General features: G+C 47.3%; 4 protein-coding genes and 1 long non-coding RNA gene across 11 annotated transcripts; 2 read left to right on the forward strand and 3 right to left on the reverse strand.

Annotated features, from left to right (window-relative positions):
• Window positions 1-2,695: 2,695 nt before the first annotated feature.
• Window positions 2,696-26,928, reverse strand: TPPP (tubulin polymerization promoting protein). The gene is made up of 4 exons (XM_084783056.1): window positions 26,772-26,928; window positions 17,684-18,002; window positions 7,859-8,012; window positions 2,696-7,536 (listed from the first exon to the last, which is right to left on the reverse strand). Exons 2-4 carry the CDS (start codon window positions 17,995-17,997, stop codon window positions 7,342-7,344), a joined length of 663 nt encoding a protein of 220 aa, XP_084639182.1. The 5' UTR covers window positions 17,998-18,002; window positions 26,772-26,928; the 3' UTR covers window positions 2,696-7,341.
• Window positions 26,929-26,964: 36 nt separating this feature from the next.
• On the forward strand, window positions 26,965-42,826 carry LOC311598148. 2 transcript variants are annotated; one of them, XR_014779492.1, is made up of 3 exons: window positions 26,965-27,331; window positions 30,642-30,756; window positions 36,131-42,826. It is a non-coding gene; the product is annotated as an uncharacterized lncRNA (long non-coding RNA). The 2 variants fall into 2 exon arrangements; XR_014779493.1 differs by lacking the exon at window positions 26,965-27,331 and adding an exon at window positions 27,671-28,801.
• Window positions 42,827-48,859: 6,033 nt separating this feature from the next.
• Window positions 48,860-76,804, reverse strand: LOC311598140 (palmitoyltransferase ZDHHC11-like). Of its 4 annotated transcripts, none has more exons than XM_084783052.1 (10): window positions 75,464-76,804; window positions 72,194-72,412; window positions 67,473-67,651; window positions 66,699-66,800; window positions 64,898-65,022; window positions 62,687-62,842; window positions 59,095-59,207; window positions 55,349-55,386; window positions 49,655-49,747; window positions 48,860-49,194 (listed from the first exon to the last, which is right to left on the reverse strand). In XM_084783052.1, exons 2-9 carry the CDS (start codon window positions 72,410-72,412, stop codon window positions 49,657-49,659), a joined length of 1,023 nt encoding a protein of 340 aa, XP_084639178.1. In that variant the 5' UTR covers window positions 75,464-76,804; the 3' UTR covers window positions 48,860-49,194; window positions 49,655-49,656. The 4 variants fall into 4 exon arrangements, with proteins under 4 accessions (XP_084639178.1, XP_084639177.1, XP_084639175.1 ...); XM_084783051.1 differs by lacking the exon at window positions 75,464-76,804 and adding an exon at window positions 73,791-73,822; XM_084783049.1 differs by lacking the exon at window positions 75,464-76,804 and adding an exon at window positions 73,374-73,784.
• Window positions 76,805-76,941: 137 nt separating this feature from the next.
• Window positions 76,942-103,986, reverse strand: BRD9 (bromodomain containing 9). Of its 3 annotated transcripts, none has more exons than XM_084783032.1 (16): window positions 103,866-103,986; window positions 103,051-103,265; window positions 102,710-102,842; window positions 100,812-100,872; window positions 100,140-100,284; window positions 98,166-98,276; window positions 97,452-97,564; window positions 95,322-95,454; window positions 92,893-92,968; window positions 91,099-91,194; window positions 90,066-90,198; window positions 88,257-88,368; window positions 85,091-85,129; window positions 84,178-84,280; window positions 81,120-81,287; window positions 76,942-77,608 (listed from the first exon to the last, which is right to left on the reverse strand). In XM_084783032.1, exons 1-16 carry the CDS (start codon window positions 103,915-103,917, stop codon window positions 77,508-77,510), a joined length of 1,791 nt encoding a protein of 596 aa, XP_084639158.1. In that variant the 5' UTR covers window positions 103,918-103,986; the 3' UTR covers window positions 76,942-77,507. The 3 variants fall into 3 exon arrangements, with proteins under 3 accessions (XP_084639158.1, XP_084639157.1, XP_084639156.1); XM_084783031.1 differs by having other exon boundaries at window positions 97,452-97,567; XM_084783030.1 differs by having other exon boundaries at window positions 97,452-97,627.
• Window positions 103,987-104,195: 209 nt separating this feature from the next.
• TRIP13 (thyroid hormone receptor interactor 13) lies at window positions 104,196-120,924 on the forward strand. The gene is made up of 14 exons (XM_084783048.1): window positions 104,196-104,328; window positions 105,159-105,324; window positions 105,604-105,733; window positions 106,706-106,761; window positions 107,384-107,474; window positions 109,094-109,166; window positions 112,678-112,741; window positions 113,415-113,501; window positions 113,698-113,804; window positions 114,734-114,887; window positions 117,110-117,222; window positions 118,006-118,075; window positions 119,180-119,314; window positions 120,268-120,924. Exons 1-13 carry the CDS (start codon window positions 104,237-104,239, stop codon window positions 119,273-119,275), a joined length of 1,299 nt encoding a protein of 432 aa, XP_084639174.1. The 5' UTR covers window positions 104,196-104,236; the 3' UTR covers window positions 119,276-119,314; window positions 120,268-120,924.
• Window positions 120,925-142,168: the final 21,244 nt, after the last annotated feature.

Raw genomic sequence — 142,168 nt, forward strand, 5'->3', positions numbered from 1 at the left:
AGTGAGACCCAGAGAGGGAGTTCCACGCCTGTCCACACCTCACCCCATGCCTCTTCCATCTACGGCCGTTGTAGGGACTTTGTAATAAATTACTAATGTGATTTCTAACTTCTGAAAGCTGTTTAAGCAAGTTGATACTAACGAGGGAGTTAAAGAGACCACAGTCAGAAACTGGACAAAATGTGGACTTATTATATTCTTTTATGTTATGTTTTGAAGTTGGGGGCAGTCTTGACCCTCAGCCTGGGAGATCTGATGTTCTTCCGGGCAGATTGTGTCAGAATGGATTTGAATAGAGGATGCTAGCTAATGTCTGCTTCAGAGTTGTTTGCTTATAAAGGGCAGGTACCCAATGTGTTTCCCGGTCACAAAAGTCTTCTGAGTTGGCTGCTGTGTGGGATATGTGAGTAATAAGGTGTGTTCTTTATCTTTTGAGTCATGAAGCTACTCTGCTTATTGCAGAAGACTTGGTAGTTTTATCTATTTGGGATTTAGCTATGTATCTAGAATAGATTTTTGGGCCTGTTGTGAAGGTTAAGGGTCTAATGCCATTATTCTCCAGGGGTATGTACAGTTGTCCTAGCCCCAGGATTCCCTGCGGACACCTGCATTTCCATGCTCAGCCTTTCCCGAAATGGTTCTTTCTTTAGGACACGCCCTTCCATCCTATGTCCTTTGCATGAGTACTGACTTCCTGAACGAGTAGCTCTGACACTTGGTCAGCACTAACTACCCTGTTCTTTGCTGCAGTGCAGTGGCAGGTGACAGTGGCGTGCAGTCCCTTTGTCCTTGCATCTGCAGCACTGCACTGTCACTCACTCTCATTTAAGTTAATTTATAACCTCTTCATTCCTGGCATTTGGAAGAACTTGCTGCCGAAGTCACTTGTGCCTGGAACTTCATTTTGGGTACAATTTTTATACCAGTTCAGTGTGATTGCTTTAAGACACGGCAGAGCCTGTTCTCACCATAACCCAGCATCTCCTGAAGTGATTTGGGGCCATGTTGCCAATAATTAGAGGTGACAATGTGTGAGAAACTGAGGCATGGCCTGGCAGGACCAGGCAGGAAGAGCCAGCAGCCAACAACTGAGCCACTTCAAGAGCTGCCCTAGAGGACCTTGGTCTCTGCCGCACAAGGTCAGAAAGATTCTCTGGTGGATTTTGTGTTCAAGGCAGTGAGTTTCTAGACTCTGAAGAGGCTTTGAAGCTTTGGGGGCTTTTCAGCTGTGTCCTGCAGCTCCTTAACCCAAGTCAGGAGAAGTACAGCTGTCCGTTTCTGTTTGAATTTTTGTATGTCTTGTATGTCTATGAATTAATTTATACACTGCCTTAACTTTCAGGTAACTTTTGGCATTGATAATCTTTTATTAATGTTTTCATGGCTCCAGTAATTGAAGTCGTGCCCTGTGTAGACATGTTGTGACACTTGGGCTTTTAGGTTAGGCCTCACTCTCTACTTCAGCTTCCACACTGCAGATGCACTCATCACGCCTGTGAGCAGGCAGGCCTGCCTTCCCATCAGCAGCAAGGCCCGGCTGGATCCTGTTGGCCGTCCTGGACCTTTTCAGCTGTGCTTCTGGGGAACCAGCTTTCTGTCTCCTCTTCCTCTTGGTGTCCCTCATGGCATATACATTTTCCAAAATGGCTGATGTACCTGGGCTTACTGTTTCGCCAGTTTTCCCGTTTTGTGTTTCTCTTTGTCCTGTCTGCCATCTCATTTTGTATATTTGTTCTAGTCTGGTTTTTGGTTGTTTTGTTTTGTTTTTCTGGCTCCAATATTGTCATTTGTTTTTGTTTGTTTAATTGGTGGTTGGTTTTTCTTGGGGTTGTTTAAAGAACTCAAGATAAAGTTAAACAAGATAAGGTCCTTACTATGTAGGTTTGGCTGGCCTGGAGTTCACCATGTAGATCAGGCTGGCCTCAAGCTCAAAGAGATCCTCTTGCCTCTGCCTTCTGCGTGCTGGGATTTAAAGGTGCCCCCACTCCTGGCCAGTTTTAGATTTTATCTTTTCAGGATCTCTTCCCCCGTGAACTGATCAGCACCCTAAGGACCTCCAAAGTCCATGGAGCCTGTGAGTAAGCACTAGCCTCCACATTCCCTTTGGGTTTGTGACTGTTCCCATGTATCTTAATGAAATATTTTTAGTTTCATGAAATATTTGCATAACTGGTATTAATCTGAAGGTACCTGCCTGCTTATTCGCTTCGTTTTACTTTTTGTCAAAAGACATTTCGCTTGCAACCACTTTCTGCACTTAGAATCTTTTGATGTCTACTAGTAGCAAATTATTAAAAAACAAAACAGAAACCTTTTTCCTCCTCTTGAGCAGCAAACTTATTGGGCTAGTATTTGAAGTTGACCTTAATTTTAATCAGCCTGTGCCTTTGAGTGCTGGTGATCTGTGATACAGTTTATGAGTAATTACCTGTAGTCTAGACCTCACCCAAGGGCTGCTCCCAAGCCAGGCCTGGCCTTGGATCTGACAGATGGCTGGTGTAATGTCACTGCAGTATTGCCTAAGCTGGGAAGCGGAAAGTCCCTGAGTGAAAGTAACATGAAGCTCTGCTGGTGAGCTCCGATGCAAGGAAGAGTCTAGGCACCTCTGTGTTAGTACCCAGGTATCAAAGCCCCACTGGCCAGAAGATGTGACACCTAATGTAGACGGCGTAATGCTTTGAGGAAAATTGAAATCCACATTTTAACACCTTTATTCATCACTTTACCAACTTGACACACAATGTTAATAACAGCAAACACAATGAAAGAAATGTTGATAGACACAAACTGCTTCACTACAGCAATATGCGCCAGGCCTTGATGACATGTGTCCCAGGCCATGATGACATGTGCCCCAGGCCATGATGACATGTGCCCCAGGCCATGATGACATGTGTCCCAGGCCATGATGACATGTGTCCCAGGCCATGACGACAAGTGTCCTAGGCCATGATGACATATCCAGCAGGTGACTAGATGCCTTGTACTCTATAGGAGGGAAAGAGGGGCCATCCTGACCTGACATTCTGAGTAAGTGTGGTTTAGATGTCAGCATAAGTGCCTTTCTGAGTCAGAACACCCATGACATCAACATTACCCAACACACTTGATAAAGTGATAAACTCCATATTCCCTAACATTAATAAAATAGTGTAAAAATATATATCACATATATATAAACTTAACTCCCTTTCTTGAAAAAAAAAACTTAGTACAGACTAGTAGTAGTAGCATATTATTCCTTTCAAGTTTAAGTTGTACAGGCTTCTTTTGTTGTTTGGCTTGGTTTAGTTTAAGAGGTTTAAAAGAAGAGATAATTTAAGTGTCCCAAGATGGCCACACCCCTGAACCGTAAAGTTCAGAACGGTTAGTGGTATGTTGGTGAAGAGGAGCAGTTTGGCTCAGTGTTGGAAGGATGTTCTGTCTGCTGATGTCTTCACAGCACAGCTAAATTGTCACCCTTGCCATGTTTTATTGGCAGGGCTTCCCTCATGTGTCCACACTGTAGCCAGGTAGTTCACAAGTCGAGGGGGGGGGAGGGGGAAGAATAGGAGAGGGGAGGGGAGGGGAGAAGAGGGGAGGGGAGGGGAGGAGAGGCAGACAGGCAGTTTTCCCTGAAAAAGGACAAGTGGCAAATACCATAGGTATCTGCCATGGCATTTGTCTCAGTCCTCCCAGCCAGTTCTAATGCCAAAGCAGCGACAGGACAGTATGTAAACACATGAGTACAGCTGTGTGCCAGTGAAACTATTCATTAAAACAGGCAGCTGAAGCAACCCAGGGCCTCTGGGAGTGGGAAGGTTGAGTCTAGTCCCAGGGCAGGCACCTGTCATCTCCCTGGGACAGACTGCAGGGAAGTGGCAGAAGCTATTGTGTGGCCCATTTCAAAACTAACTCCACCTGTCACAATGTCCCTATGCCCCAGTGTAAGATAGGATATTGAAAGGTGTAAAAATACTCCAGTATAAATATAGATCTTTCAACACTATTTAAACATGTCGTTTGAACTTTGATTTTCATAAAGCACTCCCACTAACTAGTTTACTTATCGCATAGCATTAAATAGAAATAAATAAATAAGTATGCTATTAGAGTCAGTGTTCTCAAATACCCGCCAGCCTACCTACCTTCCTTCCCTGACACTTAAGGCACCATCTGCGTTGTTCTTCTCGCAACCTGACCCTTTCTCATGAATGCCACCTCCAACAGAACGTGTCCCTGTATATGACCCCCCCTTTCAGAGCATATCCCTGAGTGTCACCCCCAAAAGAACATGTCCACGTATCACCCTGACAGAACATAACCTTGGGTGTTACCCACAACAGAACCTGACTCTGTCACTCCAGTCCATGTCCCTGAGGGTGACCCCTGACAGAACCTGTCCTTATTTCCTGTCTCAGTCTCCTGAGTGTCCCCCTAATAGAATGTATCTTGTCTCCTGGGTGTCAGCTCACAAGAGCATATGTCTGTCTCCTGGGTGTCCCCTCTAGAAAAAAAAATGTCATCTCCCAAATGTCATCCCCTGAGAGAACCTGTCCTTGTTTCTTGTGTGTCTGTCACCATGGCCCTGGGTCTCAGTTTGCATGCTTTGCGTGTTTATTATTATTATTACTATTATTATTATTATTCACAGATGGACACTGAATTCTATTTATCCATGATTAGTAAAAAGCTAATTGGCATCGCATAAAACATGCAACAGAGACAAACACTCTAACTGTGGGTTCAAATCAGAAACTGAGGAAAATGCACATATTTTGTGCGGCAGAGTTGGAGTCCAGTCAGTGTCTGTGTTGGGAGGGTACACAGACACCACACAAAGTCCATAGACACTTTAAACTGACAGTGTGGAGACACTAAGTGTTGGTGATCTAATCGCTACTACCCTTCCCTTGCTAGCTGACATCTATCATCTAGAGGGAGGGTGTATTTTCAAAGTTAAACTTAACACTGACTAAAGAAAGGTGCTGTGTGAGGAAACTGGGGTTAAGAGGGAACACAATGAAGAGCACTCGTCTGACATAGTTCTGGGTGCTGCTGAGGGACTGCAGAGGGGCCTAGAACTGTCCCTCAGGAAGGACAGTGAGGACCAGAAAGGCAGAGTAACCCAATTTTCATTTACAAAGCCCAAGTTGTGTTAGAGCAATTAAAGAAAATGCTTTCTGAAGTTTTTATCCTCTCCTGCTGAGGATCGCACATGTGGGGGCTGAGATGGCAGTTCTGGTCCTCCGCTGCCCAGGATCTATCTGAGCTTGCCACTCTGAGCACGTGAGCGAGGTGGCTAGTTTAAATGAAGCTTCCTCATGAGGCTGGGTGGTCCCGTGAAAGCCGGACACCTGCATTGTTTCCTGCGGGCTCCTAGGCAGCACTGTTTTCTAGATGTTCTTAGGCAACTAACTGTGGGCTTGGCCTGGATCCTCATCTGGACATCATCCTGGCAACATGGCCCTTTGAACAGGAGACTGTGTCTAGGGTTCTCAGACTACCATAGGGTCAGGGGGACATCTGACCCACTGCAGGGTGGGGGCCCTCTGACACCATGCTAGCCTGTCCCTGATGCAATTGCCTCCTGATGGATTTGTGTGTGTTCCATTTCACTCAACTATGATGGGAGCAAGTGGACTGATCATAGGCAGTGGAAAACAGCATCCCCAAGAGACTGCCACGTGGGGACAGACTAAGGATTCTGGGAAAGAATTTGAGAATGCCAGGGTCCTTTTGTTTCCCCAGACCAATGGGGTAAGATTTCAGAAAAGAGGCTCCACTGCTTGGTTTTTAATAGCAGGTTCTCAGAACTCCCAGAACCTTGGGAGGAAGCCAACTACAGGACCATCCCCAGCCTCCAGTGGTGACCATGTTGAGGGGCTTGATAACCTTGGACCTTCTGAGGGCCTACTTGTCTGGGAAGTATTGAGGCCCCTGGCTTTTCTCTCTTAGGCTAGTAGGCAGTTTTCTCTGGTGCTGCAGTGAAGGCATGCTCTCTGAGCCCCCAGACAGGTGGATAATGTGACGACATGCCATGGCAGTGAGGAAGGCAGCCAAGCCACAGAAGACAGTCCACCCTTAACAGCCAGCTGCCCTGGGAGGGAGGCATATAGTGAGCCACTGTCTGTTCTTCCTAGGAACAAGCCACACAGTCCTTGTGTGCAAATGCACGCAAGGCCAGGGTTGTAGTAATTAAAAGGAACAATTGCTTGGGGCCCCTATGGGGATGGCACGTGCCTTGGGTCTGCCTGAGTGGTACCCTCACACATGTATGAGCCGCATTCTGTGTTCTCTCTTGTGGCAGAAAAAGAAACCCTGGCAGATGCTGCAAGTTTTTCTTGGGCCCGGTTCTGGTGCCCTGCACTTGCACTCAAGAGGGAAGTCAGGAAACTGAACCCAGGGGAGGCTCCACAAAGCTGACGACACATTATTTTGGGCAAAGCACAACATATCTTGCTCCGGTCAAAGCTCCCATCTTACACCGGTGGAACAACTGCCCAGGCCTGGGTTGGACCAGTGTCTCAGCATCATGTGTGTCCACACCCAGTGATGATGGGACAGGGCAAAGAGAAGTTCATGGCAGCTTGATGTTCTGGATGTCCCTGGACCACTCTTGAGACCAATCACCGTCTTGTCATTTCTTAGAAAAACACTGAAAAAAATAACTTCCAGCTTCATGTTCCAAGTCAGTCCCCTGGTCACCAGGGGACACCCACTGGTGGTCTTGGCCACTCTCAGCACAGACTTGTTTGATGAACATGTGTGTGTGCATGCGTGTGCCCATGTGCACATACAGACACATGTGTGCGGACGTGGCCTATTCCCACACACACACACACACACACTGACAAAACCACCAGATAGCCTCAGTCATGTCCTCTGGTCAGGAAGGATGAAGGGGCCTATTTAGGATTACTCTGTGCAGTCAGTTAGTTCCTTGGCTCCTACTGCCCAAGAAGTGTCCAGGTAAGGTCAGTGTGCGTTCTGATGTCCACGCTGCTCATCCTCCTTTCTACCAAGCCCCCCCCCCAGATGCCCCCTTTTTACCTGCAGATCAAGTGGCCAGTGTGGTATGATCCTGGGAGACAGTTCAGAAAAAGCAGGTCCACTTCCCAGCTGTGGACAGGGCAGTTATGTAAGGAAAGGAGAGTGAATCGTGGCCCAAACCTGGGGTCTGAGAGAGAAGCATCAAAGCACCCAGCAGGGGGAGGCCTGGGCATCGCCCCCACCTGTTGCCTAGTGGAGGTGCATTTTTTTTTTTGAGTCCTGCCCAGTTGAACATAGGAATGTAATGAAGTGCAATGGGTGGGGTCCAGCGCCTGGCACCAGCCATGTCCAGGGCTTCAGCCTGAAAGGCTACTTGCCCCCCTGCACCTTCTGGTCATAGGTGCCGGCATGCTTGTAGCCAGGCACGTAGCCTGACTCGTCCACCAGGTCCACGCGCCCAGCTTTGCCTTTGCCCTTCCCCGACTGGTCAAAGCGCTCTTTGTGGGAGCCTGTGAACTTGGTTGTGTCTGTGAGCCGTGACACCGTAGGAGAGGACACAGCTTTCTGAAAGAAAACAGAAGAGGGTGATACACACGCTAAATGAGGGCGCTGGATAAGGACTGCCACCATCTATGGCAGCATTTCAGTGGAAGGCGGCAGGGGCTGTGGGGCGGGGCAGGAGGGGGGGGGTAGTTGTCAAGGAGTGTGAGTCTGCTGGGCCACACGTCCAAACAAGGGGTTACCTTCCTTGGCCCCAGGATAGACCCAGACTTACAGGGCTAACAAGCCTACACATTTTCTAAATACCCAGTTGTGGCCTTCAGATACGGCTGGTCCATGGTCTCCCCTAAGGGCACTAAGTCCCACCCATGCCGCACCCCCTCACCGTGACACCGGAGATGACTGGTGCCCGGCCCTCGATGAGCCGGTGCACCTCACGCACAGCCTCCTCACTGCTCTTATCCTTGAACCGCTTCTTGGCCAGCTCCTCCAGCGCCTCCTGGAACTGCTCAAAGGTGATGGTCCTGCACGACTTCCCTCTGTGGGTGACAGACAAGTCCTCAGGTCAAGGTCCTCTGGGACCAACCCCACATGTGTACCATCCCTTCTTGCGTTCTACAGTGACCCCTACTGGTCACAGCCAGAAGTCATCAGCAACTGCTAATGGCCCGGAAAGACTGAAGGTAGCCTATCCTTTAAGAGTGTCAGGCATTTCTGTCTGCTCCACAGTGTGGTCTCTCTCTCCTGTGTGGGAGGGCAGAGGGAAAACCAGGAAAAGAGATCCCCTCATCTCTTCCAGGGACACGCTAGCCAGTCAAAGAGCAGGAGGGAGGCCAGGCCTAAGTCAGGGTCAGAGTGGCTCAGGAAGGGCCTAAGGCCATGGTTATCGATGTAGACAAGATTAGGAGGAGCCACATCACCTGTCTGATTCAGAATCATAAATTGTGAGCAGACGGCTTGAGGCTGGAGCTCTCACTTACCATGTGCACCTGGCCACCAGTGAGCATCCCAGGTACCCTGCCATTTCACAAAACCCTCCTTCCAAAGGCAGTTCAGGCAGTGTAAAAAAAAAATTTATGACGTTATTTATTTGTTGTAACTTTACTTTTAAAATTTTTCAACTTGGTATTCACCCCCAGCTAATCCAAATTAGTGAAGTTTTCAATGTTTTGCCAATACTGTAGATGGGACACAAGTCTGCAAGTTCTGCATATTGCTGGGGCATGGGGAGTGTTTAGTGAAATGGCCTGAGACAGGCTGCCTCTTATGGCCTGGCATGCCACCGACCCCAGCTGCAGAGTGCTAAGAGTTCGGGCTTTAAAACAGCTGACTGACAAAATCCCAGTGGGGCTTTTATGGCTGTCCATTAGCATAGGCTCCAGAGCAGCCAATATGACTTTAAGAAAACCAAACCAAACAAACAAAAAACAAGGAGGTGGTGGAGCACGCACTTTGGGAGCCAGAGGCAGGTGGATCTCCGTGTTCAAGGCCAGCCTGGTCTACAGAGTAAGTCCCTTAATAGCCAGGGCTACAAAACCCTGTCTCAAAAACAAAACAACAACAAAGAAAAAACACAACGTTGGAGGCCCGAGGCTATACTATTCCAAGACACCTTGCAAAGAGACACACAGCTCAGTGGATCTGCGGTCCAGAGATACCGACACAGGTGCCTAACTTGAGCAAGGTCAAGAGAAAGAACTATTTCAAAGTAAACCCACTAGGACCCATGGCTCACAGAACATATATAGAGTTTACTCAGAGAATGACCCCAGCAACAACTTTCTCAAGTCTACCTGAGAGACAGATAATCTGGTGGCCTTAGGGTGGGCAGGGCTTTCTTAGAAATGATGCCAAACCATCAGGTTCAGTAATAGAAAAGTGGGCAGGCTGGACTACAGAATACTAAAAGCAATGTCCTTTCAAACAACATTGAAGACAAATACCACAGAGTTGCAGAAAATACATGGAACACGCAAACTTGAAAGGGGGCCTGTATCTAAAACAGGCAAAGAACTTAATAGTAAGAAAAGAAATGTTCAAATGGGCAAGTATCCAGACCAGACACCTCACCGAAGAAAACTGATTGATTGGCGGGGGCGTGGTCAACACACACAGGACGTCCCCCCATGGGAAAGCAGAAGTAATGAGGGAAACTGCTGCATGCTGAGGAGGATGGACCATGAGCCAATCTTCCGGGGAAGCAGGCTGCTTCAAGAGAAACGAGCTCATGTTAAACCCATTTATGAAGATTGTGCAGATTTTATTCAGCCATTCAGACTTGAAAACCCACTCAAATGCTCTTTAGCCGTGGCCAAGTAAGCATCCCATGGACAATAGTGTGAGAACACACCATTAACAACACAATAACAAAGTGGACCCCTCGTAGCTGGGCTAAGGAACCAGACATGAAATTACTACGGTTCCCACATGCCCTGAATTTTCTTTCACTGGTACCTGGAGGGGGTCTCACGATTTACACGCGTCCTGGATATATAATGCATCCTAACCAAACAGCCAGGAGAGCCGAGCCAAGCATCCTTTAAAAAAATGCAGGGGGCCCCATGCTGGAGAGGGGGGCCACCCACTGAGAACTCACTGAGGCATTACACTCAGACCACGGACACAACATAGGAGCTAGAGCCCCACGCGTGTAATCCTAGAACCATGGAGAACTGCCCGGGATGTAGGTGATGGAGCCTCACGGGTGCCTTGTGTCTTAGAGGGTGGCTTCCCGACCTTCAGTGTTCTCAGCCCCAGCACTCACTAGCTGCTTCTGAGACTCTGGGTTATCCAGGGCACTGGAGCAGCTTGGCTTCACAGTGCAGTGGTGCCTGGAGCTGACAGCTTTTCCCTCTCTCCTAGGACCTTGGGGGGCGTGTTGATCCGAGCCCCCCCCCACCCCCCGCAGGGCTGCTCTGTTTTGCCGTGAGAAGTCAAAGGCGCTCTTGTCTCTTACTCCCAACCCTTCCTGGGCTGACATGAGGATGCCAGGCCTAATGGCCAGCCTGGCAACCTGCTGCTGGGGCACACGGCCCTTTCTGGGCCGCCTCAGCACCAGGCACTACCAGCATGAGTCATTGGGGGATGGGGTAACTGGAGGGATTCTCCCATCACAGGCCACATTCAGCTAGAGCTGGATGCCTGCTCCTCTGGTACCAAGAATCCCTTTCTGGCCTGTGTCCCTACAAGTCTAACTGTGTTGTTGGGAAGAAGGAGCCCAGTCTTGGTGCCTCAGTTCACAGGGAACTCTTCCCCCTAGGAGACCCAGGCACTTCTTGAAGCAGAGTCCCCTAACTAGCTCTGAGAAGACAACGCCCATGTCTACCTCAGAGATGGAAAGACATCTGCAGGGCTCTCCTGCACAGTGAGCCTGGCTCTCCTGCGCAGTGAGCCTTATCTAGACCTCTTAACACTAAGGGCTCTTCCAAGGCCTTGCCCTTCCCTACCTTTGGCTCCAAGCTGTCCAAAGCTGACCTACAAGTGATTGTCTGCTCACATATACTCCAGGAGCTTGGGGTTGCTTCCCAGGCCCTGTCCCCATGTGGGCAGGATACTTTGTCAGTCTCTCGGGAACACTGGGACCTGGCTGTGGGGGAGGAGGGAGATGATGACCCAGCCATAGACAGCAGAGCTCTCTGAGGAAGTCCTACTCCTCTATGGCCAGTACTGAAAATATTAGCACTCCCACCTTAGCTCTGGGCTTTCACAGAGCCCCTAATCCAGCCTAGTCAGCACCTCTGTGAAGGGATCCCTGTCAAGGGTTTTTTGTTTTTTGGTTTTTTTTTTGGTTTTTTGGTTTTTTTGTTTAGATTTATTTATTATGTATACAACGTTCTGCCTGCGTGTATACCTAAATACCAAAAGAGGACACCAGATCTCATTATAGATGGTTATGAGATCCCATTATAGATGGTTGTGAGCCACCATGTGATTGCTGGGACCTTTGAAAGAACAGCCAGTGCTCTTAACCTCTGAGCCATCTCTCCAGACCCCCTACCCCATCTTATTACATTTGTGTAATAAGAAAACTCTCACGTGGTGAAGGAGTGGGGCACACAGGACAAGACAAGGCTGCCTGTGTGCTTCTCAGTCCCTAGGACTTATAGAAGCTGTTGCTTCTGAAGTAACCACCAGAGAGCATCTTTACCACCCAAACACCATGTAGGCAGAGAAGGCGCTTCTGAGGGGTGGAGAGCTATACCCTCCCTATACATGGTGATCAGAGAGCAGCTGGAGGGACTGGAAAGGATTTCTGGGCAGTGAGGACAATGCCTCATAGGCTGCCACAGAGCAGCCTCAGCTGCTGTGGGCCTCAAGTTGCCTGTTGCCACTAGTGACTCCTTAGATGTGTTCAAGCTAGGTGCAGAAGTCTGGTCAGTCTCTAGTTCCTTCCTCGGGACTCTTCCACTCCCACTGACTACCCAACTACCTCAGGACCCAGCCTGGGCTCTGTGCCAAAGATGGTGCTGATGCTGCTGAAAATGTAGGCCTGTCAGTTCTGTGTCTACAGCAGGCCACCTGACTCAAGAAATTTCTTGGGAGCAGGCAATGTGCTCTTTGCCTAGAGGGGCCTGGCTGCCACTTAGCCATAAGGACTCTGCCTGTCTCAGGAAATCAGAGGCTAAGCAGTAACACTGCTGTGGCCCTGCTCTGGGCACAGTTCAGATGTCTATTTACAGGCAGTCACCAGTTTGTCTAGAGAAAGCATCTGTGGCCTACAGCATTGATACTTCTCTCTATTGGGAACAAATCATCCTTAAAGCCCCTTTTCACTTGTCATTTGCATTTTTCCAAGGGACCTGAGGTTGTGGGATAAGCATTCTCCAGGTGACCCCAAACAGGCATGACATCTGCCTAGTCCCACCTCCTTAAGGCTGGCCTGGATTAAGTAGGAGTAAACCATGCGAATAGATACATGTCCTTCAGGCACTGGCCAGCCAGCTTCCCAAGGCAAGATGGAGGAGCTGAAAAGCAGCTTATCATCACAACCGCCTGATCCTGGTCACTGTGGACTCACCAGAGCAGATGAAGTCCTAATCACAAAGTTATGGGGGGGGTGTCACTAACTCAATAACTATCAGGCAAAAAACAAAACAAAACAAAAAACAAAACCACTCCAGATCTCCTGTCTATCCCCCAGCAGAGGTCTGAGGGGTTACTCTGAACTGCACTGCCACACGTAGCCACTAGAGGGCCATGCAGAAATAAGAATAGCAACAAGGCTTCTGACACTGGGACCTGAAGAGTCAGCTGCATGCGTGCTGGATCTTGCTCCATTCAAGGCCTGCAGGGTCAGGCCACTCTCCCCCTGGAACATGTGACTGCTAGCCTTACTCAAGACCCAGGAAGCAGAGCCCGAAGGAGGAGCTCCAGGAACATGTGTGCCATAGGTGAGTGGAACCGGGTAGGCTGACAGCGAAGAACAAAGGCTGCCTCCAAGGGCCCTCACATGTCCAGCGTCCTTGACATATGGATCCTCTGGAATGTTTAGATGGCCAGCGCACACACAAACCTGTCCTTCCCATGGGTTACCAACGCTCTGGACAAGACTCTTTCCAGACCTGAGGCCTGTTCCTAGGAGTCATCAGCTGTATTATTAGCCCAGGTGGCTGCTATGCTGAGCCTCCTCAGCAGTACACAGACATCAGAAGAATCCCATCAGGCCTTGCTGATTAGCAGCTCACACACTAAGCAGTGGCTGACAAACCCTCAGTCTAGACAAATCTAGACCCCACTTTCTACATGTAGGGACTGGCCTTGCTTCCCTCTGACCCATATCCAGACATAATGGCCACTGGGTCCTGACACCTGAGCCAAGTTACTTCCTGGCTCTGCACAGCGTTGGCAGGAATGTGCATTTACTTTGGAGGGTACCAAGCACCCGATCCAGGCCCAGGGAAGCCAAAGATCTCTGGGCCTCCTCCCCTGGCAGTATGGTGGTCAAAGTAAGGAGGCCATAGGTTAGCCCAACCCAGCCCTGAGGCCCCTATAGCTCTTCCTCCACTGGCATATGCAGGTCCATATACACAGGCACATAGACCCATTGCAGACAGTCACACACAGATACAGTGCCCAGGTCCCCCAGGTGTTTATGAAGCTACAGCACACTGGCCTTGCTTCAGTGTCCAACCTCCACTCACTGTGTGGAGACTGGCTGTGCTGAGCCTTTTGCAGGATGTAGAGTCTAGGTTAACAGTAGTCTACTATAAAACTTGGTATAGAGCTTCAAGAAATTTGTTTAAAATTTAACACATAGTAACATCAAAACAAACAAGCACTGCCATGGTGACAAGGACCTAAACAAAGGCCGCAGATACCCCAGCTGGCGCCACGCCTGCAGAGCCATGGCAACCTGCCCCAAAACAGAAATAGTTGAACTTTTTTTCTCTCTCTCTCTCTCTCTCTCTCTCTCTCAAGTCCTGTCAGAGTCAGCAACTTCCTGGAGGTACCTAAGCAATTTCCTCCCAATCCCCAAACTCCCATAGGAGGCAAAAGCCTCTGCAGTTGCCATTGCTGCCTCTCAAGGGACCACGAACACCCAGCCCTCATAATATAAACAGTGCCACTGCAGCCACAGGTTTCCTGGAAGTCTCAATCCCAGAGGTCCCTGGCTCTTCTTGCCGATCCCCCTCAGCATTCCCCTTATAATCAGGATACCGTCCCCCTACCCTGGAGGACAACATGACTCTTGAATTCTTCTGTTCACACATGCCTCTGAAGTGAGGATCTTCCTCCAGAACAGAGGTGTTCCAAGTGAGACATAGGTCACAAGGAAACTCAACGGAGTCCAGGCTCTGAGAGGGAACTCGAATTCAGAGGTGGTAAAAAAAAAAAAAATGAGGGGATGGCAACCTCTGGGGGTGGGCGGGTCTCAAGAGTCCAGGTGTGGAAGCAAAAGGAACATCAAAGTTTCCGGGCCTCTACTTAGTGCAGGAGCCTCTCCGCAGAGCTGGCAATGGCATACAGCACTGATAGCCTGTCTGCCTAGACGCCTTGAGCCTTCTCTGAGCTTGGGCTGCATGCACTTGCTCTCCAGGACCTTGGCTTGCAAGGCAGGAATGCTGGGAGGTTCTCAGGCAGCCCAGAGTGTACAGCGAGGAATGGCCCATGTCCTGGAGTCAGGGATGAAGTGTCTACATGCCTGCAGTTCTATGTTCTGGGAACAGGTATCCAGTCACAGGGCTCACTAATAGGGGTCTGGAGTTCTCGGTCCACTGTGGCCCTCAGCATCCAAAAAAGACCCATGACCATATAGGACCATCCCCTGGGAGGCTGTAAAAACACACGCCCTACATGGGAGGATGGAGTGCACATATCCAGGCACACAAGAGCTGGAAGGTAGCTCCCTGCAGGAGAAACTGAGGAGTGGACTGACCTCTGGGACGCCCACTTCTTCCTACCTTCCCATCATCCCTCCTAGAAGCTCTCTCATAGACACAAGTCTCTGGGTCTCCTTATTCTCGGCTTAGCTCTTGGTTGTCTTGAACACTGGGTTTACTGAGGGCACAGTGTCATGAGCTCACTGGCCTTACTGAAAAGACATCCTGTATGTTCCCAGTGTGGGAACAGCTACCAGGGTTGGGTCTGAAAGGGACACGAGCAGAGATAAGGTGAGGATCTGTCTGACTTCATTTGCCAGTTTAGACACTGGCAGTGAGCTCCACGGAACTATCAGCTTTAACAGTATGCACATGGCAGACAGAGCTAACCTAGTTTTCCTAGGTCTCAGTGTTTCAGGTCATGTGCACTGGTCCTAACAGGAGCTCTTGGCACCAGGATGAGAGCAGTGGCTCTATCAGAGCCTCCACCATTGGTCATTTTGCAGCCTGGGTCACTGCCCCTCACTCATGGCTAGCCAACCTACCAAAGCAGATTTGTTTACCAGGACCTGACTGTCTGTCCCTGCCCAGAACTGTCCAATGGGGGCTCATGTGAGATTCTGTGAGGTGAAAGGACACCAGCAGGTGTCCCTTACAGACCCAATCCTGAGTTTACCAGCAACCCTGGAAGCCGTTCCTACCCTGGGAGCATGCAGGATGTCTTTTAAGCAAGGCCAGTGATTTGTCCCTCAAGACAAGTTTCTGTGAGGAGGTTGCACATTTCCCAGCAAGTGACAGGCCAGGCCATGTGACCATCATAGTAAGCTCCACCAAGCCTGGTAAAGCCACACACACACACAAAGCCCATGGTGGTGTCAGTACTCAAACTCAGGGGCAATCACTTTGGTGAAATTTAGAGAGTCTTGGGGACTGTAAGCATCAATTTCCAAGTCATCTATGAAGGGGCAGCAGCAGTACAGAGGCCCTGCAGCCTAATAGACATCTTGCTGCATTGATATGCCTGGGTCCTTATGACCTGTTCTGTACTTTGTAGACTCTTCACTGGTCCCTATCTCCAATGACTATGCTGTCCTATTTAGGGACTCATGGGAGAGAACCATCTCCTGACCTTTTGTCTTGGGGTCCTTTCTATAAAAGTAGTAGAATGAATACATATTGTTCAGTAGACCCTCCCCTGTGGGGGTTACATAGGGGTCACTGCCACCCAACAGCATGGCACACAGATGAAGCCGTGGAGTGTTAAGAAGCCCAAGGACCTCAGTCTAGAAGTACATAGGATCCCTGGCCAAGGGCCTTGCAAGTAGGCTAGGGAGGAACTAGTGCCGGTACTATCACAATGGGACCTGGCCAGAGTAGAGGCGATGGCCTTCACAGTGGGCATCAGGGTAAAGTGACCACACACATCTGAGCCACTGGCCACAACCTCCTCTCACATCCACATCCTGACCCAATTCCAGTTATTGTGGAATAATTGAACTTCAGGCCAAGGTGGGTCTGAGACGGCATAGGAATAGGGTCTGAGAGGGGAGGGAGAAGGGGGGAATAGAACTTACTATGTACACACATCCGCTTCCAGAGCTTGAGGCTACATGGAGAGTCCCTTCTCCAGCTTCCCAATAGGGTTGGAAGCCACGAGGAGAAAGAGCAAGCAGGATGGACCAGCTCAGACTCCACTTTGGAGTGCTCTGGGGTCAGCAGAGCCTAGAGAGGGTCAGGATGCAGGGCCCCTTGGGACACATTTCTCAGCCTTCACAGTACAACCATTCACTCCCAAGATGCTCCAGACACAGTCTCATGTACCATGTACAACAGGGGCCTGGGGGTTGAGATTTTCTTGCTCTGCAGAGGCCTCAAACTCCCAGGACACAGCGAGGTTGATGTCAGCATTGAGATGCATAGGGACAGCTAGGCTCTGGCTCAGCAATCTCCACAGAGCCTCTTCCTGGGGGCCAGGACCTTGAAAATTATGACTCAGCCTTCTTTCACCTCCCAAACCAGGTTCTAGAGGAAGTTACATCTGGATTCAGCTGGAACAGAAAGATGCCAATATCCTAAGTCCCCTAGTCATGGTGCCCTGTAACCGGTAATCTGGCATATGCCACCTCTTCCCATTGGGACACATGTGAAGTCTCTCCACCTTCCTAGGAACCTCTAAATTCCTGTTGGCGCTCGCAGGAGCCATATGCCAGGCCACCTCTACCTTTCTGCCCGTTGCTCAAAGACTCCTCCAGGCACCAGTGCACAAACAAAGTAGTGATTAGCAACCACATCACCCACCCAAAGCCAGAGAAGGAAGTGGTGCTCAGCCAGTATCACCCACAGAGATCAACCATGGGACCTGACAGCACACAGATGTCTGGCAACACAGTGGATGGATGGCCATTCTCTGATCTGTATCCATTTGACTGCATGTGTGAGCATTTCTCAAGCGCAGAGTTAACAGAGGTTGGCAAAGGACTGGAAGAGGGTGTCACGAGCCACTTGCCATATCCTGGAAACAAAACAATGGAGGCCTGCACACCACACCAACCTCACAGACTCAGCCCACAGTAGATGGGTCTCTGTTGACCCAAGCAGATCCTGATCATGTCTAGCAATGGCTCAATAACCTGGGTATTGATTAGAATTAACTAAGCTTTCTCAAGGCCAGAAACCCCCAACCTGGCCACATCCAGGGCCAAATGGATTGAGACAAGGACCACAGCTCAGGACTTGGCGAGGGGAGTCCAATGGACTTGAGACCAATGTGCTCCCCAGACTGTCCCAGACCCTACAGGTTCTGTGCCCTTCAGAATCTGCAAGCAAAATACCTCACAGACTCTCATAGTAACTGATATGAGTTGTGCTACCTAAGTCTGCACTGTACTTACTTGATCTTGCTGAAGACGATGTCCACGTCAGTGACGGTCACATTCTTCCCATCAATCACGTGGCAGTCCTTGCACAGTTTGGACCAGTTCTTGCCATGCATCTCCTTCCCTGTTGCCCTGGTGTCCCCATGTACTGCAAACCGCCGGAAGGCCTCCTCCAGGGCACTGAGCTCAGGGGCTGCAGCTGCCCCCTCATTGGCACCCTCTGACTCCAGTGACATCCTCTTAGCAGCTCTGTCCCTGGCTGGGTCTCCTGGGGACTTGGGTGGTGTCTTGTTGGCAGCTTTGGCAGGCTTAGCCTTGCTGTCGGCCATGTTTGCTAGGGAAGAGAGAGAAGAAAGGGGTCATTCTGCTTCTCACAGCCCATCTGTGTGCCCGGTTCTAGCTGCAGTACGTGGTACCAGGCAACATGATAAGGCAAGAGCTGAAGAAGGGCATGATTTCTGGAGCTGGGACCCCCTCGGAACTGAGTGCCCATCAGGACAATGCTGGTCCAGCTGCTGGACCTGGCACTGACCCCGCCGGTCTGACACCTGCAGAGGGCAAAGGTCTGACCCCACCAGGCATTTCCATGGCCTCCTCCCCGGGCCTCCTCAGCTGTGGGTGAATGCCTGGAGGGATGCTTAGGGTCTATAAAATGATGCCATCTTTCGGATTCATGCTTACTGGCCCTAAGAGATGAGGCTGAGCCATGCCCAGGAGTGGTGAATGGCCCTGGTGACACAATAAGGACCTACCCTGGAATCCTAGAACATTTGGTTAGCCCCTGAAGTATAGATATACTCTCTAGGTTTTGTGGGCTGTTAATTTCCAAGACAGGCAGAGATCTCCCTGAGGGCTAAGAAGACTGGGGAGATGCTGCTACTCCCAGCAAGACCCGGGAACACAAAGATCCACAAATGATCCTACTATGGCCACTGTTGTTCCAGCAAGGGCAGGTACAGCCCGCAGGAAGCAGGGATGATGAGCTCTCTCAGCATCTCTCTGGGAACTGAAGAGTGCTTAACAGCTTAATGTAAGGAAAGGAACTCCTGGTATGGGCACACACCAATGACCTTCTGTGAAGCATCAGTGACAACGTTGAAATGTGCAGGCCCTGTCCAGACTGGAGATCTTACTGCCAGTGTGGCCGAGGCATGCCATCATCACTAAGAGATGTGAAGTATGGCCCCTGCCAAACTCACAATGGTATGAGTTGCATAAACAGCCGGAATAACACAAACGACAAGGGCCGGGTCTCCTTCTTGCCTGTTCCCTTTGAAAATTATAATAGAAGCATAGCAGAAAAATCCAGTCTCCTTGATTAGAGGCTCTTCTTCTTCTTCTTCTTCTTCTTCTTCTTCTTCTTCTTCTTCTTCTTCTTCTTCTTCTTCTTCTTCGTTTTTGTTTTTCAAGACTGGGTCTCTCTGTATTAGCCTTGGCTGTCCTGGACTCCCTGTAGGCCAGGCTGGCCTTGAACTCACGATCCACCTGCCTCTACCTCCCGAGTGCTGGGATTAAAGAAAGGCATGTGGCACCACATGCACCTAGAGGCTCTTCTTAAGGCACTCTAATTCACCCCAAAATGGAGCTTCTTGTGGGGGTCACCACAGGGCAAGCCGAGGACAGCAGTGTTAAATGGGGTGCTCTCGCCGCTGCCTGTGAAGCCCAGGAGTTCCTACATCTCCACAGGCTCAGACGCGTTGTGAATCAGCTCCATGCACCTGACGGGTTATCTGAGCTTCTGCCCTGGGCCCTCGCAGGACAATGAAACATGAGAGGGGCTCTGCCCTTCTGAGGACTACAGGACACTAAGGACACTAAGGCAGCTCAGAGCCTGGCAAGCAGCAAATCCAAGCCAAGTGAAAGAATTGTGAGCAAACCAGCAGCAGGGGAATGGCATTTCAGGACAGTGAGGGCATGTCTCACAACGATGAGGCCACTCCTCATCAGACAGATGCCAACCGTGTTCTGTCATCCAGCTTCCTACAGCACACTGGTACCACAAGATAGTGAACAGGTCCGGGGGATGGGGTGGATGGGCCAATGCTCACTTCCAGCTCACCACTGTTCATCTGCTGTAGGAGAAGGGCCTCTGGGCAGGACTCCTATAGACATTCAGGGGATCAGGGATTGGAGCTTACTAGTGGCTGTGAGTGGTCATCACTCAGGGGTCAAGGCTGCAGTGCAGGGTGAAGGGTTATCTGCACACAGGAATCAATAGGAGGCTGAAGTAACAGCCGAGTCGCTGCTAGTCTGGAAAGCAGAACTGTCTAAACTCAAGCCTGGAATAAGTCAACCTGGAACTTTTTTTTTTTTTGGATTCTGTGGCAGAGCAGCTGACATCTGTGGCTTCAGTGAGTAGCTGACAGCATGGCCACGCTGTTTAAAAGGCCCAGTGCCAAGGTTTTTCAACAGGATCGGCCCAGTATGGGGCCTCTGTAGCAACCACGGCCGGGTACCAGCAACACACTTGCTCAGACGATAGGATAGGAGGGTTGAGACACTCTTCTCTCAGGATGCACCTTGGGGCTGCAGTCAGGCCTCAGACTCTACTTTGTTTTCCCCTGAACATGTATTACCTTCATAGCATATCATAAAAGGTTTTTTAAAGTAAAAGCAATGGTGAGTTAGGTCCTAACTCAGGCTGTACACAAGATCACTAGGCAATCACTTATCCTGTGGCTAGCAGAGGTCGCCCCGGAGTAGGCTCTGAGGACACGGGGCTCTTATCCTGTGTTCTTTTTTCTAGTGTGAACTGCCCTTAGCTCACAGCAGCAGCAGTGAGAACAAATTGAATCTAACGAGAATTGAGTCTGCACCCAAGGTACCCTGGAATATGGAAGTACCCTCAGGCCTCAATCTCTCTCTCCCTCACTCCTCCAGTGTTGTGGGATGGCTAGCTGTAGCCTTTTCCCACCCTCATTCAAAGGCCCTGGCCTCCTGTTCTCCTGCCCTACAGCAGCTGAGGCAAACCTAATGTTTAAAGAGACCTCGGTGTGTCCCACCATGCCACTACAATTTCCATCAGGGGAGTTAGGCCATTTAGAAGAGGTTCCAGGAAGTCACGTGGTCCACCGGGTGTGTTAATAAAGGGACAGCCTCTCAGGTGTACTCTGCACTTCCAAGGTGTGAGTCCTACACCTCAAGTTATACATCCTAGATACGTCTTGTGTGCCTTATCCTCCTTTCTGATAGCCTGTAATTCTCTTGTCTCTCAGATGTACCCCCGACTTCATCCTATGGACTCTGCCTATCAGCAGGTGCCCCTTCCTGAGCCAGCCTCCATCAGCAGTGATTGCCCTGGGAGCAAAGAGAGCAGGTGTGGTGGAGGAGGGGCGTGGCGCCAGCTGGTGACCCAGCAATGGCTGCTTATGTTCCCTGAGGGGTCAGGAGGACAGGAGATGGTAACTTATCCACAACAGCACTGAGTGTAAGGGCAGACTATGTTACCAGATTTGCATCTTCAGACCAGGCCTGAGGAGGGCAGGGGAGGCCAGCTAGAGGTAGAATTACAGATCTTGCAGCGGGAAGGGACATAGGCAAATGCCAGAGACATAGCTTTTTGAAAACCCTGAGGACCCCTTTACCTCAGGCAGGATTTCTTGCATCCCATGGACCCCTAGTTTTCCTTGTCAACTCCAAAGAATTGGCTTTCTCTCAACAAAGCCTATAGGAAATCAACTGGGCCCCGTTCTTTCAGAATGAAAAATACTGAAGCAAATTCAAAAAAGAAATATTAAAGAAAAATCTAACAATAGGTTGCAACAATGACTCAGTTGGTTCTGAGGAGATGAATTTGATTCCTAGAATCCATGTTTTAAAACAAACAATAAATAAACAAACAAACAAAACCCAGGCATGGTGGTGTGTGCTTATAATCCTGTACATCAGAGAGATGGAGATGTGACAATAGCTGGCCAGCCCAACCTAACTAGTGAGTTCTGAGAAATGACAGTAAAGTTGGTTTCTGCCCTCCACATGTACACACACACACACACACACACACACACACACACACACACACACACGAGAGAGAGAGAGAGAGAGAGACAGACAGACAGACAGACAGACAGACAGACAGACAGAGACAGACAGAGACAGACAGAGACAGACAGAGACAGAGAGAGCACCTGAACACATACTAACATGCACACATGTACCAAGAAAAAAGAAGGGGAAAAATCTAGACGTGACAAAGGAGAGATTTGTACAACCCAAGGATCAACTGCTACACACCTCAGGGCACAGCCCCATTACAGGAGGACTGGAAATGAGGGGATCAGTGGATGCAGGGCAAGGAGTCTATTACTACAACCAGGACAAGGTGTCCATGGGCAGAGAAGGCATCTGTGAATGTGATGGGTGTCCTTGAATAAAGTAGGCATTACGACTGTGTCAGGTGCCCATGAGTGAGTGAGACAGATTCTGGGTGTGGGGCAAGTGTCTGTGAACAGGGAAAAAAATATGGGAAGGAAGGAGAAAGCACTTCTGCCTCTGAGGGGAATCTCCGCAGGAGCACACAAGCCAGGGATGGCTTTCTCTAGAATGACAGAGCACGAAAGAAACAACCTCAGGATAAATCCAGGGAGGTAGGACTCTTATCCACTTGCTAGACACCTACCACTGAACCCCTAACCACCAGGCAGGCTGCTCTCAGTTCCACAGGCCTCAGGTGGGCCTGTGGGTGAGGTCAGTGACAGCCAATTAGAAAGACTGACCTGGAGTTCAAGAGAGAGAAGTCATTTAAGATAGGAAGAAGAAGGAATGGACAGAAGAAAGCCATCTGGTGCTTGCATCATCCTCACTACAGCCCTCCAAGGCTTGAGTCCTATGGGGCCCCATGTAAGACCAAGGTGAGTCTGACCGTGTAGATCTGGCACATGCAGCTGGCCCCAGAGAGAGCCCATCTGAGGGTGGGACAAAGGCAGCCTGCCCAATACAAGCTCTGTACTTCAGAGTGTACTTATACACAACACACCCTTGGATAAATGTTTGCTCATTAGTAACACGGCCACACACCCTACTCCTCATCAGGGTACTCCATGTGAGTGGCCTCTTATCTCAATGGGGACTGCATCCCAGGCAAGGGGAACTCCCACACATGGGCATCTTCTGAATGTGTATCCCGCAGGCACCCAGAGGCAGTACCAGAAGCCCAAATCTACCAGGATGGAACACAGCCCCAGTCACTGATCCAGAACAGTCACTAGGATTGGAGTCCCAGGGCCAGGATGCTGCCCACAGACTGGCCTGTGAACCAGTGCATCTCACTGTTTCTAGGTTAAACATGACACACACACACACACACAAAAATAAATATATATATAAATAAATAATTTTTTTAAGTGACACAATTCTCCTGGGTGTTGCAGAGGAAAGGCAGCCCAGTGCCCATATCCACTCATTTCCTATACCCTAGGCCTGGCCTGGCCTGTAGGCAGAGCAGGGCTACCTTCTCCAAAAAGGATCATACTTAACTGAGGAGAAAGGAAGACTGGGTTAGGTTTAGGGTTCTGTCCACCTAGGTCCTTTTTTGTATCCAACATCTAGGGCAACAGAAATGGGCTTCTAAACTCTGACCAGAAGACGAAGCAGGGCTCTTGAGGCACAGTGACCTAAGCAGAGGCCCCATGGGGGCAAAACCATGGGAGGGGGCCAGAGGATCAGATGAGGCTGAGTTTTGCATTGAACCACATACAGCACTATCTTCTGTGAAACCCATCTCACCTTCAATTGTCATGTGCTAGGACAGAAAAGGGGAGACACGGTGAGCAAAGATACAACTTAAGCACATGACACACCTACAGGGAACTGAGGAGATTACACTCCTAAGTGTTTTGGGGCCCAGCTACCACTGCCCAGAGTCAAATACTCTCGCTGCGGGACACTCTCCCAAAAGGACTTCAGCTTATCAAAAGGTAGTAAGAGACCAAAATGGCCAGGCTCAGACAAGGAAAGATTCTTATATACAACAAACACTAGCTTGTCCAATATATATAAAAAGCCTCTATAGTCAATAAGGAAAGAAAAAAAAAAGAAAGAAAGAGATTGCTCAACAGAACAGAAGACTCAGTCCAGGCAGGGAAAGCCAGAGAACACAAGAAATGCCAAGCTTCCCCAGTATAATCAGGAAAGTGCAGACACAACCCCAAACCAGATAACCGGACACACCTTGCAAGGTGGGGACATTTAATACTGCCCTGGGCAGTTGTTGGTGGAATGTGGAGAACAGAGCACTTATGTGGGGAACTCTGAAAAGCAGCACCCCTGTCTCACTAAATCTGAAGGTGCACATAGTCTGAGGCACAGCAATTACTGTTATTCAAGAGCTTTTTAGTTTGCAGGAGAGTTCAATGAAGCTGAGGGCAGGGGGGAGGTTTGTTTGGTTAGTTTTTTGTTTGCTTGTTTGTTTTGTTTTTTAGTTTTTTTGAGACAGGGTTTCTCTGTGTGTATCCGTGGCTGTCCTGGAATCACTCTGTAGACCAGGCTAGCCTTGAACTCACAGCGATCCGCCTGCCTCTGCCTCCCAAGTGCTGGGATTAAAGGCGTGCGCCACCACGGCCCAGCAGCAGCTGTATTCTTGATCCTCCAACTGAGAAGCAACCAAAGATAGTTGACAACAGAACAACAACAACAACAAAACCTTGAAAACTAGAGTCATAATCGAGTCTGCTTAAACTAGGACTGATCAAAAGAAGATAGTCCAATAGAATAGTAGCTACATGATTTCACATGTGTAAAGGTCAAAAACTACCGGCAAGGGCTGAGTCAGCGTTCAGGGATCTATGCTCATGAGGTGACGCTATCAAGACCCTTCCACTCCCACACTCCTCTCCACGCAGGACAAAGGGCAATGGGAATGGTTGCCAGGAGGAAACTGAAATTACAGTTACTGAAGCAGGGTCCCCGTGGGAGGGAGCTTCAGGGACCAGCCACCTGGCAGGGCTCACTAAGCCTGGCAGGTGGGGGAGGAGCCTGAGGTACGATTTATGAACCACCCTCTTCACACTTGCCTGGAAGACCAAAGAAAGCCTCATATTTGAGTATTCAGACACCACACCCCAGCTTACAGCTGTGTTACCTCACTGGTTTAAGGGAGACCATGGACCCCAAGAGGTCTCGTTCTTCATCAGGAAGTGCCATCTGTCCGTGAATTTTCCCCTGATAACAGGAAGCCATTTGTGGGACACACAAGGACAGGCTTCGGGTCACCAGAAACCATACATACCCACTGGGACTCCAACAGGGCTGCTGAAAGCCATCTCTGGGACTGGCACAGGACACCAGGGGGAGGCTTTCCAAGTGCTGCAGAGGTAGGTTGGGATTCTTCAGGAGGATGCTGTGGTCCTCAATGGGGCTACCCTAAGTAAGTGATGTCACTGGTGAAGGATGCCATAAGGAGACTCCTGTGGGTCATGGATGGGGCTGCCATGGGGGAGGTTGCTCTGATTGGGAGGTGTTGTAGCAGGAGGGATGCTGTGGACCAGGGAAGCCTGGCCATAACTAGAGGATGCTATGCTTGGAACGCTGTGACCCTTCCCTGTGAGGAAGCTGGTCTTTCCAGGTTGAATCAGCCCAGCCCTGGGAGACCCCCCATGAGGGTGTTAGGGGCTGGCAGCCATGTCTGAGCCCAGGCTGTGGCCAAGCAGCTCCAATCCTTCCTTTCAGTAGGAAGTTCATTCTCCTGGATGAGGTCTCTGAGCACAGCCTTGCTGGGCGAGGGAAAAGGGCTGGACCAGACCGCAAGGTCCTCTTCCCTGGTAAAACTGAAATCACACCTCCTACTGGCTCCTCCTTCAGTTGTGTGCTATAAATAGGCCAGCAGGCTCAGCTGAGGAAGCTAGTTCTTATCCTCTGTGGAACCCAGCAGAGCTGTCTTCAGCCCCCTGCCGCCGCCGCCGCCCCCCCCCCCCCCCCCCCGCTGCAGACTTCTCCCAAACCTCCACCCTTCATGGATGCTTTCCATTTTCTTAGATGAAATTTTCTAATGCTTAGAAAGATTTCCGAAACCTTAGTTGATAGTCAAAATACACCAGAGCCTCAAAGAAGGTGGGTCCAAAGAGCACTAGGAGGAAAACGTGCCTGCGCATGACGTCTTCTCCTTATCATTGATAAAGACAGCGATTCTCAATATGCCATTTGAATCAGGGCATCTTTTCTAATGGTGGGTTCCTGTGGCAATCACGAGCTTTTCTGAATAGAAGAGTCCTTTGGAAACGCTGAGCTCAGATAGTGCCCCTCCCCCTCGCCAGTCCTCCAGGGTCACGTGGTGGGAGAGGGGCTGGCACGCGAGCAGAAACAGTAGACCTCCGCCAGAGAACCCAGCTGAAGGCTAAGCAAGCAGGGTTTCGCCCCTCTACACCTTCCCCCGCCCATTGGTCCAGTCCTGGGGAGTGTACACTGCCTGTGCAGGCCACCTAAGCGGCCAAGAGAGGCCAGATACACAAGTGGGCGCTGGGCCAAACGCCATCACCCGCCCCAGGACACGCACAGGACCGATCACCAGGACAGCAGAGTCTGTCCAATGCCGCGCCACAAAGGGCCCTACTCGTCTTCCTCACCTCGTTCAAGGCCTCCTTTACATAACCGAAACCGCCAAGTAAGGGTCGGATCCTCCCTCTCCCGTGCGCAAACATGGGCGTTCAAAATGCGACCCTGACAGAACCCTCACCATCTCGACTGAGAGATACAGGCTCTAAAGGAGAGTGGCTGAGCGAACCGGCACTGTCACCTGCAGGACGCGCTCAGTATTCGGGACCTGGGGACGTCCGGGCAGCTCCTGCTCCCGTATGCGCGACTCCGGGCGGTGGCTACTCCCTACGCCGTTTCCCACCAGGTTCCACGGCAGCAAGGCCTAGCACCTGGGTCTGGTGGGTAGCCGTAGGGTGCTTTCTGTCCACCATATTAAGGGGCAACGCAATCCGCCTGGCTCAGTGTACACGCATACCCATTCTTGGCACCACTGCCTGGAGGTCTTTGAGGAACCGCTGCAGATCGAGCCTCTGCAGAGAACGGCAGGTGGCTAGCCTCACAGACTGGAGGCGTCCCGAGCCTCTGGCCCACGAGCCGCGCCTCCGACCACGGACAGCGCCCGGTGCTAGCTTACCTCCAAGAAGCGTCCACTGGTGCGCCTCCGCGACTAGACGCGCGCCCGGGGGCGCTGAGCTCTCGGAGCCGCCTGCCCAGGCCCCGCCCTTCAGCCCCGCCTACATGCCCTTCCTCCTCCCGCCCCGCCTAGGCGCGCACTAAGGCCCCTCCCAGCCCGAGTGCGGTGCACAGAGACCCGAGGCAGCCACTACCTTACATGGCTGCCACAGGCACCGCCGGCCTGTGGACGCAGCTCGACCCAGGGTGCGGTCGTCTGTGGAACTGTAAAGCGTGGGAACCGGGCGGAGGTTGGGGCAGAACGAGTGGGGCACACCTGGCCCTGGGGCCTCGGGCGTGCGGCCAGTCTCAAGTCGGGAAGCTGAGGTTGGTGGCGCAGTCACTGCCTACACTGTGCACAGCCCATTGCTGATCCTAGGTGCTTCCTGCGCGTGGTGAGATGCTGCTGGCCACTCCGGTTACCTGCGTGAGAAGAATCCTAAGAGTCTCCGCTAATTTGCCTTCCTTCTAGGGACACGGGATCTCTGTGGTGAGGTCAGAGCCTCACTGCCACAGCAGAAGGTAGTAAGGAAGCGCGCAGGGCTCAGCGCCTAACTTCCGCTCAGACTCTAGCTAAGTCAGCCTCAAAGCATGTGGTGGTGGGGGGCGGGGGGCGGCGGGGCGTGTTGTATGCTGAGTGTCTGACAAGCTAACTCATATTGAGGGAACCTTGTTTTAAAACTTCAGAAACCAGGCCCACCTGGGCATTAGAGCAGCTTACCCTTCCTCCACAGTTGTCTCCGACCCTCATCCCTCAGACTCCCTGCTTCCCTCAGCTAATCAAAATTAACTATAAAGTCACATCTAATTCTTGCTCTCCTGGGAAATCCCACTTTGGGAGCCATGCGAGTACAGTACTGTGGACGTATGAGGAATGGAGAACCAGAAGCAGGCCCTCTTCTGGTACTCAGCTCTTTTTTTTTTTTTTTTTTTTTTTTAATGGGATCCTGGCTTGGCCACTTGCCTCATGTTCCCACAAAGCTCCAAGCCCTGCCATGTCCTGGAAATTAACAATGTAAGCCAAGTCCTGAAAATTGACATTCATGATTATGCTCCTATTAGCATAGTTTCAAAAGGTGACCCAATTTTTAATTTTATTTTTATTGTGTTGTGTATGCTTGTCAGTATGTGTGCCACATGCGTGCAAGTCGCACTCAGAGGCCAGAACTGGAGTTACAGCTAGTTGTGGGATGCCCAGTGTGGGTGCTGGGAACCAAACCCGGTTCCTCTGCAGACTTATAGCAATATTATAAAGTTCTGAACCCTTCCCCCATCTCCCCCCCCCAAAAAAAACTCACCCCCACTAACAACAAAATTAAGAGCAGTATTGCTACACATCTTTAATCCCAGCACTTGAGAAGCAGAGGCAGGTGGATCTCTATAAATTCGAGGCAAGCCTGGTATAAGGAGTGATTTCCAGGACAGCCAAACAAACAAACAAAACCAGGAAAAAAAAAAAAAAGCAAAGTTCTGGAAGCCCTGCTGTTAACAAGCATGGTCCAGGATGTCAGCTTGATGGATTTGGATAGCGTCTTCTGACCTGACCCCCCTACAGCAGGACAGCTGCTGAGGCTTCCAGGCTCTCACCTGCAGACACCTGTACAGGGAACCTGCTCCCAGTCTGAACGGAAGTGCCTCTGTGAGCATCCCTCATAGTGATCCAGCAAAACACTTCTGCTGGGTTGATGGTGGCCACCCCCAAATTCACTACATTTGGAACCTCAAAATATGACCTTATGTGCAAACAGAGCCTTGATCTGGGGATGTAGTTCTGTGGAGAAGGTTCTTTCCTACCTGGATCCCCAGGACCACAAACAGTACATGAGGGGTGTCTGCATAGGAAATTGTCAGTATCTTTAGATGAGGCTTTGTCTTAGAGGATCCTAAGTGCAGTGACAAGTGTGTCCACGTGACCCCTGCACTATCAGAGCACCCAGGCAGACCACTATGTGCGGCTTCAGGCTCCTGCAGATTCAGATGCTGCAGACCAAAGTAAGGCCCAGCTATCTTCTCTGTGACCCAGGCTTAGGGGAGATAGAGCAGTATCCAGGCCAAGAACAGCATGGAGTTCAGGAAGGGGATAAATGATCATTGGCAACCTTCAATGTCTGAGGACAATGGCTGGGGGAAGGGGAACTATGCTGAGTTTCAGATAAGAACTGGATATGGCAGAGGAGCCTGGGACACTGGCAGGTTGTGTTCCTGTCTCCGCCAGGGAGGGCCTCGGCAGCCCATGGCCTAGGAACCTACTACAAGAGACTCCAGCACAAAGACCACGAGGTGCAGCCTATCTCTCTGAAGCCCCGAGGCAGGCACATAGCAAGGCACATCTGCAGCTGCTGGATGGCCTAGCCTGGACCTAGCCTGAATTCCAGGGTGCCGTCTGGTTGATTCTGCAGGATATATGTCTTTGGCGCCAAATCGCATCTCTTTGTAGGTGTGAACAGGCAGGTGAGGTCTGCTAGGCCCTGAATATGTAGCTCCCTTGTCTTTTCCACTCTTATGGGGACTAGGCAGTCTGCTGACATTGGCGGAAGGGGGCCCAGGGCCAGCAACAAAAGAACAGGACTGCTAAGGGCAAAGATTGACTCCGGGCGGGTTAGAGCCTTGCTGGTCATAGAATTGGGTCCTCCTTTGCAAATGCACAACAGGCTTCAAAATAAGACAGTTCCAGGAAAGCGCTAAGGATGGCCAGGCTGTGGGGTAGGTGGACTATTCTGAGAATGAGGGGTTGTGAGAATGCTTACTGTTAGGGGAAGCTTGGCCCATTTCAAACCATCATGGACAGATAGGGCCAGTTTCTTTTCAAACCACCACTGAAGAAACCAGGGAGGCCCCTGCCCATGGCCCTCACTGAAAATGGGCCATGAGCACATTTTAGCTCCTCTGTGGCTATCAAATGTGAATGTCATCTAGACTGAGAGACAAGGGGCCTCATAGGCCTGGGGCCTGGGTCTGAGGTTAAAGTCCAAAAGAAAAGAAGAGTTGCCCAGGCTTGGGGCCTTGCTAACCCTCTGCTCACTATGACCCTGGTAGTGTTCTCAGAACCAGACAGGGCTAGACATTGCCAGAGCTCGCATGCCTTGTGACCAAGCAGGCCTGAAAATGGCAAAGCATCCTATCTGCATATCACTCTGCATCTTTCTACCCGTACAGAGCCAAATTCAGAACCATCCCCCCCCCCTCCCGAGCAAAGATCTGCTTTGGACCTCAGCTTAATTTCTTTCCAGCATGGGATGACTCCTAGAGTCACAGGGAGGGCAGGTTGTCACTGAGTTACAGTGTAACCCAGTCAATGATTCACAGAAACTTCTATTAATAGGTGACCTTCTTTAGGCCTGGGGGTCTGCTCACTGCCTCCCTTACTTTGGGTTGACTCTGACCCCTCCCCAGAAAGGACCCCCCATCTGAGAATGAGGAGTAACATATTGGAGGTAGCTTGGCCCATAGCGAGCATAGAGATGGACAAGTGGCCCCTTTGCCCTGGGAGGCATCTGAGCCAGCCCAACAAGTCCTTATCACCAGGCCATGGTTCTCATTGAACTTCTCCAAGACAAGGCTGTGTTAGGTTTCTGTGTTTATCACATAAAAAATAATGTATGCATTCTATTAATTAAAGTATCACATTTTATTGTCAGCTATAACTACAAATTTAGTATTAAAATGCTTCAAGTTTTAAGAGCCAAAAGTTTTGCTTCTTTTCGCTAAAAATATTCTCGACCATACAGCAAGCCTCAAAGGCTGAGCACAGTGTCCCCCTCCACAAGAGATAACTCAGCTTGTGTGGATTGCTTTTGCAGCCCACGGAGCCAAAAAATCCATCTTCCTACAGGAGAACGTTTCCAGGAGCCGCCTTCGCAGGGGCACACACTGAAACTTGCCTATGCAGCCGTGTCCTGGAGTTCTAGTCACACTGGTCAACAGTGGGAGCTCAGAACTAAGGGAAGGTGAGGTCCAAATGGAGGTACAGTAACTGCTTGTGGCCAGGAAGTCTCCATCCCTGTAGAAGGAGGGGCGCTGGCGGCCAATCCATGGTGGCGATGCAGAGTATGACATCTACGTATTCTACTCCGTGTGGTATCATCTGCTATATCCTGACAAAAGATCACCCACCTTCCTGTGTACAGAGGTGGGGTGCAGGTCTGGAGGGCCCTAATATTATATGATGCATGTGGTTCACAGCCCAGTTAATAACAGGAGGAGCCTGAGTATGTCTAAGCAGTGCAATATTTATTATAAAGACACGTAGTGGTACCTAGCATGTGAATAACTGTCACAAAGAGCCTCCCAACAAGATGGAGTCCTCTCTCCCTGTGAAGTAACACAAAACAGGTGGGATGTCTGAAAGCAAGACAGCGAAGGACCGTGGTCTCTCAAAGATGAACACCCAGCTCTATTAGCTTCCCAACTGCAGAGGAGCAGGAAGAACCACGCAGTGGTTTCCACGTTGGGAAAGCCATGAGACCTGGGAGAGGGAATCATACGGTCCTTTAAGTGTTCCGCTGAGCACAGTTCACCCAGAAAAAGAAGAAGCCATCTCATCCTAGAAGAGAAGGTGAGAGAAGGTCAGAGCGAGCAGGGCTGGGACGCCCTTCCCTGACAAGTCCAGGAGGCTCAAAATCCACCGTCACTGACTAAAACTGAACTCCAAAAGTGTGTGGCTTCATGGAGGGCATAGTCACCCTTGAGTGAGCTCTACTCTGGTCTTATTTATAACCACAAGCCACAAAAGGTCAAACTGTTTATAAACAATTATACCACAGAATAATAATACAGAATATAGAAATAGTCAACTCACATTTTCTGGAATCTAACCAGAAATATTAGGCAAAGCTGCAAGAAAATTTGACCTATAATTAAGAAACAAACCAATTTACTGACCCAAGACCAGCAGAAGGGCATTTAAAAAGTCTAACTGTTTGGAAACTACAACAATCCAACCAAATTTCTAGAGGTGAAACTGTGTACATGGGATGAACACACTGAGTGTGACAAGTAATAAAGGAGATGTTCAAGAAGGGAAGACCATGCATGTGAGGCCAGAGTTCTACTAGCTTTTCACAGGAAAGGATCGGGGTGATCAGTGACGTGTCATTAAAATGTTTAGAGCTGGGGTTCCAGAAAAACAGAAAGGTGGACAGATCTGAACTTGTCCTCTGGCCTACACATGCACATATGCACGAGCGCACACACACACACACACACACACACACACACACACACACACACACACACCACGAGAGAGAGACAGACACACACACAGAATGTGAAAAGGAATGGATATAAATGTATCATGGTACACTGTTAAGTGGAAATCTTAAGAGGGACCATAGGAAGGAAGTAAAGATCTGAACTTGACCTGAACACCAGGTCTGTACACCAGGTAGAAAACAGCCCCGATTAACAGACTTGAAATTCTGCACATATCTTGATCTTTTCACATGTATTTTAGTTGATCTTAAAATTCTAGGAAGCCGACTTAGGTCATGAGTTCAGTTTATGTCTCTGTTAGACTGAGATCACACTGGCTCTTCCTGCTTAGAGTTCTGTCCCTAACTTCCAGCTCTCAGCTAAGAAGCCATCAGGCTGACCCTACTTCCCTAAGCTCTCTCTTCTCCAACCTGTGGAATGTCTCTTTATTTTCTGTAGACACAAGCTGCAAATAAAAGTATGTTTTTATGCACGAGCTAGCAGTTTTATAGCACAGGTTTTACTATATAGCCTGGACCCTCCCTTTTACAATCTTAATTCTTAAACCTTGTCTGTGTTCCAGACTCAGGTGCCCTGTCCTGGCACAGCACTACACAGCACATCTGTCACTCTTTCTGACACTTCTCTTTACCCATGCGGCCCTGGAGCTCATCTCTTTCTGGAGAACTTTGTGTTTGTAAGTTCTGGAAGCCAGAGGTTGGGTTGGTAGTGAGCCATCCTTCGGTCCCAGGGATTCTGTGTGCTCTGAGGGTCACTTGACATGAGTCAGGGCAGCAGCTGGGGCTACAGGCCATGGGCACATGTTCATCTCTCTATTACCTGCTCTCATCTCTCCACCTCTCTTCTTCTTCTCCTCCTTCTTTCTCCTTCTCCTTCTCCTTCTCCTCCTCCTCCTCCTCCTCCTCCTCCTCCTCCTCCTCCTCCTTCTTCTTCTTCTTCTTCTCCCAGCTCTCTGGAAGCAGGAGGATCTCTGTGAGACCTGGCTCCCTTTACCAACTTTTTTCTTCTCTCTCCCTCCTTTCAGAACACATTTGTATTGATGCTCTTTAAAATGCACCTTAAGCCTGTGGTCATATAGAAACTATATGCCTCTGCCTGGAGCTTCTTTTCTAGAGTTACAGAGCACCGAGGACATACTGAAAGGCGGAGAGCTCACTCAACTGCCCCAGAGATTAAGAGGCAACAACATAGCATCAGTCACGTAAAAACTGAGTGGCAGCTGTTGAAGAGACATTAACTTCATCAGGCTGATGAGGTGGCCAGGCTTTCTTAGGTATTGCACACGGGGGTTACAACCTGTGCCCTAGTCAAGTCTAGCCACCAGTCCCTCATAAAACCAATAAAAAGCCAAATTAAAAGTGGAAAGCAGAAAAAGACTTATTCAATGTGGCCACATTGGCTAGAGGGACAAAAAGACCCAGCAACCTGAGGTGAGATCAAAGTGCAAACAGAGAACTATTTGAAGTGAAATCTCTTTCTAGAATGCAAGTGCTCTCTCTGGCTGGCACCCTTTCTTTTTAGAATAAGATTCCTGGGGAAATTTCCCACTTAGGGAGGGTCTGATGTTTAATAGTCTGATAGTCAGACCAAGAAAGGCAAATGTTTCTTCAGAGTATCTGCATTTCTGCCAGGCTGGTTATGGCTTTAGCATGGCAAATCATATGCACATACACGTGTGCATGTGCACACACACACACACACACACACACACACACACACACACACACGTGCGCGCGCGCATGCACAGAGAGGCAGAGACATTGAGACAGAGATGGAGAGAGAGATCATGTTTCTTTGCTGGTCACACAAGAGGATGGCAAGTGTGTCCTGGCTTCTGTGGTAGCAAGCCAATGGATGTTGTAAAGAAGGGTCTGGCCCTCTCAGCCCACAGTGCTCAGCCACCTCACAGAATTACAGAGTCAGCAGTGCAGAGAGGCTGCAGCGACTCATGGCTATTTCGTAGACCTTCCACGTGAGTTCAGGCTATTGCTTCCCAAGCTCCTCTGCCGTGCTGGGACACTTTTTTCAGTGTCATTTCTATCCTCTGAAGGCACCAGTTTTGCCACTATGAGTTCAGTGTCTTCCAATTGTTTCACACTTCGTCATCTTCCCCTTTGGTTTCTGCTTAATAGCGTCTCAGCTTGTCCCCTCTGAACATGTTCATTTCCGCCTGCTGGAGGCATGCTGCGTATCGCACAGACTGCTCAAAGGTCTGAGGAGGGATGGTTACAGGCCTGTTTTTTCTCTAGGCTTGGATGATAAATCGATCATCCCAATTCTTAGAATTTTCTCAGAGCACATGCAAAACCCAACACTGTAGTCTCCAGAATATGGGTCAGGTTTGTGCACACGTTCAGGCTACGTATCTGGGAAGATGTTGATTTGCCAGAGGAGTCTATAGCACCCAAAGCCTAGGCGAGAAGGTTTGTGATATCTTTTCTGCCTGCCTAATTAATATAGCTTGTTTCGGAATGGTTGTTAAGAGGGTTCTAACCGAGCTGTGTTAGGAACTACTAGCTCTGCCTTGGAAAGCCACAGTAACGGAAGAAGAGGGGGCTGAAATCTCACTTTCTGGTCCAATCACACCTCATAGTTATCATCTGGAAACAGGTGGGAAGGAGATGTGGCCAGATTGTGCTGGCTAGTTTTATGTCAACAGGACACAAACTAGAGTCACTGGAGAGGAGGGAGCCTCAATTAAGAAATTAAGATCAACTGTGTAGGCAAGCCTGTAGGGCATTTTCTTTATTAGTGGTAGATGAGGGAAGAACCGGCCCATCCCTGAGCTGGTAGCCTGGGTTCTATAAGAAAGCAGGCAGAGCAAGTCATTAGGAGCAAGCCAGTAAACAGCATCCCTCCATGGCCTCTCTATTAGCTCCTGCCCTGATTTTTAAGTTCCTGTCCTGACTTCCTTCATTGATGAACAATGATGTGGAAGTGTAAACCCAATAAACCCTTTCCTCCCCAAGTTGCTTTGGTCATGGTGTTTCATCACAGCAGTAGTAGCTCTAACTAGGCCAGCCTTCCAGTAAGGGCACTTCCTACTTTGTTCTGATAGAATTGGTTCTTCTTCTTCTAATGAATTTTCAATGCACTCTGTGGCTCTTCCTAAGTGTGTAAGCAAGCACGTAGAGCAGGTCAGGTCAAAGCCATTTAATAAGAAACCACCATAGAATTTCAGGTGTTTGTCACTTGTAAGAGTTTTCATATTAGTGTAATTGAGGGAAAATAGCTTTAGCTAACTTCAAGCATTAAAAACAAACCATCTAGAAATAATAAAATAAACATTTTTGTAGCTCAGCAGCAGCATGCTTCTGCAGATGAAAACAATGTTTGCATTGTGGACAGTAACTACCTGAATGGGAAGGCTGGATGATTACAAGGACCTTTCACTGTCCATTGGTGACTTGTTTTTTTATTCTTAAAATATTGTTATTTCAGGGCTGGAGAGATGATTCAGTGATTAAGAGCACTGGTTGCTTTTCCAAAAGTCCTGAGTTTAATTCCCAACAACCACATAGTGGCTCACAACCATCTACAACATAATTTTATGCTCTCTTCCGGTATGTAGGTGTACATGCAGATAGAGCACTCATACACATAAATAAATAAATAATTTTAGGTTTTTCGAGACAGGGTTTTGTTTGTGTAGCCTTGGCTGTCCTGGAGTCACTTTGTAGACCAGGCTGGCCTTGAACTCACAGCGATCCACCTGCCTCTGCCTCTGCCTCCCGAGTGCTGGGATTAAAGGCATGTGCCACTACGCCCAGCTACGAATAAATAAATCTTTAAACATATTTTACTATATTTATTTATTTATGGGCACCATGTCATGCATATGGAAGTCAGAGAACAACTTGTAGGAGTTGGTTCTCTCACCATATGGATCCTGGGGTCAAACTCAGGTCATCTGGCTTAGCAGTAAGCACCCTATATTCAGTAAAACCTGCTGAGCCATCTTACTGATGACTTAAAAAAAACTTTAACACTATTGAGCCAAATTTGGGTAGATCCCTATATGACCCTAACTGAAGACTGTATACCTGAACTACGTGTTTGCTTTCATCATTGTCTTTGTTAAAGAGCTGTTTTACTCCTTTGTCCACTTAGCACAATCAGAAGAAGAGGAGGAGGAAAAGGAGGAGGAAGAAGAGAAAGAAGAAGAAGAAGAAGAAGAAGAAGAAGAAGAAGAAGAAGAAGAAGAAGAAGAAGAAGAAATAGACACCATTAGTATGGTCTGTTATTCTGCATAATTGGGCAAAGTGAATCAGAGAGACCATACTTAGAGGCCAGGAGGCCAGCAGGCACTTTCCTCCTCTCAGTCTTAGGACTCAGATAATCATTGTGTGGGAACAACAGTATAGCTGCATCAGGATGGACATTGGGTTTCTTTCCTCCATGCACAACAAGAAAAAGACGAGTTGTGCAGAGACTGACAAGTGAAAAGGTCTGTGATAGGCAAAGCTCTCAGCATGAAAACGAGGACACGTGGTCTGCACCAGGGCCATTACAGGCCCAGTGATTACTGTAGTGAGTTCCATGTCAGTTGTCTTTAGACCTACATGCTAAACAGAAGCATTTTGTTCCTGGTTCTGGTGCTTCTGTATCATCAGCTGTTGAGTCTGTGCCCCACGTATACTGAAGAGAAGATGGATGGGTAACTGCTGTGCAAAACTTTTCTCTGTAAATTCTGACTTAAAAACAAGAAGTCATTATAAGACATGTCTAAGCCAAAAGAGCAGATTTTCACTTGCCTCAATTATAGTCTTCTTCAATGATCTAATTCTAAAAAAATAATAGAATGCCAATGAGTTCGTAAATGAGCACATTATATGAAGAAGAAATCACATAGGGAAACACAGGTGGGCCAGAACGAGAGAAGGCAAAGGCCCCAGTGTGCAGAAACCTGGTCGGAGGAGTGTGCGGCAGAAGGTACAATATCCTGTGCTGTGGCAGGGGATGCTGAGGCAGGGGCAGGTCAGAGAACCACAGCTGTGCCGCCCCTACACCGAACCTTAACAAAAAACTTACTGAATCTCTAGGCAGCAATGTGATGCCCACCTCAGGTGAAAACAGAACCAGAAAGATGCTGACAGGGCAATGCAAGAAAAAACTGAAGAAAAGGAAAGGACCTGAGGAGCAAAGATGAAACAGCGTATTACCGTATCGTATAAAGACAATTTAAAAATCAGAATAAAAAGAAAATGCACTAATAATTTGAAAGGAAGACAGAGTAGGTAAGATGTTGGAAGCCTGGGGTGGGGATTTATGAAAAAGCCTATGGATGGTTCTACTAGGAGTGTACATTTGAGTGCATGAATCTAATGCCGAAGGCATGTGTCCAAGGGTAGCATTGTAATTCCTAAAGCTCTAGAAAGAGGCTATTGCTGGGCAGCTGTTTCCTTTGAATTGAAACATGTCCTCCAAGAAGGAAGTTCCTAAAACTCAGGGAGCTAACTGAAATGAGAAAGTTTAGGGAGCTCATGAAATTCACGAAACTTTGGAAACAGAAACTCAGAACGTCATAAGATTCACAAGGCCCCAGAATGGTTATAAAAGCAGTGAACAACTGGAGGAGATTCTCCAGACAGCTGAACTGCCTGCAGGCCCTGCAGAAAATTCTAAGGATACAGCTTTTGTGAGTCATCACCCATGCTGGGGGCTGGGGATGAGCTTTATAGCTTTGCCCCTCTAAGCACCCTCTCATGTTTTTTGTAAAGTAACTCCAGTAAGGCGTAAGTAAGGCAGGCTTGAGTGGAGTTTTTTTGCTCTTTCGTAGTAACCTGTCTGGGAAGAATAGATGCTTGTTTGTATCTCCCCAGGAAAAATTTCACCACAGAAGCCCTGGCGCTGTGGGCAGCAGGTGGACCAACAGTTTGGATCCTGGAATGGACTGTGTACTTGAAACAATGTGTAAACATGTGCAGGAGAACGAGGCCACTGCTTTTCCTGAATGAATAGTGAACACGAGCAGCCAGTGCCTCCCCATCCCTTGTCTGTAGCTATGCAGTACACCTCCATCCATGAGGTACTGGGCTGATACCAGGAAGGTACTGTTCTCCTAAAGTTTACATGACGTGTTTTAGTGTGTTAAGCGGTGGGTACCCTGAAGGGCCAGCACAGGTGCCTGCCTTCTCTTGTTGCTCTTGACAGAACAGGCTTCCCTAGCAGTGTCTATGAGAAGATTTGAAATGACTCTAAGATTTAAAGTGGCCTGTTACTTTACATTTTGGTAGGACCTTTAAGGACATCTTTGTCCCTGGCTGATAATGACAGAAGAGCTTCAATATTGGTAATATACATTTTCAAATTGTATCAGGAAAAGTCACAAAGCGGTGGTTTTAGCTGCCAACAAATGAAAATTCACCATCCCTCTTCTGAAATTCTCTACTTAGTTTTGAGACTTACCACATTTTAATGCTCAATGTTCTCCACTTCTCAATATAACCTTACAAAGCACACAAAGAAACAAAACACAGTCCATTCCTAGGAGATAAACAGAAGCCATCTCTGGGGAAGCTTACACATTTTAATTAATAGGCAAAACCCATTAAACAGCTGTCTTAAATGTGCTGAGTGAGCTAAAGGAAATAACGGCAAAGAGCTAAAGGAAACTAGGAAAGCAAGGCAGACAGATGAGAATACCAACACAGAGGGAAATACAAAAAAGGAAACAAACAAATAAATAAAACTAGGAAAGCAAGGCAGACAGATGAGAATACCATCACAGAGAGGAATTACAAAAAGGAAACAAATAAAACTCATCACCTAAAAAATACAGCTACTGAAACTAAGAGTTCCCTCAAGAAGTTCAACAGACTTGAGCAGAAAGAAGAAATAAGAGAGCCTCAAGACAACTGGAATTATACAATCTGAAGAACTCAAATAAATAAAAATGAAAAATACAAACAGAGCAGAATCCCAGGAGCCAACAAGATAGCAAGAATATCAATGCATACATCCCGCTGGGGTCTTAGGAGTAAAACAGTGAGGGAAACACACAGGAAGAAATAAATGGTGGGTGAAAGAGAACTTTCCAAATCTGATCACAGGTTTGATAAAATTTCACATCTAAAAAATATTAGCAAATTCTAAATAAAATACACTCCCAAGGCTCACACCAAGACACACTGCATTCAGATTATCAAGGCCTAGACAATAAATTTAGAAAAAAGCAAGAGAAAAGTGACCAATCACAAAAAAGGAACCTTGGTGATATTAATAACTAATTTTATGTCAGACACTACTATCATTGCTGAAGGCAGGGAGCTAAGGTATTCAAAGCTGTGAAACAAAAACCAAGGACAGCAACAGCCTGTCAGATAGAAATTCTACATTGACCAAAAATGTAAAAATGCTCAAAGTAAGAAAAATGAGGCCGAAGGTTTACAAAGATACCCTTGCATTTGTTTTGTGTTGGCCACCGACTCCTGTGCATGGGATCTGCCCTACATGTGGTTGATATGACCAGTGAGATACCACTGGAGATAACGTAGGTCTGTTTGTTTAAAAAACAGAGCAAAGAAGTGGAACTGATCAGGTGCTGGGAAGATGGGAGGGATCTAGAAAGAGTTGGGGGAAGGGAAAACTTGATCAGAGTATGTTGCATGAACATTTTTCCAATTAAAAATTTTAAAAGGCAAAATTTTTTTCTACATCTCGCAAATATATTCTTCAAAAATGAAGGAGAAACTAATACAAAACAAAAACTGAAAGAGTTTGTCACCAGTAAACTTAGCCTAAGAAAACTGCTAAGGGAGTTCTTCAGGCCAAAGAAATGCTATACAAAGCTGTAAGAAATAAAGAAAACAGATTACATACAAGGGCAACAATAGTCCAGGTATTATACTTACATCTTAAGCCCTCTGTTTTCTATATAGTTTAAAAGATAAATCATAAAACAATAAATGTTATTGGGTCCATATGAATAAATATAATCCATAACAATCACAAAATAGTAAAAACCATGAAGTCTTTTCTTAACAGTAATTATGTCGGATGCTATAACACCCTAATTGGTCATCTGTTGAATTCTATTCCCTTTGTCTATGTTTAAACAAACAAAACAAAAAACTGCTCAAAAAAGTACATTACATATCATTATTGGTAAAAGGCTCAATTTACACACCTAAAGACATTGTCCTAAAATATATGGAGCAAAAATGGACAGAATTGAAGGAAAAATAGACAATACTGCAATAATTATGGAAAACTTCAAAATACCATTTTCATTAATCAACAGAGCAATCAGACACACATCAAAATGAAAAAAGAACTTAAACAGCACCATTATTAAATAATTAAAAACTAATTATACCCAATAGGAATGTACCAAACAGTGGCACATAGAACATTCTCTAGGACAGACCACAAAAATACCTCAGTACATTTAAAACTATTTATATTCATTAACTATACTTCTTAATTATAGTGGGATGAAACTAGAAATCATGAAAAAAAAAACGCATAATGCACACAAAGCATCCTGAAGGCCAGAGGCAATGGATGCCCTGGAGTAGGGTTATAGTACTTGTGAGCCTCTTGACATGGGTACTGGGAACTGGGTCCTCTGCAAGAGCAGTATATGCTCTTAACCACTGAACCATCTATCCAGACCCCAAGGAGTAACCTTTAAATAAAGAGGCGATACAAGTTCAAGTTGAACGTGCATTTGGGATAGACTTGTTCACAGTCCTTGCAGAAATCTCCAGACACAGCAGCGAACACTATGTCATACTGATGATACAGGGTCAGCGAGGCAACGAGAACAGATGAACGCGTCAGTCACATTTTTTGAAGAACACAACACAACAGAGCACAGCAGAAGCAGCTGAAGGACAGAGAGGAGGACCCTGGTACAGGACTACAGGTAGGTGGGTCCTTAGCCGAAGATGGTCATCTTTGCCACAGAAAGCAAGAGACATGCTCCAGACCTAGGGGTAGAGTGACAGCAGGGGCAGGGGTGAAGGATGAGGGACAGCAGGGGCAGGGGTGAAGGATGAGGGATGGGGTGAGATGTGCGGTTGAGCTCAGGAGCGGGAGCCCCTTGGCTCCATGCAGAACAGTCAGCAGGCTCTGCACAGCTAACAGCCAGCCGCTTGCATCACACGGAGAACAAGGAGACTCTGCAACTGTTAGGACACAAAGCAAAGGGAGCCACCACAGAGAAAAGAGACCAGGAACAGCAATACTGGAGACTAGGGGCCTTCCTGGAAGAAATTCTTGCTGACCAGAGTTTAGGTGGCTTGGAATATAGGAGGACTAGAACAGGGAGAGACAGGCAGAGAAGCAGAATTGATTTAAAAAAAAAAAACAGAACTGCACATGCGCATGTGTGTCGCTTTGCTAAAACTGAAGTGGCGAGGACTGCCCACTGAAAGGAACAGGACAAAATGAAAATCTGGTCCAGAGGGAGTCAGACCCCCCCACTTCACAGCCTGTACTCAAATGGACCATAGGAAAAGGGCTTATACCACAGTAAGAACATTGCTAAGTATTAGCTTAAAAGATAATTGCTGTTGATCTTTCAGGTATCTCAATAGAAAGACATATTAATCAAGACCAAAATAGTGTTATTTATAAGGTAAGTTAAAGTGTCGCTATGTTGGCACTTGTGGCTCTGATTCATTGGATGATGTTAAGTGAAAAACCAGTCAAGTTCCACACCTGAAAACTCTACCTGTAGTTTACCCATCTGACAAAGAGTTGGCTCGAGTTCTCCAGAATTGTTAAAGAAAGCCAGGTGTGGTGGTGTACTCCCATAGCCTCAGCATTTGGGGAGTTTGAGGATGGCCTGGGCAACATAAAGAAATCGTCAAAAAATGAAATAAAATAAAATAAAATGAGAGAGGGGAAGAGACGAGGAGAGAAGGGGGAAAACAGCACCAAGAACCCACGGAAACGTGGGCTCGAGTCAGAAGCCAATTGCTCCACAGAAGAGAAAACTCAGCTCACAAATGTGTCCAGCCTCATGAACGATGAAGGGAAAGCTGGGAGGAGCCCCAGTGGTTACCTGTCCACAACACTGGCAGACTGGGGCACTCAAAATCGTCAGGGCTTTCCTTCCGCACATTGCCATCGACTGTGAACTGTAGGACCACCTTTGAAAGTAGTTTGGCCTCGCTTGCTGAGCTGAACACGCAGAATCCGAGCAGTGTGACTGCCGAGAACAGAGCGGGAGGAGGAGCCTCCACACGTCTAGCTCGGCAGCATGTTTTGATAGCAACAATACGGAGGCCATACCAGTAAACATCAAGAGAAGGGGTCATAGAACGGCAAGTATAGTAAGGTCTGGCAATTTTGTATTAAGTAAAAAGTACAATTGTCCAAAGACTCATAACATTATATGACAACAAATTACAGGCATGTCCTTTTTGAAGGCCTAAGAAATGAGAGAAGGAGAAAGAAGCGCAAGAGAAAAAGTGGACCGCTCTCAGAAGGCAGGCCATAGAAGCTGACGCCACACTGGATCCAGCTCCAGCTCTAGGCGGTGAGCAGTACATCTGCCATTATTAGAAATAATTACTGTGGGGCTGGAGAGATGGCTCAGAGGTTAAGAGCACCGGCTGCTCTTCCAGAGGTCCTGAGTTCGATTCCCAGTAACCACATGGTGGCTCACAGCCGTCTATAATGTGATATGATGCCCTCTTCTGGCCTGCAGGTGTACATGCAGGCAGAGTGCTGTATACATAATATAAATAAATAAATCTTAAAAAAAAAAAAAAGAAATAATTACCGTTAGGGTTCTCTAAGGGAACCGAATCTATAGGATGAGTATGTGTATTCATTAACAAATACCAATTAATAAAGCTAAAAATCCGGTAGATTTTTTTGCTTTTTTTTTTTTTTTTTTTTTTTTGTCCATGAGGCTTGATGTCTCTGCTGGTCCTCAGTATAAGCCTCCTTCCTAAAGAAGGCGCCTCTAACGCCAGTGAATGAATGGGCTTGCCAGTGAGAGCAAGAGCAAGCAGGTTGAAAACAACAAGCTTTCCTCTTCTTCCATGTCCTTATCTAGGCTGCCAGGAGAAGGTGTGACTCAGATTAGACGTACATCTTCTCATCTCAAAAGATCCGCATTAAAGTGGACCTTCACACTTTGAATGATTTAGTAAGGAAAAAAAAATCCTTGATAGGTGTACCCAGCCACTTGGGGTTTACTCAATTCCGGATGTAGTTAAGTTGACAGGCAAGAATAGCCATCACAAGTAGCTAAAACACAGAGGCTATTTAAAAGCAGGTTGTGCACAGAGTCTGTCTCTAACCAGGAACTGCAATGCCTATTCAGTGGGCCCAACGCCTAACACCAGAGCGGAGCTGTAGCTGTGTTTCCTGGTCCCTTTTGGTCCTCACACACAACCTATTTCTCAAGTTGACTGTAACACCCCTTAATACCCAACGAGGAAAGAGGAGCCAAGAGAACTTTCAGACCATTAGGGTTGTGGGCAGTCAACTTCCCCAGACATCCTTGGAGCGAGGTCTTTGTGGCACCCAAATCCACAAGTGTCTCCCGTGCTCACCGGCCTCCAGAACTGGCTCATCTGAAGAGGTGAACAGAGGCAGCTTCAGCAACTGGATTAGATACAAACCGAGCCTGGGGACCTGACCAACTTCTATTTTCACTCTCAGTGACTGTGGCCTCCAGGTTCAGGGGCCACAGCTAGACTTGCCGGTGCCATGAAGGGTTTAAATAGCTAGATGCTTCTGAAAATCTGCCCTGTAGTCTCCCCAGAGGAAGCATCCCTGCTCTCATTACTCCTGTTCTTTCTTCATCGTATGGGCCCTGCCCCCCTCACCTGTGCTTGGATGCCCAGACTTGCCTGCACACGCTGTTTTACCAGCCTCTTACGTGACATCCACAAATGCCTCCATCTCCCTTCCCAGTCAGTACAGGAGTCTTAACAGCTGAGGGTGGGTACAATCCACGACAGTTTCCTCTGTCCATTCCCACAAGTATAAACTGAATACTCACAGATTAAAAAGTAAAATTACCCTCTACCCCAGTCAACATGTATAAAAGTGTTAACAATAATAATAATAAAGCACCGGGTGGTTGGTTGTGAACACCTCTAATCCCAGCACTAAGGAGGCAGAGGCAAGTGGATCTCTGAATTCGAGGTCACCCTGGTCCACAGAGTGAATTCCAGGGCAGCCAAGGCTACAAAGAGAAATCCCTCATCTCAAAAAACATCAAATACTAATAATAATAATACTAATAACATCAACAATAGTGTAAGGCTACAGATGAATTAGTATGCAAAACTATATTTGCAGATATTAAGTCAAAAACCTGAAAATATTACAAAAATTATTCAACTAATAATAACCTTGAAAACAACGAATTTAACAAAACTGGCACAAAATCCATATAGAATCTTAAAATCATTGCGAAGAACACAAAATATTGTTAAAATGGTGAACCTCCCACAACCCTTATTGAATTTTCTTTAGGCTTCTGAGAGGTAAAACTTAGAGGTTGATCTTATAGTAGCCAAAATGATTCTGAGTGCAAGTGAAAGGCACAAGAATCCCAGTTTTCCTACATTGCCACAAATAGTTGATACTTTTCTGGGCTTTATTAATTTTTAACATGTAACCATCCTAATAGGTGTGAGGTGGTATCGCATTATAGTTTTTACATAACTGTTATTGAGTTTGTCCTTTAGCAGTGTCCTACGCTCCCATTGTTGTAACCCCTCCCACTCTAATCTCCCTTCTCTCGAGATAGGAGCCCGGCTGACCTGGAAATCAATAACCTCCATTCCTCATAATTTTTTTTTAGTATCTTAAGACACTTCCACACTTCTGGAATAAATTTTAATCAGTTCAGCCTCAATATACTCCTATTTTGTTCATTTTTTTTTAACCAGTGTTGACATTTCTATCCATGTAAAGCACAAACAAGTTAGAGGTGGAAATAGTACCAACACTTCCATTTACAGAAAACACAAGTGGATTAAAGATGAAACATTCCTTCTGTCCTTAGTCACAGTGACCTTTCGCTACTAATGACTCCTGGGCCATCCTGAGACACCTGCACTTCGGTCTCACTGGATATGAAAAGCCAGGGTGGACTGAAGTGAGGAGCGTTTGTGGGGGATGACCTGGAAATGATGCTGTTACTCTGTCTACATCAGTCTGCAAAGCTCAGGTATGTGTGATATTGACCACAATACCGGAAGGCTGAAGAGTGCAGTATAAAATGTCTAACCCTCCCACTCGTGACCCCCTCCTAATGTTCACTCCGTTGAGAGTCGCAATGCTCACCACACGTGCACTGGTTCTCCCCTGTGTAAATTCGGTGACACCTGCTGAGGTGTGACTTTTGGAGAGAGTTTTCCCACATTTACCACATTCTCAGGAATTTGTCTTTGTAGCATTCACTGAAGACAGCTTTTCATTGGTATTTTCATTAAAAATATCGACTTTAAGGGACTTTTAATGACCACATTACCGAGTCTTTGTGTCAGTTGGAAACAGAATGAGTCAGAGTATTTTTCTTTCTTCCTCATTTCCTGAAATTGTTTTGTGTGTAATTCTCAAATCAAGTCATTAAGCCAGAACTATCATTGGGTGAAAAATTAAAATCAGCAGTTGGGTTTCCTACTATAGACAACAAGATTTTCTGGGTTTTACTGAACCTGCAATAATAGTGGTTTGTTTGTTTGTTTGTTGCCTAGAAAAGCAACTTGTGTCAGTTAAAAAGCATATGTTAATTTGGAAAGATTTAGAACTAGATAGAGATTTATGAGGCTGGGTCCATTAGCATCACTGCATCTACCTTAGCATAATCCTGTCTGTATCTGGCACTCACGGTCTTCTTCTTTATTTATTGTACTTTATTCAGATTACATCCTGATGGTTATCCCATTCCCACCCTCCCTCCCTCTCCTATGCCCCTCCCCTAGACCTGTGACAGAAGGGGACCTCTTCCCCCCACCATACCATATGACTACAGCCTATCAGGTCTCATTCGGATAGCCTGCTTCCCCTTCTGTGTCTGTCGGGCCTCCCCACCAAGGGGGAGTGATCAAATTGGGGGCACCAGAGTTCATGTCAGAGACAGTCCCTCCTCCCGCCGCAGCCAGGGAGAATGTGCTGTCTGTCCATTGGCTAGATCTGAACAGAGCCTCCACCCAGCAGGGGGTCGGGACAGATGCTGGACTCTGGGCAGAACGCTGAGAGTGGTATGGAAGAGTGGTCGGGGCGGCGGGCGCATAGCGGGGGAGGCATGGAAGAACTTAGAGGGTTCAGGAGCCCCACAAGGAGACCATCAAGGCCGGCAGATTTGGACCCAGGTGGGCAGTGGATGAGGGATGGATGCTGCACAAACAGTTGCACTAACCAAAGGCAATGCATGCAGCGAACCTAGGCACTCATGTTCTTAAATGCAGACGGAAATTTGTCCCACAGCAAGTGGAATGAAAAACATGAGCACTTGGGTCTTTTTCCAAGTAGATAGGTGTGATGGTTTGAATAAGAATGACCCCCCCACCTCCATAGACTCATGTTTTGAATGCTTGGCCCATAGGGAGCGGGTAGGAGGTGTGGCCTTGCTGGAGTGGGCGTGGCCTTATTGGAGGAAGTGTGTCACTGTGGAGGTGGGTTTTGAGGTCTCATATGTGCTAAAGCTATGCCCAGAGTGGCACACTGTCTCCTACTGCCTGCGGATCAAGATGTAGGACTCTCAGCTGCTTCTCCTGCATGTGGCCATGCTTTCTGCCAGGACAATAATGAACTAACCCTCTGGCCTGTCAGCCCGCCACAATTAAACATTATCCTTTATAAGAGTTGCCTTAGTCACGGTGTCTCTCCACAGCAATAAAACCCTAACTAAGACAACAGGTCTCATCATAGAGCCCTAACCACCTCAGTGGCAGCAATGAGAGCTTCTTTCACGTAATTTATCAGAATGATACCTGATAACGGACAAGCAAGAGGCATGTAGTGGCCACACAGCCAGCGTGCACCCCAGATGACACTGGGGCTCAGCCTGCTCCTTCTCCATCCTGGGTAAGTTACCTGCTGCTGCAAGGCACGCAGAGGAATAGCTGGGTGTAAGTGTCAAGCAGGTGAGCTATAGTCAACTTTGTACATTCTGGCCTTTGCTTCCTCAAAATCTGAGGAGCCTCTGGGGAAGCTGTACGTGGATAGGCCCTGGCAGGTACCTCATGGCAGCGTAGTCAGCCCTGGAGCTCCTTGCTGCTGGATGGGCCGCAGGTGTACGGTGCCTCAGGAAGAGCATTTCACTGGTCTTCCTAAGGATTTGGTTCTAGCTGAGACTCTGTTAGTGGAAGGTATGGGGTCCCCACAGTAGACAGGCCCATGCTGGTGACTGGGAGAGATCATGTCAGATTCCAACAGGCTAGGGGATGTATTAGGACTTGGTTGGTCACACTGAATCCTGCTTTGGGCTTTCTCTGGAGGCAAGAAGGACTGCTTCAGAATAGACTCACCAGCCCGCTCATGTCCTTCCTAGGTGGACTTCATCTCTCCTAGTGGCCCGAGAGACTCCGAGGAAGCAATCGGTGTGTTGATGCTCTGAGGAACACAAAGCCTGTTTGTACTGTTACATTTCCGTAGCTGGTTGCCACATTCAGCAGCACCAGTTGGAACTGTGGCCTTGAGTGACAGCTTCAGCGGGGCACCAATTAGATGAGAAGGGGATGCTTCTCCTTCTCCTGTTCAAGTACAGTTCAGGAAAGAGAGGTTCATCACACTCTGTGGAAACCTTTGTCCTCTATGTAAATGCCCTTCCCGCCGGGCCGTGGTGCACACCTTTAATCCCAGCACTTGGGAGGTAGAGGCTGGTAGATCGCTGTGAGTTCGAGGCCAGCGTGGTCTACAGAGTGAGCCCCAGGACAGTCAAGGCTACACAGAGAAACCCTGTCTCGAAAAAAAACAAAACACAAAAAAATGCCCTTCCCAGGGATACCAGAAGACCCTCTGAGGACTTTGCCCCAGCCTCAAGGTCACCTCAGGCAGCTGTGGAGCCCTCTGTAAATTAGGAAGCATTCTTCCTGAAGCCACCAGAGACTGAAGGAAAGTGAATTTCTTCTCACAAAATAAAGTCCCAGTAACCTTCAAATTTTTCAAAAGTCATACCTCTTCAGGCACCATCACCAGAAACCCACAAGCAGCTGCCCCCAGAGGCAGAACCCAAGCACAAATGTGCCTGACAAATGAGTCAACTCTCTTAGCCTATTCCACAAGGAAGGAACTGATATTCTGCAACATGCACACACACACACACACACACACACACACACAAAGCACACACATATGCAATGCACACACACATACACATGCATACACACACTATACACCACATACACATCAAACACACACACTATACACATTACACACACAAACTATACACCACATTTGCCACACACCACACACACCACTACATACCATATACATCACATACCACACTGACATACCACACACATCAAACACCACAAAGACACAGCACACAGCACAAGATACATTTACTATATACATCACACACCACACAGATGTATCACAGACACATTGCACACCTCACAGATGCATCATACAACACAAAGAAGCACACAACACATATCACACACAACACTCCACACAGACATATCATACACCATATAGATGCACCATACACCACACATATCACACAGCATACTCCAGAGACACCACACTAACATATCATAGATGTCTCACACATCAGACACATAACACACCACATACTATACAGACATAGCAAATACTATGGGCACCTACACCACATATCACATAAAATAACCACACATACATTACACACTATATACCACATTGCATACAACTTACATAGAACACACATAATGCATACATTTTTTGCCATGTTTATTTTTACCAACTCATACCTCAACATTTTATTGTGAAAATTTCAAACATTAGAAAATTTGAAAGTGAAAAAGCATATGTACCTAAAACCTAGAATCTATCATTGCTAACATTCTTCTATAGAGATCATTCTTGAAGGACAATGGGGTTTGCATTTCAATTGAAAATATCTTAAGTCAAAAAAAATACACATAATACACATATTTTACTGAGGGTCATGGCTCAGCAGTAGCATGTACCACAGGGTAGAGATGTCGTCTCATGATCTTGGCCTGATGGCTTGACACTGACATCCTGAGAGAGGCTCATACTTGTCACTAGCCCAGAAAAAGACAAAAAGTCTAAGTTAGAAATATGGCTTCTATGTTGATTTTGTACCATAGCAAAACCGAAAACTTCTAAGTTGCACCATTACATCAGAGAACATTATCGACCACCTAGCCATCTGTTTTAATCACTTAACTATAAATATTATTTCTGGGTGTGTGCGTCAGTGTGCTTCACTAATGTACAAACGTTGCTTCAATTTTAGTAGTTTCATTTCTGTACTTCATCTTCCATCGCTACTTCCTCTTGTCTCTCATGGTTAAGATTTTCTATCCCTACACTTTCCCTCTGTTTTTAACTTTTGTTCCTGAGTACCATACTCCACCAATGTAAAACTTACTACCAGTCAAGCAGGAGTTCAATGCATTGCTCTTCTCTCACACTGGAGGGACTGTGGACCTACAGGTGACTTAAGCCTTGTCCTAGGGACCCAACCACCTGTATATTCACCTTTAACGTGGAGGAGTCTTTGGATTTGGAGCCATGGGACACACACTTGACTGCCGTGAAAGGGTAGACAGCACAGACTTCTGGGACTCCCGTCTGAAGAGGAAAGACAGACACATCAGCTTGCGAAACACCCCATAAATGAAGCTGAAGAGTCTCAGATACCAGCATGTTGGGGCAGCAGCCATGTGTACTGCACAGTAGGAAAGCACGACTGGGATCTAGAGTGACAGGCCCTGACTTCTGGGTACATCGCCACACTGCTTGGGCCCTGTGTCAGACCCCTGTTCTGCCAGGTCTAACTCTCAGTCCTTGCAAATGAACAAAAAGGTCACCCCATGCACCTCCAGCATCGCCAACTCATGGGAGATCTTCCATCAGATCCAGGGAGTGATGTAGGAGGCTGGCCTGGAACATCCAGGGAGCTCTGATGTAATCACATTAAGGTGGAGGAAGGCAGAAGAACTCAGACACTCAACACACGAGAACAGCAGTGCTAGCTATGCTGCCTACAGTGTTGACGGGAGAAAGCAAGAATCCCGGGAAAAGTGAATTCCAGAAGCTTCCTGGATGCACTTAGCCAGATTCTTCCTCCACCCCTCCTGGTAACGCTGGCTGATTAGAGGCAATGCTGCCTGTGAGACACTGGAGAGCCCAGCTGTGTGTGGAGACAATGACTTTGTGCTAATGTCTTCTGCAGCACCAAAGGAACACACAAACAAACAAAAAAACCAAACCAAAACAAAAAACCAAAAAGCCAAATTCAAGACACATGGCAGGCAGCAGATGACCTCAAAATCAGACAAGAGCATTCGTCCTATGTGAAGCCCTAGTCTTTGTTACCGTTTTCTTTCTATCTTTATCCATCTATTTCATGGAATATTTCACAACAGATACAGATGCCAGAGGAAATATTCCCAGTAAATAGTCTAACATCCCTCAGAAAATGTGCTCTGTTTGGGGCCAGAGTTCACCACTAACCAATACCTATAATTGACACCTATACCCCATGGGCACTTGCTTGTGTTTGTGACTGGTGCAGTGTCACATAGGACTAAAAAAATAACCATGCTCTCTGGAACTTGGGCTGTGATGCGCCTAAGCAGACCAGTGTCTGTTTATTGTCTACATCCACACTGTTAGGTCGTCATAGAAACAGTTTCTGTACCTGAAAGTATAGGGATGCAAGAAAGCCTTGAGTGTGCCAAGTCTGGGATGAATGTGTGTGTGGACACAAGGCAGCTATGTCAAGGATCCCCCCGAGCCTCAGTGTACCAGCAAAGCCTTCTTGCTGGGGTGAGGTTCAGAGTCATGTCAAAGTGTTTCCTCGGGGACACAGCACAGGTATTGGCAACAGTATGTCCGCTATAGCTTGCTTTCTCCTGGATGTTTACGGCCTGAAAACTACCCTTTCTTCTCCAACAGAGGCTGCTCCAATTGAAGATGGCTAAAGCTGTCCCTTTGACCCAGTGTGTATATCATAAACTCTGCCTTCTTTGTTATCTGAATGTAGTAACCCTGTCTCCTTAACTACCTGTTTGCAATATCTCTGCCTTTTTGTTCAACTCTATGTAATAAATACACTGAGCTTCTCTGGTGCTGTAGTTTCTCCAGAAGAGGTCCCAGACCACCTGGTGCTAGCTTTCTGTGTGCCTGCTTGTGTTTGCCTCTTCTTCATGACTTCACCACCCCCATCAGGTCCAAGCCCCTGGAGCCATGCTGGATACGGCACTAAAGAGCTGGTAATATTACACTGACCATTGTATTTTGAGAGTTGTGACCATGGCCTGTGTTCTGTCACAGGCACACGCAATACAAGGTAAACTCATCATCATACTGGAAAAGAATACTCTAAAGGAAAGATGATATTTCAGAAACAGGCATGTGTACATCCCAAAGATGAAGTCACGTATATCCACAAAATATGCTTCTTCTTTTGACAGTGTTCACAATATGTGGAGGGTAAAAAGTAGGCTCCGAGAGGAAAAGGTATGGTTACAGCTTGATTAAAGAGGATTGAATATCTGATGAAAAAGTGCTAAAAAGAAAGACCTTGGAAATGCCAGCAGTGGGCTCTGACGGGCAGGAGACTTAGGTGAGGGGACATTTAGTTTTATTTAGAAAATGTTGCAATTTTCAAAAAAAATTATAATGCACATTTACTCTGTAGTCAGAAACAGAATGAAGTGATTTGGAGTTTGGAGTGGAGCTACAGTCATGGCCACATTTAGGTTCTGCCGGCCTTTCAGGAAGAGGGGGAACAAAGAGAACATTCTGGAAGTCTGCCTAAAGGGTTAGACAACATTTCAAACTGGCGTTCACAGTGATTTGGTTACATAATGGTATTGCCAATCAAGATTCTAAGAAAGCCAATTTAGAACAAAAAGTTAGCTACATAAAAAAAAATCATGTTTCCCCAGAATAATCTACCCTCACTGACCAATGAATTGAAAAACTTAAAGCAACTATCAGTATTTGGATGAATAAAGTGTGAACCTTCAGGTATTTTTTTTTTAAGTCCAGGAGCACCTCTGTCCCTGATCTGCAGGGAAAAATAGGCTAGTAGGCATAAAGTTTCTGTAAGGTTTAAACTGCCTGGGGACAGAGGACGGGAAGAGGCTACAGTGACAGCCCGTTCTTCACCCTATAGAGACAAGCCACAGGGTCTTCACTATTCCTCAATGGATAAACACTGGCTTCTACTCAAGAAAAGGAAGTAGTTAATGCAACTCCAGTCCAAAATTCACATTTTTTTTTTTGGCAAAGCAAAGTGATTTTAAAGACATACGTGTGAAAGAATTGCCAAGCGTAGAGCAAAGTTTTAGGAGGGAGATTTGCTCACTGGAGATTAAAAACATGAGAATGAAGTCTTATGATACAAAGGCACAGAAGTGCTAAAGAACAGGTGAGAGGCAGAAGCACACAGCTGAGCTGTGGGCCAGCGTGTCAGAGAGCTAGAGTATTGGGAAATGCTTATAAAGAGGTGGCAACTAATGGCTATTTTGTTGGTATAAAATCATCTTATCTCCTCTATTACCCAATAAAGAATTAAGGTAACTTAAAAACAATGATGTAAAAAAAAAAATCAACCTATAAAAAACATTAGCAAAGTGTACTGGCAGGCATGCATACATCCTTAGGTGATGTAAAAATAAAACAATAAAACTATGAAAACATTAGCAAAGTGTACTGAAAGGCATGTTTACAAATAGGTGAGGATGATTGTTTTTTTAAAGCAAAACAGAAGGAAATTTTGTAGCACCCAAATTTTTATGGCCTCTGTCTTATGAGAAGACACCATAAACACGTTTTTTAAATGATCCACTGCTTCCTTAGTGAAGAATGGCCCTTCATGGTAGAAAGCTACTTTAACCAAGAAAAAATGGCCAACTGGCCATCTTTGATTTCAACAATGTTTGTTCCTGAGTCAGGCTCTGTGACACATGGGCTTGTACCTCACTTTTCAGGTGACAAAGGCAGGGATCCCTTGAGTTTAGAAGCTTGAGGCCAGCATGAGGGTGGATATGGTGAGAGACATGAAAATCCATTGTCACTGTCCTCATTGCTACTAAAATGATATGTGCCAAAGTACTACATATTTTATCTAGATAGAACTAAAAGTAGTACTGTTAGTATTTATAAAGTTTGGCATACATTTGTTTGTATACCCAAGTAATAATGTGTGGCCCAAAACCACCTGTGTGTATTGTGTGAACAGGTGTTAGCATATGTGACCACTCCACTGAGCTTCAACCAGTCAGGTGCCAAGGGCTGCCCCCCTGACTATGCGGCAGCAGTCAAGCCCTTTCTACACTAATGTCCTGTCTTGCTTTGGGGGCCATTTAAGTAAGACCTGGCTACTGTCTGATTCTGGATGCCAGATGATACCTGATAAAGACCTGCAAAGGCGGATTAGCGCTTTGTCTTTTGACAGCTGAAAAGAGTGGAGTCGAGAAAAATGTGAATTGCTCAACTTTTGTGGAAAGAAGAGACATGGTGAGATTTGGAATGGACATCTCCCAAACTACCGTCACCTTGCCTGACAGTCAGTGCCTCACGAACGTGTTGTCAGAGTCAATGCCAGGCACAGCCTGAACGCAGACTAGGGGCACTGGCTCACACAACACTGTGCTGAGTCGCAGTGTGGGAGGGGAGGGAGTTTTGTCCAGAAGGGACTGTACCCTAATATAGAATACTGAGGGGGCATCTGTGGTTTGTTCTGAAAACAGTTAAGGAGGAAGCTTCAGACTTGTGTGGGAGTGAAATTTCTCTATATGATTTTTAAAAGATTTAAGTGTATGAATGTTCTGCTTACTTGCATGTATATGTTCAGCATCTGTGTCTGGTGCCTGTGGAGATCAGAAAGCAGTGTCAGATCTCCTGGATCTAGAGTTACAGATGGCTGTGAACCACCAGGTGGATGCTGAGACTCTGGTCCTCTTCCAGATCAGCAAGTGCTCCTAACCACTGGGCCATCTCTCTAGCCCTATATATGATGGAGTGGCTTTTTGTTGTTGTTACTGTTTTGGGTTTTTGGGTTTTTTTGTTTGTTTGTTTGTTTGTTTGTTTGTTTTTGGGTTGTTGTTTTTTTTTTTTTTTTTTGAGACAGGGTCTCATTCCATAATCCAGATTACTCTTGAATTCACTATGTAACCATGTCTCTGTTGCAATTTTTCTTGGCTATACAAAAGCCAAACCAAACCAAAACAAACAAACTATTTTCATGAGAACAGAGTACCCTATAAAAAAATGTGTGCCTCTCTTCTGTGTTGGGGCCAATTTCTGTCTTGTGGTTCTGGTGGCAAGTGCATTGCTCTCATTCAATACCTCCTTGACTCAGGAAGGAAACGCAGGACAAGATCTGACTCTTAGGATCTTATCATTTAAAGCACACACTGTTAGAGAGGGATAGGGGCACAGCTTCCCGCATGACTATACATGGATGTAGAAAGTAAACAAACAGACTTTGGGAAAGAGCTTGGGGGTAAAGCACGTGCCCTGCAAACGTGTTTCATCCCTAGCCCCCATGTAAAAGCCTGGATGTGACAGCAGCACACGCCTATAATCCCACACTGGGCAAGCAGAGAGGGGAAGATTCCCGGAATTCATTGCTGGCCTGCCAATCTAGCTACTTCAGCAAGCACCTGGTGGGGTGGTAGAAGATAAAAACAGAGATACTGGGCCTCAAAACGTAAAACGTAAATCATCAAAGAAAAGCATCAATCTCTGGCCTCCATACACATGTGCACACACACATACATGAGCACACATGCACACAAGACAGTCTTACTTTATCTTTACTAATGCTAGTACAGCTGTCAAGGACATTTCCACAGTTTTGATGGCCACATAAACATCCATGAATGTCACTAAGCTAAGTGAAACAACTGTATTTTATACTATGTCATTCCATTATTCAAAACATCACACCGCAAGCTGGGCAGGGTGGCACACGCCTGTAATGCCAGCACTCGGGGAGGCCAGGAAAGATGGATCTCTGTGAGTTCCAGGCCAGCCTGGTCTACCAAGTGAGTCCAGGACAGCCAAGGCTACACAGAGAAACCCTGTCTCGACAAACCAAAAGTCAAACAAATAAAAACATCACACCACGGATGAACTATTTCCTAAAGCCCTTTGAGCTAAGAAGAAGCCATGGCTGTTTTTCTGATAAAATGTCACCAGGAAGCTACCACTCACCTGGGTGAGGACTGGGACGAGCTCGTGTTACTCTTTTCCTGTGGAGCAAATGAAAATGCACATCTGAGACGAGGAGCTACTTATGACGGGCTTCCTGCCTGCTGCTGCTAACTGGAGCCTGTCTTCAGTTTGAAAGAGAGCACCTGGGAAGGCCATCCGGGCACAGTTCCCATCCCCAGACAGCACTCTGCCTCCAAACCATTTTATGTGCACTCGCGTTTTGTGTTTTCCTTTCTCTGTGGCTGGTGGGAGAAGGCCTGACAGCTGGGCTTCTATGGACTGACTGCCTATGCTCTCACCATGGAGAACTTACAGTCCCATTTAACCTCCTAGTCCCTCTGCCTCCTCTGCCCTGTCACTAACATTGGTACTGTCGGACATTTTGGTGGAGCTTAGCTGGTGGGTGTGTGGGCATCTTATCACAGTCTTATCAAATGTTGTCTACCAGCTTCCATAGGCTTCCTTGCCATTCATAGTCTCCTTGCAAAGGATTTTAAAAATCAGATTTAGTGCCATTTGATTAAAAAGCTGTTAGTATTTTTGGTACAAGTGTGTGGTTTATAACCACCTTGACAGTGCCTTTATTTCATTTTCTTTCTTTGTTTGTTTGTTTCTTTTCTTTTCTTCCTTCCTTTCTTTTTTTTTTTTTTGTTTGTTTGTTTTTTTGTTTTTCAAGACAGGGTCTCAGGGTTTCTCTGTGTAGCCTTGGCCGTCCTGAACTCGCTTTGTAGACCAGGCTGGCCTCGAACTCACAACAATATGCCTGCCTCTACCTCCCGAGTGCTGGGATTAGAGGTGTGTGCCCCCATGCCCATCTGCTTATTTCATTTTCTTAATGACAATTTTTGAAAATAATTTATATTTCATAAATTCAATTGTATCATTCATCTAGACATTGATCTCACTGTTATAAATGGATATTGCTGGGTCCAAGGTCACAAAAATTTTGTTTTCTCTAGAAATGTTAGACATTTCTAGACATGTGGTTGGCTTTGGATTTTCTGCCTGGATAAAGAACTCGAAATGTTTTTCAGCCTTGAGTATATTCAGCTAGGGGCCAGCCAGGGAATTCATCTTCCCATTTAACCTTGCTATCTTTGTTTAGTCCAAGTTGATCAGAAATGAAAGGTGTAATGCTATTCATCTGGTACAAGGCTGTTGTAAAGCTGTCAAGCTACTAGTTTACACATTTTTTATTATTTAGTGTATTCAGATTACATCTCAATTGTTTTAAACCCTCACTTATATCCATCTGTTCCTCCCTCCCTCCCACTTTCACCTTACTTCCCTTCCCTAGGTCTATGACCGAGGGGGACCTCTTCCCCCACCATATGGTCACAGGCTATCAAGTCTCATCTTGGTAGCCTGCTTATCCTTTCTCTGAGTGCCACCAGGCCTCCCCACCAAAGGGAAGTGGTCAAATATGGGGCACCAGAGTTCATGTCAGAGTCAGTCCCCACTCTCTGCATAATTGTGGAGAATGTCCTGTCCATTGGCTAGATCTGAGTAGGGGTTCAATGTTTACTGCATGTATTGTCCTTGGTTGGTGCAGTATTTTGAGCAGACCCCCCTGGGTCCAGATTGGCCTGTCATGATGTTCTTCTTGTAGGTTTCTAGGACCCTCTGGGTCCTTCTATTTTTCCATTCTCCCATAATTCTCTCACCTACGGTCCCAATAGGAGGTCCTCACATCTATCCCAATCTCCTGGTAAGTGAAGACTTTCATGGGACATGCCTTTTTGGGTTAGTGCCCAATTATAAGTGAGTATATACCATGTGAGTCTTTCTGCTTCTGGGTTAACTCACTCAGTATGATCATCTCTAGTTCCATCCATTTGTCCACAAATTTCGGGATTTCCTTGTTTTTAATAGCTGAGTAGTATTCCATAGTGTAAATGTTCCACAGTTTCTTTATCCATTCTTCTACTACATTTAGGCTGTTTCCAGGTTCTGGCTATTATGAATAAGGCTCCTATGAACATGGTTGAGCATGTGTCCTTGTGTGGTGGAGCATCTTCTGGGTATATTCCAAGGAGTGGAATAGCTGGGTCTTGAGGTAGCCCTATTTCCAGTTTTCTGAGAAAGTGCCAGATAGATTTCATGAGTTCTTTATATATTTTGGATATTAGACCTTTGTCAGATGTAGGGTTGGTGTAGTTTACGCATCTTTAAGGAGTATATTGCCTATAAACATTTTCCTGTCCACTGTATTCCTTAAGCCATCACTGCACTAGCCTTAGTATGATGTCAAAGGTGATGAGAGTGGATGTCCTTACCTGTTCCCGGCTCAGGGGGAAAGGTCACTCTTTCAACATAAAACTGACAGCCTGAGTTCTACATAGCTTCATTTTATTCTTGAGCTGTGGGTATTTTCTTTTTAACCAGAAGAAGAGTTTTAGCACAGTCCACATTCATTTTCTAATGGGTTGACATGGTATAATCATAAGGTTCTTGAGTATTTTATTATTATTTTGATTCAATAATTGATTTACAGATGTTAAACAAATCCATTTCTAGAATAAACATCACATATTCATGGTATATAATCAGTCCTATGTGCGCATTTACTATATGTGTTGGTTTAATAGTATTCTACGTGTTTTGCTTGTATTTCCTGAATATCCTTGGCTCACTATAGTCTTCTCTAGAGCTGATACTTTGAGTTTAGTATCAAGTTAATCCAAGTGTCACTCAATGGCTCACTCCCTCCCCTGTGACCTGAGTTTCTGTGCAACTGCTTTTTTCCTCCTCCTTCCTCTCCTCCTCCTCTTCTTACTTTTATTTATTAAGAATTTCAACAATATACTTTAATCATATTATTTCCTCCCCCTCAACTCCTCTCAGATTCCCCATACTGTTCTTTCTGTCTCTTAAGAACAAAGCAAAGCAAAAACAAAATCAAGCACACATACAACAACAACAACCACAAATCATGGAGTTTGTATTGGTTTGTAAACTACTCCTGAGAAGGAGGCCTGCTTCGGAGTGCGGTTGACACAGAGACTGCACCACATACACACAGATATACCACACAAACACACAATATACTTCACACACCATATAATCATTCCACACACACCAACACTACACACCACATAGAAACATCACACAAACATGCCAGCACCCTACACACCATACACATGCACACAAACATCACAGACCACATAGACACAGCATACAAACTCACAGACCTATCCTACAGACTCACCATACATCCCAATCACCGCACATGCCATACATATCACATACCACACAAACACAACTCATAGACACAGACATACCACCCAGCTATATCACATACTACATACAACATGTAGACATACCGCATAATGCACTATATGCCACATAAACACACTACACACTGCACAAAAGCATCACACACCACAAAGACATATGACATACCATACATATATATCACATATTACATAACATACATACATTATATTCCATACATAGACACACATATTACACATTGACACAGCCAAACTACATTTACGCCATGCACCACATACATTACATACCACACAGAAACACATGAACACGCTGCACATATGCATGTACACATTACACACTATGCATACACACACCCTAAGTACCATATGAACACAGGCACCCTGCACACCACACACTCCCAATGAGTCTTAGGACAGTATCAACAATGAAACTCAGTCCAAAGCTCCCTGTATAGGGAGCATCCACACTGGCCCCAACCCTTCCAGGAGCATGACACAGAGGGCCAGGCACACCTGAGGAAGGCTTCCTTTCTTCTGTAGAGGTAGCTCTTTCTTCTCTTCTGGATGTAGACTCTTCCGGGATCCTTTTTGTATCGTGTAGTCAAATGTGCTCAAGTTCTTGGCAACTGCAAAGGGGAGGGCAGAAAAGGACAGGATCACTCAGCAGCCACAAAAAGTGTCACACAGCACCTCATGTGCTATGTGCAATCCACCTTGCCAGAGTAGCTGCCCTGCCTTTTGTGTCCCGGGAACAGGTATGTTGAGCCAAACAAGCAATGCTCTGCACATTTTTTGAGGGGCACGGCCTGACTGTTCCTTGTTGCCCAAGACAAAGCCTCTAATTTAGCACAGAGGTGGGATGTCCCAAAGGAGTTGAAATGTGGTACCTATCGTGGGTACCTTGCTTTCTGCATTATGGCAGACTACTCCAGAACCTCCTGGGATGGCTCTAGGAGGCCAAGCCCAGGAAAAACTACTCTGTCCATGGGTTCTGGAAGCCTTTTTCTTCAGGGCAATCTCTCCCTAGGGACAATAAAAGTCCTGCTGGTTAGGTATACCGGATCCCTGAGCTGACCCTACAGGCTGCCTCCCTAGCTGCCTCCCACCACTTCATGCAGCCTCCTAACCCTCTGGGCTCTTACTCAGAGCACACGGGGCCACCAACAAATGTGGAGCATGGCAAGCAACCCTAGCACAGATGGGGACTTGGTCGACCACACCGAGCAGAAACAATTTGGGTTCTTGCAATAGCAAGAAGATTGCATGTGCTTTTGAGAAAAGAGCCGGAAGTGCCTATTCCAGCCATGTGCTTCTAGAGAGGGGTCTAACTTTTCAAAACCAACACATGCAGCAGCAGGGGGTTTGCAAGTACTTCTGAGGAACTACAGGGCCACCCAATGGCCCTATCTGTGGCTCAAGTAGCCTGTGGTCCTGCTCTCAGCCCTGAGAGCCAATCTGGAGTATCATAAGTAACCGTGGTGGCAGCTGCCCCTGACTTGCATGTGGTGCAGCACATCATCCATAGTGCACTTGGACACTGTTGAAGAGTAATTCAGGTACCAGTTCTGTGCATGTCCCTGGCCCACAGAGGTTGCCCTGAACTGGCAGATCCCTTCTCCCAAAGGCTACAAAGGGAATCACACTGTTCTTCAGGAAGTACAGCACCAGGGCTCTCTACAAATCCCCTACCTACTATACAAAGGTCAGTGCAGGCAAAAGAAAAGCCAACTCATATCCGTGGCTACAAGAACAGAAGTCTAGATCTGTGGCCACACCCCACATGCATTTCCAGCCGATTCATGGGCCTTTGGCTTCAGAGTCGCTGACCAGTGCAATTAGGTTGGCCATCACACACCTTGCTTACATTTCTGAAGACAAGAGATCCTAATTCTGGGAGGGAAAAGCAGCTCACCAGGGGCACTTGAACATCACTGCAAATCATGAGGGCTGAGCAACATTCTCTTGGCCTCTGCCACTTCCCCTTGTTGGGATACCAGCATAACAACCCTTTCCTAAGAGGTCTGCTTGGCTCTGAGTACTGAGAATATGTCATTCTTGGGGCCAAAAGCTAGTAAGTGGTTACTTCTTATGCCTTGGAGCTGGGACATGCAATCAAGAAGTATGTCCAACATATATGGGCCCAGTGCCCACACCACAGAGATTCAGTCAGTCAGGGCTCTCTGCACCATATCTACCTCTCCACGGAGCCCTTGGTTTCTGCAGTTTTGAGCCTATGGTCTATATTCACAGAGCCAGGTAAAGATATCATGGACGGCTACAGGGCATCACTGCACATGCCTGCCTGTCTTGGGTCATGTGAGGCCTCCTCTCTCTTTCTAGACCTGACAAAAAGCTGCTATGGTGTATCTTTGTCCCTGAAGCTAGTTTGAGAGGGCAGGCATGGTGGTAGAAGATGAGAGAACTGGGAGCCAGCATCCTGACTAAAGCTTGGAAACAGCATTCCTCAGTAAGCAGGTGGCTCTTCTTTGGGGTTTGGTCCTATGAATGTCAGTGACACAATGCCCCTGATACCAGTGAGGTATGCTATATCTAGGGCCCCAAAAACTTCCGAGTAAGTCTTCAAGAGTCATGAAAATGACTGACTGGCCTCCTGGGAGTGTTGGATGCAGGAGTAAGGATGGTGCAGGTACTAAGCTCTGAAGCTTTGGTTTAGGCGGCTTCATGTGTGGTCTGGACTGTGTAGTCCCAGAACCTAGTCTTAAGAGTCTCCATGTAAGAGCATCCGGACAGCAGCAGCTGGTAGCTCCTGGATCTTGCTTCTGAGTGTCTGGACGGCATAGGTGGGACAAAGCAGACCAGGCTGTCTGGCATAGTCCAGTGGACATGCTCCCCTCTAGGGTTTTCTGTGGGGAGAACCAACATCCTGCATTGCTCACCCTTCTGGACTCAGCACATTAACACCTCACACACCGCCCATCCTATGCAGTCTGATGACCAGGGTTATGTCTCAGCAAGGTGCTGTCCACACAATGTACCTCACTGACATTGTCATCCTCTTTACCAGAATGTGGGTGACTCCAAACTTCATCCACAGATGCAGAATTGTTGCCCCCCCCCCCCACATACACACACACATTGGGCTGGCACATGGTAGACAGTCCTTGCTATTAAGTGGAAAGGGAAAGTAACTTAACACCAAATTCATGTTCCTGTGTAGTATGGACCTCAATGATCTTTAGGGACTGTGAGTGTGGGTTCTATAAGGAGCATCGTCATGGCAACATCTGGACCTAACTCAGAGGTCAGGGGTGGGAGGTGGGCATCTAGAGAAAAAAAGGAAATGAGTTCTACATGAGGTCAATCACTAGGAAAGATGGAATTAGCAATAAATCTAAAAGCATTGAAACATGATTTTTTAAAATTTGCAGATAAGCGTAGCAAGTAGTTTTTTAAAATTCCTATTTATACAAGCAGCGGAGTGTTTTAAAGGTAACCCAAAAGATGCATCATTCTGAGGGCTTAAGTGACATGGAATGTGATGTGAGCTCCTGGCCTTGTTACTGTCACCACAGCCACAAGCAGGGTCTGTGCCATCCTTGAGGTTTGGATAAGTCAAGCTGCGGGAAACTAGCACTGCCAAAGTGGCCCTGCTGCCCTCCAGATATGCCCGCTACTGCAAGAGACCAAAGACGTTTCATGGCCAGTTCCCCATAGCAGAGGCCATGTGTACAGGAGAAGGGGCAGCTCTAACTCAACACTTTCTATGTAGCTGATCATAGCCAGGCATCTGATACCTATTTGTGGATAAGTGTCTCCTCTTTGGCTCTATTTGGATGAGGGAAACCAGTCTCTTGAGCTTACGTTCCATTGTTAAAATTTCTACTTGTTGCTTTCTTAAATCCTCCTGCTTATGTCCTATCCTTGCACAATAGTGATATTCCGTTATCTCTGTATATTTTAATCTCTCCTGTGCTTTGTGCAGGCTTATGAACATGATCTGCCTCTTGCTGGACTTGGTTTCTTTTGGTATCTCCTTCCTGAAGTCTGTCCTTTTTCTATGAACTCATTTCCAGTAAGAGTTCCCAAGGCACTGCCTGCCTCAGGACAGGTGAAATAAAGTGGCCAGCCTAGAGGGGGTACATACTCAGGTAGCAGTGGAAGCGGAGCAGGTGCACGAGCGGCACAAAGCTGGCGATGGCTGGCAGAAATACCACCACCACGATGGAGAGGAACACGGGGGTCTTCACGGGCACAGGCCACAGTGGGAGGAACAGCAGCCATATGTCCTCAGAGCTGATCTCTATGAAGACAGAGAGACATGTCCATCCAGCACTATCCAAACTGCAGCACCTGTGGTCAGGTAAGCAGAGGACAGCACTTGCTAGGGTGAGTGAGGACAGCGAGCCAAGAGACGTGCTTTGGCCCCCACATTTGCCCTGCTCTACTGTGGGTCACGTGGGCCCACTGGCACTACGGCCCCCACTTCGTGAATTTAAGATGATGGTTAGAACAGAGTTCTGAATGCTGGAGTGCAGACCGGTCCCTCCCCTGACCTCCCCTCGGCCTCTTATTTCAGATCGGTCACATCATAGACAATGAAGACCAAGTGCTCTATGTGCATTTCTTGAGCACTGTCCACCACAGCCCTCAAAATTCAAGATCATGGATAAGGCGTTTCCTATGTCCATTGGGCAGAACAGTGGAGAACCCATGCCGTCACGTCCTAGAATGGTGCTCAGCCCTCTCTAGAATGAACTCCTACGTGTGCTGTCTGAAAAGGGAATGCTGCATGCTGCCTGGTGGCTGGGTCATGGGTTGCCAACTCACAAATGCCCCTAAGTGCTGGCATGATGAACTGCAGCCCGTGAGATACTGAACTCAGGCCTTGGACTCTGTAGCGTTCTGGGATGGCAAGCCAGGAAGTGACCTCCACCCACACTTGGGGAGCCACAAGTCTATGCATAGGAGAGATGTGATCCACTTCCCGGTGCCACACCTGATGCCACGGCCAGTGGCCAGAGTCAGGTCACCACTCTGAATTTTCCTCTTTCCAGCCGGGCAGTGGTGGCACACGCCTTTAATCCCAGCACTCGGGAGGCAGAGGCAGGTGGATTGCTGTGAGTTCGAGGCCAGCGTGGTTTACAAAGTTAGTCCAGGACAGCCAAGGCAGAGAGACCCTGTCTCGAAAATTAAAAAAAAAAAAAAAAAGAATTTTCCTCTTTCCTCCTTTTTGCTTTCCTTTTCCTTTCTCTGCTTGCTCAACACGGCAATTCTTTAGCTAATTATCACATTACTCATGAAGAGGCCATTGTGGTGGTTTCCAGAGAGCGCGCAGAAGCAGCCAGTCCTAAAGTTACAGGGGATGTAGAAGGTGAGGTCCTTCCACGTGGAACGCACAGAGCTCCTTCTTAAAAGAATACTCTTTCATGTTGGCTCCAGGGATGTCCCAAGAAGAGTGGCACACAGGTCCTAACCTCTCCTGTCACAAGGCTGGAGCAGATACCTCTGATGCTTAGAGCAGAGGTGGGTGGCTTCCCCCTGGCCCATAGGCTAACCAACAAAGGAACATGCCATTTCAGTCCCTGTGTCAGTATCTTGGGGCTGTTGTAGTGAATGACCATAAGCTGATGGCACCGAGTCACAAGCCTGAAATCAGAGTGTCCTCTGAGGCTCCAGGAGATAGCCTTTCCATCCTCTTCCTGCTATGAGTGACATGGACCCTCCCGGGCTCGTAGTCACATGGCCCAGCCTCTGGCTCCTACCTCCACAGGTCTTCTGTAAGTCTGTGTTTCCTCTTTTTTTCTCCTGAAGACATTGGCATTGTATTTGGATACATGAGGGACCTAGGATGGGCTCTTCAGTTCAAAATTCCTAACCATATCTACAGAGACCCTTTCCCAAATAGTGTGCCACCTCATGTCTGGGTGAGGACTTGGACACATTTTGGAAGCCACGTTCAGGCAAACTCCTTTCCCTCTTGCTTATTTCAGACATTTATGTCATGGGCTTGGACTTCTGGGCCCTACTTAATCATAGAGTCTCTGAGCTTCCCCTCGGGGTATGTGGCTCAGCAGACTCGCCTCACTCTCTGCTGCTGTTCTTCTTTGCAAGTAGTTGATCCCTATAAGATAAGCTCCCGCTTCCTCCACCCAGCATTGCTAAAAGAATCTGCTAAGTGCTCGGGAAGGGTCAGGGTGTACCTCGGTTTCTAATCCCTGGATGCTGGGTCTCAGAGGATCTCAGGCCAATTGGAGAGTGAGGGGGAACAGAGGCCAGAATAGAGGTGAGGCCGGGAAGCCTAACGCTTGGCACCCGAGAACCGGGCAGCAGCGGTCCCTGAGCATCAGAAGGGTACCTTCATAGAGGGGGTTGGTGCGAAGCTCCTCCGCGTTGACAAAGTGCTGGATGAAGATGTACAACAAGATAACCATTACTCCAAGAAGCCCAAGTGCAGCTGAGGCCACAGAGCAGAAGAACCACCTGCATGAGAGGAGTGGGATGCTGCTCAAAGGGGAGCAAGTGCGAGGTCAGGGCAGACCGATGGCCAGCCAAACCCATGAGAACATCATACAAGTCTGGTGTGGGTGATACGGAAGCACATAACCCCAAAGTCTCCTGGTGTCTTCCCCACCCTCCCTTTTCCTGTGTTTTCTTCCAAGCCTTTCACATATCCTAGGCAGATGCTGGCTCCTGGTTGCACTGATCACACTCCCCACTCCCCACAACCTGACCCTTCGTGTCTTTCTATCCTGCGGTCTGGACACGAATGCCAGCCCTATCCAAAGGGAAAAGTTAATCCCCAAGAAGGCAGACTAACCCCTAGGTAGAGAGAACATCTTCTAGCAAGCATGCTCTAGTTTCGGCCACTTGGGAATCACAGCCTTTCTTCTTCTTTTACTTCTCCCCCTTCCTCCTCCCTCCCCCCCCCCCCGACTTCCTTCACTGCTTTCCCATGCACTGGGCTGAGCTCTTCCAGCCTTTAGTATACCCGATTCTGCAAGACCCATGTGGCTTCCTGTTTACTAGGACCATGAGACATGGGACTCTCTTTCGGGGCTTCTGTTCAACTCTGGGGCCCAAATCATATCAAAATATCATTGCTGGATTAGAGAGATGATAGTTCAGCAGTTTAGAGCACTGACTGTTCTCCCAGAGGACAAGGGTTCAATTCCCAGCACGTACATAGTGGCTCATAACTATCTGTAACTCCACTTCCAGGGGGACAATGACGACCTCTTCTGGCTTCTGAGGGCAAGAGGTGCCCAGACATACATGCAAGCAAAACATCCATATACATGGGATAAAAATAAAGTTTTTTAAAACGTTTTTTAAAAATGCCATTGCCCCTTCTCATGGTTTGGAGGGGGCTGGAGATAAGGGGGAGGAAAGTGAAGATACTAACAACCAGAGCTATCTAGTGAGAACGTGTGGTACCTCTCACAGCCTGCTCTTCCTCTGACTCCAATTTTGGCACACACAGGCCAGTGGTTCTCAACCTGCGGGTCAAAACTCCTTTGGCAAACTTTTATCTCCAAAAATATTTACATTACATTCATAACACTAGAAAATTACAGTTATGAAGTAGCAACAAAATAATTTTATGGTTGGCGGGCGGGGGGGGGGGAGGTGTCTCCACAACATGAGGAACTGTATCAAAGGGTCATAGCATTAAGAAGGTTGAGTTTCACTGACCTATACCCTGGCGTGGTGCCCAATAACTCTCTGAATTCTGCACTCATGACCAGTGAAATGCCTTAGGATGGCCTTAGATGTTCACTCCTGTGCTCAAGGGTCTAGCCACTGCTCTTGGGTTGGTGGCCATGGCATTGAGAAAGCAGATATGCCTGAAACAGCAAGTTTAGGAGGCTCAGCCAGGCTTTGATTGATTCACTGTTCAAGATGAGTGCTCTATTTTATGGGCTTTGTGAGTGTGTACTTAACCCACATCCTTAGGAACAGCCCCACCAAACACACATCAGGACCAGCAGCACATGTGCTCTAAGCTCTGCTACAGCTGGAAACAGAGACATGGCTCAAAGGTCACCCTTCCTCTGTGCTGTTCCCTCTCCACTCTGTCACCCTGCCACCTACTCCTATGAATTCCAGGCCACAGCTCCCTCCCTTAAGTCATAGCCTTGACCCCGAGAGTGCCTCACCAGTAGTTTCTGCGGCCGACACAGTTGTTCAACCATTTGCAGTGATGGTCAAAGCCAGAGATACATTTGTTGCAGGCACTGCAATGTTTGGCTTTCTTGCCCCTGGGAAAGAAATTGGGAGAAACAGCTTGTTGGCCCTAAATGCACCATGGGAACTGACTGTCTACCATGAAATGGAGTCTGTAGGAAAACCAAGGCCACCTGTGTCCATGGGCATTGTTCTTGGTAGTTGGAGCCTGGACTTCCCTGTAGGTAGGCTTGTTTGCTAGGTGGAAGCCTGAAAGTTCTAGCTAGGAGTTGAAGGCTGGTAGTTCACCCAGTGCCTGCAGTGCCTTCCTGTAGCCCAGCCATGTCTGCCCTCCTCAGGTCCTAGAGACCTTGGACCCCACCAGGCATCAGCTGAAATTGCCTTCCCTCCTCCCCAGATGGGGAGGTTAGGTTAATCAGAAAAATCACCAGGAAGTGGTATACTTGCCCTCAGCACCATAAAGAAGGGCCTGAGTATAGGAGAGGACATGAGCATGACACAGTTGGGGCTCAGACTGCAGCTCGTCACACCAAGGGAGAGAGGTATTGGGAACCAGGAGGCAGCACTGTCAACCTATAGGGTAGGACAGTATGTGTAATGTGGCCTGCCAGGAGGCTGTGAACACATGACTGAGCCCTCCGTGGAGGGCCGAAAGGGGCTTAGTGCCCAGTAAAAGCAGACTTAGCTGGGCAACTGTGGGGCCACGGGTCAGCAGTACTCTACACCCAAACTCCTACTCCACTCACACGGTAACGCCACACAGGTTGCAATACTCGTTCTGAATCACGTGTGCGTGTTTGGACCGGTCGAAGGTCGGCACCGGCTCCGAGTAGTCCTTTTTGAGTCGGACACTGGTGGCAGCTGGATCGATGGTAATTGCGGTCAAGTGCACGATGAGGTGGAACATAAACACCCCACCCATCACCTGGGCTGTCAAGGAACACACAGCCCTGGGCCTGGCTAACATGATGCAAGGTGTCTTCTCAGCGGGACAGATAGTGTCAGGGACTAAGGAAAGACCCTGGGACCCCTAATCATTGATGTCTGCAGCATCTGAGAGGAGATCCCAGGAAAGGCAAAGGTCATAGGCATATACAAGAGGCTCCGCATGGATTTTAGCATGGATGGTTAACTCAACAAGAAGCCCCTTTTCCAGCCCTTCCTTCTAGGGGTTCAGGGTTGCTGGCCTGGCTTGCACTGCTGATTTCCAAAGCCATCCTGCATGCTAGGGTTTGGTTTTGTGCACAACAGGTGTTGAAGGGAGTCCTAATGAAGGTCCTAAAAGAATCAGCAATGTAGGACAAGCCTAAAAAGAGACCTGTATACAGATTCGAACCCTGGAGCAGGTCCTGTCCTGCTCACCCCATCTTCCTGCATGAGCTGACCAGTGCCCAGAATTCTGGGCATGAACACAAGACTGAGAAGCAGGTTCAGAGCATAGAGAAGCACAGAGAAGTGACTGTGAGGAAGACAGAAAGCTGTATTCCAGGAGGACCAGAGTAGGAGCTGGTGCAGGTCTGGGTAAGTGTGTGGCAGAAAGGGCTGGTACCACCTGGTCTATTGCAGAACCGTGCAATAGTGGCTATAGTATAGGCCAGTGGTGCTGGCTACAGGCTCATTCACAGCTCTCAATACTATCTGTGATGACCAAGAATATGGTCCATCAGCTGTTCCCACTCCTTGAAGCTATCTGATGATTAATGTGCTGTCCTCTTGGTGATGGGTAGTGAGTACGTTCAGAGCCTGGGATGTGGGTGGGTGAGGGCTGAGGATGCGGGAAGTCTTGCACTGCCTGTGTGCTGCCTCTTTCCCTGTAACACTAGAACAGATCTGTTCTAATGGAGACCAGTGGACAGCTAGGGAGCCCAAGAGGCCCTTCAAGGAACAAATGAGGTAAGGCTGAGGAAAACCACCCAGGCCCTCTGTGACCACACCTTGTGATACCCTCACATCTTCTCTGAACCACCAGCACCCATACTTTTACTCGCATGTGTTAGGTCCCACTGTTGGGGACCCCTGGGACACAGGCTGGGGGGGAGGGACATAAGAAGGCTATGGCTGCAAAGTAGTTCCCAGGTTTCCTTGAACCTGGACCTGCTACACAGATGCTAAAGGACAGCCAGTCCCTAGCCAGGAGGCCACCCTAAAAGCACATATCTGGCACAAAAGAGCTCTGGTCCAACGGGGACTCAGATCTCAGACAGACTTCACCTGTCCCTCTAGGGCATGGAATACATCTTTTATCACATTCTGTGCAAAGCTTGTCTAGCAACGCTTTGCCAGCAGATTTTGTACCATTCAAGTACATCCTGCTGCCCATAGGAATCATACTGATGGCGTTACTATACTACACGTTGTCCCAAATGGCATGGCTAGCCACTCCCTACCACATGCCAAGGTGACATTCCCAAGGGGAAGCCCAGAAAAGAGGCTTCTTCAGGATCTGCCCCTGCCTTCACCAGAGCTAAAAAGTGAAAAGAAGCAAGGCGAGGCATCCTCCATGGAGGCCTGGTTCCAACTCCCTCTGGAAGTTTCCATGTGAAAGCCTATGAGAACCACAGCTGCCGGGACATTCCCTAGCAACAATCTGTGTTTAGTAAACAAACAAAGGAAGGGCGCCAGCTCAGGACACCACCCTCCTCAGCCTCCTCGAACTGGTGACCTCTCCCCCGTCCTGTTTCCGCAGGAAAGAGGGGTGGCCCAGAAGAAGCTGACATTCTGGTCCTGCCTGGGCTCATGATTCCTCCAGGGCAAATTCTGTGGCTGACTACAACAGCAGCCTAAGACACCCTGCTTGAGGCCTCCCCTCCCAGTTCACACCGCCTTGGCACAACCCAGGACTCTAAAAGAGGTGAAAGGTTATGATTAAAAGTTTGATATTGCACAGAGGGCCCTGTTGGCTAAGCTGTGTATCTGTTCCCTTGGTAACAGGGTGGGATTCCTACTGGCAACAGGACCCTCACAAGCCTCCAGTATGGCAGTTTCTCTTCTGAACCACAAGAAGGATCTTCAGGCTGCTCTTTGGTCGCAGGGTTCCCTCAGGTCCCCTCCACAGAAAGTTCTTGCTCTTCTAACCCAGACCCTCACTTCCCAGCCCTTCATGGTGCCTAGCAGGTGCCAAGTGGTGCTGGCGCCCTCTAGTGGCTCCAGACTAGCACAGACTACTGCTGGTTTGCGCATGTCAGCGTAGCCAGGTGGGGCAGGCTAGTAAAAGGGTTCCAGAGGTAATAACCTGACCTGAAAAGCCAAAAAATATGCCGGAGCTGCAGCGTCTTTGGACACCAGCTGGGGACTGAGCTACCAAGTGGGTGTAGCATGGCTCTGGGAAGAGATTGAGGCCAGGCATGTGGGTGTGTGCAGGAGTGGGGCAGATAGCACTCAGGCCTACTGCAGTAAACACAGAACCACCTGAAAAGACCCAGGGACAGACTAGGGCCAAGTTGGCAATACTAAGAAGCAAGCAGTGATTATTATAAGGCAGCGCGTGTCTCCTAAACATATCTGTGCCACGACAGCAAAATTGGCATGTCTCATGTGCAAAATAGAGCCATCCTAAACCAGGTAAAGGAGGCCATTGGGAACAATCTGATCCGCTGTGATCACAGACCTTATAAAAATAGGTCTGATGAGGTGATTCAGCAGCTGAAAGCGCTTTCTGTATACCCTGACAACCTGGGTCCTGTGGTAGAAGAGAACCGACTCCTGAAAGCTGTCCTCTGAACTCCATACACACGCTGTGGTGCACGCAGCATCTCCTCACTCTCTCCTCTCTCTCTCTCTCTCTCTCTCTCTCTCTCTCTCTCTCTCTCTCTCTCTCTCTCTCTCTCTCTCTCTCTCACACACACACACACACACACACACACACACACACAAAATGTGCTTTTTTTTTTTTTTTTTTGAGAAACACAGCAGACTGAATTGCCAGGGCAGAAGATGGGCGAGCCCAGGGAGAAGACTGCATCCCTAGGCCAAGGACCAGGTGACAAAGTACTCCCCAGTGCCTTTCAGGAGCTTGTGGCCCCATGCCACTTTCATTTTAGATTGCAATCTCAGAACTAAGAGAAAAACATCATCTCTCACCTAAGACACCTTAAGAAGCTTTGTTAGGACAGCCACAGGTCTCACATACATTGTTCCACAGTATTGATGGAGAGATAGAGAGGAAGCAAGCAAGAGGGAAGGCAGGGACCAGGAAGGAGATCCCTTCATTGTAGGGCACAGGTGGGCAAGTTCAGGGAGAACAGCAGCTCTGGAGATTTAGCACTGACTGTAGCTATGCCCTTACTACACCCTAATGAGAGTGGGTTGTGCTAACACCTGTATCATGCTCTTGCTGAAACTTCCTGGACAATCTGACAGGCCATGGGCTACCTGACATCTCCGGAACACTACAGCCAAGCTCAGACTGGCAGTTGCGGTGTTCCATTAAGATGACAGAGAGACTCTATAATCATGTTCAAGACTCGGAGATGACTTTATCCTGGGTTCAAAAAAAAACTCTTCTAAAGGACATTCAGAGACACTAGAAATTGCTGGAGTGTTGCCTGTTTTTCACCAATGCCAAGGCGTTGCATGGGCAGAATCAGGGCATCAAGCTATGGGATTGATGGCTTCAGTATCATCTTTTATCCCTCATCAGGGCTATAGGATCAGGAGGCCAACAGACTATACCGAAGAGCACACAGGAACCACTGGCATTGCTTTTCAGCTCTGCAGATCTTGAGGGCGCTTGGTTAGAGGAGACTACCCCCAGACAGATGCTAGCAGAGGCCAGAGGGCCTGGTGTTAGGACACACGGGAGGCTCAGTAGGCCATCAACAAGGTTTGGAGAGTCTGGAAGACCGAGGTGGGTACATCTGGGTTTGTCAGATCCATACTAGGTATCGTGAGATGGGTCACCACTCAGAGTTGGCACCTGTCCCCCTGATGAGAAGACAGGAACAAAGCTGGTGGGGTACTGCATGTTTGACAAGCATGACTTGGACCAGCTACACCTAGTCTGCCCCCTCCCTTGTGGGTACTTGAACTTTCATGTGGTTTGGTCTTGCCTGGTTCGAGTACCCACTCTATTCTGGTGACTGGGTAGCATCTGTGCTTTAGCAAAGGCTCCTCTTGGAAGAAGGTGCTGCTGCTCATTGTGGATCCTGTGTATGGAGCAGCCAGGAATCTGAAGCTATCCACTGCACCTGTAGTAGATGCCCGCAAGCCATCCTCAGCCTTTCTTCCCCAAACAGGACCTGATGCTTCTACATTCACAGTAGCAAGATCCCCTTCTATCGGGCAATGTGGTGTCATCATAGGGCTGACTTCAGGGCCACAGGAACAAGTAGTCTAGGCCTAGACAGAGCCAACTGCATAGGCGTGATGGGGTTCAGGGCTAATTCTCTTGAAGACCTTCAGAAGGCAAGGCATTCAACCTCCAAGAGACAGGCAGCCCAGGGGCCCACCCCACTAGCACAAAGGATACAAGATTGGCAGCATGTTTCCAGCTAGGTGGTAGAAAGGGGATGAAGATCCCAAAGGTGACAATGGACATGGCCAGGTAGGTGGTCCAGGTTATTGCCTGGAAGGAGTGGAGGGGTGGTGTCCAGCCATTCACCCTAGACAGCGGGCGTGGGAAGACCTTCACATTGTTGCTCTGGGCTTCTGTGAGGACCCGGTTCCGTTTCATGGCACAGATGTTCATCTGAGAGATAAAAAAAAAAAGGGGGGGGTACAAAGCTGTCTGTCCCTGGGCACCAAATGAGTGGCCTGAAGTACCATTGGCCATTGTCATGGAGTTGCCAGGGCCTGGGCCAAAAGTTGATTATGTATAATGGCAGGTTGGTACAGCTGACTAAGGGCTGGCAGGAGGCAGGTAAGGTTTGCAGCCCCCAAGAGGGTGACCACGAGGAGGAACCCATCTAGCCTACCTCTGTGATCCCGGCATCCCAGGAATGGACCCCTGGTCGGGCTAGATCTACTAGAGGACCTCATCTCTCCTTGACACAATGCTGTCCTGAATGTTCAAGTGACAAACACCAGAAAAGACACAGAGAGAACTCTGAGGCCTTCCTATATAATAGCCCAAAAGCATCCATTTCCCAAGGGCCCTACCAGCCAGGGACACTTCCTCCTAGAAAACGGTTGCAGCGAAGGGAGAACCCTAAAAAGCAGGCTGGGACAAAGAGAAGATCACAGCACACTGATTTCACAGAGAAAGGGACAACAAGGTAAGCTCTCGTCTTCCTGCCACCCCCAAAGTTCAACTTTAAGAGTTGCTGTGTAGGAACACTCTTGCACCGTGCACACAACACAGAGCTGCACACCACACATAGAACACACACAGACCACCACTACCCACATCATACATGTACACCACACGATTCGTAGGATCCTAGACTCCCTCTCTTGCTACCTGGCATGCCTGTACTGGCTGCCTGTGATACTTGTGAACGCCCTGTCTTGCCTCCCTCCAAGTTACACCCCAGCATCTGAGCTGGAGTCCCCTAATTCACTCATCTCACAATTAGTGTAATTGGTCCTCTCAAGACTTAAGGGCTAAGGATGTCTATGACTCTGGTAAGCTGTGAGATGTGATTTTTAAATTCAAGCTTTCTAGCATCTGTGACTATTTTGGCTCAGATCTTCTGCTTCTACATCCTCACCTTCATTGTAGGTTGCAGTCTGGGATCTGCTACGCCTACTAACATAGCGATAGCTAACGCTCCCAGAACTTCCTGCACATGTTACTCAGTCGTGCATTCTGTCCCTATGTCTGGCTTTTGGGGCCTCCCATAATTCTCTTTGAAGTGTCCAACCCTGCTGTTTTCCATCCATCCTGCTCATGATTTCCCACCAGTGCCTTCATTACTCAGGAGGAACCTTCCACTCTTGGACCTCCCACATTATGTCCCCATGGTGAGATTCATAAGGCAGAAGAAATCCTGCCAGCTCCAAGGAACCAAACAGGTCACACGATGGCTGGAGTCTCTCATGGGCTGAGTCACAGGTGAGGCTTTGGCCTACGGAGTTATGAGATGAAACCCTCCTGTCACCGTGCAATATCCACTTTGTCTTCTCACCTCTCTCCTTGGGTTGAATAGCACAGGCTCAACACTTCTTACTCAGTGCTGACACGTCACACAGAACACCTCACAAAGGAAGGTTCCACAGCTCATAAAGCCACAGGCCCAGTAGTAGCCTAGGAGACTACCTGTTCTGGTTGGGCAACAGAACAGAGATGGGAGACAATGGGGGTAGCATAGATAGGAGGTGGGAATGGAGGGGGGGCCAGCTGGTTCCCACAGGCGGGACTCCAATGGCGGAGCCAGCGTCACCACCCACACCTGAATCGGCTTCACATAAGTTTTGACTGGAAAATGATTGTAATGGCTTACTGAAGGCTGTCTGCTTGTGCGTGGGCCTAACACGCACATATTCCAACTTCTTAACACTTGATCCTCGCAATGTTTTGTTTTTTTTTTTCCTGGAGAAGCTGAGGTGTGCATGTTTTATAGAGAAACACAGAGCTCTAAGCCTGACCGCTACCACCTTGCAGATGGCTCCTCTCTGGTGGCCCTGGTCTGGGTGTCCCAGTAATACTGTCTGCATGATGGATGCTGAGTGGTGAGTTAATGAAGCCCCACACTCTCCTGAGAGTTTTCAAACACGATAGGACTGAAGTCTTCTTTTTTTCCCTCAGTGTCTCAAATTATAGCTTATGAAATGTTTAGTTCCCATTTGTGGGGTCCCAAGATGATCTGAATGCTCCCAGTGTGGGGTGACTGCTGATGCACCCCTGGGACTGAGATAAGATGGCTGGATATATTCCTTCCCATTCACAGCCCCCATGGTGGCATGCATCACCCCTAGAAAGCCACCTGAGGGCAGGATGTTGTGATGGCCGCTCTGCTGCCAGGTGCCCACACAGCCTAGGGTCCACAGTCTAACCCGAAACCACTGTCGAGAGTGCACGGGGAACACATGACTGGAACATACTGAAGACACTGGGTAATGCGGGCTAAGAGCATGGTAGAGTGTAACTAGAGGGAACGGCAGCCTGGTACGGTGTGGCTCCAAGCGTAACTCTTGGCGCTCAGAAGGTCTGCTCTGGACAGTCTGGGGCTGGGGGAGTGAGTGGTGAGCTCCTGCTCCTTCATGTGTTGCTGGACTCTCAAGGGTGACAGGAAGCCTCCCAGAATGCATTTCCCCTCATGTCATGACTGTGTGGTTCTCGGGGTCCCTCCATGTACTCATGACCTCTCTGCAGGGCTGGAATGAGTAATCCTGGTAAAACTTTCCCATTCTCAATGAAAACTGCTGCCTCCTGCTGAACCCCAAAGTCTGGCCAGTATTCGCTAAGGTCTGCAATGGCCGTCCCTTACGTTAGAGCAAATAAATGGTGGTGCAATGTTGCTCTACTCTTCTTTCCTTCTGGAGATTTGGAGACAGTCAACCTGTCTACATAGTTGACTGCACGTCTTCACTTGTACAAGTCACTTCTACACTTTACTTGCACACCTCACCTGCAAATCCCCTCACCTCCACCCACCCTTCCTCTGCACACTCCCACACCAGGACACATGCTTCCCATTCAGGCACCCTCAGCTGCACATGCGCAGAGGCACACACCTTCACATGTACAAACCTCACCTGTGCTCGCACATGCCTATACACAGACCTTTACCTGCATGCACACCTTTCAGCCTCAAAGAGATGCAAAGTCGGCTTCAACTATCTTACATCTTGTTCTCACCTCTTCCTGAGATGTTGGTTGTTCTCAGGAGTAAGGAGGACGTACTGGATGGGTGGCATCCACCAGTGAGATTGAAGATTCACCCTGTACTCTACCTAAGCAGCTGTTATGGGTTTTGTTTTGTTTTGTTGGCCAGGAAATGTCTAGCTTCCAGGGCCTCCCCAGGACCCACTATTGAACAGTGGCCAAGCTGCAGTGTCTGGTGAGGGGAGCTCACTAAGTGATGCTGGACTCCAAGATATAACAGTGAAAGGCAAATACAAGATCCTACCAATGTGGAATATCGGGGGTTGGCAAGTCCAGAGACTTAGCTGGTGGCCTCAGTGAGCATGGAGTTTCTTTCTTTACAGGTGATGGAATGTTCTGTAACCTGATTGGGCGGGGGAGTAGTGGCTGCATAATAACAGGAATGTATCAAATGATTTATATAATTTAAATGGTAAGCGGTTTACGCAGTTCATTTCACCACATTAAAGATAAAAGGTCTTTCAACAGTGAAGGTATTTGGTTAAGTTTTTCTTCCTTTCCTCTGAAAAGGTGGCTGGATGGCCAGCTATCAAAAACAGCTCATGTGCCCATGCTCTACACATCCCTCAGGGTAAGGCCCGAGAAGCAACAGCGCTCCCAAGGTTTCTGTACAGACCTCCTACTGTGGGGTCCACAGAACATGAACCTCCAGAGTGCAGCCCAAATGCCCTTTGCTGGCCCATGCTCCCCATCCAGCTCACCACACTGAGGCCACCTTGGCCATGTGTGGAAGGCCTTAGACCGTGGACCAGTGAGAAAGAGGCCCTGAAGAAAAGCTGTGCTCCTACAAGGTTGCCGCTCAGACATGCTGCAGAATTGCCCAGGCTTGGGAGCCTCCTGGAGCCTGGCGCAGCACAGTGCAGCTCCATGATGTTGCAGACCTAGAATCAGCCTTTCCAATCTCCCTTCCAGTTGGTACACTGGCCCAGAGCTAAGTTAGCCTAAACAGAGAGGTGGCAGTCTCAAAGCCAGACCATACTGGTTCACAGGAAATAGGCAGTCTTTCCTGGGTGCAGTCTTTCCTGGGTGCAGTCTTTGCTAGGTGCAGTCTTTCCTGGGTGCAGTCTTTGCTAGGTGCAGTCTTTCCTGGGTGCAGTCTTTGCTAGGTGCAGTCTTTCCTGGGTGCTGTTCTTGGCTCAGACTTTGCTGCAATCACTTGCTAATGCTTTATCCAGATGTGAGATGTTCTGCCCTTTGCCAAGGACTGTGGCAAATCTCAAGGATTCCCATAGGCCACTGTTGTTTCCAGCCCTGCTTGCCTGTGCCAAGCATGCCACGTACTATACCTCTAGCCACAGCCCTTCTCCCCTTAAAACTGAACTTCACTGCAGCTGGCCTGTGGAGGGAGGGTCTTCTTTGCTTTTTTATTCCTGAGAAGGAGCAGGCTGCCCAGCTGGTCTACAGGATACAACAGGTGTCCCCACCACCATAGCGAGTGGATGATCATAGAGTCACAACCTTAGGCATCTCTTTATTAGGACCTGTGTTGACGTATTTTACAAATACAAACAGGTACTCAGCAAATACATCCAGTTTTGAAACATTTTATGGCTCTGAATACTTCATTCTAAAAGGTGGGGTGGTTCATTATTTGTCAGGGAGACAACTCCATCCTCAGGCTCAGTGACCTAATAGAAAACAGCAGCTGCCCTCCGAGGGCCTGTTCTGCAGGCCCCCAGCCCTCTGAGAACTGAGGAAGGCTGTGCAGGGCTGCTCATGTAGAGTGACTACATGCACATTATCATAGACAAGCTTGGCTTCTGGTGCTCAGGAGAGTCCACAGAGCTGAGCCATCGGCCTGTAACTTCTGTATGTTCTATTGTCACTGCTCAGAACTTATGGGAGACCATACGGTGCTGCCAGGCCTCTGCTGCAAACATGACAGTATAGACAAGCCAGCCTCTTCCTCAGGCTGCTATACGCCAGAGAGGATGAGACAAAAGTTTCTGTCTTCTGACAAAAAACTGTGTATCAATAACATTTAGAAAAAAAAAATAAAACATTTGGAAAACCCACATTAGTTCTTGGCAGAAACCGCAGGTTCTGGAGACTGAAGGAATTCATAAGGGTCATGGGTGACATCTGGTTGCTCCCCAACACTAAGGCGAGAAGGACTTCCTGTAAGTTTAAAAGAATATGGCATTTTTAGCACACCAAACAGAACTGCAAAGCTCATGAAACCAACATCTGTGGCTGATATCTATAGAGAAAATTTCATCCCTGGCACCAAACATAGGTGCATCCACATCCCAATCTGAATCAGGGACATCTGCAATCTCTTTGGGCTCTACTTTGCTTGACACTCTGATCACAAGGTGATTGTAAGAAAAATTCTAGTTTTTCTTCTGGCAGCTAAAGCCAGGCTTCCTTTGAAAAGATCAGGATTCATTGTGTACACACACACACCACTTGAGGATGCGTGTAAGGTCTAAAGAGGACAAATGGCAGCGAAGGCTAGGCTAAGTAGCTCCTAAAGGCCTGCCTCATTCGCTCTATTAGGCAGACTTGGTTATCTTTAGCTGAGGTTCCTACAAATACCAGGGACTGGAAGGCGATTGAAAAAGACAGACATTACTGAAGAAACTAGCATGAAAGAGGAAGTGTTTGATTCAGTCACTAGGCTGAATAGTAATGTGTTCATAGGAAAGTTAAGAAGTTGACTGAACAGAGAACTTAGGATTGATATGGGGCTATAATGGCTTTGCTGAGTCCCATGATGGGACATGACCCACATGGGAAGAGGAGGCCCAGCTAGTTGTGAATGACTTACATCAGCATGTAAATTTTAAAGTGCAAAAGCAATCAAGAGGTGATGAGAAAAAAAGCAAACAAAGGAGGCTGTCCAGATCATTCAAAGGCAAGTAGGGTAGGTTTGGCATAAAGCCAGAATTTACAAGGAGAAAACTGACAGAAAGTCCAATGTGATGTCAGTGAGCTGCTGGGAGGCTCACGGCCCGAGTCACAACTCACAGAAGACATAAGTGATAAAATTTCAAGTGAAGAGAAGATGGGCAACAATCTTAATTATTTGCCCCTCTCCACCTGCATTTACTGCACACATCTCTCTCCTGTACAAAGTACACTTGGGGTGGAGGGTTTTGTATTTTTTAATCCAGACTTGGTCCTTTCAACAGTTAAGTATGGCCAATGGAAAGACAAGAGCTGTGGTGCTAGCCCAGAGCCTGTCACAACTAGGCATCCAGCTGCAGTGGCAGGCATGGCAGGCAGGAGTGTAGCCCTGCTTCCCCTTGGTCTTATGCTACTCCCCACAGCACTGTTCTGGTGAAACAACACAAATGACGAGATTGTGTTGTGCTGTGTTGGACCTTGCTAGATGCTTCCTTTTTAGTTGCCTTTTAGCCATGCAAGACCAGCTGGGACTTGTTTGGAGTGGAGCGCGGGAGCGGAAGGCCTTCAGAGATCTTGCTTACGCTTTGTAAGAGTTTCACTATATAATAGTTGAGTGCCTTACAGATTTGAAAAAGTGTCTGGAAGGATGGTAAAAGCTGCAGTTAAGAGTTTGAATGAAGGCACTGTGCTGCCTACTTTCTGTCAGCTTGACACAAACGTGAGTCCCTTGGGAAGAGGGAACCTCAGCATAAGACTGCCCCAAACAGACTGGCTTGTGGGCATGCCCATGGGCATTTTCTTGATTGCTAATTGATGCTGGAGGGTCCAGCCTATTGTGGGTAGTACCAAGCCTGGGCAGGTGGGCCTGGCTGTAGTAGAAAAGGTAGCTGAGCAAGCCAGAAAAACCAAGACAGGGAGCAGCACTCCTCCATGGTCTCTGCTCAGTTCCTGCCTCTAGGTTCCTGACTTATGCCCCTGCCCTGGCTTCTCTTTATTTGTGAAGTTTAAGATGAAGTAATTTCATCACCAAGTGTGGTTAGTCAGGGTTCTTGCCCAGCAATAGAAAAGCTAACTAGGACTGAAACAATCAGTTGTTAGGTGAAAACCCAGATTCTAGTGGGTTAAACTCCTGAGCTGTTGGAGAGGAGATCCTGAGGCTCCTCAAACCATAACAGCTTTGGCCACTGTATTGCACTGAGCGGCATGCCAGAATGAGGCAGTGATCTCTAGTGCTGAAGACACATGCGCTGTGGCTGTAGTACCAAAAGTGAGGCTGAGGCTGAGCTACAAGTTCTTTCCCTACTCTTGGTTTACACAGTGCTAGATGGTTTTAGGTGAGCGACTCTGAGAAGAACTGCCATCAACAGGCCTGCTTGGTTTTGGACCCTGTGAGACACAATAGCATCACGCTCTGCGTGCAGTGTGAACGAGAATGGCCCTATGGACATGTGTGTTGGAATGTTTGGTTCTCAGTGGAACTGTTTGCAAGGAATAGGAGGTGTGGCCCTGGTTGCAGGAGGCATGTCGCTGGGAGCTGAGGTGTCAAAACCCATGCCGGGCCCAGCGTGTCTCCCTTCCAGCCTGCTGCCTCTGGGTAAAGAGAAGAAATACGTTCTTAGCTATTTATCTAGTGCCATGCTGGCCTGCCTACCACCACCTGCTTCCCACCATATAGACTAATCCTCTGAAGCTTAAGCAATGCCCCAATTAAATGCCTTTTAAAAAGAGAGAGAGAGAGAAAGACAGGGTCTTTCTATGTAGCTCCTGGAACTATGTAGACCAGGCTAGCCTCGTGGAGAGCCACCTGCCTATGCCTTCAGCGTGCTGGGATTAAAGGTATGCACTACCATGCCTGGCATTTAAATGCTTTATTTTATAAGTTGCCTTGGTCATGGTGTCTCTTTACACCAACAGAACATTAACTAAGACACCATGCAAAGTGTGCCCAGTGAGAGAATAGTGGCATGACTTTTATGTCCAACAACCCACTTTCTGACTGAATTAACACAGGAAGTAGTTCACATATAGGACTGTAATCCAGGGCAAAAGGCAGTGGCTGGGGATGTCACAGGCCTCAGTAGGGAAGTAACTACTATTGTTTTGTTAAGTGGATATGATAAGAAGCTAGGCCTAGCAACCTTCCTTGGACACGTTTGTGTTTATACCCACAGAGCACTATTGCTGTCAGCCTCAGTTCTTACTGAGAAAGGCTGTTGGTGTGTCATAGTGGTCCAATGCTCAGTCACAGATGGAGGAAAGCAGCCATATCACTCACTCCAAGGAACATCATGGAAGAAGGCTAGAAGGAATGACTAACCTCTGCCCCTGTAAATGACTCCAATGAAGTCTCTGGGTCACCACGCTAATCTCGGGTAGAACGGTCTCTCTGCGCTGTGTCTGGGGAAATGGCACTGACTCAGGCCTTTTTAAGGAGCTACAGAGACAACATGTGAGGTCTGGCATGTGGCTGGGATACTCAGTCAGAATGTGGCTCATCTCTCCTTGAACACAGACCTCTCACGAGGGACAGTTACATGTTCTCCCAAGAGAAAATGAACACTCCATTGATGGATATACATTCAAGGAATAAAATAGGGAATGGTAGAGGACAGGTGACAACAAATCTCTAATAAAAGCAAATATCTTGGTCCCTAGGGATGCACAAGGGTGTAGAGACTTCCCAGAATAAACCTCTGTGCCAAGGCCACCATCTTAGCCCTGTGGGCCTGATCCTGCACCCAGTGCAGGCTCCTCCTGCTAGGCTGTGTGAGGCCCTTACCAGGAGGGTGCTGCTCCCTCTCAGAGGCAGTGGACAGAGAGCTAAGGTTGGAGGACGGCCGGGAGCCTCCTCGCTCTGCTTGTGCTTCGTGCAAGTCCTGCAGCAGCCGGGTTGTCTCATCCAAGTTCAAGTGGCTGTCATCATGGTCCAGCTCCTTCTTCACTTTCCCTGTGTGACAGAAATGATGCAATGCTGGTAAAAGGAGTCAGCACACAGACTGGACACAGAGCACAACTGTTGTGTACGATCACGGCTGGTAGAGCTCGCAGCAGAGGGAACCTCATCTGAGGACAGGCCAGGGCTGGAAGTAAGGAAGGGAGCAGACCCAGTGTGTCCCACTCAGCCAGAATGCTATGCTGAACCTCAGCCACCCAATGCACCAACACGATGCACAACACTGTCAGCAGGAAGAGTGTGTCTGATGCTGGTGGCCTGCCATAACAGAGAACAAGGGCAGAGTACTCAGATAAGTACACTGCACAGGGACTCCACCCTGCTCCCAAGCCTAGGAACAGACGAGGACCCAGTGTTGTCCTGTCTCAGCAAAGTACTACCTTGAACCTGTGAATGGCACAGGTTAGCCAGAAGACCACCTTTGCCCTGTAGTAAGAGTGGCCTTAGGAACACTATAGAAGAGGAGGCAGAAGGGTTATAAGAGCCAGAGGATCAGGGAGTTTTCTGGGAGATTGTGTCTCGGAGTAACAGCAGAAACTACATAGTCTCACCAACATGACTGCCCAAACCTGAGCGGAACAAGGACGACACCAATTGTCACGCCAGCATGGACAGAGAAAAGCCCACGAGGCCTCAACCCTACCCAAAAAACTATAGGCAACCAAGGACAGCTGGGAAGGGGGGAGGTGGTCTTTCCAAGAGAAGAGAATACCAACTGGTTATTCAGTGCCAAATGGTTAGACCTAAAACATACATACAGGTTAACACTATATGGACTGAGCAGGCTAGGAATACGTGTTTATAGATACATATATATATATATATTCATTATATACATGTAAGAACAGTTAGTGAAAAAAAGAGTGGAGGAGATGAGTTTAGAGGACAAAAGGGGATACATTTTCTAAGTATCTCAAAAACAAAACAAAAGTGTCCCTGGGCTAGTCCTAACAAGACCTGGGAGTCGTCCCTAGGGTCCAAACCACTCTGGCCTCAGAGCACAGGCTGCCACAATCAAAAGCATCACTCAACCCAGCACCCAGGATATAAGCCCCAGCACCTGTAAATGAACCTATGAGGCAGGAAGAAAATATGTTCCAAAACATGGGAGTGAAAGGCCACAAATGACTGAGATAGAACTGGCAGGCAGGGCACTGAACAGAGTGCCTGAGATCAGACACTGGAGTGTAGAAGGCAGGAGTATAGCTAGGCAAGTTGAGCAGGACTTCCCAAGATAGCAGCACCTGTGCCAGACACTCCCAGAACAAAGAAGAGAGCACTCAGATACTCAGCAGGCAGGTGGGGCACAGTCAGCCTCAGCAGGTAGAGGGACTCTAACCAGGGAGCTTACCTGCATAAGACTGTAGGCTGGTAACTGAAGGAATTATAGACAGGAATTTCCACATTTGGTAAAAGATATGGAAACCCCAGAGTCTGAGAAGAATAAATCTAAAGAAATGCAAACCAAAGTGCTTCATAACCGAACTTCTAAAAATTTGTACAGAAAAATCTTACAAGTGCCAAGACAAAGGTAGTTTGTATGCAGGAAAATGCACTAAGCAGCCTGAGCCACTGTCCCTAGGAAGGCTGATACAGCTTTGTACTTTAGGGAGGCAGGGGGTCCCCACCATTAATGGACACTGTGTATATACAGAGTATGAGCCGTATCTACCCCTGTGGGGTCTGGAGCCCATAGAGGTCAATATAGTGGGTGCACACAGTAGCACCTAAACAGCCCCACCCAACCAAAGCCCAGGTGTTGAGGACCTATCACACGTCATCAGCTCACTGAAGGCCTGAAGCATGCTCCCTGTAACTCCATGCGGACTTGAATCTGGTTCCCTTTGGACTTTCCCTTTGAGCCTTTTTCTTCCATGACTGTTGTGTTTTCTATCATAAAAGATCCTAGCCCTAAGTCCCAGCAGGTCATGGCATCTGGGTGTCTTGGGGACTAAAACAGTTGACAAAAGATAATGAAGAAGATGACAGATCTGAAACCCAATCCCTAAAAACTGTTTTAAATATAAATTACCTAAAAATACTCTAACCAAAGGCAGTGTGAGGCTGGAAAGACTTCACTAAGTTACCTTTATAATATTCACAGAAATCTACTTTCGCAGCCCGACACTGCTGACTCTGGGGCCATCTTTACTATCGGATGTGCCTCCTCCTCTCCTAGTAATGCCTTAAAATGCCCCAGGCACTGCGCCAGAGGAGGACCATAAAGCTAATCAGGTATTCGAAAGGAGGAGCAAGGAAGGGACCCAACACAACACACTGTCAAGGGACCTAGCTGCCATCCGTCTTTGGTGAAGGAGAGCACGCCACACGTCACGGAAGACAGCATTTCCTAACAGTAGAGGCTCCTCCTTCAGGGCATGAGCACACTGGCACGTGGAAGATGCACCATGTACACGCTTAGCTTCAGGTCAGAAAGGCACACAGCTGGGGCTTTCTGGGGGCTTCTGATCAGAGCGGCATGCACCAGACCTGTCTGGGGAGCAGTGACCCAAGTCACCTCAGTCCAAGACTGACAGTCTGACCAAAGGAATCTGAAGAAAATCCACATCAGTTTTACTGTCTAGTCTCTTACAAACCAGTGTTTTGTTGGTGGCTCGTTTAGCTTGGGTTTTTGCTTGTTTGTTTTGGGTATTTTGGGTAAAAATACTGTGCCCCGGAGACAGCATCTGGCCCCATATGCTGAGGGCACAGTTCGGCCTGAACCACAGCCCCAGATGCCTCCTGCTCTGACTACTGCTAAGTTGAGTCCCCATAGTTTCTCCTCGGTGTGTTATCTGCCAGGGCTGCTTACAACCTCACACATCACAGGTAGGGATGGAGTCCATGTGAGAAGCCACAGAAAGTAGTGCCCCGGATGCCTCACCGAGAGAGCTGAGCATGGCCACGTCCAGGGAGACATCAGGGTACGGCTTCATTGACATGAAATCCAGAACAGGGCCACCACCATCGCCCAGTGGGTCCCCAACCTGCAGCAGAGAGAGAAATACCAACTAACAGACAGCACAAACTTCAGCTAATGCCAGCTGTATGTGCTAAATCTAAGCCCACCTCTCAGTGAGTGACATGAACCAGCACTGCTCCAGAGGTTTCGATGCAAGGAACACAGAAACCAAGCTTATTAACAGAAGTGCAAATCCATGTCCAGAAACCAATCAGTAACATACCTCTGACTACTTGCCTCTCTGCTAAGTGCAAGCAACCTTTGCTAACTCCTTAGAGACTGCATCAGCACCATAGGAATATGGGAGGTAGGTCACAGGAAGGTCAAGCAGACACATGGAACTCAAGGGCTACCAACCTTCTCAGGAGCAATGTGGCAGACTCCAAAACCAAAGCTTTTTCTCCCAGCAAGGGCTCTGGAGCGCCTGCTGCGCAGCTTCTACGCATGTCCCCACACTTTGGCCTCACAGTATTCCCTGGGATCTGAGACTGAGCCCCACACTCCATCACCTCAGGTACACAGGTCACTGCAGCACAAGCTCATAGTGCTGCCTGAGATGTCAAGTCCCACAGTGCAGGGGTCCCCACCCTCCTTGACAACAGTGCCTAGGTGACTGCTTTGAACTTGGTTCTGAGCTTAGAAGATTACAGCTTTCTGTTCAGGTCACCAAGGTAAGTAGATGAAGGAAAAGCTGTGCCACTGAAGTTCCTCATCAGAAACTAGCAGCTCCTAAACAGAAAGACAAGAGACTGTCCTGCCACTCACTGCAGCGGCTAGTGGCCACCACCGCACCACCACGACACACAGCTCCCATTCACATGCTTCGGACACCTACCTTCACCTCGTCTGCAGGTCTCGTGGGAATGCTCCTCCTCTGCAAAGTGACAAGACAGGAGACAGTTTTTCCAATGCGATCTTACATTACAGGGCAATTCACTCCTACCACACTAACGTGGCTTACTCACTGCAGGGGTTCCGCTTAGTATAGCCTCACTACGTCCATAGCTGAAGCAGGGCTTTAACAGGACTCACTGCAGGTGGCCATAGCAGCCATGCTGGTGCTGGGGTGAAGGAGGACGTAGGCAAGAGGCTTCCCAAACTTACACTGAAGCCAATGTTTAAAACAAAGTCAAATGGGCAGCTTGAGAAAGCAGGCCTGGCTGTTCAGCCTGGGACATGGCCAAGTGCCTGAGAGTGGCTGAGGCACAATGGAGGCAGTAGTCACAGCTGCACTTCATCCCTTGCTCTGGCCAGAGCAGGACCTTAGAAACATGCTGCTTTTCTACACATTCCTCTAAAAGAGTCATCCGGCATGTACTTCTATGTCCATAAATTTGGCCCCAGTGTTTCTGAGATTCAGTTATGCAACCATTTTCACCAACTTTTAATTAGAAATATGGCCTTTATTTTACCATCTGTTCCTTGCAGAAAATTCCTCTAGCATCTTGAGTACTCAGTACCATTTTTACTGCTTTTGTATATGTAAAATTACTCAATCCTGATGATAAAACTAACCTTTAGTCAATTAATCCAGAGCTCACCAATAGCACAACCTCATTTCAGGGCCACAGGAAGCAATTTCTTGCCATACTAGACAAAGTGTAGATAGAAATGACCTACTGTAGGACAGCAAGATGCCTCATCAGATAAAAATAAAAGCACTTGCTGCTCAAGCCTGACAGCCTGAGTTCTAGCCTAAAACCTGCAGGGAAGAAGAGAACTGACTCTTAGAAACTGTCCTCTTTTCAGGTGTGTGGGTAGTACATGCCTTTAATCTCAGCGTTCAGGAGGCAGAGGCAGAGGTAGTCAGATCTCTGTGAGTTCAAAGTCAGCCTGGTCTACAAAGCAAGTTCCAGAATAACCAGGGCTAGACAGATTAAAACAAAAAACAAAAACAACAGCATAAAAATTGTCCTCTTTTCTTCTTATGTGCATCAGACATTACACATCCACAAAGTAGCAATGCCACTCTTTAGCATTATGGCCACAGTCTTGAGTGATGGCTGTCCTAGACCAAAGATCACAAGTAACAAGTTCCTGCCAAAAGGAAGATCAATGCTATTCAAACGAAGAAAACAAAATCTTTGAAACTTGAGAAATAGCTCAGTTGGATCCCTAGAGCCCACACAAATGCTGGACATGGTGTGCACTTGTAGTTCCAGCCCTGGAAAGATAGAGACAGGTGAATCCCTGCGGTTTGCTGGTCAGCCAGCCTAACCTATCCAGCTGGCTGCAGATCAGTGAGACCCTACCTAAATAACCTAAACCAAATAAATAAACCCAAAATCAAGCACCCGAGGAACAACATCTGAGGTTGACCTTTGTCATCTATATGCACTACACACACACACACACACACACACACACACACACACACACACACACACACACAAATTAAATACATGGGACGGGGGTGTGCCTCAGTGGTAGAACACTTGTCTAAAAGGTAAAAAGCCCCACATTTGATCCTTAGTACTGGAAAAAAAAAATCCTACCAGCACTGTCCAGCAGAAACATACTGTACACACGTCTAATTTGAACATAAACACATCTTTGGCTTGTGAACATCCACACTGTGGGTCTGAGCTGGTCTCATGTTATAGTGTGTCGGGCCTAGCCTTGACCAACAGACATATCACTAACAGTAAAGACACCAAGGCCCACAGTGGCTTCTTCAGAGACAATTAAGTTAGTCTTTGTTACAGTAGAAGAAAAAGTCCACTTAGATGCATGCCAAGAAAAAACAAGTTTCAAAGGTAAAGGCAAAGACTTTCAGACATACAAAAGCTAAGAGCTCAGTCTTTAAATCTGTACTGTAAGAAAACAGCACTCGCTTCATCTTCCTCAGGAAAACACCAAATAGTGGATGACACCAGTGCAGTGGGAGGGCCCGGAGGACCTGGGGGCCCAGGATTAGGAGGATGCGGAGCATTCGGATTCAGCAATGGTCTTAGGAGCCGTGGTCAAGGTCACAGGGCTCATGGAGGTAAAGCTGAAGACAAGGAGTGGATCCCATCATCAAGCTGGGCCGTCTGGTTAAAGACATGAAGATCAAGTCCTTGGAGGAGATTGATCTATTCTCCCTAACCATTAAGAAATCCGAGATATATTGACTTTTTCCTGGGTGCATCCCTAAAGGATGAGGTTCTCAAGATTGGGGACTACAATGGTATGCTGGTCTTGGTGTTAAGTGTTCCAAGGAGGTAGGTACAGCCATCTGAGGGGCCATCATCTTGGCCAAGTTTTCCATTGTCCCTGTGTGGAGAGGCTACTGGGGGAACAAGATTGGCAAGCCACACACTGTTCTGTGCAAGGTGGCTCTGTTTTGGTGTGTCTCATCCCTGCCCCTCAAGGCACTGGCATTGTCTCTGCTCCTGTGCCCAAGAAGCTAGTGATGATGGCCGGTATTGATGACTGCTATACATCAGCCAGGGGCTGTACTGCCACCCTGGGCAACTTTGCCAAGGCCACTTTTGATGCCATCTCCAATACCTACAGCTACCTGACACCTGATCTCTGGAAAGAAACTGTGTTCACCAAGTCTCCTTATCAGGAATTCACTGATCATCTTGTGATAAACCCACACCAGAGTGTCTGTTCAGAGGACCCAGGCGCCAGTTGTGGCTATCACATAAGGGTTTTTATACAAGAAAAATAAAGTGAATTAACTCTGTTGAAAGAAAGAAAGAAAGAAAGAAAGAAAGAAAGAAAGAAAGAAAGAAAATTAAAAAAAAACAGCACTCTTCAGGAGGAATAATGACAGCCAAAGAAAGAAACATGGGCAAAGGTTAAGGAAGATATGACAAGCAACTGCCAACCTTTTTAAAAAAAGCTCTTAAAAGCAGAACTTAAAGCTCAATGAGCCAAGAACAGGCAGGAATGACCTTAAGAGCTTGCCTCCCTTGAATCTAATGGGCTGCATGGGCTCTCTGCACAGGAGTGACACCAAGAGAGGGACCTAGAGCCTGTGCTCTCAAAATCTCATCAACTGCAAACCCCACCTGCTTCAACTGGAAGATCATCCTGGAGTGATCTCCACCTGTGATTTGGTCCAGGAGGTCATCCACCATTTTCTTGCTGTAGCTCCCAGCATCCTTCACAAATTCCTGCAGGCTGGAAGGAAACTGTGTGAGGGAAAGAGCTGAAAAGGCATCACTCTCCCACAGTGACAATGATTCTGATCCCAGAAGTCCACTGCCAACACCTCTCCTCAGTCCTCTGGAACTTCCCAGATATGTGTGGGAAACTAGACTTACAGCTCTCTATCACTTTCCAAAGTGGTCCATGCAAAAGAATAAATAAAGAAATAAAAGAAAATCTCCAGTAAAGAAGGCCGTCTATAGCTGCCAGTCTGACATTTAAAGTACAGGCAGCATGGAAGATGAACGTGGTGAGGGGACAGATACTGGAGGAGTGGGGGTAAGACTCAGGCCACGCTTTTTGGTACACTTTGATATGGTACCACATGAATATATTAGTGTAAAAATAAATAAAATTTAAAATGTCAGAGAACAGAAATGCCCAAGATAGGATAGCCTCAGAAGGCTCCTAAACCTTGAAGAGAGGCTGCTGGCCTACAGCTAACACTAGATAAACCCACTTGCTGACAGAACACAGGCTACCGTCTGGAATACCATGACCATGTGTACTATGTACAAAGGGCAGACTTTGAGGATCAAGCCCTGAAACGCTCACAGTGCAACCCAGACAACGCCACAGCCATGTTCATTTGTTTTTGTATTGCCTCTGCAACTGTGAAAAGGTGCCATCTTCAGGTATTTCTGTGACATTTAGAACCCAATGTTTCTGTGTGACACATGGAACTTAAACACATCCCAGGAGCAGACGCCTGGGGAGGATAGCAGAATGCTAATGGTCTGGGGACAACTTCCTATCTGGGCCCTCAGGGAATGGAGCTGAGTATGGGCGACACAAAAGATCGGGGCCTGCCAGATGGCATGTACTCAACTACGGAACTTAAGCCCTACCTGTTGATGTATCACACTTTTCTCTCCTGAAGGAAACCCTTTCTCTCGCTTCTATTTTTAGCTTCTTTGGTCACAAAAATCTGGGTCAGGTATTCATTTATGAAGGACTAAATGAAATTTTTCTGTTTTGTTTTTTCAAAGATTTTTTTTAGAGGCCAGCAAAGTTTAATTATCCAAAAAACTTAACAAAATTCTACAAAAATGACCAGCTTCTATTGTGTATAGTAAACAAAACAAAATACAGACAATATGGAGATGCACTCTTGCATCTGTGTTTTTAAAATGATTTATTATTTAACTAAATGTACATGCATATCTATGTGCGGTACACAACCACAAGGGCAGATCCCTGCTGAAGAGGGAATTTGGTCCCCTGGAACTGAAGTTACAGGCGTTTATGCGGTATCTGACACGGGTGCTGGGAACTCAACTCAGGTCCTCTGCAAGAGCAGAATGCACTCAATCACAAGGCATCGCTCCAGACTCACAAGTGTAGTTTTAACACTATACTCCAGGCTCTGTAATGGCTTGAATTTTGTTTACACCATGCCACCTCACCCCATCCAAGTTTATCAGTTACGGTTCTAACCTCAACAGCTCAGAATGTGACTGTATTTGGAGACTTTTAAGAAATGATTAAGGTAAAAGGGGGGTCGTAGGGAAGTTGCCGATCCAGTTGGACTAGTTATGCTGCAGTCTGGACCATCGCCTTCTTCAGTCTGTGCTGAACTGCAAGGCAGGCCTATGGCAAAGGAGTGGACAGCGGCAAGTAGTGCCGAGGTCTGTGCTGCCAGTGCTCGACGTGCGTGTGACCTGGCTTACCTCAGTGCACACTGGGCACCAGTCTCATCTCCATAGGCGGAATACAGAAGCTCCATCTCATCTGGCTTCAGGTCCCCGAACACAGAGTTGTTCTGCATTGAAAGTGCAGTGCTTGCACTGGAGAGGAACGTGACTACAGAGAAGGAGGCAGAGGAAAGTCAGTCATGCTCGGTGCACACACAGTATGGCCACAGCCATTCCTCCTTCCAGGTGATTACAACCTGAACTCATGCCTGGTTCTTCCTCTTTCTTCCTGTTTGGCACAAATACAGTAGCAGAAACTGCCCAGGAGGCATTTTATTACAGGGAAGAGGAGTGTGTGCAGCCTAACGTGCCTCCAAGAGAAAGGAAGTATTTCTTTCAGCTCCACAAAGAAACACCAGCTTGAATGCTGTCCAGTCTTAAAGCACTTAGAGCTATGCATGCACCAAAGCAAGCCTTCTACATAGGTATGTACTAAAACACATGGACGGGTCAAAACAAGCCTTATAAGCACACATGCACACATACTACCACATATGTACAACCACACACATTCCAAAACACACTAGTAGGCCCATTTTAAATGTAGCCCCCACAAACACAAATGTACCTGCCCCTCCCTCATGCCAGGCTGCCACCCACAACCACCTTGTCTAGGTCTCCTGGCTGCCAGGGAGCACCATCACACTCCAAATGGTTAAAATTAAATCTGATGTAAGAAATGAACCCCTCCGTAAGAAGCAGAGGAGCTGGTGGACCTGAAGCCAGGCTCCTGTGGAGGAAGGGAGCGGCAGCCTGTGAGAGGATGCTTGTGAGCTCAGTCTGATCTGACCAACTGTGGAGGGCAGCATGCAAAGCAGGAACTCTCCATCAAGAATGACTTCAGTCCACTTACTTTAACGGATCTAAACTTCATTTGTTTTAAAACTCTGCATCCAGACAGAGTAACAAAACCGTGAAAAAATCTTGGTGTAGGACAGGCAATTTCATCATCCGCACTGCCAGCCAAGCCACCGCAGCCCCGCGAGCTCCCAACAGTCGCTGCGCTTACCTTTACTTCTTCGTTCATCTTTGAAACCCAGTGTCGTAAAGCCTGGGAGCAACTTGCTAGACAGTGAACTCAGGTCCACAGGGTGTGTCTCCTCCTCTACAGAAGACACAGGGAGAGACGGAAGCGTCAGGCAGGCTTGGCCTTAGTAGTGATGAACAACTCTCTATAACATCTTAGGAAGGGGCGGGGCAACGAGATGCTACAAGCTCCATTTAAAAATGAGTTTGCAAAAGCAAAATGTAATTCTTAAAACCAACACAATTTCAATTTGGTTTTGTAATTGCCCTGAAGTCAACACCATGAGGGAAAAAAATATGTCTGGACCTAGAGAAATGGTTGGCAAAGTGTCTGCCTTGTAAGTATGAGTTTCCAAGTTCAATCCTCAAAATTTGTATTAAAAAAAATAAATAAAAATAAGATACAATGGTGCATGCTTATAATCCCAATACCATCTGCCAGGTTACCCTACTGGACAAGTTCCAGACCAATGAGAGGAGACCTTTTCTCAAACAAAAAGGAGATGATGCTTAACAATGATGCCTGAGGTTGTCCTTGGGGCACGTGTGCACAGATGCACTCATGTGTACCCACATACAATGTCATATCTGTGGGCTATCATGCCAGCAATACTTTCGTCTTTGCAAAGTGCTCACTCAGCACCTACATGTTACAGTTAGCAAGACCTGCCGGCCATCCGCCACACGCTCATCTGCCTACATGTCTGCTGACTAGTTTTCACATCCACACCCTCTCCCCACTCTTGTCAGAAACTTCAGTTTCCACACTGACTTTCTAGTTTCTCCTGAAGACCACAGAAATCTGTTTCTGCTAACAGTTAAAATCAGAGTGTCTATTCTGTACGCTAGAGAAAATGGAACAATTCTGGGGACTGAGGGCTGGGCAGAGGAATGTCAAGAAGCCAAAGAGCTGAGGGAAATATCTGCCTGTGCAGGAGATTGGAGACATCCACCATGTGTCACCCTCTAAGTGTGTCTGTGGCATGCTGCAGTCCCAGGGAGCCATTCACAGGCACAGCTGCTGCCTTCTCAAGAGATCCAGTGCATGAAAGCCCTCCAGGCTGCTGCACCTGACAGCATCCATGTTGCACTCACACCTACCCTGACGTGATATTCCAACCTCCCTTCAGAGCACGTCTGAGCTGAAGTGTACATAGGTCAGCACTTGAGTGCTGGCAGAACTCAAGAAACAAAGCCCTTCCTATGTCATCAATGGTGTCAGCCCTTGAGAATCCAACACCTCTTACTAGAGGACCCACATGAAACCTGAGCTGCCCATCAGCTGTCTCTGACATGGACTCTGTTGTCTGCTTTTCGATCACTCCTCCAACCCCTGGTGGAATTGTTTTGTCAAACCACAGGGAAAGAGGACATGCTCAGTCCTGATGCAACTTGATGAGCTGGGGTGGGTGGGTAGGGGGGCTCCCCTCTTCTGAGGAACAGGGGACGGAGGATGGGGGAAGAAGAAGGGGTGGGACTGGGAGGAGAGGAGAAAGGGGGCTATGACCAGGATGTAAAATGAATAAATAAGCTAATTTTAAAAAAGAATCCATCACCATCCTGAGAAAGCCAATAAAGGCCTGATGACATCTTAGCCCCTTGCATAGCACAGGCTGCACTGTGCACACACATGGCACCAAGGATGTGTGTAGAAATGGGAAGCCAGGCTACTGTTCTGCAATCTCATTACCAGTAGTGGTGACACGAGAATGTGTGACACATCTACACAGTTCAGAAGATAGTGTGCAAGCATCCAAGCCCTGCACAGGGTACCCACCATCAGCATCAGGCTCAGCTGCATTCACCACACTGTAGAGCAGACTTCCATCTCCAAGCTTCTTCAGGTACCCCATCTGCAAGGAAGTAGCACCAGTGTCATCCCCCAGGGGTGTGGAGAGCCACGGAGCCCTTTGTGGACCCCCGCCTCCACAGGGCGCCCGGCATGCAGCCGGAGCCGTTTCGATTTAAACAACCCCTTATTTGAAAAAGGCCCGCTGCTCGCGAGCCTATCAGAGCGTGAGACGTGTCTTGGTGTGATTGGCTGTTTGAGTGCTATAAATGAATGTGAGGGGCGTGGCTTGGGGGGATTTTTCACCGAAGCGAAGAAGAAAGGCCTGAATAAAGCTACTTAGGAGAAGAACCAGTGGTCGCGTCTTACTTGCCGGTCAAGCGAGGCGCGACACAGGGGAAACCTTATGCCATCTACTAGTGGCATGTGACAATGCTAGTTTCTCCATGAGAAGCACCAGAGACTTCTTCTCACATGCTCAGGGATTAAAGATTGGCTTGCCTGTGACTGAGGGCAACTGCTCACGATTAAGCACACCTGATTATGACTGAGGACAGGTCCTATATATGGTCAAAGAAGCATTGCTCAGGCACATGACCTCTTCCAAAGAGTTTCTGAAACAAAAGCCTTGACCCAGAAGCAATATTTAAAACCATCCACAACCTTGAAAAAAATGAGATGAAGAATGCCAGCTAGATAAAAGCACCACACCACACTTGGTGGTCTATCCCTCCATCTCTAAGGCAAGCAGAAACATGACTCCACTAAAAATCTACCACAAAAGGCCTTGACTACTTCCAGTCAGCTGCAGTCTCATGCAAGGACACTGTGTCAGGGTGTGGAAGGTATATATGTGCAGCTGAGATGCTCAAGGAACTGGCCAACTGCAGGAAAAGTAAGATCTCGTGATTGTAGAGGCACCTGGGGGAATGTCAGCAACATAACAAGTAGGGCAGAGGCAGGAAAGGTGGCAGATCCTGGACAGAGAGCACCAACAGTGTACCCAGGGTACTAGGCCCAGGCTTCTCAATGCAGTGTTATAAACCAAAAAGACACATGAAGCACCCTATGGCATTAGAGGAAACAGGAAGTTTCACCAGGCAGCAAAGGTTTCAGTATATGCAAACACAGTGTCAATAGAGTTACATGGTGTGTATATATATGGGTACATCTCCTGGCTCTACTTGGCAGCGTTTTACCTACCACATGGATATTTGTCCTGGTTAGTTAGTTGTATGGCAGCTTGACATAAGCTAGAGTTATCTGAAAAGAGGGAACCTCAATTGTGAAAACACTTCCAAAAGATCCAGCTGTAGCCAGGGAATGGTCGTGCAGGCCTTTATCTTAGCACTCCAGAGGCAGAGACAGGTGGATCCCTTTGAGTTCAAGGCTAGCCTGGTCTACAGAGCCAATTCCAGGACAGCCAAGGCTAAACAAAGAAATCCTGTCTCAAAAAAAAAAAAAAAGAGCTATAAGGCATTTTTTCCAATTAGTGATCAATGTGGGCGGGAACCAGGCCACTGTGGGTGGCGCCATCTCTGGGCTGGTGATCTGAGTTCTATAAGAAAGCAGGCTAAGCAAGCCAGGAAGAGCAAGCCTGTAGTAAGTAGCACCTTCCATGGCCTCTGCATCAGCTCCTGCCTCCAGGTTCCTGCTCTGTTTTGAGTTCCTGTCCTGACTTCCTTCAATGATGAACAGTGATCTGGAGTGTAAGCCAAATAAACCCTTTCCTCCCAGCTTGCTTTATGGTCATGGTGTTGCATCGCAGCAATAGAAACCCTGGCTAAGACTATATCATTTATAAATAAGGTTTCCCACTGGAGGAACCGAGGCTTCCCAGAGAAACAGCCAATTCCAGGGGTGCAACACAGCAGGAGCATAGGGACGGTGCTGCCCACAGAACTGCCTGCAAGCCACAGAGCTGATGCTGAGCTTTCTGAAGCATATTTACAAAAGCTAACAAGTGGGCAAAACTAACTTTAAGGTGTTTATGGATTCTGTTTAATTTTGGGTTTTGTGGGGTTTAGTTTGTTTTTTGTTTTTTGCAATGCTAGGGAGGGAACACAGAGCCTTATATGGGCTAAGCAAGAGCTCTACCACTGACCCATACCTTAACTAGATGCATTAAGACATGGCAGCAGTAATCTACAAATGGCTCACAAAAGGGAGAGAGTCACAGATGAAAAAGAGGTGGCAATGCCACCATCACCCCTGTGAATACTATGAAGTAGGCTTTACCTACATACCACATTCCATGTGCATGGTGGTCTTGCCCTCAGACTCTGGCTCCATGGGACCCAGGAGGTACCCTGGCCAGACCCTAATATTCCCAATGTTGATGGTGGTACCTTGCTGTAAAGACGTGAGTATTTGGGGCCAAGTGGCATGGCCCTCAGGGGGAGGGCCACAGATACTACCTTGCCACCAGGGAGAAACCGGTTAATCCTGTCCCGAGCCTCATCAGCTGCGTGCTCTACCAGGGCTAGCACATGCTCCTCTGCAGTGCTGTCTGTCAGGCTGCAGGCATTCCCCTCAGGCTCAAACATGCAGCTGTAAGGCATGAAAACCAAGTGTTATCATAGGCACTGCCCGCTGCTTCCCAACAGTAGCTTTCATGAACACTCTCCTTGCCAAGGCCAGCAGGGAAGCACTGGGTGGAGTTTACTCCTTCACTTCTCGTAGCATTCCTAGGTGTTCTAATCACGCTCTTATGCCTGGAGTAAAGAAGTACAGACCAAACAGAACCCCCTAAGCATTCCATGTCTCGGGGAAACACTTTAGTCCTCTTATAAACAGGAAAAAAAAAGTGACAGAAATTGCATAGATATTTAAGGAAATGTGGAGACCTCCCCTCTGTGTGGAGTGTCACATTTGCAGTAAGGTAAAGCTGTAGGAAGCCCTGGACTCCCCATGGAGGAACAGTTCTGACTCAAAGAGAGAAGTGTGGTAGCCTGTCCCCTGCAGCCTGTGGAAACAGGCTCTCTGCCCTAGCACAAATGGTTAAGAGATGTCGCAACAGGAGGATGGGCCTCTAACTGACACAGCTGCTCCCTGGAAATCCAGCACAGGGATATGAGTGTCCCTTATCAGAGTTCCACAGCACTGGCACTGACAGTCGAGCAGTATCTGTAGCATTTGATGGAAACTCAGACTGTGAAATCTGGGAATTCAGACAAACACTACACAACTACACATTTTATCTAAAAGTCATGGAGCCCACAGATGAAGGTAGACTCATAGTGGTAAGACCATCTACACCAGGCTGGAGAGATGGCTCAGAGGTTAAGAGCACTGCCTGCTCTTCCAAAGCTCGTGAGTTCAACTCCCAGCAACCACATGATGGCTCACAACCATCTACAATAAAATCTGCTGCCCTCTTCTGCCTGCAGGTGCTACATGCAGACAGAACACTGTATACTAAATAAATAAATCTTTTAAAAAAAAAATCTACACCAAGGCCACTAGCTAGGAACTTGGCAAGTCTGAAGGAACCTGAAGGGCACAGAGGGCAGCAGGTGTTCCTAGAGAGGACATCAGAAAGAGCAGTCCGCTGAGAAGGAACCTGCCTTGGGAAAATATGCCCTCCTCTCGTCCTCACATGGTCCCAGGCCACAGGCTGGTCACTAACCTACAGAGAGGTATAAGGCACAAATACAGCTGAGCCCTCCCACCCATCATCCCTCCATTCTAAGCTCCGCAGGTGAGGGCGCCAGCCTCCTATGAGTGTCTAAATGCTCCTTGGCGGTCTGCTACTGACGGGGTAACATCAGTCTCGGTGCCCAGCATCCATGAGATAAAGGGGCACCATGGAACCCCTCTGGTGTGGGATACAGATACGGTCCTCTGAAGGTCCCTTAGTTAGCTGTGGCCTGAGGACATGAGAAAAGCTTCAAAGAGCTACGTCTCAAGCACCCCAATCTTCTTGATGTTCATTAGCAGGCTACTCATCCCCTATAGAACTACAGAGGTCGGCTCACAGGCACTGTCGCATGGTGGGTGGCTCACTGCGACTGTGATCTGCACAGTGATATGATATGGTATGAGGGCATGTGCTATTAACAAACAGCATGTATAGCAGACAGGCTGGCAGAATGCCTTGCAGGGATAGCTACTTGGGCCTGTGTGTTCCAGTGCATGTGGCGGCACACAGAAGGCCGATTTCAGTCCCCTTGTATTGCACATTCATCAGCAGCATGAGCTGCTGTGGTGGTGTCATGAGAGCACATGGTGAGTGGCTGTCTTACCCAACAGATCTGCCCTGCAGGATCCAGAGTCTGCAAACATACACAGGTGATAGGCTAGCTACATGACAGAATCACCTCATTCTCGGGGCAAACAGAACAGGGTGCCCACTTCCCTCTCAAGTTCCAGTGCCAGGAAGGCACCCAGGTCAGGGCCACATGGAGCCTGAGAATCCTTAGAGGCCATGCTCTTCCATCCAGGCTGAGATGCTCCGCAGGCCCCCTTGCCCTCGTGTTTGGGCAAAGCACTGCAGTCCTGCTTGTAGGCAGCGGCTCCACAAGCAGACACCTCCCACAGAGCCTTACCTGATAACTTCTCTACTCGGCTTTTTGGATTTCTTGGTAGTTTCTACTTGTACTGGGACAACCTCAGGAACAGGTTCCTCAACTGCTGGGTCTTCACTGCCCAAGAGAGCTGCCTGCTGAGAGAAATCCATGTCCTGCATAAACGACATGCTGCGCTTCAAAGCTAACAGCCGCTCCTAGAATCAGAAAGGACAGAGCAGCAAGACTTTACCTCTCCCTCAGCCACGGAGCCGTGACGATGGGATGGCATGGGATGGCCACGGCCTCACCTGGCCTAATCACCACCTTCCCAGACGCTGCAGCGGGAATGGTTGCGAGGGCTCAGCATTCAAGGTATGGCCCGGAGATGGTGGTGAGGGAATGGTGGAGCCCACATGAGGCTCATACAGCCTGGCTTACAGTATAGATCTAGGAAGCCCCTTGGAATGGCCAAAGGATCAGCTTATATTGTAGCCACAAAGCAAAGCCCAAGGCTGGCTGTGATCCAGCAACACTTGACCCTAGATCCAGAACTTTTCACCAGCCCCATATAATGGCACCTCTAAGCTGTGTGAAGATGCAGACGGGGCAGTGCCTGGAGGACAGGGCAGCCTAGAGCAGGGGTCAGCACCTGGGTGTGGCGGATGGATGAAGCGTGTCATTCATTGTGAGCCTGCTAGGCACAGAGAGTTAGAAGACTTCAGCTCAGTGCCACTGCTCTAGTGGGTTTCTTACTTTGCTCATCATCTTAAAGCCCGCGTGCAGGATCTTCTTGGCTAATTTGTAGTACACGGTGTCTGGTCTATTGTACGTCATCGCATTGTCACACATTAATTTGAAATCTGCCTAAGAAGAAAAAACAAGTAATTTGCCACATAATTAACAGCAAAATTTTACATTCTTGTCAAATGATGCCAAAGGAAGCAGTAAAATTCAGCAAAAAACATACTTGGGAAGAGTGATTTTTAATAACTCAAGAGCAATTTTCTTAATACTCGGTGGGTTTCTATTTGCATGAGGACTTTCCCAGTGGAAAGCTGGTCAAAGTCTCCAATTTCCTTTTATATATTATCATGTAGATTTTGTGAGAGAGATTGTACAAATATTCTAAGATTCCCTTCTCTCCTCCAGCCTTCCTTTCTATCTTGTAGGATAATGGACATAAATAAAAATAAGAAGCCACATGTCTGGTTCTTTACCCAGAGGTGAGATATGGAGTGAAGGGTGGATACAGCATATCTTCTGCCTCAGGAAAGAATTTAAAATTCTGCTTACAAATAGTTATTAGAAAAAAGCCTGTCCCTCAAATAAGAGAAGCTACTCTCTAAAGCCTATATGAAGCTACTTGGCAGTCCTAGTACTTGTTACTGCATGTTCCTCAGCACATACCTCCCACAAGCGATAGGGACACCAGTTTAGAGCACTAACATCAACTCTGCTGACCCACTATCACCTCTGTGGGAGGTGTCTGCTTGTGGGGATGCTGCTACAAGCAGGACTGCAGTGCTCTGCCCAACTGACGCCACCCATGCCTTCACCACAGCACTGTGCCAGCATCCCCAGAACAGCAGAAGGCTATGCAGAGCTGTCCGTCTCTAGTTGTAGATGGTGTGGACACTGCTCGTCTCAGGCGGCCACTCAGTGACTACTGCATGGGGGCCCCACAGCTGGGAATGGAAAGGATCACCGTACGGATTACTTAAAGATCTACCCTCTGGTCCCTCCCAAGTCTCTCCTGAGAAATGTCCCTTTTTGCCACTTTCAGTGCATCTTGTAGCTGAGTCAGCAAACAAGTCAGAAACCGTCTTGCACGAAAAACAGAAAATCAAACTTATCCAGAGTTATCCAAAACTAAGAAAGAAATGTGATGTTCCTTCCTACACACTGATCCTACCAGCATGCACTCCTATTTTCCCTACTCACCAAGCTAAGTAACTTTGTAACTCACAGAGCCAAAATCAAGAAACAAAGGACTAACAGCAAAGCATTCAAGAGAAGCAAAAATTGGAAAAATAACAAAAATTAAAGTATCCAGTTAGTACAGGACAAAACTAAAGAATTAGTGGGGAAAAAAACAATGCTTCTAAAAATATCCACTTTCAAACTAAGTCAAACTGGACACATTGTTGCCCACAGAAACAAGTCTGTCTATGCCAGCACAGAAACCTCAACATAAGAAAGGAACACATTGGTAGCAGCACACAGCATCCAATCCAGCTTCCAGATCTCTGCTGACAACCACCTGTTTCCCTTAACACCAGCAGTCACCCACTCCAGTGTCATCCTTTGCAAACATCTGCAACTAAAAACTACCTGAGGGGGCTGGCGATAGCTCAGCAGTTCACAACTCCTGTTGCCCTTGCAGAAGACTCAGGTTTGGCTCTGCAGCACTGACATAGTGGCTCACAACTATAAGTACAGTTTCAGGGGATTCAATGCCTTCTTCTGACCTCCAAAGGCACCAGGCATACATGTGGTGCACACACACAAATAAACAGGTAAAACACTCATACACAGGAATTAAAATAAATACATCTAGAAGAAATTATAAAGAACACAACAACTTGAGGTATAGAGCGTTCACTGTGTGGGTATGCATGAGTACACACGCACGCACGCGCGCACACACACACACACACACACACACACGCATGGCCATGCATACACACAATTTTATAAACATTATTTCAGAAAGTAAAATTCATTTACCTTAAATTCTGTGACTGACTTATATTCGTTAGCTACAATCTTGTCTTTCATGGTGCCAAAGTCCATGGGATGTTTTATTATCATTGAATACCCAGGAGCAATTGCATCCGTAACAGGAAAAGCAAAAAATCCATGAGGATCTTTTCTGAAAGCAAAGATAGCTTTGAAGTACAAAAACTCAGTCTGCATTTCTAAGTGATATAAAAATTTTTACAATCTAAAATTTTATATAACTAAAATTTAAATTTGTGTCTTAAAAGTTCAGTGGGAAAACATGTATGTCTTTTTAAGGTTGTAGCATATATTTTACATACAACAAAAGTGACACTGTCCCGGCTCTATTCCTGGCAGGCGGTGTTCTGCAAACAGTAAGTAGCACAACACTAACTTCAGATGGGAAAGATGCAGCACACAAGCTCCCTGGCCCTGAACTGTGGCCTGCGACCAGTGTGCCCACACCCTGCTAGAGTAGGGGTGCCTAGAGAAGGGGAAGTGGCCATCTTGTGGGTGGCAGTGGGTGGGATTCAGGGTTCAAAGTATTTCAAGATGGGGAAAAATGGGGGGCGGGATATCCTGTATGGGATAGGAGGTAGAACATGGGATTTAGAGCATCTAGAGAAGGTGGGGTGTCTGTTTCAGGGGTGACAGATAACAGGTGGGACACAAGGTTACCTCTGTAGCTGGCGGAGGAAGTGCTCCAGAAGCCTCTGGATGGGTGTGCTCTCATTCTCAGCTGAGTTTATGGAGAGAAATCAAGAAAATGAAATCAAACACCAAGACTTCATTAGAAAGTTCCATACTCATCTGCTTGTGGGACTTCACAGCATTTGTGAAGCCCAAACAAGGATTGAGAACTCAGCCCCCTCAACACAGGCAAAGGGATACACAGCACGACACAAGACCCACCAGCCTATTTCCAGCTTCCACCACAGTCCAGTCTAGTGCTCCAGGCACGATATAGAAGAAACCAAGGTGTGGGCAGAGGTGACTCTGGACTCCCTGGTTAGTGCTTTACTTGAGACCTCTCACTGTTTACTTGTACCTGGCTCTTAGCTGCTAAGCAGGAGAGACACATAAGACACCCAGATCTCTTGAGGACTGTGGGAATCAAGTGAGGCTCTGAGCTCACAGTCAGCCTGACAGCAACATTCCTGACTATCTGGGGAATGTTGAAAGCAGCACCAAGTCCTTCTGAAGGTCACAACGACTTGCCCCAGGGTCATTCAAGGTCAGTGAGGTCAGCACCTGAGCCACTCTGAAGACAGTCCCTGACTGTTGTTTCCTGGAAATCTACTGTGACAGCGAGCTGCACAGGAGTGGGAGCTAGTAGCAAATAGCACATTCCCATAAGGACTACAAGATATATCTCAAGGGGCCCTAATACATCAGGGGTGGTCAACTCCACAGTCGAAGGAGGAAATTCTAAAGGGAAAAAATGGCCACGCAGACCGAGGGGGCGGCGGCGGTGGTGGTGGTGGTGATGAACACTTCTTTTATAAGCCTTCACTATCACATGGTAACTGACTCTAATTAGCTTTCCTGATAATCCATGTTCTAACACCCAGTCTCTTCAGTTTCTCTCTATGTAGGAAGAGACATTCTTACCTAAAAACAGAGCCCTTGGAGTCCAATATAGGACACTGGGACTCAAGGAACCCAAGAGCCAAGCTTGAGACTCCAGCTGATATGTCATCCCTGGCAGGGGCTGCCCAGATAAGAAATTTACAAAAGACTTCTAGCTTCTTCCATGCCATCTTGAAGTCACTTTAAGTAACTGCAGACTGACCATGAGAACCTGTGTCAGGGTCTCTCCTTCCCAAAGGGGATTGCCCATGTTTGTATGATATGTGTGTTTCTTATATGACTCATATAGGGCTCCTAACCTGACAGTGCTGTTTGGAATAGTAAAGCAGATAAAGCCAAACTTCAAGACTAAAAATTGGTAAACTTTAACCAGATTTAAAAAAAAATACTGTAGGGGGCTGGAGAGGTGGCTCAGAGGTTAAGAGCACTGGCTGCTCTTCCAGAGGTCCTGAGTTCAATTCCCAGCAACCACATGGTGGCTCACAGCCATATATAATGAGATCTGGTGCCCTCTTCTGGTGTGTAGGTGTACATGCAGGCAGACTACTGTATACATAACAAATCTTTAAAAAAAAGTGTCTTTGAAAAAAAATAATTTAAAAAAGTACTGTAAGGAAACTGGTCAGTGGTGACACACATCTTGAATTCCAGCACTCAGGAAGCATAAACAGGTAGATCTCTGAGTTCAAAGCCAGCCTGGACTACAGAGCAAGTTCCAGGTCCGTCAGGGATACATAGAGAAACCCTATCTTGAGGGAAAATAAATAAATAAATAAATATCACCACCAGCAAAAACTAACCAACCAACCCAATAAAAATACAGCATGTTTTGTGGGACAGATATGGTTGGTCTCTATGGCATCTGTTTCTGTTTCTATTTCACTCTTCAAGAGAATTTACCCATTCTTTGTTTGTGAGACACCCCCAAAGCTGGATAACCATGCTATAGCCATGTAGGACACTTCTGTCCAGGGACAGGGTCTTGCCTGGCTGTGTTCGGCAGGCTCTCACTGGTCGGTCTGGGGGTGGCTCCACCTCCACCTTCTTCCCAGGATCAAAGGCGTCAGCCTCCCCCTCTGAGTCGCAGTGTTCCTTCTCTCGCTTCCGTTTCTTCTCTTCCTGAAAGTATTAAAGAACAGGGGGCACGGGACACCCAGAGCTCTCTTAGGTTGGTACTGCAGGCCCTGCACACCTCTGCCTTCCCCACACTGACACTCTGCAGGCATCATCACCTGAAGATGTCCTGGAAGGCCAGGATTGCAGCACCGGCCCAGGTCCGGCCAGGCACCACCATCTTGGGCCCCATCTTGGGCCCTAGCATCTTTACCTTCCGCTTCCTCCTCTCCTCCTCATCGAGGTGCTTTTCCTTCTCTGACTTCTTCTTCTTTTTCTTCTTCTTTTCTCGGTGTCTCTCGCGCTCGTGGTCTGACCTGTCATCATGGTAGCTGGAGTCGTGGCCAGATCCCGAGAGCTCTGTCACTTCACTTCCTCCCACCTTGAGCACCAGCTTCAGAGGCTTCTCCAGCGGGGCGTCTGTGTAATCTGCACACAGACGATGGGTTGGGTGAAACTTGCAAAATGCTTGGTGGGACTACTGCACCCCTGTGGGTGTCACAAGTGTGAGAATCTATGGCCTCGATGAATCTACACAGCAAGGAGTTGTCAAAGCCACGGGAAAAGATGGAATCTCAGACTGACAGGGCTGTGTTCGGTCTTCTGTTTCAAACTACATAATCACCACTGAGAATATTTAGAGGGTCGTTCCCACCGGGAGAAAAATACATCAACCCGACCTGAGACTCAAGACCCCAATTCCTTCGCGGAAGCCCCTCTTTTTGCTGCGTTCTTCCTGGTGCCAGGGAGGAGGTACGCAGCGGCTACAGGACACACGAAGAAGCAGATAGCTTCTTCTTGTGATCTAAGGCAACAGAGATACCCTTTCCCAGACTTACCCCGCCGCCCCCGCCACCCCCGCCACCCCCACGACGGCCCGGGACTCGGTTTAAGCCCCTCCCCCTCATGGGACCACGCCCGACTCAGGCACCTCCTCCACGGCCCCGCCCAGCGCTGACCACGCCCTTCCCCTGGAACGCCTTCCCTTCCAAGGACCAGCGGCCTGGACCCCGCCCGCGGGCTCTTCACCTTCGTACGATGAGCGCCACTCCGCCTTGTGCTTCTTGTGCTTCTTGCCCATGGCTGCGGTCGCAGCGGATCCGGAGAGAAGCGCCTGTCTGTAGCTCGACCTACGCCAGTCGGAAGCGGCCTCTGTGCCACCGCCGAGTGCTTCCGGGTCAGGGGGCGGTGCTCGGCGCGCGGCAGATTCGAAGCTTGGCGGGGAGGGGCGGGTTGTGAGGCGCGGCGCGGCGCGGCGAAGGCGGCGGAAGTGAGTCCGGGACTCAGCCGAAGTGGATCCTCCCTTACAGCTAAGGAGGCTGTTCCGCGGGGCGCGGGGCGTGGGGCGGCGACCGCGGCCTCACTGCAGCCGCGTTCCCTTGGCTCCGGGCGGCGGCGCCATGGACGAGGCGGTGGGCGACCTGAAACAAGCGCTTCCCTGTGTTGTCGAGTCGCCCGCGGTCCATGTGGAGGTTCTGCAGCTCAGCGGAAGGTGAGCTATGCCGAGTCCGACCACGCGGGGCGCGACCTGGCCCGACCGCTACCACGCGTGACTCCGTACGGCACTGCCTTACCCCACCAGTCAGCGGGTCCCCGCCCTGCTCGGCCGAGACTCCATCCTGCCACACACCCCTCACAGCACCGCGTAGTCCAGCCAGACCCTACCACACCATTCCACACTCGCTGGCAGGACCCCCCAGAACTCCCAACTTAGAAGCCTGTGGAGCGCGGTCCAACAATGAAATGACGCGCTCCACGTAGTAGGACTACACCCACTGAGGGTCAGAAGACAGTCAGGGGTGCGAGAAAGTGGAGTGTCAGTAGAGCGGGGAGGTAAATAAGTATTTAGTCTGCTGAGCCTGAATCTGGTTTTAGATGACCTGTTAAAAAAGATGAATGTACTCTAGGTTAGACCTTACAGCTGTGCTCTTCCAGCCTTCCCTTCACAGGGCTGCTATCATGGAGTCAATGCTCATTATGTTTTAGGCTTGTCCCAACACAGAATTTTGATTAATCTTCATAGTTGCACGTCAAGAACTAGGGGCGCCTCCTTTTTCTAATGAGGAGCTGAGGGTGGCTGAGGCTGTGACTGCAGGCCCAGGTCCCCGCAGTTGATCCCTAGACAGTCCACTGCCAAGCCTGATTTTGACTAACGACTTTCTTACGTATGTGTAAGGTCTGAGGGAGGTATGTTCTCCTGCGTGCATTATAGGCATGCCCCCACCAGACCTGGCTATACTTTAATGTCTTTCTTAACTCGATATCTTAACTATTTTCTCACACAGAAATAAAACTTATGTACGTTTTGTTTCATCTTTCTAGCACTGCAAAAAAAGAAGACATAAAACTGAATGTTTACAAACTGCTCAACAGGCACAATATTGTGTTTGGAGATTACACATGGACTGAGTTTGATGAGCCTTTTCTGACCAGAAATGTTCAGTCTGTGTCTATTGTTGACACAGAGTTAAAGGCTAAAGACCCTCAGGTAAATTCCTTGTTGACACACCCTTAGGGAGTATGAGGAAATCATCTAATATTGACATTGGCACAGGTTACTTAACTATCTATTGGTTTTAGTGGCTAGATAAGCTTAGCTATGTCTCCCCCAAGCTGGGTGCTAACGGAGGAGACTGCGTGCCAGGATGCTCTTGACAGAGCCAGGAACAGGACTGAGGGTCTGACTGGTTTTAATTTTGGATATATAACAGAAGTTAAGGAGTGTTCTGAGTCGCACAGATGTGTTTTCTTTCTACCTCGTCAACAGCCCATTGATTTGAGCGCATGTACCATCGCACTTCACATCTTCCAGCTGAATGAAGATGGGCCCAGCAGCGAGAATTTGGATGAAGAAACAGAAAATATAATTGCAGCAAGTCACTGGGTTCTGCCTGCAGGTACAGGGTCCTGGTGGGTGGGTAGTGGTGGAGGGAGGCAGCCAAGGAAGGCCTGAGTCAGAAGCTTCAGACACACCTGAGGTATGCCAAGTCACTTAGTGAGATTTGGTTCTTTGGTTTTATAAGACTTTTAGGATGCTTTATCTCTTACGAAATGAATGACAAGGATATCACTGTGTTAGCTTTCCATTACTATAGTAAGTACTTGAGACAGTTAGCGTATAAGGAGAAGGGTATCACCGTGTTAGCTTTCCATACTGTAACAAATGCCTAAGACACTTAGCTTATAAGGAGAAGGATATCACGGTGTTAGCCTTCCATACTATAGCAAATGCCTGGGACAGTTAGTTTATAAGGAGAAGGGTTTGTTTTGGCTCACAGTTTTAGGTCATGGAAGAGTGGTTGTGTAAGCCTGTTGATTAATGTTCTCTTGCAGTAGCATGCTTAGAACATTCTAGCATTGTGAAAGCCAGCCAGTAAGGTGGGAAGAATTCATCTGTAAAAGCACTAGTCCTCTCATGAAGAGTAATTCATTCTCTCTCTTTTGTACTGGGGATTGAACTCAAGGCTTCACATAAAATAGGCGAGCAGTCTACCTCTGAGCTGCAATGCAGGCCCTCTGTGTTGTTTGCTTGTTTGTTTATTTGTTTGTTTGTTTGTTTGAGATAGGGTTTCACCCAGGCTGGCCTTGACTCACTCTTAACCCTGGCAGGCCTTGAGCTTGTGATCCTCCTCCCGCCTGATAGGCTACTATCAGATTTGTTAAGAACAATCCCTTTACTTCATTTATCTGTCAAAAATATATGACTGGCATTTATTTTGAATCTTTAATTTAAAAAAAAAGTTGAATTTCAAAAGAAAAAAAACAACTGTGTACTTGCTGTATTAGTCTTGACTTACATTAGAAGCAATGGAAAGCATTGAGCTCAAGGTCTTCCTAAAACTGGGGTTTTGTCTTATTGTCTTTGACAGCTGAATTTCATGGGCTTTGGGATAGCCTCGTGTATGATGTGGAGGTCAAATCACATGTAAGTTGCTCTGCTTTTCTTTAGAATGTACGTATTGTCTTGCTCTCCAGCCTCTTCATGTCCCTTGATTCAAGTGGGCTTTCAGAAATCCTGAGTACCACCCATGGCCCACATCCTGAATGCCAGGCCATCAGAGATTCCCCGGCATAGAAGGATCCTTTACGTAGGAGGTGTTCAGAGACTAGAAAAGGATGGGAATTTATTTTGAATTGCTTTCTTCCTATGAGCCCTTTGGGGAGCATACTAGGAAACTAGCATACTTGGCATCTGCAAAGGCACTTCCTTAGGTTTCTGACAAATGTTCTATGTGCATACCCCACTACCAGTTCTGTTGTTTCCAAGGAGCGAGTTTCCTATCTGAGTTGGGCATCTTTAATTAGATGTTTTCGTTCTAAGTAAAAGTAATGGTTTTGTTTTTCCTCTCAGAGTGGTACCAACCAGTATTTTACCTTACTGCCTTTTTAAAGATACCTTTTGGAATGACAGCAACTGACAGGAGATAGTCTCTGAGTGTCAAGAGGTGACAGTCCTTTCAGGACTAGCCTTGCCCCTCTCTCCTTCAGAAGCAGGGAACCTTTGCCTTACCAGGTGCCTTATGTGCCTTTTTGCTTTTCCATATTAGCTCCTTGATTATGTGATGACCACCTTACTGTTCTCAGACAAGAATGTGGACAGCAACCTTATCACTTGGAACCGGGTGGTGCTGCTGCACGGTGAGGTGGGCGGGTTTTCATGTAACAAAATGAATGGTCTGAAATTGATAGTAATAATTTATACCTATTCCTGCTACAATGTATAGCTGTTTATTTTCTGAAAGCATCAGAATTACTCTTGGATATCCTATATTTGTGAAGCTGATCCAGTTCAATAAAGTCTGTCAGTTTTGTTAGCTGACTTTTCTCTTGGGTGCAAATTATCTGCTTCCTTCTAACTTTTTTTTTTTTTTTAATTAAATGATTGCTGTTTTTCACAACTGAACATAAGTGCTTAGGATACAACAAATCTCTTTTGTTTTCTTTTCCTTCTTTTCTTTCTCTTTGTAATTGTCTCTGCCTCACTTCACGAGAGTGCACTACAGAAGCCATGTTTTTAAAGAAAATATGTCAGGCCCTTTTTAGAGGGAAATTGTTGATTTGCACCCACCCCCCACATGACTGTATAGAGATGGAGCAAAATAAAGATATTACCCCCATGATACCAAAGGAGAAGCTTAGGATAATTAGCCTGTTTCCTCCAATTATGATCGTCACAGTGCCCAACAAGTTTTAAAAGTATCATTTAAGGAGCTGGAGAGAAGGCTCGGTAGTTGAGAGAACTGTTGCTCTTGCAGAAGGCTGGGATTTAGGTCGCAGCACCCAGGAGTGACTCATAACCATCCGTATCTCTAGTTCCTGGGGACCTGATGCCCTCTTCTGTCTTCTGAGGACACTGCATGCATGGGGTGCATTTACATGCAGGTGAAAACACACTCATGCACATAAGACATAAATCTTTTTTCTTTTTTCCTTTTTTTAAAGCTGGATATGGTAGAGTAGACCTTAGGGGGGCAGAAAAAGCAGGCAGATCTCTTGAGTTTGAGGCCAGCCAGGCCTACATAGTGAGACCTTGTCTCAAAGAAAAAGGAAAAATGTATTTTGGTCCACACTTTTAGAAGTTAAGTCTGCTGTTTAGGGGCTTGTGGGGGAGCACATTTTGGGGGAACACATGGAGAGCAGTCATCATATCATAGCCAAGAATGAAAGAGGAAGAGACCAATGTCTTGACAAGTTTCCTTCAGGTGCATACCCCAGTGACCTAAAGCTTCACTTTACCTCATACTCTGCAGCCACCCACAGCACCTCTCTGGGGCCATGCCTTTAACAAATGGGTCTAAATGACATTCCGCATCTAACTCATAACGGCTACTCTGGTCTAATGCGGGGTACAGGCCACCTGTGAGACATTTACAGTGGAAGACACCACTGCAAGAATGGCCTTAATAAGATGGCACTCTTCCATCTCCATTACTGAGAAAGGTGTACTTGGCCTTTGATGAGTGTGGCCTGCATAGGGAAGTGTGGAAGCAAGGCTGGGTCACCAAGAAGTAGGCCAGGAAGTGTGGTGTATATTCAGTGTGCCTAGAGGAGACAAGAGTCAGGAAGCAGTATGTCATCTGGGCGACCAGAAATAGCAGAGTCCATGCTGGTGAAGTCCAGCAGGGCTACATAGTGAGCCTCTAGAGCTTTTAAGCTATAACTTAACAGTACTTGTAGTAATAACAGTAATAGCGCTTAACTATGTTTAAAAGTAATATAGCACTGGCTTGACTATATTCCCTTGGCTATTATTACAGGTCCCCCAGGAACTGGAAAAACATCCCTTTGTAAAGCATTAGCCCAGAAACTGACCATCAGACTGTCAAGCAGGTAACTTTGGTGACAACAAAGAGAGCAGCAACAGGACTTGTGACTCATAGGTTCCTCTCCTTGGGTGTAGGTCAGTTCATTCCTCTATACCCAGCATGGTCTCGGGTTTGACTCTGTCTTACAAGGTGCCCTGAGGCTGATGGCGGCAGCCTGGCACTGTCCTAGTGCATGTGCACTGAAAGAAAGGTGTTTCTGCTCACGGGTAGCAGGTCTGGATACTGAGCAGGTTTTCTGTCCGTGTGCTTTATCATTAAGAAAAGAACATTGATGTACTGGTGGACTCACCTGTCCTTGCCTGAGTTCTGTCTGTTTGTGGTCTCAGTTCTCCTCACATTTGGAGGCTGTGATGATTCCTCATTACTTGGGAATCTGTTCTTCCTCATGTTAGACTAGGTGTTGTTCACAGACCACTCATGTACTTTGCCCTCTTATTTCAGATTTTTATTTTTTTAATTTATCTTACTTTAATGTATATGGGTGTTTGCCTGACTATATGTCTGTGCACCACATGTGTGCCTGGTTCCCAGAGAAGCCAAAGGCATCCCGAGGAACTGAAGTTTCAGATGGCTGTGAGCAGCTATGTGGGTCCTGAGAATCAGACCCAGGTGTCTAGAAGAGCAGTCAGTGCTCTTAACCTGAGCCATCTCTCCAGTTCCTCTTTTTTCAGCTTAAAAAAAATAAAAAATAAAAAGGCTACACTTAATTTTAAAGTTTCTTTTGCTACATTCTTAAGTTCATGGATTTTTTTTTTTCTGTCGTGTCTAGTCTGCTTTACTCCCAGTTATTAGGTTTGTTTGTTTGCTTTTGTTTTTCCCTCACTGTATGTTTTCTTTCTCTGAAGAGTTCTCTTCATTCTTTTTTGTGTTCTTCTTTCCTTCATATGTTCTTATTAAAGTCCTGAACCAATTTATATGACTTGCTTTTTTTTTTTTTTTTTAATGTTCTTGCCTATCAATTGCATTGTTATCTTTGTTGACTGACTTTTCTTCCAGTTATGGGCTACATGTTCCTGGTATGTGTGTTGTCTTCATTGTCAGTCTGAGTAGATTTGGAATCATCTAGAAGATAGACTACCAGTCTGTCTTTGAGGGAGTTTCCAAAAAGGTTAACTAAGAAAGGAAAACCTACCCTATATGTGGGTGATACCATTAGGCCAGTGTCCAAATCTGAATAGAAAGGGAAAAGAAAAAACCAAGTGACTGGTAGCATTCTGCTTTCTCTCTTCTGGTTGATGCTGTGAGCCAGGCCACTCCTGCCATCATGCCTCCTCTACCATGGATGGACTGTGTTTCTCTGAACTGTGAGCAAAAATAATGTCCTCCCTTGCTTCTTGTTAAGTATTGGGTCACAATGATGAAAAACTAATTCAGCATGTGAACTGTTTTGCGTAAACACTGAACACTGTGGTTAAAGTATCTAGATTTTCACATCTTACCTTTCAATCTGCTGGCTTGGTTCTGGAAGCCTTTTCAGCTACGTGTAACCTAGGGTGGTCGTTCTGAGGCCTGTTTTCAGTGTTCTGGGCAAAGGGTCTGGGTTTAGTCTTGCCTTTTTCCTGGTGTGCGCTCTCCCTAGGGTGAGTTCCTGGAAGATTAAGGCAGCACTCTTTCCACTTAGGAGTGCGAATTCTTGTAGTCTCTATGAGCATCAAGAGCCTTCAGGCTTTGTGGACTCTCCTGACCACATAACTTGGTATTCAGCAAAGACACAGGTCCCCATGCTGGCTTCAAGGATTTATTTCTTCATTTCTCCTTTCCCTGTGGAACTCTGCCCCACAGCCTGCAGACACCTCTCCTCAAGCACCTACCTTGATTTCCTCAGCTCCGTGATGCCTAGGTTTCCTTGGATGGTAATTGGGAGAGGCCTGGATAGGCAGCCAGGGTAGCTCTTAGAGCATTTCCCTTGGGAGTCACCTTCTTCCCTCTGTCTGTTCAACAGAATCCTTACCAAATGTCACATTTGTTGATATTGTCTAATTTTTCATCGCCTAAAACAGGGTAAGTTTGGGTTCTGCTACTCCAGCATGAAGCAGGATTCCTGTGAGTTACACTGGTGTGTGTCTATATTGTTTCTTTAGAGAGATGCCTGAGTATTTTTATATACATGGAATACTTTAATTTGACCATTTAACTTGTCCCTGTTCTAATAGATTAAATTGCATCTTTTCTTTAGAGGCCTCCAAAGGCAAGTTTCCTAGAACACCAGAAAGGCAAAGTAGTCATATAAGAAATCTAGCTTTTGGGCTGGAGAGATGGCTCAGAGGTTAAGAGCATCCAGAGGTCCTGAGTTCAATTCCCAGCAACCACATGGTGGCTCATAACCATCTATAATAAGATCTGGTGCCCTCTTCTGGTCTCCTGACTCATAGGCAGAATACTATATAAATAATAAATAAATAATATCTTTTTTTAAAAAAAAAGAAAAAAATCTAGCTTTCACTCTGAAAAATGTGGGAATTTGTATTTACCTTGTGAGTTAGAAATGACATACATACACACACCTATATAAATTATTTTTCCTCTCTATCCTGTTAAATATAGTGTTTTTTAGAAATGTTTGTTTATTTTTATGTGCATTGGTGCTTTGCCTGCACGTTTGTCTGTGATGGTGTTGGATCCCCAGGACCTGGAGTTATAGATAGTGGTGAGCCACCATGTGGTTGCTGGGAATTGAACTCAGGTCCCCTGGAAGAGCAGCCAGTCTGCTCAACCACTGAGCCATCTCTCCAGCCCAATATAGTTGTTTATAATTAATTTTATTTCATACTTACCCAGCTCTTTACTTTGTCATGTTGTTTTCTAATAACCTTCTCTACACTTTGTAAGCAGTAAAAGTAACTAGTGCTGTGATTTTAAAATGGAACACTACTACTGGCGCTTCTTAAAAAGAAGAAATTTTTCTGTGGACCCGTGACCTGAGAACTATAAAAGTCTGGGAAGCTTGATCTACATAGAGAGTTCTAAGACACTATTTGGCTGTCTTTAGAAGTGTCATGTCAGAGAGAGACAGACAGAATGAGTCCTAGGAGCTTGCTCCTCTCCCTTTGCTTAGTGAGCTTAGTGTGCTATTTCTGAGTGGCGGGCAGCACCATCTTAGACTCTCAGATCAGCATTAGTGGGTTTTGACCCTTTGAGTAAGTATTTCAAGGCTTGAGTTACTGGAAAAAGGAATTGCCACACTTTAGGGTTTTTGGAAGGAAAAAAAAGTATAGATCCTGCAAAAACTTTTTGATGTTTTTATTTTGTTTCATTTGCTATATTGGAAATAAAAGTTATTAGCAGATTAAAATGAGAGTTTTTGCTATTTGAGTCAAATGAGGATATGGGAAACTTGTTTTACTGTTATCTAGGCCTGTTAATTGCATCCTATTAGGTTTTCCACAATTATTAATTGTACAGAGCTACATATCTTTAGAGTGGGCAATCAGTTTCAGAGTGTGGGCAATGGAGGAATGCTGTTCAAAGGTGGTGGGTTAGCTGTAGTTTCCTTACATCTCTTCTTATCACCTCAGGTACCGGTATGGCCAATTGATTGAAATAAACAGCCACAGCCTATTTTCTAAGTGGTTTTCAGAAGTAAGTGTTAAATGTTTTAATTACTGATATTGTTAGATGCAGTTGGAAAACAATGTCTTCTGTCTTGACCAAACATTCCAAATACAGAAGGTTCTGGAAAGAAGGTGAAATGAGGAAGAAACAAAATACCTGACTATCATCAGAGATGGGCTTGAGAGCTAGAGGACTTGGAGGCAGGCTAAATTAAAGAAAGAAATCCTCCGAGGTCATATCCCAGACCTCTGATTGGGTAGGGCAGGGCACCCACTAGGACATCAACAAGTACCAAAGCCTGTGCTCTTTTGCCAAGAAGCCTTCATGCTCATGTCCTCTGGATCTGAATTGAGGCATATCCCAGTATGATGTTGTGGGTGCTCCTAACCCCGAAAGCCTATGTAGCTAAGGCATCTCATTTCAGTATGGTCTTGTGGTAGGTGTTAAGGTAGGATATAGGCAACTGGGAACAAGCTGCTTGTAATTTTCCCTCATCAGTTTCTCTGTTGCTATCAGTGCTTGTCTTGGTCCCAGAGGAGTCAGCTCATGCAGGTGATCATCGTGGGGTCACTTGCACTGTGCCACCCTGAGCAGCAACAGATGCCGTCTCAGGTTTCCATGTCCTAAAGTGCAATAGTGTTTGTGCTCCTGTAACATCCTCTACAAGTTGGCACCACTAATAAGAGTGCTTTGGTTTCAGAGTGGCAAGTTGGTAACTAAGATGTTCCAGAAGATTCAGGACTTGATTGATGATAAAGAAGCTCTGGTGTTTGTGCTGATCGATGAGGTAGGCACTCACAGGTAGTCAACCTTTGCCTGAATTGCCCCTTGCTGCTACTGCAGGCTCTTTTCTGCTGGTCTTTTCCTAACGCTCTGTGCATTGAGCTTCTAGGAGTAGGCAGCACACCTAGGCACATTCAGTCCTTAGCTGCCTGTGAAGTGCCAGTTTCTCTTCATTTTGACCTGTTGCTCTGTCCCCCCAGGTGGAGAGTCTTACAGCTGCTCGAAATGCGTGCAGAGCAGGCGCAGAGCCTTCAGATGCTATCCGTGTAGTCAATGCTGTCTTGACTCAAATTGATCAGATTAAAAGGTAACACTGGGATAAGTAGTGAGCATGCACATGAGTGGTGATGGAGAAATACGATGATCACCTCGCTTTAGACTTGCTCTCAAAGTCATTTCCTTCACGTTAGCTATTGCTGCCGGGGTCTCCTTGCAGTCTCCAAGGAAGGTGCCTTCTACAGCCTGCCTGAAATATTCACTACCATCTCTTCCGGCATCATTCCCATAACAGACCAGATAAACACTAAGCTCCAAACCATTGCTACCTAGGTCCTGTGTTAAACTGGTTATATTTCTACCTTGCTACTCAGGATCTCTGTCATACTGACAGACTCTCCACTCTCCTTCCCAGTGTCCCCTGATGAGCTTCCCACTTGCCTGCCTGAGATCCCCTGTAATGTTTATGATCGTCCCCACCTGCCTGCCTGAAGCACCCCATTATGCTGATTGCCTCCCCCATTGCCAGAAGGGGCAGGCATCTTCTTCCCGTTAGTTAGAAGGTAACGTGGAGTCAGAAGATACTCCCCATGGTGTCCCTCTTGCCTTCTTTATGCTCAAGGCTAATAGTCTCCATCGCCTCAGGTCCTCAGGGAGGATGTTTAGTTAGGGTGGTCAGGGATGTTGCACAAAGTGAGATCTTCCCCAAGGCTGAAGTACGTGAGACATCAAGTCCAATCAAGTATACCACAGCTTTCTAGAAGCAAAAGCCTTGGCAGTGCCTGTTGAACATAGACCTGCTGCAAGCCAAGAGAGCCTGACTAGGGGGTCAGGGCTCTCAGGATATGAAAGCAGTTTTAGAAGGTTACTCTTGCTTGAAGCATGGCCACCAAAATGAAGCTAGCTAGGCTCTTCCAGTCATGGACCTACTGTTCCTCCTACCCACGCACCTTTCAAATCGGGCAGAACGGAACTGAGTTTGAAGCACATTGCTCTGATTCTTGCTATTTCTTACAACAGGCATTCCAACGTGGTGATTCTGACCACCTCCAACATCACTGAGAAGATTGACGTGGCTTTTGTGGACAGAGCTGATATCAAGCAATACATTGGGCCCCCGTCTGCAGCTGCCATCTTCAGAATCTACCTCTCTTGTTTAGAAGAACTGATGAAGGTACCTTTGTTTATTTTTCACTCCTGACCATTACTAGATTTCTACATGTTAGTAGTTAATTAGCATAGCTTAATGTTTACTAGTTCTAATAGACATTTTATCATAGACATCTTACATTGAAAATTATGTGGCATCTAGATTATCCCTGGTGGCTCAGTATTTTTGATCTATGTCATTGTACCATACTCTTAACAATATTTCTGTTCTTCTGGCACAGTATGAGTAACACTTCAGTATGTGAGGTACCAGTCAGTGAGAGGGCTGTAAGTAGACAGTTAAGCACTTCCTGGTTCTGAGCCAGCCATGGTCTGTAAAAGTGACCAGTCTCATAGCCTATACAAAGGACAATGGAAGTCTTGCTTCACAGGGTACACTGACTGAAGGCCAAAGTTTTCAGAGTACTGTCTGACTGAAAGTTACAGTTCACAGGTGACACTAACTGAAGGTCATAGTTCACAGAACTATGACTGACTGAGAGTTGTGTTCTCGGTCCTGCATCTGACAGCTCATGTTATAAGAACCTGGGCAGTTACCGGGCAGGCCAACATGTAGAGTTGTGTGATTGTGCTGGAATCATTGCCCCAGCCTGCAGAGTGGAGCTGCCCTCGCGGATCCTGTAGCCATTGCCTGACACTTCATAAGGTAGTGGGCCTGCTGTCCTGACCAAGGCCAGCATGGTCACTTTGGGGCAGGAACAGGGAGCCAGCTCAGCCAAGAGCCCAGAAAGGATACTCAAGTTAGCATGTTCTGGCTTTGGCACCCTGTCCTAGCTTTGGGGGTGGGGTGGGGTCTGTGGAGCTTCTGTACTGCCAAAGAGCTCAGCATGGAGTAGGCCCAGTGAGGGAGCTGGGTGTGTTGGAGGTCACAGATACTTCAGCTGTGTCTTTTAGCCCTCATAATGGGACATTTGTCACTTATGCCACAAATCTGGGACGTTCTAAAGTGTAACTTAGATGGTTTTACTTTGGTCATTTTGTGAAAAACTAAGGTAGAGTTTAGGAGATAGTTTATTGCATAGAATGACTGCCATCCAAACAGGAGGACTAGAGTTCAGATTCCCAGCACCCACATAAATGTAGCAAGCCCGCCTGTAATCCCAGGAGTCAGGTGGAGAAATTCTGTGTAGCCCTGCTCTGGTTCAAGTGAGAGGTCGTGCCTTATTCTGTAAGGTGGAGAGCTAACGAGAAGACATCAGCATCTGGCCAAACACACACTGATCATGCAAGCATATGTGCACGCACACGGTATACACGTGTATATGCAAAGAAAGAATGAAATTTCCAGATACTGTAATGAAACAGGCTGGTCCTGAAGGTAGATGCTGTATAATTGGGTCTCACTCTTATCGGGAGCTTGCAATCTGGACTCTTGTGATATGTTCCTGCCTGTATAAATTCGCTGGCTGTAGGGACCTGAGAGAATCACTTGTGCAAAGAGGTAAGAATACCAAATAGAGACCTGTTTTCTTTTGACCCACAAACCTCCAAAGTACACAGAAATGCTTCTGTGGAAGCAGTCAGAGCCATCCTGACGGCTTAGTGCAGCTCCTTGACCAAACCTCTGGCTTCCAGGCAAGTACTCTGTGAGGGAGAGCATCAGGAACCTACTGCCTTGTCTGTCATTCTACTAAACTAGTCATTCTCGAAGAACAAAAGAAATTTTGGGGCCGGAGAGGTGGTTCAGTGGTTAATAGCACTGGCTGCTCATCCAGAGGTCCTGAGTTCAATTCCCAGCAACCACATGGTGGCTCAGAACCATCTGTAATGAGATCTGGTGCCCTCTTCTGGAGTGTAAGCACACATGCCAACAGAACATTGTACATATAATAAATAAATAAATCTTAAAAGAAAAGAAAATTTTCTTTGAAGACAGCTGTGGTCCTAGTTCTGCATTCCAATTTTGCTCCTCTAGGTTTGACACTTATTTCTATATCTAAGGCAGCAGCTTAGCACTACCCAGCACTGCCCCCACCCTGACATGAAGCCAGGATCAGCATCTGGCTTGCTCCTGGCCCTGAGCCATGCTTTATTATCTGCAATCTGACCTTTGAGGAAGAATGTTGGAAGTGTGCAGAGCTGTTTTCTAATGCCTGTATTCGAGTGGTTATTTTTGGCCTTAAATAAATCATGACAATTTCTGATAGCCCTGGAAGCACTTGCTCCTGGTGCCTGTCCCTTGTCCTGTGTGGACTCTGTCATAACTACTCTGCCTTTGTTCTCCAGTGCCAGATTATATATCCTCGTCAGCAGCTGCTGACCCTTCGAGAGCTGGAAATGATTGGCTTCATTGAAAATAATGTGTCGAAATTGAGCCTCCTTTTGAGTGAAATTTCAAGGTACAAACTGATGTCAGTTTTTACCCAAGAAAAATAATTTGGTGAGGTAACTAGGTATTGTGATATCCTTTGGGGGCCAGAGAAGACTCTGGAGGTGAGCTATCAGGGAACTGCATGAGTTGGCCTGGCTGCAAAAGAGGCCTGCAACTCATACAAGAAGAGCGAGAAGGGACATGCCCTTGGTGATTAAGGTGAGGGGCAGGTAGGAGTCTCATACAGAGCCTCGACAGACTACGCCTGTCGTCGTCGTCGCAGTTCCTCAAAGGCTGCCGGGCAGTGTGCTGCCAGCTGTCGTCATGGCTACTTCCCACAGGTGAGCCTGGTGGCGCTGGAGAGGGGCCATGTTGTGAACCTCCCTCTGGCCAGTTTGGACTTGATTCAGAAGCCATGAAGCGTGTGGAAGGTTTTGAGTGAAAGGTTAACCTGCAGAATACAGTGTTGCTGGAGAGGAGGAGGAGCACAGTTCAAAGATGTCTGTAAAAGCTTAAGCATGGTGTCTTGGTTGGGCATTCTGCTGGCAGCTCTGTGCCACAGTGTCTTACTCCACACCTTATGCTCATAGGTGGGCACTTGGTCCTGTAGTCTCACTCGGAGCAGGACCCAAAGATGACAGGTGCTGTTGGGGAGAAGAGAGGACAGCAGTCTTTGGGGCCAAGGCTTGTGCTTTTGGTCTGCCTTGACTAGCCTTTGAGCTCCGGTTCACCATGAAGAGGGGAATTAGCCCTGAATTGTGTACATTTGTATATGAAGTTGACATCCGTGATTCTGATTCTTTTCATACAGGAAGAGTGAGGGCCTCAGCGGACGGGTCCTGAGGAAACTCCCTTTCCTGGCTCATGCACTCTACATTCAGGTGAGCTTCCCCTTGGCCCTGTGTACTGGATACCCAGGTCCCTCACCCACACTGCGCACAGGATTTGGGGTAGTGTCTTAGCTTCTTTTCCAGTTGCTGTGATAAAATATTCTTTACAAAGCAGTTTGAAGGAGAAAAGGTTTATTCTAACTCTGAATTCAAGGTACAGGCCATCATGGTGTGGAAGTGAAAGCAGCAGGAACTTGAAGTTGCTGGTCCGCAATCAAGAAGCAGGGAATGAATAATGAATAAATAGTGCTGTACAGTTCCCTTCTCCATTTACACAGTCCAGGGCCCCATATGAACTTATACACATTTATACACAACCAGGTAGTGGTGCTACCACAGTGGGCAGGTCTTGCCATAATTGATGTAATAGGGACAATTCTCAAAAGAAAAGCCCAGAGGCCTATCTCTCAAGTTGACAACACTGTTCATTATAGGCACTGGGTACTTGGGAAAGAAATGGCTCTCCCAGGTATGTGTTCATAAGTGCACACATACGCGTGTGCAGCAACCACAGTCACACACGTACCATGGTGCATTGGGAACTTCTTCCTCCTTAGTACTTGTGCCCCAGGAGCCTGGGCTCTGCTCACACCCAGTGGTGACCTGGAGTCATTCTCTTACCTGGCCAATGGCAACTGCTGTGTAGGTGTGGTCTTCAGTACCAAGGAAGTGCCCATGGGCCATGAGATGGGTGCTTTGACACAGAGGGGACAGCTTGGTGTTAGGCTGTAAAGTGATTCTCGGTATAAAGCACCTTTGTTGGGCCTCATGGTTTCAGGACATTGGGTGAGCTTTTTTGGAAAAGGTTCCAAAATGGCAGGCCTTAAGGCTTCACGTTCTGTTCCCAACAGGTTCTCTTCCTTCTTAGCAGATGGATGACTTGCTGGTCATACCTGCCTACTCTAGTAGCCTTTCCTAACCAATAGGAAAGAGCAAATTACATCATCTTTTACAAACCACATTTGGATGTCCTGTTGTGGGCCTGAGAGGTCCTGGACTTATTTATCCTACAGAGAGCTGAGCTTCTTCCTGGTTCCACAAATGTATAGATGGTAGCTGCCAGGTCCACTCTGTAATGCCTGTGTATCTTTTCAGGCACCCAGCGTCACCATCGAGGGTTTCCTCAAGGCCCTGTCTCTGGCAGTGGACAAACAGTTTGAGGAAAAAAAGAAGCTTTCAGCTTATGCTTGATCCCAGACGTCCACATCTGTGGTTTTCAACAGACAACTAGTAGGTGACACCACCTGCCTCACAGTGCACATCAGAGATTACTCTGAACCCTGTAGGTCTGCAAGCCAGACAGATGGATGGGCGAACTTTGTCAAAAGAAGGAAGGACTGTGTTTGTGTTATTTTACAATGCATATTTAAAGGCAAACTCCCTGTCTTTTTCACAGTTTTTAAAAGATCCAATTCTGTTTGCATCTGTGTAAAGATCCATCTAGATATTGTTTCCCATCCTGACTCTGGCCTGTCAGACACAAGATGTTAAGCTATCATACAACAAGAGTGATGGTGCTAAGTACACCGTTACAGCGTTGAAAGATAGGCCCTCTGCTCAAGCCAGAAGGGACCAGTTACTTTCTGGCCTGATCCTGCTTAAGTTAGCACAAGAGGCTATGTGATGGGTGAGAAAGACATGTTTCCGTGATACAGAAATTGAGCGAAGGGTTGCTGGTAAGGGCTTCTTTGATAGTGATCATAGGTCATGTCACAGGGGCAGAGCACACTTTCTGTGGCCAAGTGAAGCAGGCAATGTGTGTTTTGTTTCTCCTCTAATGTTATTCGTTGTTCAAGTGAAAATCCATGTTGCCAAATGTAAAATAAGTCGATAAGTGTTGTATCTCTCACAATATCATGTTTTATTTCATCCTCTGCTAAAAGTAGTTTGGCATTAATGCTTTGTACAGAAAGTCACTTTTAAAGGGAATGCTGCCTTTTTCAGTAGAACTTTTTTTAAAATAATAAACTTGTTTTCAAAATGCTCCTATTTTTATTCCAATGTCTGCCTCAAGTGCTGAATTTTACTAATAATGACTGATGTGGTCACACAGCACTAAGTCTTTTATGCCCCGAGGATTGGCAGGAGCTCCTCACTCTGCCGGTCAGGTCTGGGAACAGTACTTCTGTGACACCACAGGCCACGGCTACTGCCTAACTACTCTGCTTTGCCTCTTGATACAGACAGAGCCTTCACTGCTCCTTGACTCCCGAGGCTCCCGCGGGGGCTTTGGCTTCACTTTGCGCTGGGAAGGGAGGGAGAGAACTGTGGCAGGAGCAGTGTGCCACTTCTCCCCATGCGTCCTCCTTATCAGCCTGTGCTTCCCAGGGCTTTCAGCTGGCCTGCTCTGTTCCGTGCCTCCCAGTATGCTTCCTCTTTTTGGAATAAATGTATCCTTTGTTGCTTTGACTATTCTCATTCAGAAGAAGCTTCTAAACCATTTTCTTACCTTAGAAGTTATCTCTAACAAAATGGAAAGAAAAAAAGAAGTTAAGAATTCTACACAAATTCATGAAAAAGAAAATTGTCCACTCAAAAGAAAATAATATAATCTTGATTTTTAAAAATACACACAGAAAAATACCAGCTGTTCTTATGAATGTACATTAAAATCTTTTCATAAAATACTAGGAAATCAAAGGGGGGAAACAGAACAACAACAACAAAAAGCAAGAATAAAGCAAAGCAGGGCTTCCCTGGACTGTTATTTCTAGGATTTAGTTCTTAAGACAGGATCTCAGTATGTAGGTTTGGCTGGCCTAGAACTCAGAATGGTGACCAGGCTGCCCTCTAACAGATCTGCCTCCTGAATGCTGGGATTAAAGACATGTGCCATCACATCTAGTTTCCTTGAATTGTTTTTAACTGTTTGTTTATTTGCATGCTTGTCTATAAGATAGGCATGCATGTGAGTGTATGTGCTTGTGCATATACATGGTAGCCAGAAGGGAACATTGGTGCCCTTCTGTATCACTCGCCACCTGTTCCTTTAAAGAAGGCTTTCTCCTTAACCTTGAAGCTTGGTGTTTCATAGGTTGGCTGGAAATCCCAGAAATCTTCCTGTCTCTGCCTGTCTCAGAGCTGGGTTACAAGTATGTCGGGTCTGTTAGTGTGGGTGCTAGGATCTGGACTCTGATTTTCTCGACTGTGTAGTAAGTGGGATTTTTGTTTGGTTTTGTTGTTTTTGTTTTTTTACTGTTTATTGATTCTTTGTGAGTTTCACGTCATGCACCCCAGTCCTGTTCTTCTCCCCATCTGTTGTATCTGCCCTTTGCCCTGCAATCTCCCCCTGAAAAGAAAGACAAAGCGGAAGTACCTCTTCGTGTAATTCCCGTGTGTCCAGCAGGTTACCCTTTGGTCCATTCATCTCTACTTGCAAATGTCTATTGCAGTGAGTCATGGGTGGGGCTCAAGGCCTCTGGCGTCCATCACACCATCAATACCGGATCTTCTCCAGGACTCTTGGTTATCCTGCTGTTGCCTTGTGTCATGTAGATCCTGCAGCTTTGGATCAGCAGGACCAGTCCTTTCACACTCTGACAGTTCATAGATGGCGTAGCTTTTGGGATGGGACAATTCAAAGCCCTGGATCTGGGCCTGAGTGGTTCTCTCACTGTGTTGCCTAGGTGAGACACAGGGCCAGCTCTCCCAAGTGCTGCAGCCTGTGAGACACAGGGCCTGCTCTCCTAAGTGCTGCAGCCTGTGAGACACAGGGCCTGCTCTCCCAAGTGCTGCAGCCTGTGAGACCCAGGGCCTGCTCTCCTACTATTACAACCCTGGGGCCAGCTCTCCTGACTACCACAGGTGGCGAAGAGGAGGGCATCACCCCTGTGCCTGTGCTACCTCACAGCAGATGAGTGGTGGGGCCAGCTTTCCTGTGCTCATGCCCTGGTACCCCCACCAACAGCCAGCTCTACTGTGCTGCCCAGGCAAGGTGCAGGGCCTGCTCCCCCAAATGCTGCAGCTGATGAAGGGCAGAGCCAGCTCTCCTGATTGCCGCAGATGACAAGGAGTTAGAGGCCATCATCTCCATGCCCAAGCCACCTCATGACACACTAGTGGCAGGGCCAGCTCTGCGGTGCTCATGCCCTCAGGGCTGGTTCACGTAGGCCCCATCACCAGGGCCAACTCTACTGTGCAGCCCAGGCAAGGCACACGGCCCGGCTCTCCTGAGTGCTGTACCCAGTGAGGAGTGGGGCCGGTGAGGTCTAGTGGTATCATGAGCCACAGACATCCACACCAACCCCTGCCACTGCATGGTGAGGGACCCAGACTTCAGCCCTCAGTGGCAGCCCAGACTGGAATTTGAGCGTGGTCCCAGGTGGTGGGCTGGCTGCTCACAACAGGCTATTCCTCTGTACCCTCTCATCTCCAGTTCTCTCTTCACAATGCTCAAACTGTTTCACCTCTTTCTCTCCCATCTGACCCCCACATACTTGCACATTGTGGTGGTTCCTGCTGTGGTTAGGCCACGTGGCTGGCAGGCCTCAGGGTGACCTCCTCTGTCCGTGGGCAAGCGGGCCTCTAGGTAGCTTCAGCCTGCCTGAGTAGCATGGTGTCAGGAAGGCCTCTCTCTGGACTTCTTCCCCCTCCTGCACTGCATTGTGTGGTGACAGGCAGGAAGTTATTTTTAATGTTGGTTTTGTTTTGAATTTACACTTTTTATTTCCTATGTACGTATACAATACAGTACGCTTTGGTCATAGTCAGCCCTCCTCGCTCTGTCGCCCTCCTGCTCTACTCACAGCTCATCATGCCCACGGAGTGCTCCATTTTTATGTCTGCTTGTTTCTTTTGTTTTCACTTTGTGAGCCCACTGAGCTTAACCAGGGCCACCTTTATGGGCACAGGTGTGAAGCCAAGCACTGGTGCGTGAGTAGCTCAGTGTCCACTCCCCTAAAGCAAAGCCTTCCTCTTCCTCAGCCTTTGATTGTTGTTAGCTCTCCTGGGCGAGGCGGGGCCATGTGAGTCGCTCCTCCATCTGTAACTGCGTGTTCAGTGGCCCAGCCCTACGCACCTTCTGCAGGCGATCTCGGCTGCTGTGAGTTCATGAGTGTCACAAGTATGCCATGCCTCTAAGACAACATTTCAGTCCTTTTGAGTTCTTTTAATATAAAAAAATAAATGCACTTTCGATGTTGATGAATAAAAAGGTATTCCAAACCCGTACTTGAGAAACAGCTGAGCCGGCATCGTGCAGAAGGAGAGTGTGGTTACAGAATCAGAATACGTGAGATGCCTAGCCCAGATCTGGGAGATCACTTAATTTCTGCAGTAGCCTCTCTCCTCCAGGATAGTTCACAGCTGGGTAAAATCAAGAAGTACAGACCAACAGGTAGATTGCAGGCCTCTTGGTTTTCCGTCTTGGTGGGAAAAAAAAAATATGTTTTGTGTGTTATCTCTGCCTACTGCTTTTATGTTTGGGTTAATCTTAAGGTGCACTATTTATTTGGATTCTGATCTTTCAAAAGGCTTATTCTTATGTGTCTGTATGGGTCCGTGCCAAGGCATGATGAATGTCAGCCATGACAGGATGACCAGCACAGTCAGGTTCCAGTGCAGAAAACAGATGGTTCCTCTTTTTTCTTAGTACTAGTGTTGAGTCTGGTAAGCAATCTGGAGAGGTGACAGGCAAGACCTCTGCTGCCAGGCCCTCATCCCAGAATACTCTGTGTGACTTAAGCTCTCAGAATACTCTATAGATATGAGTGCCTTTGGAGTTAAGTTCCTTTCCGGGTTTTTCTTTGCCTCCGTGTCTTCACTGATGTCCAAGCATCCTAACCTGATGGCCATTCTACGGTAACACCTCACAACCAGGACAGCAGCCCAGCAAGGGAAGGGAACTCCTGAGCTGCTCCTTCTTGTCCTCAGGACCCAAGCCTGTTCCATTGTGGCCTCTCCAGATACTGGGGGTAACCTGTGCAAATACAGATAATGCATGGAGGGGCATAATGTTTCTTATGTGTATGTGACTGTGACCTCATCCCTGGGTTGCTTGCTACTGGCCCCTCTATTTCCCACTCTAGCCAGCCTTTATGATGCACCCTAACCCTGTGGATAGGTCCACACAATCTGAGATAATGAATGGGGTCTGAAGACACAAAGGTCAGAAAAGAGTGCGGGAAGATGGCTTCATACTTCACAATTCAGAGCTAGAGTGGGCAAGGAACATCTCCCTACTACTAAGATACCCAGCATCCAGGTGTCCGGGTAGACAGGTGAAATTTGAGAACTGAAGAGGAAGACAGAGGTTAGTGTAAGAGTATGGAATGTAAGGTACCCAAGGAGCTAAGGACAAGAGATAGGGAGGCACAGGTAGGGAAGTGCCCTACCCACTCTGGGGAGCTAAATTCTGACAGTCTCAATCTGACAGTTCTCCCTCAGACCAGCAGGGGGAAATATCATCCTGCATGTCAGGACAGGACCAGCGAGGAGGAAGAGAGCTTTGTCAGTGGAGTTTTTTTCAGCCCAGCCATCAGCTACAGCCCTTTCCTCCTCCTGCTCCCATGTGTTCAGTGCAAGGGTGTGTGTGGTCATCTGTATGTGGTGTGTAACTTTTCCTGGGAGATATAAACAAACATCACTTCACCTCAGATAGGACCCTGATGACAGGGCCAAAGAAAGTATTTCATCTAAATACAGCTTTGGAAATTGGTGTTTGGGGGGGATAACTTATAGAAAAATGGTGACTTGGGCAACTGTGTCACAGTTAAAAGCCCCACTCCTTCATGCCTGGCAGTTTATGAAACTTATCACTGGAGTTTCTGTTTTTGTTTGTTTGTTTTTGTTTTTCGAGACAGGGTTTCTCTGTGTAGCCTTGGCTGTCCTGGACTCACTTTGTAGACCAGGCTGGCCTCGAACTCACATCAATCCTCCTGCCTCTGCCTCCTGAGTGCTGGGATTAAAGGCGTGCGCCACCACGCCCATCACTGGAGTTTCTTGAACAGCTTGCAGGCAGCTCCACTAAAAACACACACACATACACACACACACACACACACACACACACACACACACACAGTTTGCTGCTTAAATTTGGGGATCTTGTAAGGTGCCTGAGCATCCTGCTTGTGAAGTTCCTTCCTGTAGTAGAAAATACTTCTATTTGGAAGAACTAGGTGTAGAACAGCATAGGATTGTACCAAGGAAACTAAGAAGGAAGACAGAGGGGAGCTTACAGCTACCTGGACCCCACATAACAAATAGCCTGAGCTCCTTACAGGCTGCTATGGGCATTCTCTGATCTTGCTGCGTAGGCATAGTCAAGTTCAGGGATGGCTTCCTGAGCGCAGGGTAGCAATGTGATGGAGCTGGTGTGGACTTGACAGGCAGAAGCCTGACACTAGCAGGGATCTCTGGAAGGTTACTGCCCACAATTTTCTTCACACAATGAGCCTGCCTCTCAGAAGGTTCCATGGGCAGTGAATGCCCTGCATCACTGTGTAGACTCCATACAGAATCTGGTGGCCCACCAGAATGGGAAAGGGGCCTGCCTCTGAGGAGGCTATAATGGTCAGTAGAGAAGGGTAGGTAGTTCTGGAAACGCCTGTGGAACCCCCTGCTCATCAATAATCTTTTCTCATCCTTAATGGGGTGGATAGTCAAGTGGCCCCAGGAGTCTGCTGACTCAGGGAGACAGTGTAAGTGCTCCCTGAGAAAGGCACAGTTGGATGTAGTTCCCGTCCAGCCAGATAAGGCTTGTCCTGCAAATCAGAGGCCACAGATCCCAGGGCGTAGGAGTGTAGGACTGCATCACCCTACCTCTTTTCTGCAGGGGTAGGATGGTGAGTCGGAAAGATCTCACACTCTTAGCTGAAAGCATCATCACCTTCCTGCCTCTCACACCCTTTCGTGTTTGCTGGAGACCAGTTCTAGACTTTCCACTTGGACTGTCCACACTAAAATGGCAGCATTGTGCTGTTAGATGATTTCGTGGTTAGTGTCAGGACCATGGTGTTTAATGCAAATGAAGTACACCATGAGCACCTAATGAAATACCTCCTGGCTGCTTCCCTCACCTCTGGAATAAAGTTGATCTGCGCAGCTCCTCCATGCCACCTTCCAGCCACCTCTGGTCCTCCTGCCTTCATGGGCTGGTGGCCAACAGGCCCCAAGGGAAGAGGAGACCTACACTGCCCTCTGTCACGCTGACCTGCTGGGAGATGCTGGTGCCCACATGTCTCAGCAGGGATCTCCTCACTCTTTCCTGGAGCCCAACAGATCCATCTGGAGTTGTGCTGAGGTTAGCCCTATTTCTCCTGTTAGGGATAGGACACTTTGATAGCCTTGGAATGTCTGGACAAACCTGAAAGTTCTTGGACTCAGCCAACTTGGTCTTCTTGATAGTTGGCTCATGTGTCTACAGACTCCCCTGGCCCTTCACCCTCATGGTCCCTTGTGAACCACCCTCAACATTTCGTCCACCTTAGTTACAACAGCCAATCCCTTTATCTGAATAAGCACATGCCTTTGGCCAATGCCTTCCACCCACAGTATCAGCAGAAGTTTTACTACTTGTCTGGTCTCTTCTTGGTCCAGAGCACCAAGTTCCATCAGAACAATGTGAATTGGTCTCCTTTGGCCTACTCATTAGTGAAGTCTTGGGCCTTTGATCCCTGCCAGGGGCTATAGAATTTATGAAGTATCTAATTTTAGACTAGTTACTATTACAGAACACAAGACTATCAAATAAGATGAAGGTCTTCCTTGCTCATGACAAAACAAACCCACTGTGGAAGTTTGAAATAAGAATTGTCCCCATAGCTCATATGTTTGAATGCTTAGTCACCAGGGAGTGCATCTAGTTGAAAGGATTGTAAGGATTAGGAGAAGTGGTCTTGTTGAAGGAAGCATGTTGTTAAGGATGGGTTTTGAGGTTTCAAAAGCCCCTGCCAGGCCTAGGCTTGCTTCCCCCTTGCCCCCCGACCTCCATCCATCCATCCATCCATCCCTCCCTCCCTCTCTCTCTCTCTCTCTCTCTCTCTCTCTCTTTCTCTCTTGCTCTCTCTCTCGCTCTCTCACTCTTGTTCCCCCTTTTCCTGTAGGAAAAGGATGCCACTCTCAGCTGCTGCTCCAGCACCTGCATGCCTGAGACCAAGTTCCCACCATGATAATAACAGACTAATGAGCCTCTGAAGCTGTATGCAAGCTCCTAGTCGATTGCTTTCTTTCACAGGAGTTGCCTTGGTTATGGTGTCTCCTTACAGCAGCAGAACAGTGACTATGTCAGATTCAACTTGTCCAGCACACTGTTGAACCCCAAAGATCTGGTTGTCTCCACCTCCCCAGTGTGTCCAGGACTATGTCCAGCCATGCCTCTACTTCTCCACCCTGCTTCCAGAGCATGAGGGTTTTGCATCATCTGTGGGACTCCAGTGCCTCATTAAAAATAAGAAGAACTGAACATGCCTGATTTCTTCTGGTTATTCTATTTTGTGTAGAACTCTTAAGAGGAGACAAGAAATTGTGATTCCCCTGCAGGGACACCAAGCAGAGACAAGAAGAGGAGTTGTCGTCCTCGGTGGTTGATCCCTTTAATTTGACAAGGCTACGGAAGCCTACTGCTCATGTAGACTGTGATCTCTGCTTTCCTCTCAATAGAGAGCTCAAGAGTCAGGTGCTGTCAGAGGAAGCAGATGTCCAGCAAGGGATGAAGAGCTTAGGAGCCCTTGCTCATGGCTCCTAGCTTCTGCATCTCAAAGAGATGTGTGGCAGAAGAGCAGTCAGACCCAAGAGGGTAAGAAGTGCAGGTCCTGGGTGCAGCTGTGCCGATATGAGTGACAGTCGTGCTGCCCTAGGACACAGGGTTTCTGAAGCTGTGGCAGTGGGGCATATACAGTGAGCCCTGCCGCGCCTGTGTCACTCTGTGGTCCATCCCTGGTACTGGCTGGCAGTACGCAGTGGAGGACATGGGCGGCCTCCTGTGAGTAAGGCACTGCTGTGCTGGACAGGTGGTTTGATAGTTAGAGCACTTGTTGCTCCTGCAGAGAACCCAGGTTTGGTACCTGGCATCCTTGTGGCACTTTGCAACTATCCTTAACTCGCTTAACTTCAGTTCCAGCGCCCTTTCCTGACCTCAGTACCTCAGTCTTTCTCAGGCATGCAATGGTGTACATATATACATGCAGGCAAAACGGTCAAACACATGAAGTAAAAAAGAAGTACATCTTTTATTTTTATTTGTTTATTTATTTTGGTTTTTCAAAACAGGGTTTCTCTGTGTAGCCTTGACTGTCCTAGACTCACTTTGTAGACCGGCTGGCCTCAAACACACAACGATCTGCCTGCCTCTCCCTCCCGAGTGCTGGGATTAAAGGCGTGCACCACCACACCCGACTCACAGAAGTACATCTTTTTAAAAAGATAGGGTATTGTGCCAGAGAGTACCACATGTGCCTTTCCCAGTTGGGTGTGGCTGGTGGGACAGGAAGGCGGGATTCATGATGTCTGAGGAGGACCCGTGGGCATCTGCTATCAGCTAGGATTAGGACTACGTCCTGAGATTGGCTGACATGTAACCATGTTCACAGGTGTCATGAAGAGGCATCACAACAGGAAGAATAACTGAGTAGAAGTAACAATTGTAGGCCCCGCCTCCTGGCTCTGGAGAGACCCTTTGGAACTAACAGGTGTTAGGGGTGACACCTTTGACTCCCATGCTGGGATGACAAGCTGTGCCCACAGCGTGGGCTGGAGCACCCTGCTCCTGGCCCCTCCCACTGCTATCCACCCTGATAGAAGACTTTCTTCGTCCTCTGAATTGTTGTTACAGTTGTAAGTCTTTCTCTGTCACTTGGCTTAAGATTTATTGATGACACGCTTTTCCTCTCAAAGGAATTGGTTATAGCTGGGAGCTTCTTCGCCTGACAACCTTGCTTATCACTTGTGACCAAAACCTTCCTTTCTCGTGTGAATTTCCACCTGTGATGAAAACCTTTTTCTTCATCACAGGAGGTCACCTGAGTTAGTTATTTGTGCCTGAAAGGGCAGCACCTCTATCTCCTGGAATGTGGCATGTAATTCAGAACTCCTCACCACTTCAGTGACTAAAAACATTCATTCTCTTATCGTCTGGATTTTCACCAGCAACCATGTACTTTTTCAGTTGCCTGAGTTATCATTTGTGATTAGGTAATCATGTGAGTTACTTATGACTAGAAAGTTGTACAGTGAAGTCCAAGGTGAGAAACATGGAAGTCCAAATATCAGGGCCAGCTCTCATCTGAGTACATGGGTCATCTCAGCTTTAGCTTTGAGGGTGGCCACAGAAGCTGAAGTGGCCTAAGCATCTGAAGGCAACATCCACAAGATCTCTGAGAAAAGGGTCCTTAAATCTCTCTCTTTCTCTATCTTCTTATTGTCTTTCTCATCTATCTCTGGTGTGAGTACACACACACACACAGACACACACACACACACACCCCTACAAAAATTAGGAATCAAAAGACAAATGGAATAGACAAGTTTTGTTTTGTTTTTCTTTTGGTTTTTCAAGACAGGGTTTCTCTGTGTAACCTTAGCTGTCCTAGACTCACTTTGTAGACCAGGCTGGCCTTGAACTCACAGCAATCTGCCTGCCTCTGCCTCCTGAGTGCTGGGATTAAAGGTATATGCCACCATGCCTGGCTGGAATATAAAGTTTTTAAAAGAAGAAATATAACTGGCCAATAAATACTTGAAAAGTATTGAACATTTTAGCATTTTTTGTGATTACCTTACATTGTGTTAACATTCGCACATGAGTTGCTTTTTTATTGTTCGTTTGTTTGTTTGTTTTTCCTTAACAATGTTTTCTGGAGATGGGAAACATTAAATACAACGGTTAAGAAATAAAGTTTGGTATGCCAGTGTCCTGACTCCTTCCTATCTGTGACTTGCACCCCACTCAGGAGTGCAGAATTCACACCAGCTGGTCAGGGACATCCCTAACTCTTGAGGGACTTGTCCAATGCATACAGCTGGGCCATTGAGAGGCCAGAACAAATGCCTAAGGTTGAGATTCCACCCTGAGTTGTAAAGTAGCCTACTAAAGCCCAGGGAAGGTTTTCTGTCTATCATATTTCCCAAGTGAAAGGAGTTTCTGCATTTGGGGACCATTGCTAAGTAGAGGCATGCTTGCCCTGTCTTTCTCTTGGCCTCAGGGGCCATAGTATCCTTAACTCTTGAAGGCACAAAGCAATTTATTAATTCCCTTTATATTTTTTAATTTTTTTCATTCCCCTTGCTCTTTTGTTTTGAGACAGGAGCTTGCTATGTAGCTATGACTGCCTTGGAACTTGACATGCATCTCAGACTGGTCTTAAATTTGCTGTTATCCTGCCTCTGTCTCCTGGGATTAAAAGCCTATGCCACTACCCCTTGCTTCTTGCTACTACATCTTGCTTCTTGCTACAATTCCTGGTGGCCAGGTATTCCCCCATGACACACCTTGCCGTCCTCTCTCTGGTCTTCCTTCCTCTAGTGGCTGCTGATCTGGGCTCTGATGCCTCCACATTCTCTTCACTCCTAGAAATCACCACAGACAGCTTAGGGTACAGGTTAAACTCGGATTCTTTATTCTGCCTTATCTGGGATGTGGTCACAGATCCTGGGTTCCTCGGCATTCAATAGCCCCGAGACTCACCTCCCTAGGATCTGATAGAAACCCCTTGTGGTTTTCTGCTGACCCTGAATGGAAAACAGGGCCTCTGAAGGGGTTCCCATTGGCCACCCAGACGAGATGGCAGACTCAGAATGCTGCATTCCATGGTAGGTGCAGCAGGTGTTACCAGTAACTTTGAGGTGACAATATTCTTCATGGACAGCCTGTGACCCACTCTGCATGTGGGCAACAGACCTATCTTTGGTTCCAAAATACTGTTGCTGTCCCTTCCTCCTGGCTACTGCATGTACGCCTTCATTCTGCCAACACAAGCACTCACTTACCAGGGAGCCAGAGTGGCAGCTGGCTTCTTGTGGGGCAAAAACTGCCCAAAGTTGGTTTAGCTGCTAGTGAGTTCTTCTAATATGTTATTTTTACATGGATTTGTTAGTATTTTTTAATGTGATTTAAACCAGCAGCCTCTCCTGGTATAGCCAAGTTTTCATTCTGCTAATAGACACCTCTGAGCTACATAAAGTCACGTTAATATGCTTTTAGAACCGTAATTCTCAATCTGCAACTCTCAACTTCTTTTGGGGGTCAAAGGATCCTTCCACAGAGGTCACACATCAGGTATCCTGCATATCAGACATTTACACTACTACTCATAACAATAGCAGAATTATAGTTATGAAGTAGTAACAAAAGTAATTTCATGGTTGGCGGTCACCACAACACGAGGAACTGTATTAAAGGGTCCCAGCATTAGAAAGGTTGACAGCCACTGGCTTAGACGCTTTGCCCGGGGCTGGAGAGAGCACTGGCTAATGTCAGTGGTGCCTGAAAATGGATGTTCACTTTAACACTATTTGGGACTCATGAGTGTGACAATGTCATGGCTTGAGACTTGAGTTGACCGAAAGCAAAAGACCAGGCCAGACACACACAAGTTCATTCATTAGAGATTCCTGGAGCATAGGAACCTTCATGAGGAAATGGAACCAGTTAGTGGAACACCCATGTGCCAAATCAGACTGGTAGGAGGTTTGAGGGAGGCTAAAAGAAGGTAAGTGATTTTAACAGAATGACTTGGTCCTTGTTGATAAAAAAAAAAAAAAAAAAAAAAAAAAAAAAAAAAAGAATTCTTGCTTCTAGGCATTCCCTCCCAGGGAGTTTCACCTCCTGCTTCTTAGAATGTGATCATCAGAAAGTGATGCTCTTACACCTGCTATTTTTGAGTGCTTTGAGTTCATCATGGTCCATATCCAGAGCAGAACCTTTTCGGTCTATTGTCTTAGCTCCTTCATATTATGTCATGAAAGGAGATAGGAGGCTGTCTGATCCCATCCTTCAAGAGAGGCTGCTCCCCAGAATTAAAACACCAAGCCATTGTCAAACATTTTTTACACCAGTGGTCTTGGGTCTTGAGGGCTGAGTGTGGACTTCAGGAACTGGCTCTTCTCCCAGATAGAAAAACATCAACAAAACACATTGTTCAACATTCCCTTTTAAAGCAGATCACTCATGTTGCTGCAAAACACAGATTTTACATGAAAGGGAATAAGAGTTCATTTTTTATACAAACAGGAATGACCATGACCCAAGAACATGAATTCAGATTTCCCTCCCCAACCAAAACAAAACAAAACCACACATACCACCAATCTCACCAAGTTTTGTGCTTACAGAACTTTTAAAAAGTCATAAATCAAGGTCTTTTTCAAGTGCATTACTGGTTGAAGTATCAGGTTGGGCAGGCTAGCCTAAGAAGTCTTGTCTGTAGGTCTCATGTTATCTGATGACATTCTTAGCTTTCAGCAATGATGACACTCGTAGAAACTAGTGACCTATTAAGATACTACATTTCAAAAGCGCTTACTTGCTAATCACAAGGATATTATGTCAGACTAAACAATGAGGGCCTATAAAGGAGACTAAAGAGTGCCTGATGTAATTTTGCTCTAGTTTAGGGGTTCTCAATCATCCTCATACCGTGACCCCAAACATACATTTTTTTGCTACTTTATAACTTATTTTGCTAGTTATGAATCATAATGTAAATATCTGATATGTGACCCCCATGAAAGGGTCCTTTGATCCCCCAAAGAGGTAGCAACCCACAGGTTAAGAACCACTCCTTAGATATTTTCAATATTCCAACTTTTCCACAATCACAAAATTCTAAATTAGCCAGTTATTCTTGTACAGTATTTAATGTAGGTATGGCTCTTCTTCTGAAACTTCAGGTCACACTCAGTTTTGGAGACCAGCCACACTCCATCAAGAGGGTCTTTTCCATTGGGGGCTATTGGGGTTTCTCTGGGAGGGCAGCTGAGCGCAGCAAGGGACTATGACCGCTGTCTAGCACCGCTTGTTTTCTTCTTGACAGACTCAGCATAGACCAGAGTCTCTTGGGCCTCATGTTTCTGTATCTGGGTTTGTTGTGAGGTGTTGGGTGTGAGATAGTGATACCTCCACACTCATTCTGGTCCTGTGTCCTGAGCCTGTCACGTGCACCCTGTGTTTCAGCCACCATTCCTCTCTTCAGAGGTGTAAGGACAGCTGAACTGTGAGAATGTGAGAGTCCCCTGTCTACATCGCTGAGCACTTCTAGCATTGGCATACGGTGGCTGCATAGGAATGGGCTCAGCCAGGCTGCGTGGGTAAGGCCTTGTCTGCGTGTGCTCAGCCTTCTTAGCTACGTACGTCCCAGGCAGATCTAAGAATCAACAGTGATGGTCAGACACCACAGGACAATGGCTACCAGCTCTCCATCCTTCCCAGCTGCTCTGGCTACAAAGTGCTGCCAATGAGGAATACTACTCAGGTTGCTCTTGACTTTAGTTGACCAAAACTCAGGAGGTCTTCTGTGCCCAGGAAAGTCAGAGCCATGTGAGTGCCAACAGAAAGCCAATTCCTGGACCCAATGCTGACTCAGGAGGACTCTATTTTCTTGCTGAGAGAGATGCTGCTTTCTTGTATTTCACTTTTGGAGAACGACTGCCAAGTGTTCTGGCTAGCTTTTTGTTTGGCTCAAAGCTTAGAGTGAAAATGAAGTACCACCTATTCCTGAACTTGGCCTAGCAGATGGAGAGAGTGCATGTTCCGCATCCTGCAAAGGGAGGCAGGACTTCTGACAAGAAACAAGCCACCAATGGCAGGGTAGCCTCTGTTCTCTGTGGAACCATACTCAAGCTATGTTTTTGTATATTTTTCACTTCTTCTCCCTCCAGAGAGGAAGTAGTCATTGTCTCCATGAAAAGAAAGGATTTAATTGCTGGGATCTGAGCTTCCAGGCAACAAATGACAAGCTGTCAGTTTTAAATGATCAAAAGCCTTGATCTTACATTGTAGGTAAGTACCAGTCAGACCCTTCATCTCCTCTTTGTGAGATTGATGTTGTTGACAGCACTCAGTGCAGCCAGGCGAGGTGGCGCACGCCTTTAAACCCAGCAATCGGGAAGCAGAAGCAGGCGGATGGTTGTAAGTTCGAGGCCAGCCTGGTCTACAAAGCAGTTCCAGGACAGCCAGGGCTACACAAAGAAACCCTGTTCCAAAACAAAACAAAACAAGAGAGCGCTCAGTGCTTTAGTCATCAGGGTCCTCAGGAAGCTGGGTGTAGTTGAGCAGAAGTCCAGACACTCTGCGACAGAGGAGTGCTGTTGAGACCTACTCACGGTCCCCAGGGAGTCCTGCATCTGACCCTGACAGAAACACTGCTTGGACCATCCAAAGCCTTGATGACTCCTTTCCCCTTACCTGAGGAGTGCTGCATCCAAATGATGAAAAGGTGGCTGATCTCTGACCTCACAAGTGACCTGAGGGAGGAGGTTCCCCAGAAAGTGTGCAGGGCAGCATCACCTCAGGCCACCTGGATGAGTGTGGAAGCACTCACACTTGTCCCACTGTTCCCTACACACAATCCTAGCCATAGACCTCCCTGTGACTGTGACAGTAAAAGCAGAGCTACAGCGTCACACTGGAAGGTGCAAATGGTACAGAGAAGGAGCCCGTCCACGGCTAGCAAAGGGCTTGAGGGACAGAACCATTCACACCAATACTCCCCAGGTCTTAGTACCTCATGCACAAAGATGGAAAAGGAAATAACCCCATTCAATACCAGTGCCTCCATTTGCCGGGGATTTTGAGCACCTGTGAAACTATCTTGTCTCCTTAGGACAGAAGTATCCAGAATCTCTTCTGGAGGCTTTGTCCTTGCCACAGATCTCAGGAATGGCCTTCAACAGACTCAGATACAGCCTTCTTTTCTTCCTCCTCCTCCTCCTCCTCCTCTTCCTCCTCCTCCTCCTTTAGGGATTCACACAATTTACACTTTACTGACTCAAAAGAAAATTACGTGCGCTGCCTGCTTTGCGGGAGCTGCTCTGCGCTATAATAAACAATACCCTAATGTCTAAATGTCCTGTCTGCCACTCCTGTGTCGTGCAGGTCTGGTGACCCCACGAGGCATCACACTCTCACTCGTACCCATTTGTTAGCTCGACTCCCCCCACCTTCTGCATTTTCCTCCTGTTTCTCCCAGGATGCCTCATCTGGGTTCCCTGTCACCAGCACCCTTTCAGCTCTTCCCGCACGGTGGCTCTTGTCTTAGCCCCACTGCCTGCCTGTACGCAAGTATCTTTATGCTGTCCTCCTTAGAGTGTGTCTGCTGCCTCCTCCCCTGAGGCAGCTGCCCCACAGCCAAGCCATGTCTCCATCTGGCTGGGTGTTCCCGGACAGAGTCCCCATCTGTCCTGGGAGGATTCTTCTGGTGGGCCAAGGAGCTGTAGCATGAGTCCTGGGGCTGTCCGGCTCCCTCTTATTTCTGCTGCCTCTGGTTCCGAATGTCACTGTCACTCTACTTTTCCCCTGTGCTCTGGGCTTCATTCCAGATGGCGTCTTCATGACTTCCTGCGGGTCTCAAGTTCTTGTCTTGCGTCTAATGTAATACTGAACCTCTTGCCGACTTAAGTTTCAATTATTGCTTCATTTCCTGGTTTTGCTTTGCAGGTTCTGCTTGCTTTTAACTACTCTCAAGTCTCTTTTACATGTCTGAAACCACATGCTGCCCATTTATTTTATTATTATTATTTTTAACCTCCAACACTGATAGACTCTGCTTCCTGTATCAACAAATAGTGCCCTGTCTGCTGTTTCTAAGGACTTTCATTGCAAGCTACTAAGTGTTCTTGACCCTCCTTTTCTGGGAGGCCTTGAGAAGAGGCATGCGTGTGGGGGTATGGTACCCTACCCAGGGGAATGACTTTTTACTTCTTTTGGGAACTTGGGAACAATGCTAGCTTTGAGCCACATTAAAACAAACACTTAGCCCTTGGGCATCAGACTCCCGGGAAGGTGGCTGCAAGGCTGCAAGCTCACTTGGACCATAGCCTTGTTATGAGTCCCAGGGGAGATGCTTTTCTCATGCTCACTCTCTTTAGGTCTTGGGTTTGCACTCTCTGACTGATCCTGAGTTCTTCTACCGTCACCACCTTTGCTTTGGATGCATCTCCTACGCTCTGTCTTCCGGGATTCACCCTGAGTCTCTAGAAAATAAGCAGCGCTGTCTGCATCATTGAGATGGCAAGCTTCCCTGGGAGAAGACAAGCTCTGGTGTGACGTTGGCTTCTTATGAAGATGGGGGATGCAGGAGACACTTTCCTCACTGGTCGGCAATGCCTCTGGGAACGTGCTATCACAACCAGCCAGCATACTGTGATGCTAGGCAAGACTCAGCCACTGTTTCTTTGCTCTCTATGTCTGTGGGTGTTTGCGAAGTCTTAAGTCCACATTCCGAGGGTCTTCTGTGGCTGCCTTTCCAGGCTGACTGCTGGCCATGCCACTGTTCTCACATAGGCAGTGCTCCTGACTCTGTCACAGTCCACAGTGTGAAATGGGGAAGGAGCAAGTTCAGACACTCATATTGCTGTGAGAGGCCACTGCTCAATCGATAAGGTGCAGGGAGGGGCCTCCAGGGCCTGCCCTGGGCAGAGGGGGGATGCTACTCTGGGATTCCTGACCTTAGGAGAGATCTTCAGAATGACTCGTGCTGGGCCCATGTGCAGGACTCCTCCCAAAAAAAAATCTCCGTCACATTTGTCTGTTCATTTCTCCTCCAGTTTTCTTCTAGGTCTTTTCCTATTGTGGTAAACTTTAGTCTGGTGGATGTGAGAGCTTGTGGAGGACAAATGAAGTCCCAAGTGAATGTGTGTTGTTGACACAGGCATATCCATGTCCAGGATGATGCTCCAGACCCTTGGGAGTGAGAGTGGAAGAATCTTTCCCATGTGAGCCTCAGGGGGGTGGCAAAGCCTTCTTCTGATTCAAGTTCAAATGTTGACAATGTGTACAAAAAACGTCCACTCTAGCTACCCCTTCCAGACTGTGGCCTTAAAGAGACTGCTCCTACAAAAACTAGCTAACCCCGCCTCCGTGTTCAACTGGATATAATAAATATGCTGAGCTTCTGTGCTGCTGTTCTCCATCCGAGCCCAGAACACCCTATCCCAGCTTTCCCCAAGCCACAGACAAGAGCTTGGGGGGGGGGGGGCTAGAAACAAACCACATTGCTTAAAGTGTGTGTGTGTGTGTGTGTGTGTGTGTGTGTGTGTGTGTGTGTGTGTGTGTGTTGAGGGGGGTGTCACTAGGCACCAAGTTAAAATGGCCCAGTCTCACGCCCATCTGAGGCTGGGGTCTGAGCCACATGGCTCTAGGAGCTGCTGTAGTTTCTGTAAAGACCAAAAAAGTCTTGACTACTGGGTTTATTTAGAAAAAGAAGTCATTTCTCCTTCGTCATTTGTATACGACCTGAAATCTGAGTTCCTGCAGCGTGAGCAGTGCACCTGGGCGGATGCAGCAACTGACTCCAGTGCCTTTACCGCCTGTCAGTATCTGGACAAAGCAGAGGACAATTTTAGAACTCACACAGCCAAAAGTAAACTTGTGTTTTTTAAGTTGGAATGGAGAAGTCGACTGGTCCCTAAGCAGGGGTTGGTTGGATGGCTTCGTGAAAGGCTTAGACGGGGTAAAGTGGGGAGTCCATGAAAGGAATTCATACTCATCAGAAGTACCCCTTCTCTGGGGACCAGCTGCCTAAAGGAAAGAACACAGCCTTGGTCACGAAATGCTTAAATGGAATTTAGGACCACTCAGCAGGCAGGTGATGACCTCCGCACCTGCAGAGGCCACTAGCACTAGAGCTGTGGTGAGCTGTCTGGACCAGGTGGGCAGAGGCTCCAAGGCAGCGCTCTCTGTCCACTACAGACTCTGACATAGAGAACACAGGAAATGCACGGCCATGCTTCATCGATCTCCTGCCTGATCCCCTTGATCCCCTGTCCACAACCCCACTCTGCCTCTTTCTTTCTTTTCTTTTCTTTTTTTTTTTTTTTTTTTTTTTTTTTTTTTTTTTTGGTTTGTTTGTTTGTTTGTTTTTCGAGACAGGGTCTCTCTGTGTAGCCTTAGCTATCCTGGACTCACTTTGTAGACCAGGCTGGCCTCAAACTCACAGCGATCCGCCTGCCTCTGCCTCCCGAGTGCTGGGATTAAAGGAGTGCACCTCCTCCTCTTTCTTTTTCTTCTCAGGGTAGAACACCCATCCTGAAGGTGGGATGCACCATTTATGGGCCAGGCTCTGTACTGTGAAAGCGTGGGCAAGCTGACCATCAGCAATGCGTGCATTACTTCATTGCTCTCTGCTCTGGACCGCTTCAGGTTCATTCTGCCTTGGTTCCACTGCAACGCTGGGCTGCGAAGCGGCATTGTGAGCCAAAAACCTCTTTTCTCCCTTCAATTGCTTTTGTCAGAATATTCTACCACAGCAATAGGATTGAAAGTAAGATATCCCCTGATCTCCATTACCTGTCTTCCCTGTCCCTCCCATGCCAAGGTCCATAACTTCCCCAATGCCGACCCCCTTATTGGTCACCTTTCCCCATTTCCCCTTGCTCTCTCCTTTTCTTAACACCTGGGTCCTCCCTCCTCTGTTCTTGCCCTGCCCCTCTTTTCCCTCACTCCTTGTTCCTCCTTTCCCGACTCTCCCCATTCCCCATTTCCTCCTTCCCGGCTCCTGCTCCTTCTTGCCCTGCACCTGTCCCCTACCTTCTCTGCCAAGACTTGGCTGCCTTGGCATAAAGTCTCTCTCTTTGGCCTGGAGAGATGGCCCAGGGGTGAGGAGCACTTTTTGCCTTTAAAGACCTGAGTTCAGCTCCCAGAACTCATGCAGCAGGTCACAGGGCTAGGAAGAGCACAGGAAGGTTCTCCCTGAGGAGTCTGGCTGTGTCCAGTGTTCTTTGCATCTCCAGGTGTCAGAGACTCTGGCTTCCTTTGACATCTGTGTTTTTGTCTTTCCTTTTCCCTTGGGCCTTTCCTGTGCTCTGTCTTGTGTCACTAGGCCATGACTTACAGACCTTAGGGAGTACAGCCTAGAGTGCACTGCTTGACATATTTCCTACTCTCTGGGCTATAGAGGTGACCTCTGGCAGGTTTTTTTTTCTTTCCTACAGTATATTTTGATCATATTTCCCCTTCTCCAACTCCTCCCAGATCCTCCCCACCTCCCTAACCTACCCACATTCATGTTCTCTCCCTCAACAAACAAACAAACAAACAAACAAATAAAATAAACCAATAAGACCCCAAAATCCAAAATGAAACTAAAAGCTCAAACACATAAATATAAAAGCAATCATTTGTAGTCAATCTTGTATTGGCCAACTATTCCAGGGCACTAGAAGAAGAGATCTTTAGCTCTTTGCCTTTTAGCTTTTTGGCTTTTTCCTCTGGGATGTGAGCTGAGTAGGAAGGTCAGCTGGGTGCTTTCTCTGAGCTAGCAGGTTTTCACTGTAGCATCTGGCTCCTGAGTCTTTATTGGTAAACTTGAACTGTTGGGGATTTTCTTTCTTATTAACAACACTGGTCATTTGTTATCTGACCCTAGACTGATTTAAGGCAGAGAAAATATTTGCTTACACATGCACATACATGCATGTGTGCACACCCACCACACACACAGTCTCCTTTGACACTGTCCCACTGTCCCACTGTCCCATGGGTAATGTGGTATGGTGCCGTTTAGTGTTAGGAAATGTGGTCGTTCTCTTTCTGCCCTTGACTTCCAGCTGCACTCAGAACACACCTGTGTGAGGTCAATTTTGTGCACTGAGAGTTTCCTATGACTTAAGGCACAGTGGCGGCTGGGCGTGGTGGTGCACACCTTTAATCCCAGCACTTGGGAAGCAGGGGCAGGCAGATTGGTGTGAGTTCAAGGCCAGCCTGGTCTACAAAGCGAGTCCAGGACAGCTAAGGGCTACACAGAGAAACCCTGTCTTGAAACAAAACAAAACAAAAGACACAGTTGCCTCAGGAACGTGCTTTCTGAAGCTATGCCACGGAGTGTGCTACAAGTGCCTGTTGGATACGATTTGTTAAAGATGCTCATTATTCCATACATCTTGGCTGGATTTCTTTTCATAGTTTCTACCAATTTTTGAGAAGTGCTATTGACATATCAACATACATTTGTGGCTTTGTCTAGTTTTCTTTTCAGCTTATTCATTTTTGCCTCATGTTCTTCGAGTCTCTCTTACTTAGGACTATGTCTTCTTGTTGAATTTCTTCTTCTTCTTCTTCTTCTTCTTCTTCTTCTTCTTCTTCTTCTTTTTCTTAGTCATGATGTAATGTCCATCTTTATTAGTGAAAGTTTTTTTGTTCTGAAATCCACTTTGACTTTAATATATTCACTCCAGCATTTATTTGATGAGTGTTTCCAGTATATAGCTCTTTAACAATGTTAAATTCTCTCTATTGCTATTATTTCAAGTGAAGGTTTAATGTTTTGTTCGGTTGGTTGGTTTGGTTTGATTTTAGTTTTTTGAGACAGGATTTCTCTGTGTAGTCCTGGCTGTCCTGGAACTTGCTCTGTAAACCAGGCAGAGCTCCGCCTGCCTCTCCAGGAACTGCCCAGCTTCAAGTAAGTTTCCTGACATAGCCTGTATTGGGTAACTGTAGACTTCGAACTTTTTCAAACCTACTTTACTTGGGGTTTAATGTTTATACCTCCCTTCTCCCTAGATAGGAGAGGAAAGAGATTAATAGGAACAAGAGAAGTAGATCCTTTTGGACTCAGTTCCTTGGAGTGATTCCACTCTTCGTTGTCAGGATTTCAGCAGACCCGTTAACCAGCAAACCAGCAATTCAGCAAAGGTGGCTGCAACCACAGCAGCTGGAACCTTGGACCTGGAAGTGTTCTCTGGAGTGTTTCTTTGTAGGACTGTCAAGTGTCTAGAGCAGAGCAATGAACAGCCAAACAATAAGGAGCAATGACAAAACCAAAAGGCCAAGCCTCTTATTTGAATATATATAAGTAGGTAGATAGATAGATAGATAGATAGATAGATAGATAGATATCCTCTTAGAGTCTGTATGAGGATGTTTTTCAGTTGGCAAAGACCATGCCCTCACAAGAGGCAGTTTCTTTCTAGTGGGCAAACACCACGTGTTCTCTCACAGTCTGTTTCCAACAGATACACCAACTGCACACCCTCACACAAATCTGTTCCACATCCCACATTTGGGATCAAAACAAAAACATGTTTACGTCCACTACAGGTAATTTTTCAAAATCCATTTTCATCACTTCTATTAATCATTGCATTTTTAAAGAGTATTTAAATTTGACTTAATTGTTCATACATTGGGACATAGGACACCATTTTATTATTTGGTCTTTTTTTTTTTTCCTCTTTATTTTCCATTGCCTTGTTTCTCCTTTCCTGCCTCCTTTTGAGTTATTTAGTCATTTCTTAGTGTGTTAGTCAGCTTCCCGTCTCTATAATGAAATACAAAGGATAATTAACATATAAACAAAAAAGTTTATTTTGGCTCATAGGCTTGGCATTTCTACCTCAAGATCAGTGGGCTTTTAGGCCACTGATGGGGATGTCAGATGACAAAGATAGGACACTCCTGGTGCATCAAGTTGCCCCTGGTGTGGCCAGGAAGGAAAAGAGAGTAATAATGAGCCCAAGACTCCACAGTGACGTACAGACCTCCCACCAGGCCTCACTTCTGAATGGTTCTACAACCTCCTGTTTAGGGACCAAGTGTTTATCACATGGGACCCCTGAGGATGGCTAGGGAAATGGTCCTCTAAATCCTAGCCACACACTGTCAGGTTTGAGAAGCTGCTAATTAGTTGTTTTGTACACTAAGGCTGTGTGCCTGACTGAAATAAAGCAAGGCTATCCTTTCCCGCTCTCTGACAGCAGCGATTCTGAGACCTTGGACATTCTAAGAGGGTTATGGACAGAGTACACCTAAATCCGGTTCCTCCATAGGTTCTGTTACTTATGCCCTCTGCTGAGTATTACATAAACTTGGAGCTCTATAAAACAGGAAAGGAAGGCAACTGCAAGACATCCAGTAACTCTCTAAGCAACTCTGACAAACTCAGTTACTCGTGAAGCTGGACTGGTTTGAGTCATTCTGGTCTGTTAGTGCTGTCC

The sequence above is a fragment of the Acomys minous genome (assembly GCF_964271855.1).
Source record: "Acomys minous genome assembly, chromosome: 5".
NCBI classification, from domain to species: domain Eukaryota; kingdom Metazoa; phylum Chordata; class Mammalia; order Rodentia; family Muridae; genus Acomys; species Acomys minous.

Excerpts from the sequence above, each read along its gene's own strand:
- TPPP (XM_084783056.1), bottom strand. The coding sequence starts at position 17,997 with ATGGCCGACAGCAAGGCTAAGCCTGCCAAAGCTGCCAACAAGACACCA. Across the intron at positions 8,013-17,683 it reads ATCGTCTTCAGCAAGATCAA|AGGGAAGTCGTGCAGGACCA; the intron begins GTAAGTACAGTG and ends TGTCACCCACAG. Across the intron at positions 7,537-7,858 it reads CAGTCATCTCCGGTGTCACG|AAAGCTGTGTCCTCTCCTAC; the intron begins GTGAGGGGGTGC and ends GTTTTCTTTCAG.
- LOC311598140 (XM_084783049.1), bottom strand. The coding sequence starts at position 73,418 with ATGTTAGTAGGCGTAGCAGATCCCAGACTGCAACCTACAATGAAG. Across the intron at positions 67,652-72,193 it reads GGAAACATGCTGCCAATCTT|GTGATGGGTGGGGTGTTTAT; the intron begins GTATCCTTTGTG and ends TTGACAGCCCAG. Across the intron at positions 62,843-64,897 it reads CACCAACCCCCTCTATGAAG|AGATCAGCTCTGAGGACATA; the intron begins GTACCCTTCTGA and ends CTGTCTTCATAG.
- BRD9 (XM_084783030.1), bottom strand. The coding sequence starts at position 103,917 with ATGGGCAAGAAGCACAAGAAGCACAAGGCGGAGTGGCGCTCATCGTAC. Across the intron at positions 97,628-98,165 it reads GCTTTAAGATGATGAGCAAA|GAGCGGCTGTTAGCTTTGAA; the intron begins GTAAGAAACCCA and ends TTCTGATTCTAG. Across the intron at positions 84,281-85,090 it reads GACCTGCAGACGAGGTGAAG|GTTGGGGACCCACTGGGCGA; the intron begins GTAGGTGTCCGA and ends TCTCTGCTGCAG.
- TRIP13 (XM_084783048.1), top strand. The coding sequence starts at position 104,237 with ATGGACGAGGCGGTGGGCGACCTGAAACAAGCGCTTCCCTGTGTTGTC. Across the intron at positions 106,762-107,383 it reads ATGTGGAGGTCAAATCACAT|CTCCTTGATTATGTGATGAC; the intron begins GTAAGTTGCTCT and ends TTTCCATATTAG. Across the intron at positions 109,167-112,677 it reads ACCATCAGACTGTCAAGCAG|GTACCGGTATGGCCAATTGA; the intron begins GTAACTTTGGTG and ends TTATCACCTCAG.